General features: G+C 39.6%; 4 protein-coding genes across 12 annotated transcripts; 2 read left to right on the top strand and 2 right to left on the bottom strand.

Moving 5' to 3' along the window:
* Positions 1 to 3,092: 3,092 nt before the first annotated feature.
* On the bottom strand, positions 3,093 to 27,000 carry LOC120481472 (uncharacterized). Of its 6 annotated transcripts, none has more exons than XM_089126832.1 (14): positions 26,911 to 27,000; positions 23,465 to 23,565; positions 21,564 to 23,254; positions 21,419 to 21,449; positions 21,207 to 21,293; positions 17,962 to 19,540; positions 16,469 to 16,642; positions 14,037 to 14,207; positions 9,474 to 9,644; positions 9,199 to 9,369; positions 8,081 to 8,251; positions 4,995 to 5,168; positions 4,686 to 4,859; positions 3,093 to 4,045 (listed from the first exon to the last, which is right to left on the bottom strand). In XM_089126832.1, the coding sequence occupies exons 2-14, from the start codon at positions 23,562 to 23,564 to the stop codon at positions 3,973 to 3,975; spliced, it is 4,767 nt and encodes a 1,588-aa protein (XP_088982958.1). In that variant the 5' UTR covers position 23,565; positions 26,911 to 27,000; the 3' UTR covers positions 3,093 to 3,972. The 6 variants fall into 6 exon arrangements, with proteins under 6 accessions (XP_088982958.1, XP_088982961.1, XP_088982960.1 ...); XM_089126835.1 differs by having other exon boundaries at positions 3,093 to 4,027; XM_089126834.1 differs by having other exon boundaries at positions 21,428 to 21,449.
* A 6,541-nt stretch (positions 27,001 to 33,541) lies between these two features.
* usp15 (ubiquitin specific peptidase 15) lies at positions 33,542 to 67,816 on the bottom strand. Of its 4 annotated transcripts, none has more exons than XM_039675158.2 (22): positions 67,658 to 67,816; positions 67,322 to 67,449; positions 61,644 to 61,774; positions 55,019 to 55,145; positions 53,293 to 53,438; positions 53,153 to 53,214; positions 52,935 to 53,024; positions 47,895 to 48,027; positions 47,625 to 47,798; positions 45,934 to 46,092; positions 44,871 to 45,095; positions 44,395 to 44,478; positions 44,222 to 44,316; positions 43,960 to 44,142; positions 43,220 to 43,332; positions 38,650 to 38,910; positions 38,500 to 38,570; positions 38,309 to 38,424; positions 36,651 to 36,800; positions 36,455 to 36,558; positions 34,413 to 34,501; positions 33,542 to 34,317 (listed from the first exon to the last, which is right to left on the bottom strand). In XM_039675158.2, the coding sequence occupies exons 1-22, from the start codon at positions 67,744 to 67,746 to the stop codon at positions 34,162 to 34,164; spliced, it is 2,886 nt and encodes a 961-aa protein (XP_039531092.2). In that variant the 5' UTR covers positions 67,747 to 67,816; the 3' UTR covers positions 33,542 to 34,161. The 4 variants fall into 4 exon arrangements, 3 of the variants coding, with proteins under 3 accessions (XP_039531092.2, XP_039531093.2, XP_039531094.2); XM_039675159.2 differs by having other exon boundaries at positions 43,244 to 43,332; XM_039675160.2 differs by lacking the exon at positions 52,935 to 53,024.
* Positions 67,817 to 96,938: 29,122 nt separating this feature from the next.
* LOC120481486 (uncharacterized) lies at positions 96,939 to 105,619 on the top strand. Its single transcript, XM_039675172.2, has 2 exons — positions 96,939 to 97,112; positions 99,909 to 105,619. The coding sequence occupies exons 1-2, from the start codon at positions 96,941 to 96,943 to the stop codon at positions 101,588 to 101,590; spliced, it is 1,854 nt and encodes a 617-aa protein (XP_039531106.2). The 5' UTR covers positions 96,939 to 96,940; the 3' UTR covers positions 101,591 to 105,619.
* Positions 105,620 to 113,209: 7,590 nt separating this feature from the next.
* Positions 113,210 to 114,462, top strand: LOC148969348 (uncharacterized). The gene is made up of 4 exons (XM_089126966.1): positions 113,210 to 113,237; positions 113,645 to 113,717; positions 113,815 to 113,900; positions 113,990 to 114,462. Exons 1-4 carry the CDS (start codon positions 113,210 to 113,212, stop codon positions 114,460 to 114,462), a joined length of 660 nt encoding a protein of 219 aa, XP_088983092.1.
* Positions 114,463 to 124,614: the final 10,152 nt, after the last annotated feature.

Below are 124,614 nucleotides of genomic sequence, written 5' to 3'. Positions count from 1 at the left end.
GCAAACCAAAGTTTAAAACGCTGTAGGCTTAGGCTATACGTCGAAGACCTCAAGCACAAATTTAAGAATGCACATACAGGTCAGTAATGGCCATTTTAAATGTATTAATTATCCTGCTTTATTGCTCTCTCTTACATCAAATTTCTATTTCTGATTTAATTACAATGACCAGTCATGATCTGTCCACCAGTTTTGCACTTTTGACAAAAAGACTGAGATATTTGAGTGTTGTGTGTAATAAAACAAGACTCTTTTTGAAATCATAATTGTATATTGCATTGTTTTAAACACTAAATATTTTACTTAAAACATTCCTCAGACACTTATTCAGTTATTTATATTTATAATATACGTTGTTCAAAAAAAGCAAAAGTAGTTTCAATGTAGCTAGCTACTTTTTGATAGTAACTTGTAGTGTAGCTAACTACTTGACTGGAGTTTAACTACTTTAACTTATGAGTAGCTTGTACAGTAGCTTGTCAAACTTGTCAGAGTAGCTTCCCCAACACTGCAGATTATTATCTAGATGTGATGTGTTTGACAGAAAAACAAACGATTACATTACTTTAAATGAGTCCACCCCGGTAGATTACAGTTATAAACATGAACCTCGTCTGAAAGGCAAAGGGGGAGGTGTTGCTGTAATTTATAGTAATATCCTCAAAACCACTAAGAAATCTAGTTTTAAATATACTTCTTTTGAAGTATTGGTGCTTAGTGTAAAAATATATAGTGTAAATGATAAATCACATTTGAGAATTCTGCTGGCTACTGTATACAGGCCACCAGGGCACCATAAAGATTTTATCAAAGAATTTGCAGACTTTCTATCAGAATTAGTCCTGGCTGTGTTAGGACCAACTCATTGTTGCAATCATACTCTAGATCTAATATTATCACATGGAATAGATGTTGATGCCATTGAAATTCTGCAGCAGAGCGATGACATCTCAGATCACTATCTAGTCTCACGTAAACTTCACTTAGCCAAACCAGCAAAGCCAACTCATGTTAGACCTATAACTTCTGCCACTAAAGATTGCTTTATCAATAATCTTCCTAATCAGTTTAAAGGGGGGGTTGACTGCGATTTCACTTTTTTGATTTTAAATAGTCTGTAATGTTGCTGTTGGTACATGAACAGTATCTGCAAAGTTGCAGCGCTGAAAGTTCAGTGTAAGCAGAGATATCGTCTTTTAAAAATCAGTATAGTGCCTACAAAAACGACTCGATTACAGCTGGGTTATGGTACGTCACTAACCCACACATTTGCATCAACCCCTCCCTCCGGAATATGCAGGAAAGAGCATGCGCATATTTCAGCAGCTCCAGCTCGTCGAGTGAGTTGTTCATCCAGCTGTCAGGTCTTCTGTGTTCGAGCTTTCCACGGATGCTATACTTCGTCAACAATGGATGCAATTTATGTTTGATTATGTTCCTGAAAATGACGATCGTAATCTAGCTCTCTGTGCTGCGCATTTACGGAAGACAGCTTCCAGAATCTCCACGAGTTCAACACCGGATTCAACAAGAAACTGTTACTAAAACATGAAGCAGTTCCAGCTTTAAAACCAGAGGCAGCAGTTGTTGGGCCACAACCTGTAAGTAGGCTAAGACTTCATCATTTTAAATGTATTTGTATATATAATTCCAGACGTAGCCTTGTGTTTTATTTTTTTCAAATGCCAGTGCTGGCTTTATAGCCACTACTAGTTAGCCTATGCTATTTTGTGTCTACGACAAACGCGTACAAACATTATGGACCTGAATTAAGTACTAGTACTAATGTTTTAAACGTATTTTTCATGTATATATGCTTTATGACGTTATTTTCGATTTGATCAAGAACGTAACATGCCAACGCTGTTTGAGTACGACATTAGTAGCCAGTCAGTTGCTATTGTTGCCAATCAGATGCTATTGTGTAAAATAAACGTGTATAAAGTTAAAAAATGTAGCAAATTATCATTCAGAAACGTTTATTAAGAGCCGTGTGTGGTGAGGTTCTGTTTGACTCGCTTCATCGCCGCTTTCTCGGTCTGATTCTGCCTCAAACTGATACTGCAGTTCGACACATATTTACATCTGGACCGGAGCTCATGACACATTTTGCCCGTAAAGGTAATGGGCGTTAACCTTCCGGACAACGTGAGTGACAGTTTAGCCAATCACAACACACCGGCCCAAACTAACCAATCTGAGCCCACTATGTGTTTCTGAGGAAGTGGTTTCATAGAATCAGGAAGTGAACCGCTCGATCCAGGACAGAGGAGAGCGCGGCTGACAATAAAGGTGAAATTTATGAAAAATAAGACTTTAAAAAAAAGCTTAGAGCTTAGATATTGTGACAGAAACTATTAACTCTCTCTTTTCCAGCACTTTAGACGCAGTTGCTCCGTTGCGCTTAAAGAAGATTAAAGAAAATAGTCCAACGCCATGGTATAACGAGCACACTCGGGCCCTTAAGAAAGCAGCCAGAAAAATGGAGCGTAGCTGGAAGAAAACTAAACTAGAGGTACTCCGGATCTCATGGAAGGAGAGCTCGATTGCATACAGAGAGGCCTTAAAAGCTGCTAGATCTGCTTATTTTTCAAACCTATTAGAAGAAAATAAACATAATCATAGGTATTTATTTGAAACAGTGGCTAAACTAACGAAAAAGAAAGCTTCAAGCCCAGAAGTGTTCAAGCAACACAGCAGTAATGACTTTATGAATTTCTTCACTTATAAGATTGATAATATCAGGGACAAAATTATAACTATGCAACTGTCTACTACAGTATCGCATCAGGGGGTGCATTGTTGTCTCCCTGAGGAAAGATTTGTTTCATTTGTTGCTATAGGAGAGGAAGAATTTTGCAAACTCGTTAATTCATCTAAATCAACAACTTGTATGCTAGACCCTATACTGACTAAACTACTGAAAGAAATGCTTCCAGAGGTCATAGATCCTCTTCTTAATATCAATAATTCGTCTTTGTTGCTAGGATACGTACCAAAACCTTTAAGCTAGCTATGATAAAACCACTTGTTAAAAAAAACGCAAATGATCCTACAGAATTAGTCAAAATATCAGAACTGAGCTGCAGAAAAACATTTACGTGATGAATTTAATGGTTTGGGACAGAACAGATAACAGTCACATCATGCATAATGTGATAATCTCTAGAACTACGAACAGGCAATTCTGGCAAACACCATCCAAGTGTAGAAACAGATCAGAGTTATATTTCTAAAGTCTAAATCAAAGTCACATAAACAGTCTCAACAGTTATCACAAAAGATAAGGCACATTTCTGTACATTTTTGAAGCAAGAGTACAAAACTAAAACTAATTTTACAGTGCTATATCTATTTAACATACAGGTGTGGATTATATTGCAAATATGCAATTGTGAATTTGAGCATTTATATTCAGAATAGTTGAACTGTGATTAAACTCAGTTTTGCTCGAGTGAGCACTCCTCACATTTCCTTCAGAAGATATACAAGTCTAGTCTGATGTACTGAAATTAATTAATCATTTTGATATTTTCGTAGGTTTAGGTGTTATGTCTTAACATATTCATGGTATGCTGTATACTGTATAATTCAGGAGTTTTTAGAATTGTGGATAAGAGCTGTAAATATGAAACATCTAATTCGTTGAGCACAGAATAGTAAAATTAGGCTGAGAGAGGGATAAGAGAACTTAACAAGCCCTGCTGGTAAAATGAGCTAGATAAATCCCAATTGTTTTATATTTATATTTGAAATGCTATGTAAACGAGTATCATACACAGAGACTGAGAGATGTATAGTACGTTATTTCTGCAGAGATCTGGGTGTCGTCACTGTTTTTCATGAAAAATAAATCTGTTCTTGACATCCCTTAAGTTTCTTGAAAACAACCACACAGCAGCAGAATAATGGCACTGAGGATCCTCCAGTATATGTGAAAGCTGCTTCACTCCTGAGTCTCTGATATTATTCTCACTCAGCTCCAGCTCTCTCAGATGAGACGGGTTTGAGCTCAACCAATGAGTGTCTGAGAAACAGATGAACCCTTTCAGTCAGAACACAGTGAGAATCAGACACAGACATAAAGATGTACAGTTATTACATTTACGAGTCTTTATCAACTATTAGAGTATCCAAGCAAGTCTGTCTATGTGGTTTATTTCTTCCCATTTCCTATTAAACATATACATATTACACATGTTCAGTCCTGTTTATATTTATTATGCTTTATTACAACATTTACTCTGCACGTTTGAATGTGGACACTTGTGTAAAACAGTCAACAAGCGCATTTATTTTGTATGTGTGTTCAGTGGGATCACTCATGATCTTAAGAGTTTAGCACTCTTCATGCAGCATTTCTCAAGACATTTATATAATTTAATAGTAAAATATAATGTAAATTACACCCTAATGTAATACCTTTAGCTCATTTCAGTTATATTTTTATGTTTTACAGTAACAAAAGTACAAACACATGCAAAAATCACATGATTTTTACGATCTTGCTTTTTTTTTAACCAAATAAGCTTTGGTAGTGCACAATTTAAGTATGAGCTTTGGTAGTGCACAATTTAAGTATGATTTGACTATTGTAGGGTTAATTATTGGTCATCTACACCTTATAGAACATGTCAACAAGTGTCAGCATGCATGGATTTACAATGCCAGAATTAGAAACGTACCCCAGTTTCTCCAGTTTATACAGAGGATCTTCTAGTTGATCTGAAAGCTGCTTTATTCCTGATGCTGTAATGACATTCCCACTCAGGTCCAGCTCTCTCAGATGAGACGGGTTTGATCTCAGAGCTGAACTCAGATCAGCACAACCTCGGTTACTGACATAACAAGATCTCATCCTGTGAGTGTGGCGAAAACACATTAAATACTGATGTCTAGAAAAAATGTATGGGAAAAAACTACTAAAACTAAAGATGATGGTACTTTCAGTCTTTACTGAAACACATATATGAAATAAAGCCAATGACACTCACCTCAGTTTCTCCAGTTTACACTGAGGATGCTTCAGTAGATCTGAAAGCTGCTTCACTCCTGAATCTGTGATGTTGTTCTCACTCAGGTCCAGCTCTCTCAGATGAGACGGGTTTGATCTTAGAGCTGAACTCAGATCAGCACAACCTCCGTCACTGATACCACAAGATCTCAACCTGTGAAACAAGGTCCAACACACAGGGAAATCCAGGAGACAAGCAGAAGATCAAAGCCAACACACAGGGATCAAAGTGAAAAAAATTCTTCTGACTGAAATTTTTTTCAGGCCAAGTCATATTCCTATAACTTTATTTAAATAGTCGAGACCAATAGCGTTTTAAGGGGAAATGTTTAAAACCGATCTAATATTGCCAGTTTGCGTAATTTAAAAGCTATTTTAACCCTCTGAGACCGACGGCATCGTCGACGACGCCACACGTCACCTCCGATAAATGTTTACATAACTCGATGACAGATTTGTTGATTTTCTTACCGTTTTTTCCAGCAGAAAGCTAACGAGCTAGCCATCACGGGGGTGTCTTTCTAGCCTTTACAGAAGGTTTTCTATCCAGCCTGGAACTTGTGCTTCCTTTCAGAGGTTTTCAGCAATAAATCCAAATGCTTTATGTCTAACTCTGATACTCTTGAACTCCATAATTCATAAATATTCCGTCATTTTTGCCGCTAGCTCGATGCTAGAGGCCATTCTGGATATCACGTGATGTTTTCACGTGATGGTTTTTGACCAATTACAGGCTGATCCGTCGTAAACATTGGTGTGCGTCATTACGCATGAACCAAGCGCTGATATAGTGGAGAGAGATAGAGACGCACGGAGACGCGCGATTCACAGAGAAACACAGAGAAATGGACGTAAATAAAGCGCTGGTCTATTTTGGTGCATTGCAGGATGAAGGATTTTCAGGAGAACAGAGCTTTTTGACAGATGAGGAACTAGATTACCAGGATAGACCGAGCTGAAGTGCCATTTATTTATTTACTGTAAAAAAGTATTATAGCCTAGTAGAATAAAAGTAGTATAAAAGTATAAAAAGAAGATAATAAATAAAAGAACAAATAAAATAGAAATGCAAAACCTGTGATGTGGCCCTCTGTGTGATTGCTGATAGGAACTGTTTTGAGGCTTGGCACCAGTGAATTTCATGAGGCCCCAAACGCCTGGACTTCTTTTGGAAAAATGTCAATAGTTTTTGTTCTGTACAAGTTATAATGTTTATTCCTGTGCTCCAGGACTCCAAAGACATAAAAAAAACTATTTTCCAAAGGAAATTTGCTTAGCTTTTATTTATTTGTGTGTGATTAACAAATATTTGAGTGATTCAATTTCCGATTTATTTTTTCATTTGTCTTTATGGTCCCATAACTTATTTTACATTCAGGTGAAATCAATGCAACACAAATATGCTGAAAGTTCAATTTGTCCTGAAAAAAAAAATAGCTGTGTCAATTGCCTGTGCACCAAAGGGTTGATGTTTTACAAGCTTTTTTAGTAAATAACACCAGACGGAAAATTAATTGTAAAAATACCCTTAGGTCTCAGAGGGTTAATCTATGAAAAACAATTACTTATCTTGACAAATAATCAACCATATACATAACTTTTCAGTGCATGTTTTTATTTATCTTATAAGACCAAACAATGCTAAACTATATTAACATATAATTTGTGCCATGGCAAATTGTTTTGGCTGAGGGCAAAGTGAAGTTTTATAACTTTATTATGTAGGCTATTTAACTTTAACTTTGTAGCCTATTAGAGAGCTGACTTATGTTTAACTGAATTGTTTGCTTTATTTCTCATTGTATAGCTTATTATAGCCTACCTATTAGGCTACTTATACTTTTGAACGGGATATTAGCATTAAAACTGACATTTAACAAAAAAGAGACATGGTTGTGTAATTTTATATATTCTAAAATATATAAAATATTATATTACTATGCATTCTCTTCACTGTATGTGTACGCATAATAGAATAAAACGATACAACCCTGTCTGTTTGTTAAATGTCAGTTTTAATGATAAATAATGTTTCATATTTTTCAAATGAAAACAAAAAGAAGCAGGTTTGTGTTTTAGCTACATTTCGTGTTGTTATAAATATATGATAATCAATGTGCGTTGCCTGAACCACATTTGTGTGGCCATTTATACATTTATGATAATAATTATGTTCATTTATAAATGAAAAGAGGCAGAGTGGTGTTGATGAAAAACGGCAGAGTTGATAACCGGAGTAGCCGCGTGCTGAGTGACGCGATCAAGAACGCGCTGTTAGCAGCGTCCTCGGGAGTTTGTTCTCCCGAGTCGAACTTGGCAAGTCCGAACTACCAAGGACGCAAGTCCGAAGTTTGCGTACCTGGTATCGAGAAACGATCAATATTGACCCGCGTTCTGTTTTCTATCATGGGACCGCAGCAAACGATCTGTAGCCTCGCCTGACAAGATTGAGTGAACAGGGAGCAGTTTTTCCGTGAGCGGGAATTGAAAAACCGGAGTGGACCATGAGCGAAGTGACTACAGAATGCTTAGAGTGGAGAGAGGAACATGCTTTCACTCCACTCCAGGCTTTATCACATCCCCCCTCAGCAGGGTGAATACGCATCATCTCTCCTTAATTTAAGACCTATTCCAACTAAAATTAAGACATTGATCACACTGTTTGCGAAATGAAAGCCTATTTACGGCCTTAAAATTATGAAAAGTTAATTTAAGACATAAGGACAGACGGGAACCCTGCAATTGACGGATATCCGTCATAGACTCGCTGCAATTAACGGAAATCCGTGGTAGCGACGGAGAACTTTAATCCCTGGATCCAGGATAACGCTCAGTATTGCAGTGACATTAAACAAGACTTTGCAATTAATGACTGAGTGAACAGGGTTTAAATAGGCAACCATAAATGAGGTGGCAGTGATCAGAACATGAGTCCAGGCAGGGGGTTATGGGAAGTGTAGTTCATGATGGGAAAGCACTACAGGAGACAGTGCCCTCTGGTGGTTATCATGGGCACTTCCAATCTTTACTAAAACCAATATATCAGATAAAGCCAATACCACTCACCCCAGTTTCTCCAGTTTACCCTGACGATCTGCCAGTAGAGCTGAAATCTGCTTCACTCCTGAATCTGTGATGCTGTTCTCACTCAGGTCCAGCGCTCTCAGAGACAGGGTTGACCTCAGAGCTTTAGTCAGGTAAGCCCAAGCTCCATCCCAGACACAACAAGATCTCAACCTGTGTGTGTGAAGAAAACGCATTAAATACTTAACGTCTAGAAAAGTACAGGGAAAACGTTAAAACTTTACAATAAGGTTTTATTAGTTAACATGAACTAATACTGAACTGCAGTTATACAGGATTTATTAATCTTTGTTAATGTTAATTTCAACATTTACTAATACATTATTAAAATCAAAAGTTGTATTTGTTAACATTAGCTAATGCACTGTGAACTAACATGAACAGCTGTATTTTTATTAACTAACGTTCACAAAGATGAACAAATTGTTACGGTGTGAAGATGGATGACGAACAGTGATTTATTGATGACCGAGAGCTCTCTAGAGACAGGGGGATAGTCCACATGGCATGAACGAAAACGAGCTCGGACCAAGAGCTGGGGTGAGGCGAGGGCATAATGATGACGACGAGCAGGTGTGTGTGACTGAAGATGACGTGCAGGTGGAAACGGTTGGTCACATTTAGTCCCAATCCTGGTCCTGGAGCCCAAACACTGCACACCGTCTGCTCCTCTAATCTGACACACTCATGTGAGGCCTTGGAGTCTTTACTGATGAGCTGATCAGGTCTGTTTGATTCATGTGCTGAGGAACTCTGGGATTGGGATTGGGAAACACTCTCAGAACTGCTCGCTTCTGCTGACTAACAGGTTAACTCACACACTTTAATGATTTATATTGTGCTTTTCTCAAACCCAGAGAGCTAAACAGTATTTATAGCTCACAAGTCAAGTTCGGCTGTGTGTCTATGAGGAAAGATTAACTCGAAATGTATATCTAAATGAATACAGTACAGTTCTCTCGCTATTACTCATATGCCAGTGATTAACCCTTTGTGTGCTGATATTGGCATGTGTGTCACGGGTTACTGACCCCGAGCTCTAAATAAAAATAAATTTTGATTCAATCTAGACCCGACAGGCTCTTAATTACTCAACTCACCCCAGTTTCTCCAGTTTACACTGAGGATGTTTCAGTAGATCTGAAATCTGCATCACTCCTGAGTGTTGAAAGGTGTTCTCACTCAGGTCCAGCTCTCTCAGAGATGGGTTTGATCTCAGAGCTGAACTCAGAACAGCACAACCTCCGTCACTGATATGATAAGATCTCAACCTGTGTGTGTGAAGAAAGGGGGGAAATAAAAATAACCTACTTGTTGAGCATAACTAACAGGTTCACTTGGTCTTCATTCAAACAAATATATCAAATAAACTCACCCCAGTTTCTCCAGTTTACACTGAGGATCCACCAGTAGATCTGAAACAATCTTCACTCCCAACTCATTGATGTTGTTCCCACTCAGGTCCAGCTCTCTCAGAGACGGGTTTAATCTCAGAGCTGAACTCAGAACAGCACAACCTCTGTCACTGATACCACAAGACCTCAACCTGTGTTCAATGAATAAAGTGATAAGACGATGACAAACTCACTCAAAGTGTGTGTGTGATTAGACTGCCAAATGTACACAATATAGTTTCTATGTTCAAATTGGTGACACCGGTATTAGTGCTAGCTCGAGCTGTGAATTACTATTTTTTATTACATTTTTTTTTTAAATTAAACTGTAAAAAATAATGCAAATACAATGTTTAATTTAAATACTTACAGGACTTATTCAACCAAAAATAAAGGAAACATGAGCAGTGAGGTGTCTCTACTTCTCTACCAAATCAGCAGTTAAATCATAAACAGCTGTTAAATAAGACAAACAATGAATAAATAAACTATAACTTGTGTTTATTATTGATTTGTGTCTGACTTTGTTTTTACCTGCAAACTATAAACCGCCTGGTGGCAGCCAATCGCAGAGAGGTGCGGGTAGAGACGTCTGTCATGTACGTTTAAAAACACCTGACCATTGTTCTGCATTTACTGCATAAATGATATCGTTCACATAATCATATTTTATTTAGCTTTCATATGCTATAATTGTGACTAAACTGGCTGAGTTAACAAAAATGTGTCAAGCATTCTGCGTTAGTTTTCATGTTATATCATCTTGAAGTAAACATTTACATGTTCTTCAGTATCAGTCTGTGTTTGTTTCCTTTTCGTTTTAAAAGAGCACTGAGCCTTTAATTCTCCTTTGTAAAAGCTTTGAGGCTAAACTAGTCCTCACATTAGATGAGCTCACAAAAAACTACTAAATGTTGTATAACTGCCTGAATTAATCATGAATTACAGTAGAAATTAATAAAGCATTTATTCACACACTGAGTAACTATTACTACGTCTAAATAAGATGTACATTTAAATCGTTTTTTAATGATTTACTTACACTTTCTAAATGATCTTATGAACCACCAACAACTCCTATGTAACTGGATTGTAAATTATGTAATAGTTAATTTAGAAATGATAAATTGATCATTAAAAAAGTATGAAAATACAATTAAACACATTATAGATATGCTTATGTATTTATAAACTGCATAATGTCTAGTTAATTTCTAATTTACAAAGCATTCATATTTACTAATGTTAAACGAATGATTTTTATAAAATGGTTAGTTCGAATCCTTGATTCTGATTGGTCAAGAGCTGTGCTTTATTCACGGTCTATTGATCGCTGCGGGTGTCGTGTTTATTTGAGCTTCATGCATTTTACACATTGGGGCGTTGTTGCTGTTCACGCTCAGGGACTATTTTTTCTAGCGGAAGGAAGGCTTTTAGTGATTTTACTTCATGAAAGTTGCACTAATACATATTTTTTTTACTTTAATATTTGTATTGTGTGGCAACCGTTTTATAAAAGCAATAAGGTACTCGAGGTTGTGCTGTATCGTGAATAAGTTAACTACTCCGCTCGCGTCGAGCCGAACAACGCCCTTCAGCCGTCACTGATCCCCGATCAGCACAGCCTCTCGAACCTTATGGCTTACTTAGCATGCCGTTATTATAAAGTGTTACCCAAAATTATTTTGATAACTGTTTGCCATGAGGCTCTCTAGATCAGGGTTCCCAAACTTTTCCATTCCAGGACCCACCTAGATAAGAATAATCTATCTCAAGACCCACCAAAATCATTTTAAAGCATCAATGTGGGGTGGGAGGCGTTAGATCTCTTTAGACACAGTGTTTTCCTTGTCATAGTATGAAAGACATACAAGTTTAATTGCAATACAAACTTATGGTACTACATTATCAAAAAAATGTAGAATTAAAATAGCAGCCTAATGGCTGTTAAAATAAAGTTAAGAATACAGAGTTCAACTAATTTACCCAGACACGGCAGAACAAATGAAAAGAAAGAAATTAAAGATTAAATAACCTTAATCTTAACCAAAGGTTTGATAGAACAACAAATAATTAATTTTCTAAATTATTTTATTTGACGGTAGGCCCATGACCTAAAATTTCAATACTAATATTTATGCTGCAAGTGTTGTTAAACTCATCATGTTGTTCAGCGCAGAAAACACTTTCATCCTCGTGTGTGTAGATGTGAAATATGATTGCCTCATACACAAAGATTAAAAGATTGCCTACAAGCTTCTCCTCCTGTCCATACGGTAATCTCTCTACTGTGCGACAGAGAGTCCCATGGTTATGACACAATCGTTAGCATACTTTTACAAAAAAAACTGCTTCTACGGGCCATAACGTAAGATACAAAGTAATGGAGCCTTTTATACATTGTCGTGCTTCTTTAGAAATAAATAATGGACAAATGGAGTCTTTAAACGCCTAAGATGTAAAGTTATTCGCTGTCAGTGATGCCAAAATGAATGGGAGTCAATGGAATGCTCTGCTACAACGGTGGCGCCCAAGCGAAGCTTCAGTTTCCGGCTGGTGGATTACCCCCTTGGGGAAAACAGGCCCACCAAGTTTCATTCTGATCGGCCGCTATTAAGCTGGTGCTCAAACTTTACTGGCCAATGGCAGTTTTACACGAAGATACACGAATATCCTTGTAAATCATTTTGGCAACTTGGACAAAGACACTGCAAGCCAATTTTTTTTAAGACAATCGGACTAAGGGTTGCATAATTATAGCGTTTTGGTTTTTTTTCGTATTACAGCGCCACCAAGTGGTGAATCAACGCTTTTTCTTTTTGCATGACCGCAGAATGAGCTGTTACATGAGTATAACAAGTTTGACGAATATATCTTTTTTTAAAATTGATATTTTTTTATTGCAAATGAACCAAACTGTGAATATATCTCATTGTGTTCAAGAGTTCCAGCCATTTTAGTGAAAGTAGCCCAGCTTAATTCAAAAGTTTTAACGTCCCGTCGCGAGCGTGAATCACAGATTCTTTTAACAACTTTTTTCCATGAAGGTCTCTAGATGGTGCATGTCGAGTTGAGTGAATCAGACAAATGGCCTATGAGGAGTTACAAAAAGTATATTTTTCAGAAAATCCAAGATGGCGTATCGGAAATTAAATCAGATAAATTAAATTTTCACATCTCCTGACCACTAGGTGGCACTGTGCTAAAAATGGTCAGGTAGCCTAAGTTTATGGTTGTCATAACACACACCAAGTTTGGTCACAATACACTTAAGAGTTTCTGAGATAAACCTTCACGTTTATTTTGGCGTGCTCCTCATCAAATTCTTTTGCGAGTTATCTGAAAACGGTTTGACAAATTAACTTTAATTTCATTATATCTGCGTGCCAAATTTCATAACTTTGCTGCAAGCGGTTCTATGGGCGGCCATAGACTCCCAGAGCAGAAGAAGAAGAATTGGAAGAATAATAAGAGTGCCAACGCATACAATATCTACGCATCTTCAGATCATGGCACAAAATTAAAACATTTTATTTTGTTGTTTCAACATTTTATTATTGAACCCTTAAAAATACATTGAACAGTGATAGAGTGTTATTATTAGGGTTGTCAGTTTAACGCGTTATTAACGGCGTTAATGCAAACCCATTTTAACGGCGTTACATTTTTTAGCGCGAGATTAATTTTTTTTTTTTGGCCTAGCAAACTTTGTAGTTTTTTTTCACATGCTTTTGCAGCAGGACGCGGCGCTGCGCTATGAGACCCATTAATTTCAATGGCTTGAAAATTAGGCGAGGACGTTTTGTTGCTTGGTCGACCAAAGCGCAAGCAGATCTAGCTAGACCGGAAACAAAACAACAGGCACGAGCACGACTCCGCACACACTTGTTAGGCTTGCGAGCCGGCCAAGTAGTAGGTTAAAGGGTTAGTTCACCCCTGTAAACTCTATCAGTAATGACTCTCCCTCATGTTGTTCAAACCCGTAAGACCTTCGTTCTTCTTCGGAACACAAATGGAGATATTTTTGATTAAATCTGAGAGCTGGATCACTCCTCCATTGGCTAAGGGATCGAGACTGGCCGGTCCAAAGTTATGAAAGACATCGTTAAATTAGTCAGAGTGACTACAGTGGCTCAACCTTAACTTTATCAAGCAACAAGAATACTTTCTGTGCGCAAAAAACAAACAAAAATAATGACTTTTTTTCAACTATTCATTTCCTTCTCCGTTGGCCGTGATATTTCACGAAGGCTCACTATTGGCCGACGCTGGTAATGTGTGTGATGCGTGTGACGTACAACAGAAGCTTTGCGTAGTTTCACTACGTGAAATATCACGGCCGTACAGGGAAGGAAACTAATAGTTGAATAAAGTCGTTATTTTTGTTTGTTTTTTGTTTTGGACAAAAAGAAATCAAGAGACATTTAGAATAGATAAAATTGTGCGATTAATCGCAAGTTAACTATGACATTAATGCGATTAAATATTTTAATCGTTTGACAGCACTGGTTATTATATTATACAATATGCACAATACCACTCACCCCAGTTTCTCCAGTTTACACTGAGGATGTTCCAGTAGATCTGAAAGCTGCATCACTCCTGATTCTGTAAGGGTGTTCTCACTCAGGTCCAGCTCTCTAAGAGATGGGTTTGATCTCAGAGCTGAACTCAGATCAGCACAACCTCCATCACTGATACCACAAGATCTCAACCTGTGAGTGCGAGAAATAAAAAATATATTAAAGTCAGAATACAATGAGAATCAGTTAATTATTAAAAACAATTATTGAAAGGTATTATAGAGACATAAGTTCCCTAAATATGAAATGGTCAATTTCAGACCTATGGATTATGAAGATATTAAAACAGCTGTTTCAAACATTAGTCATAATTTATTGTTACTGGTATCATTTTTTTAAATGTTATACGTGTGTGTGTGTGTGTGTGTGTGTGTGTGTGTGTGTATATATATATATATATATATATATATATACACACACACACACATATCACTTCATGGACTGCAGCAGATTTGTGGAAAGTTTCATGACATTTCCCCCTTTAACCCTCTGATGGTCTTTCTTTAGGAGTCACGTCCTGGGCCTTCCCGGTCAGAAGTTACCGGAGGCCTAAAAATGAAACTTCTTCCATCCCAGTAAAACCAATACAATTTATTTTTGTTCTATAATATTTATTCTTTTTAATTTAGAATTTGGAGACAATTTGATTGAATTTATTAATATTTATGCTCTATTTTTTCAATGGAAATATATATATATATATATATATATATATATATATATATATATTCTTTTTTTCAAAAAATTATTAATGCAGTATTTTCGTTTAATATGGAGTCTAGGCCTTCAGAAAAAAAATATTTTTTTTGAAGAAAATTAGCACCATCTGGTTACAGTATAGAGAAAAAGCATAGAGTCATGGTGTAACCACTAGATGAAATGTACAGATGGCATGTGAATTCCCCAGCTGTTTATGAACACTTTTTTTTTTTTTTGGTGGATTTGAATATATAATTGAAACCTCAAAAAAATTGAAATATCGAAAACTTTTTTTTTTTTTTAATTGTTAAAAAAAAAATTGTGAATTTTTGTGTTTGTCAATTTCCCATTCATTTCCTATGGGAGTCATTTTTGACCAAAGACCAAAATCGTGACTATTTTTTTTACGACCACTTAGCATGCTCGAATCATGACCTCAATTTTTTTTGTATTCACATACCAAATGCCAAAAAAGTCACCAAGTATCATAACCTTCCGATGAAGCTGTGATTTTTAGAAATTCAAAACAGAAAATTATTCGGTCAGAAGTGACCGAGGACCATCAGAGGGTTAAACCAGTATATCATTCCATACTAGTATCATCCCTTATACGACAATTCACCATGACGTCACAACAATAATAGACGTTCTTCCGGGTGGCAAAAGCCGAAGCGTCCCTATGGCAACACTAGTAAATTGCATGGAGGGAGACACACCGCCGGCAGAAGCCTAATCTACATTTCAACAGTTGATTCAAGAACAGACGTGGTGGAAATTCAGACATAGTTAACATGATCATTAAAGCTTAGATTCTTTGATCTAGAGACGTGCACTCCCAACGCACTAGACCGCGGCGCGGGACTAGATCTGATGGCCGAGTGCGGGCGGTAATGCACTCTGTGTGTGCGGATTGCAGGAGAATAAAACGATTCGCGGGACTCCCGCAAACTAGAAATATCTATGAATAAAACAAATAAAAACTAATACATTTGTATTCATCTGTTGCAGAAAAGCAACAAGAACAACTAAAACAAAATAGAAATGACTTACATGGCAGAGTTTCTTTTTAGAACGTGACTGCAGCGATGGGCGATGTAGCCAATCACAGACATATGTGTTGATTTATTGAACGCATTGGCCAATCAGAAGCATTTACGATGAAGAAGCATTTACTCACCGCTCAAAAGAAAGTAACATAGAAAGTAATAGAAATAACTAAGTTAGTTGAGAACGTCAGTTATATAACGACCCACGTATTAAAACGGTTGGGTTTAAATCGGGCTCAGGCTCATAATTAGAAGACGACATGCACTTTTGACGACGTCCACTCGCTTTAACCTCCTCACCCACAGGTTCTGCTGGATAGATTTACTTTTTTCTGAAGGAAATCGATAAAAAAAACCTTAACCTACACCTTTTGCTGTATATCTGGTGGCGCAACCCCAAACACAACATATTTTCGCTGGATCTCCTCAGTTAGTCAATGGAAGCCGCTCGCGTTCTGCCACCCGGAAGTATCGCGGTGCCTATTGTTTACAAACATTCTGAAATGCCCTATACCAAGTATAACAGTACACCAAGCTTGGAGACCCACTCACAACTGTCCTACCACTTTTTACTCTTTTTCACAGCAAAATATATACAGCAAAAGTGTTCCTTGTGAAAAACTCATGACCAATAACAATACCACTCACTCCAGTTTCTCCAGTTTACACTGAGGATGTTTCAGTAGATCTGAAAGCTGATTCATTTCTGAATCTGTGATGTTGTTCTCACTCAGGTCCAGCTCTCTCAGAAGAGACGGGTTTGATCTCAGAGCTGATCTCAGAACAGCACAACCTCCATCACTGATACCACAAGACCTCGATCTGTGAGTGTGAAGAAAACACATGAAACACACATGCCTACAAAAGTATAAGACAAATCACTTGTAAACAAGAACTCAGATGAGCACAAGCTTTGAGACACTGATATATCCTGCATTCAAGCATAATGTAAAATGTATTCCCCGTCCACCCTCCAATAGGCATAGGTGTCCTTATCCTTATACAGGGCTGGAGATAGAGCTGTTTTGAGAGGGACGGTTGCATGTATTCGGTGTTTTGTGAATGGCTGGAATACATGCAACCAGTGCTTTTCTATTATCTCAATCAACTCATCCTTACACAACCTTCGACTGACAAGAGTTACGACAGCTCAACCACTAGGAGCTGACTTTTCAGATGGAAATCTGAAATTGAGTCTGAGTTTGAGGAACCCTGATTTAGACAGTTAAAGGATACTTATTATTTCTTATACCATGGTCTGGGTGAATACTCGATTCTGATTGGCTGCAGGGTGTCCGTTAAAAAGTGATAGAGGACACCTAGTAAAGTAGTTCTGGTGAAACTGCCTGTTTACCATTCGAAATGAATAAATAAATGCGCCGCCTACAACGGCTGTGAGTAACCATAGCAACAGGCAGTCACATGCTCTATCATCTAACGTTAGATATTATAGCCTAATACAACAATGAGCGACTTCGTGCTATTTCTTTTAACATTTATGGAGAATATGGCAACTTTGACGACTGGTATGCTGCTGAAGAAAGAAAAAATGTAAATAAAACGGAGGAAATTACACCGCTGCTGCTCTGCTCCATTGAACTCTATTGGTAACGACGTAACTTGCGACCATAGTTGGATAACGATGCTTTCGGGAAACGCACCCCTGAATGAGACCCTGCGGGAGTTTTACGCAGCTGTCCAGACAACCAAGGCAGGAGAAGGCTGAACGTTACAGCGTTTCAAGCCTAAGGAGCCTGAGGCAAATGACCCTCTCTTTGATCTGATTAATTTATTGCCCTCTATAACGTTAAGCGCAAATCGCTGGAGCTCAGAGCTAATTGTTTTTTTATTGTTGTTTGATTAATTGTTTTATGTGTAATAAAAAAAAAAAAACTATTCCTTCCTTTGTGTTTCATGAAAAAAAAAATGCATTTGTGAACCTGAAGGTATACGAGCTAAGCGGACTATAGGCCAAATATCTCCGGTTGCTAAATAAACAGTCAGGCAAGGCAAGTTATTATTTGTAAAAACTAGATTTAGCCTAATTAAAATATAAACTAATGTTTTAAAAAAAAATTATTTGGCAAGTGACCATGGTATAAGCGGGTTAACCCTTACATAGCGCATATGCATGTACTTACTCATGTTCTGCAGGTGTTTTGAGCACTGGTCGAGGCTTCAGTTCTTCTGATGGATGTGATATAATGTCTTCTGGGTTCAGCAGCACAGTCATCAGAGCTGAGATGTCATCAGGAGAGAGTCCGAGTCCAGATTTCAGCTGTGTCTTCATCTCCTGGATTAGACAACGCTCATCCAGCTCTTTCAAACAGTCCAACAGGAGACTGCCGTCCACCGCCGTTTCTGAAGAGGACTTCATCATCATAGTTTTGATGAGTTGAATTATTTCTATACTGGATGAAGAGTTGCTGCTTCTCTGTGTCAGGAGCTCTTTCAAAGCAATCTGAGTGGACTCCAGTCTGAAACCCAGTAAGAAGCAGAAGAAAAGGTCCATCTGTTTCTGTAAAGCGACGTTCATCACGTTCTGGAGTGAACCGTAGTCTGTGAAGCTCTTCTCTCCAAGCTCAAGTTCCAGACTGGAGAGATCTCTGAGCCGGAGTGGGTTTCCTCCATTAATGACATCAGTCGCATACACAGCTGCCAGAAACTCCTGTGTTCGGTGATTCACGAAACAGAAGGACTTTCTTTTTTCATCGATCACTTTAATGATTGATAAGCTTGCTTTCAGACGTTCAGCACCGAGTTCATAATCCTCAGCACTGAAGAGAGAGTTGGCCTTCACCAGCAGGTCAAAGGCTGTTTTCCCCAGAGTGATGATGGTCTCTCTCCTCTCTGGATCCAGTTCAGTCTGAGCTAACAGGAGTCTGCTGTACATCTGAGTGAGAGTCTCTGAACCCGTCTCGTCTGTTCTGAACACTTCCTCTGGCATCGCTGCGATGATTCTGCAGTAATCTGGTGAATAACACATGCTGTTGATGCGTGGGGATTTCTGGATGTGACTGATGACTTTATTGGCCATACTCTGGTCACTAATGCTCTTTCTGAAATACTCCTCCTTCTGTCCATCATTAAAGCCCTGGATCTCTGTCACACGATCAATAAACCGCGCAGGAATCTGATTGGCTGCTGCCGGTCTGCTGGTGATCCAGATCCGAGCGTTTGGAAGCAGATTTCCCTGGATGAGGTTTGTCAGTAGATCAGAGACTGAGGCTTTCGTGATTGGATCTTTAATCTTCTTTGTGGTTTGGAAATCTAGAGGAAGTTTAAACTCGTTCAGTCCATCAAAGATCAGCATGACCCTAGACTCAGGATTCAGATGTGCGGTGTTTTCACAGCATCGCTGCAGAAGCTCCATGAAGCTGACCTCCTTCCCCGTCTCTCTGATGATGTTCAGCTTCTGGAAAGGGATTGGAAATATATATTCGAGGTCATGGTTTAATTTCTCTTCAGCCCAGTCCAGGACGAACTTCTGCACAGCCACGGTTTTGCCAATGCCAGCTTCACCCTTCATCAAAACGGTCCTGATTTTCTGGCTTTGGAAAATGCTTATGATTTCTTTATTGTTATTGATGTGAGAATCTGGCTCCTCTGTGATGTGCCGCTCGATGAAGACATCATTTAGTAGTTGTCTTCGACCGGGTGATATCTCTTCATTCAGATCCCGAAACTCCTCCATCAGTCTCAGTTTGAACGTCTCTGACACTACAGACACACAAACACATTTCAGCTACTTTCACTTCACATGCTTTCATTTATCACATTAACATCAATGACATTATCTAGTCTATATTAAGAACTTTTTTCCAGCCCAAGTGAACTAGACGTCACTTCTGTGCTACTAGAGTTTGGATAAAAGGCTGAACATATGTAAAATGCATGATCCATGTTTAAAACTGTATTACTTTCTTCTGTGAAAAATGAAGATATTTTGAGGAAGAACACTGAAAAGTGGTTTGATATTGTTTGGTTCCCAGTGCTCTTCAAAATGTCGTCTTTTGTGTTCTACAGAAGAAAGTAAGTCATAGAGGTTTGGCATGGTCAATGATGACAGAATGGTAATTATGGGGTGTGCTTTATTTTTAAGCTCTACTGACAGTATTTGTGGCATAATGTGAAGCAACAAGACTTAAGCTGCGTTCACACTACAAGCGACACGATACCATTCATTATCAATGGTGAGCGGGCAACTTCTGGCGACCGGTGGGGCGTGTCCAGCGACGCGACAAAGTTGAGAAATGTTTCACTTTACGCAAATGAAGAGCGATTTTCGCGAGCGACAACCAATAGGAGTTATGCATTTTATGTACTGATTCCATTTATATTTAGACTTTTCCTTACAAAATATATTTGTTTGTAGTGGCAAGAAAACGCATTTGTTTTAACATAGAGTAACTTCCGTGAATGTCACTCACAAACGTTACTAGGCAACCAGTAGTGGGAACGCCCTCTAGCGCAGCCACTGGCGACCTGCAGCGACAAAGTCGCGTGTAGTGTGTGAACGGGGGGTAAGGCTAGGGGTGGGAATCTTTGGTCACCTCACGATCCAATCAGATCCCGATTCTGGGAGTCACGATCCGATTCCAGAACGATTCTTTATATACCCCCCCCCCCCTTATTAATTCATTAGTTTATATAATTAAGTAGGCCTACTTTTTAAAATAATTACACATTTTCTACAAAATAATTAAAACAGTTGTATGTTAAGAATTTTACACAGCACAGCCGCGTGCGCGAGCAGTCTACACAAACGAAGCGCGCGTGAGGACGTGAAATTGAAAGCAGTCTTCTGTTAGTGAGGTTCATATTTTAAATATACAAGTCCACTGCATTCCAAACCACATAAATGATGACTTCGTAGAGCATTCGTAAGGAAAATAATATACCGACGGGCGAGACGGCACACTTTAAGTGTAACATCAAACAAAGTGCGCGTCTCTCACAGCGCGTGCAATGAAGCCTGTGTGAATGTCCTCGTGATTCACTACAATCTTTCCGAACTTTATGAAAGATTATTTTCCGGAGGGTTCGAGTGGTGTGTGTAGGCCTATGTGAGGAATTGGAAGCAAGCAGGATACGGGTGTTTCTAAAGCAAACCCAGCGTTATCGCACATCTGGTTAAAAACTGAACTCAGAATCGTTGGAGAGAGAAACGTGATGCATCGATGGATCGATTTTTTCTCCCACCCCTACTTAAAACATCATAGGCTATGTGTCAACAAAGAGCCATAGACCTAGTCTGTGCAAAGTGATATCCAATCTACCAACTTATATAATGCAATCTACCAAAGTAGGAGTGAACTAAGCAAGTTTATTCCTCTAGCATGGTAGTCTCACCCCAAAGATGAATTTATGAAAGAGAGGCACATACACTGAGGAGATTGATGAGCTCCTGGAGAACTACAACTCTCAGAGGCAGTGATAGGGATCGAGCGACCTTCTCCTTTAGGGTCAGTCTCTGCAACACACACACACACACACACACACACACACACACACACACACACATACACCTGTTATTGTTGTTCACAGACCAACACAATTCAACAAAGTGTTAAAACCAAAGATGTACAGGAATGATACCTGACTCACCAGTAATCACACTGCCCTTTTTCTAGAGGAAACATTTGACAAATAAGAAGTTACCGATGACTCATTCTCATAAAGTCTGTATTTTTCATAAAAATGGTTAAATTTTTCTTCTTCAGCTGATAAATTATCATCATACCTTCGTGACAACTGCAGTGACGTCACTGTATACGGTGTAGTCGAGTTTCCCCAGCGCTGCACATCTGATGTCATATACAGTGTTTTCTATCAGACCAGTCAGAGTAACTGTGTTTTCATGCTTCGGCACAGGTTTAGACGAGCAGTATGGATCCAGCCTCCGTTTATACCATATTCTGAGCTCTACTGTTTCAGGACATGATGGAGGAACCTTCAGGACCACACTACTATCTTTGACCTCTTCAGTGATTGGACAGGCTGGTTTGGATGGAGGAATGAAGCAAACAGCTTCATCACTATCACTTTCATACAGCAGAATGCAGGATCCTGGATTATTCTTCATTTCCTTTGAGGACACCATGAACCTGGCTAGTTTACGCTCTTTTGAAGCGATCAAGTTCTTAAATATCATCAAGTTGCTCCTCAGTGTCTTTTGGATCTCAGGAGTGAGCCAAGACTTCTGCTCTGGACCAGGACTGTTCTCATTTTTTCCTTTTGTTAAAGGACTCAGATAAGCCTTTTGTTGAAGAAGCAGAACATCTGACCAGTCCAGTGATGTGAACGTGTAGCAGACCACATTTCCAACTAAAAGATTCAACGAAATCAGATCTATGTTGTCTTCTACCTGTGCACCGGCAGTCTTCAGCTGTCTGAGCATTAGATTAACGACATCAGACTCTCTTTCTCTCTCTTTCAGCCATTCTGCAAGGTCACTTTCACTAAATGGAGATCCATCATGTTCTTGTAGAAGATCATTCAGGTCAGTTTCCTTCTTCACATCTCCACGGATGTTCGGCAGCAGAGAGCCGAGTTTCTTCATGAGTCTCAGTTTATAGATCAAGCAGTTTTGCTTCATTTGCAGGATTTTATCACGAAATGCAGTAAAGGTCAAGGCAGGCAAATCTTCCAGAAGGTCACTGCATTTCATCTCAGTTGTATTCAAACTCTCAATCACTGATTCAGTCGCCATGATTAGATCCATGCTGATGTCCTTCTGAAGTTTGGAAGCTTTTGAGAGAAGTTTGTCGAGAGGAAAAAGCCAAACTCTCAGAGGAACCGCCAGCTCTTTCTTTCCTCCCAGCAGGTTTGGAAGATCAGCGAAAACCTTCAACGCATCTTCAAAAGAGGTCGGGTTAGACGGTAACTGGAAGTCACCATAAAACGTGCATTTGAAGTTTCGGACTGCTTTCTTCTGAGCGTCATTCATCTTCAGATTGCTGTTTAGGTCTACTAAGATTAATTTGAGCTTCTCAAAGGCCACTTTAGCTTCTCCTTCTACTGTCTTCATTTCCTCATCTGAAGAAACTTCTCTATCAAACACAAAGCAGGCGTCTGCTCCATACAGCACTGCTGTCACCACGTGTGTCGCCGCGTCATTATCAAACACCTCGTGATGAACTATATTTTCAGGTGCCACATGGTTCATGCTCAGCTCTTCAATCCTGCTGGATGAATGATAATGGAGCGTCAGTCTCTGCTGTTTGAAGGACTTCTTGGTGTCCTTGAGATATTCGGCTGCTCCTGTGACATTGACGAGTCCACCTAAAACACTCAGTTTCAGAGAGTCGTCAATGTCCAGTAAGGCTGATTTGTCCTGAATGGAGTCTGAAGCCGTGACTTTGAAATTCGTGTTAATTTGGGGACGGACTCGTAGACTCTGCTGTAGCTTTTCTTGATCCCACAGTGTAATTCCTGCAAAAGTGTTGAATACACTCGAGTCAATATTTATGTATATAAAAACAATATTGATTAAATGATCCCACTGTTAGGCTATGTGCATCTGTTGTGTAAAAAAAACCTTTCTGAAGTGTGCTTATATGACTGTATATGACTTATCAGGGTCACCTTCACTTCACATCAGAGGACCTCTTTTACATTTATAAGCAGTAAATGTTCTTGTACCTGGTATCAGAGCATCTCTCCTGCAGTCATACAGCATCCCCAGCTGGAAGGGTCTCCCTAGAGCCGCCGTCTCAATCACATTCACTCCCACTGTAGCCATACTAAACACACACACACACCAGTACTGATCCTGAACACCCGTCACTGAATAAACCAGGCTGTTGCAACATTAGGCATAGAATTAAAAAATTATTTCTACATTTCAGTTGCTGAATATGAATATAGGTGGAAAATAAGATGCAGAATTTCATTTCTAGTTTGAACTTAAGGATACAGAATCACAACAAGCAGGAACTGTTTGATCAGCTGCTTCTATACACTGTAAAAATGACTGTGATTTTAATGGTAAAAGACTGTAAAAATACTACAGTCACTTTTTTTATTATACATGCAGATGTAGGGTAACAACAGGGCTAAAGGCGCCTCTGATTCACTAGATGCACAAAACTTTACTTAACATTCACTTCTCAAGATCACACGGATATTAGGCAGATCTGTGACGCGATCGAGAGCAGCAGCGCAAAGCTTATCCTGTAATATTTGATGTTTTTTAAAAGTTGTAGATTTAAGTAGCAAATTAGAATCTATAAAATTAATGTTTATATTTTGAGACAAAGGTCTTATGGTTTTCAGTTTTATTCGAGGTAAAGCAACAGTTTTTCAATAACAGAAGAATTTGTAAGAGTATGGTATTGTAAAAAAAAGCACAATAATAAACACGGTTATAAATATCTGACAGACTTTTCCAGTTGAGGACATGAGATGGTTAGATTCAGACTGGAAATATTATATATTAAGTCAGGTTTATTTACGAGGCGAGCAGGACGAGGCCGGTGCCGTGAGCGAGCGTGATCGCTGGATTTATGATGTGTTCTGTTATACAGTATGTCACAGCAGGAGGAGATCCTGTCTTTAATTAAAATCTGTATTTGTTTATTTTATTATTAAAGTCTTCAAAAGTTTTGCCAGTTCCCGCCTCCTCTTTCCCATAACATTTAATTAACCTCAATGCAAAATCTTATTTAAAAAAATTTATATTAATCATATCATACAATTAAAAGATATAATGTATTGTTACTAGTGTAAATCTGTATTAAAATTACAATGGGATCTCCTTCAATGGTTTCAGAATCTTTACTTTTTAAATGACAGTATATAGTGTGTTTCTGCAACTATGGGCACTTTTAACCTAAAAATGACTTATTTTTATTTTTTAATTATGACATTTTATCGAACACAAACAAGTCTAGTTTCTATGGAAACAGAAATGATATTTTCTGCTCTAGTATTTATTGTGAGCTTAATAATTGATTATTTTGAACTACATTTAAAAAACAAATGTATTTTACTGTTGAATTCATTAAGATGCTAAGAGTAAGAACTAATGTGGTAGGCCTTGCTAGCTGGCAATTAGCTAAAATATTACCAAAAATGTCATTTCCGTTTTAACATGTCTTTACCGCAGCAAATTTAGGTGTTGGGGTAAAGACCTTGTGTTGCGGTAGAGACAAATTCAAGGTTTACCATATTTTAAAATACAAATATTCAGTATTTTATTAGTACAGAAGTATATATTAGTATATTAATATATATATGCCATTTTTTGTCGTGGCAGTTCAACATTGTGTCCTTACCGACACAAGATGTCAATGCTCTATTTTCATTTTTTTCCTTCACATTTTCATTTGCAAAAAAATATTTTACCCTTAAAGGATTAGTTCACTTTTCAAAAAACTTTTGCTGATAATTTACTCACCCCCATGTCATCCAAGATGTCCACGTCTTTCTTTCCTCAGTCGAAAAGAAATTAAGCTTTTTAGTACAAACTGCAAACTTGTTCAAAGGGCTTTAAACAATTCCAGATGATAAAAATAGCGTCTTATCAAGCGAAACAATCGCTCATTTTTTTTAAAAAATAACAAAGTTTAAGTTTTATAAGATCAAACGCTCGCCTTGCTCTGGGGTGCGTTTCCCGAAAGCATCGTTAGTCAACTATGGTCGCAAGTTCCGCCATTACCAATAGAGTTCAATGGAAATTGCGACCAACTTGCGACCATAGTTGACTAACGATGCTTTCGGGAAACGCAACCCTGTTTGGTGGCTCGCGTTCGTGACTCTCCTGTTCAAACTCGTTCAACAAAATGAACAAATCTTTTTCCGAATCAATTCGATGACTCGGAAAAAGATTTGTTCATTTTGATGAACGAGTTCAAACAGGAGTGCGTTACAGAACAGAGAAAGGCGAGCATTTGAGCTTATAAAACTTAAACTTTGTTATTTATTTATAAAACGAACGATCGTTTAGCTTGATAAGACCCTTATTCATCGTCTGGAATCGTTTAAAGCCCTTTGAACAAGTTTGCCGTTTGTACTTAAAGTTTCTTTTGGAACTTGAACCGTTTGGTCCCCATTGAAGTCCATTATATGGAGAAAATCCTGGAATGTTTTCATCAAAAACCTTAATTTCTTTTCGACTGAAGAAAGAAAGACATGGACATCTTGGATGACATGGGGGTGAGTAAATTATCAGCAAAAGTTTTTTCAAAAGTGAACTACTCCTTTAAGCGATTAACACATTGAAATTGCAACATTTGTCGTAAGAAGGTAAATATGTTATCTTTTGTGAGTATGGAAACAATTGAAATCTAAGGTTAATGTAATTTTTTTCCATGGCATAAAAAAAAACATGAAATTCCCTATTTTATATATTATTTTTTTATATCAGTATTTACAAAACTACATCAAATTTGAAAAAGCTATTTAAATATATCACATTTTTTTAAATAGATATTACTGAGGAAAAATGTATAGAACGCTATTGTAGGGACAATTTTTAAGGAGATGACTCGAAAAACATAAAAAATAAACATGTTCCAGATTAAAATCTTGACGACTACATTCTATTTTGTGTCAATTTTTATATGTATTACAGAGGTTGTGATGGTTAAAATCAAATTCATAGAAGTTGAGTTTTTTAAATCGGGATAGTCAAGTAAGTTACCCGTAGTTGCAGCAACATAAGAAAATATAATGTGATTGTTTTGAACAAAAAATGAACTTGCACATCATTAAAACACATACATTTATACGAAAATGCCACATCTCTTGCTCCATCATGTCTAACGTTACATTTGGGAATAGTAAAAAGCACATTTGTCTTAGGGTGTGTCTTTAGTCCCGTTTGTTGCACTTTACATCATTCCCAGTGAGTAATTCTCTCAGAAACTAGATCTTTAATAAAGTCTGTTCGCTCACCCGTCGAGCTCTTCAGATCTCCTCCCTCATCTGCTGGTGAAGAACTAACTTACATACTTTACCTCGTGTTTGACGTCTATTTCTTTTTTTAAAGATCGTTTTATGATTTATCAGGGAAATAAGTTCACTTAAATCAAAAGATGAACAAATCGTGAGTAAAGCCACATCTCTAAACACTTATTATAACGTACCTGAACTGTTTCCGTGGCTGTTCTCTGCTCGGAATGTTTTGCTTTATAAAGTGTGTCTTTAACACGTGACCGCAGAAACAGCAGTGAAGTCTGAACCTTACTGCTTCCCGTAGTGATGCTCGAGTCGCGCGGTAATTTCTTTTTATTTATTTTTTTATTTTTTATTTATTAATTTTATCGCAGTAATGTCTGTAAATGTAAAGTCTAGAATAATTAAAGTCGAAGACCAGATCTTTAGTTCGCTTCTTTCTCAGACACTATTCTGATCTGCTGCATAAAACAGGACTCGATGTTCGTCTGGTTATTAGGCCAGATATGAGATCTGCACACACACAGATAATACAGTTAAAATCAATAAGTGCTGCTGTTACTATATGAGAGCCATTCAAGCTGGTGTCATATAAAATCATCTGCCCTTTGACCTCAGGATTTTTATGTGTCATGCCATTGCCAATACAGTACATAGATACAGTATAATGCATTTAATATGTAGGATGATAAATTTCTTGATATTTCTTTCTGTTGTGTTTGATAAATAATAAAGAACATATTCTTTTTACAAATGAATAATTTCAGTTTTGAATAAAAAATATATCACCATACTAAATATGAAATTCAATATTTAGTGAATTGTGTGAAGTGACCGCATTAGGATTGTGTTAGCTTTGCATGTTAATGTGTGTAAGCTCAATGTCAGTGAAAGTTTGATGATCTGGTGCTAGAACCCACTGAACACCACTATTACACACATCATTATAGTGTTTTAGACCTAGAAGAGGACTAAACAGATACAGTGTAATGTCATTTAAATGTTTGTTTGTTTGGTTTTTTTAACTCCAGCATAACATTACAGGACAACAAACATATTGAAGCAGAAACTGATTTACAGGCCAGATTGTATTCTCGTGAATGACCAGTAGATGAAGCAGTTGCTCAGCAAAACACACTCACACACAATCCTTTTTTACTGAATGGTTCTGGCTTTGTGAAGATGAAACTTGCCCAGAAGACACAGCAGAAATACAGTATAATTAAAATTAACATCATTAGAACAAAAATCTGATAAAAAATTATAGAATCAGAAATTTGTACCAATTTCTTGCAACAGTAAAAAACTAACAAGGTAACATCTGACCAGAAAGATTTAGAAAATGGGCATTGATAAAATAAATGAAGAATAGATTCTTCTTCAATATTGCAAAAGGATAAAGAAGATAAATTCTCAGAAAACTTGCTCAAGAATAGATTACAAGGGTAATATCTATGAACAATTTTGAATTGGAGTTCTTTTATTTTAGATACTCCATTTAACGAGCTTTAGGAAGAGTTCTTGAAGTTGAAGAAAGAGCATTCCTAATAAAGAAGTTGTTGTATTTTTTATCTAATATATTAACACCATTGAAAGCAAGTGTAGGAATAAAGTTGTTCAACGGTTGTAACTTAAATGCGCTTTAAACAAGGTTCTTACACTTACAGGAATGCTTTTAGTCACCTTATTAAGATCTCTTACAGAAATCATAACACTTTTTAGGGACATAAAATCATAAAAGGAAAGAAGGTCTCCTTGAGCACTAAACAAATCAGAAACAAAAAGAATATTTTGATCCACCCATTCTTTAAAAAAAAAAGAGATTTGTTACCACACAGTACATTTTCATTATTCCAAATAATACACGTGTGCGGGGAGAAATTATGTTTGAAAGCAATCTTCCAGGATTCAAGAGCTTGTTTATGAAAATTTGAGAGTTTAATAGGTAATTTGCTACACTTAAAATTACAAGATAATAAGAATTTAAGGTCACCACATTTTTTTAAAGATTAAATTAGGGATCCAAAACCAGGGTAAATCATTGTTAGAAATACAATACTTAATCCAGTTAATTTTGAATGTCTGGTTAATAGTTTGAAAATCTAAAGCGTTAAGACCACCCTCCTTATAACTTCTTATCAAAGATTTTCTTTGAATGCATTGTTTTATTTTTCCAAATGAAACGGAATAGCAGAGAATCAATAGATTTAATCGTGTTTTTATCAACATATAGGGAAAGAGCAGGGTAAACTAGGCGAGATATGCCCTCAGCCTTAGACAGCAGGACTCTCCCATAAGTCTCTCTGCAGCCAGCAACATTTTATCTAAGTTGGTTGAAAATTGTTGTGAAGACGTTCTGAACCTGATTTGCAAATATCGACCCGAGGTATTTTACCTGCTGTTTAACTTTAATACCATCAACAGAAACTTTATCTGAATCATGCACATACAAAATTCCACTTTTCGTAGGATTTACCACCAATGCAGAAGCTTTGGAGAAAAGATTAAAAATGTTTAGGGCACCAGAGACTTGTGAATCATTTTTAAGAAAGAGACAAGTGACTAATTATTAAAGTGTTCTCTCCAATATTTATACCCTCAATATTTGAGTGTTTTATATACAAACTTAGAAGCTCAGCAGCCAATAGAAATAGAAAATGAGATATGGGGCATCCCTGGCGAATGCCTCGACCCACTGAAAATCGGGGAGAAGTGCCAGAAGCTAAGGAGACACAACTGTTAATACCATTATAAAGAGTACGAATCATATTAATAAAAAAACTACCAAAACCAAACTTAGAGAGGGCTTCAAAAATAAAAGAGTGCTCAACTGTATCGAAAGCTTTATAGAAGTCGATAAACAAAATTAAAGCCTCTTTGTTTATAAAATCAGAATAATCAAGAATATCTATAATTAATCTAAAATTATTAGAGATATGTCTACCTTTTAGAAAACCAGATTGAGAGTCAGAAATTATGTTCAAACAAGGCTTAAGCTTTCATAGAAGCCAATAACTTATAATCAGAGTTCAAAAGGGTGATCGGGCGCCAATTATCTAAAAATTTGTTATCCTTATTAGGTTTGGGTATAAGAGAGATGAGACCTTGTTTCATAGATTCTGCCAATTCACCTTTCATTGAACACTCAATAAGGGCATCGTAAAGAAGATGTTTAATAGAGTCCCAAAAGACTTTTGTAAGCCATCTGGCGCCGGGGATTTATTGTTAGGCATTCTTTTGACTATATTATAAAGATCATCTATATTAAAAGGATCCTCACATTTTTTCCTGTTCTGGTCGTTAATTTTAGGAATAACAGATTGAATCTTTTGAAAAAACAACGATGAAGCGTTGGGGTCAAAAGAGGAGGTATACGAATTTTGATAAAATTTAGAAACATGGGAAGAAACCACAGAGGAATCATTAGATAACGTGTTATTAATATACAGAGAAGAGATTTTTTTAATACTGCCGCGTTTCTTCTCTAGGTTGAAGAAGTAGGCAGAATTTTTGTCTCCAAACTCAAGCCATTTTGACCTCGATCTAATAAAAGCACCCTTTGCTTTTTCTAGAAAGAGATCATCCAGACAGGCTTGTGAAGTATGAAGAGATTCCTTATCCTTCTCACTCAGGTTAGGGTTCTGTAAAATTTCATTTATTTTTTTAATTAAGTTTGCAATTTCCTTATTTTTAACAGATATTCTATTTTTCCCAAATTTAACCGAAAATCTCCTACATTCATATTTAAATAGCTCCCGTTTCGAAATAGCCGAGGTATTAGCCTGAGCTTTAACACTCTCTGCGATTTTCTCAATCTCTTGACAATATGATTCAGAGAGTAAAAAGGAGCAATTTAACTTCCAGTACCCAGGGTTCATTTTTCTTCTTTGCTTGATTTATCATCCGATAACGTTATGTCAATCACTGCATGATCAGTTAAAGGTGAGGGTGAAATTTCTGCTGATACCAAAAAAGCCACAGGTCTATAGGTGATTTTTGAGAAAAATCTGACTTAAACCAAGTATACATGTGTGTATCGGGGTGTAAATATCTATGTGCATCGATCAGGTTCAGACATTGACAGAGATTTGCAATCAGGGGGTTGACGCTATTAGATGCATGTCTAAGCGGGAATCTATCAGCAACTAAATCTGGTGCCTCGTTGAAATCGCCACCAAATAAAATAAAAGCAGAGGGATATTTAAGTTTTAAATTATTTATATGAATGACTAAAGTTTTGTTGTTTGCAGAACTATTGAACCCATATATGTTAATCATTATAAAAAAAATTGCTGTCCAAGTGAACAACTGAGATAACCCACCTTCCAATCCCTGAAGAAAGCCTTGAAATCCACTATTAAGCAATATAGCGACCCCACCTGATGAACTTGAGTTATGACAGAAAGAAATAGAACGCCAGAATTTTTCATCGTTTACACAAGAATGCGTCTCTTGCAAAAAATAAATGTCCCTTTTTATGGATTTACAAAACAAGAATAAAGCTTTCGCTTGTTTAAGTCACGTAGCCCCCGAACATTCAAAGAAAAACATGAGAAATGTGAAATAAACATAAAATCAGAACTCAAACTCTTTTGAGTAGCCTAATACGACTGTCAGAACAAGTACAGTAGTAACTAAATATGCTTCTTAGAAGATATGCGGAGCTTATACTCACACACAATCCTACACACGCAGATCACATTTTTTCCCGTTCTATTTCCCATGATTCACAGCGGGTTCAACCGACTAAACGGTTTCCCAGAAAGCAAACTGACATTGAATCAACGTGGAAACGACGTCTCTCATGACATTGAAACAACATTGATTTTGCTCATCGAATTAACGTTGAACCAACGTCAGACGCGGCATTCTTCAAAGCTAAATGAAAATCGAAAATTGGTTTGCTTTCATAACGTTGAAACAACGCGTTGATTTCAAGTTGATTTTCCGTTAGTTTTGAAAGAATGACGCGTCTGACGTTGGTTCAAAACAATGTCAGATCAACGTTGTTTCGATGTCATATTTCCACGTTGATTCAATGTCAGTTTGGTATCTGGGTTTCTACTTCCTGTTGAAGTATTTGTTTACATAGAATGCTAGCACTCTGGTCTAGAATGATAAATTATGTAGATCAGTGGTCCAGACTTTAGAAAAGCATCAGTCTACACATGCGTTTTATATTCACGGACACGACCGTTCTGAAAGCGACTTTAACACTTTCACCGAGATCTTAAAGAGAAACCACAAACAAACCTTTCTTTAAAGTGAATTATTCGTTTTTCATTAATCTTAATTGTAATCACTGCTTCATCAACCAATTGCCTGATTTTAATAAATAAGAAGTATATAGTAAACAATAGATGATCATGACGGAAGCGACAGGACTGGACTTTGGTGTCATGAATGAAACTCGGCGTGTTGCTAACCTCACAGGCCTGAGAAATATGCATCTTTGAAAGCAGATGTAGACAGGAGTCAAAGGGCTAACCATCAGATCAGATCACATTTGATGAATGTTTTTTTTTTTTCGATTTAGTTTAGCGATGTAGGGATGACACAATCTAAAACACATCCCAGACAGCAAACTGACATTGAATCAACGTGGTAACGACGTCTCTCATGACATTGAAACAACGTTGATTTTGCTTATCGAATTAACGTTGAACCAAAATTGGTTTGCTTTCATAACGTTGAAACAACGCAAAGAATGACGCGTCTGACGTTGGTTCAACGTTAATTCGATGAGCAAAACAATGTCAGATCAACGTTGTTTCGATGTCATATTTCCACGTGATTCAATGTCAGTTTGCTGTGTCTGGGATGGCAAAAAAGCACCAGACTCCGGAACTGGAAGTTGCCCAGACAGCAAACTGACATTGAATCAACGTGATAGATTAATAGATATATAACCTACTTTATTCATACCAAAGGGAAATTTTAGATGTCCAGTAGCTTATTCACACACACACACATATACACATATCTCATAAATATCTCATCATAGATAATCTAGTCGGTTATGTAGTTGGTTTCTTTAACATACACTCTAAAAAAATGGTGCTAAATAGCACTAAAAGTGGTTCATTGGCTTGTAATCATAGGGGAAGCACTTATCTTTGTCATATGGTGCTATGTAGAACCATAAGAGGTGCCATAGAGCATGTTAACCTACCCAGAGAACCACTGAAGAACTGCTGAAGAACCAAACTGGGCTTAGTGGTGCTATATTGCAGCATGACCACTGCAAAGAACCCCTGAAGAACCTTTTTTTTAGCTGAACTTCTCAGTTATGTCTGAGTCAAGACATGAGTCAGTGGGCCAGGACTGCAGGCATAGGGGACGTCATGGGACAAAACCAAAGTCCAGATGCATTGTGCATGTCCCTGGTCTTGCATATGGACCACTCGTGCAATTATGGGCAAAAGCAGATTCTGATGCAAGATTAGCCAGAATAAGAGAAATAAGAGACGTGAGATTAGCTGAACCACTGGAATCTGCTCACAGAATGACTGTAACCTGTGAACATGGATAACATTAAATACATCTATTTTTATCAGCTTAAACTTTGATTAGTCACTCAAACCTTTATCTAAACCAATTTCACCATTGCGCATATTCAACATGTTCAGAAGTTTTTTAACAATTCGTACTCGTGTTTGTACTTCTACAGATGTGTGTGTGTGTGTACAGATGATGATCTACCAGCACTGCTAACGTCTCCGTCCACTACATTATTCCCAGCTCTATAAATGAACATGCTAACAGGAAGTGCTTATGATCACGCTTGAGCATGAGCTCAGACTCAAGAAATCACGACTCAACAAGACTCCACCCAGATTTATTGAAGTCAGTATATAAAGACACATGCACATGTCAAATGTAAACCAGAGGGCACTCGAGAGTCCCCGTATCATGCAAGGACATGTTCAGTTTACAAAACCCACAGATGATTCAGCATCCTGTGAACGGATCCAAGCCACATTCAGCGCATACTCCGCCTCCGTCCGTATAAATAAATAGATTTATTAAAAGCGCACTCACGGAGTGAACTCTTATGTACAGTATTTATAAAGCCCGTCCGTCCGTCAGCCAGTTCCCGCTGAGAGAGATGAGAGCCTGTGTTTGCCGTCGCGATCGAGACCGAAGGCGACGGCCGGGATCCTCCGGAGAGAGAGAGCGGGCGGGCGAGTGCACACGCGTGTCAGGAGCTCAAACCAGTGACACACGTGTGCAAAGAAAAGGCAACAGTCGGAGAGTGCGGTTAAGGCTGAGGTGAAAGAAAATCAGGAACAGCAAACTTCCCTCTCGGAGAAGCCTGGGATCCCTCGTTCACCAGCGTTATCTACAGGATAAAACAAGCGTACGTGTAAACCGCTCAGCCGTGGACTCATGCGAACACTACAGGCAGGGTCCAGCTCTTCTGCAGCTGGGGTGGGCCGGGCTCAGCGGGTGTTCTCCGGCTGCTGGTTGCTGTTCGGATCCTCCTCCTCCTCCTCGGTCTCGGTGGTCTGGTCGGGAGTCTGCCGGTCCAGGGAGAAGTAGCCCGTGCCCCGCACCGTGTCCTGCCGCTGGTAGAAGAGCACGTACGCTGCTTTGGACTGCAGAGAGAGAGAGAGAGAGAGCGTCACTCATCTGACTGGGCGAGTGATGCTGAAGGAACGCAGGAGAGTCAGTGACGCGTGGAGCTGCTCACCACGATCTGGTCCTCGCTGATGGCCGACACGCTGCTGTCGTCGAAGTTGTACCACTTCTGGTCGTCCTTGTTCTCGGCGTACGCAGTGTCTGACAGGCAAACCAGGTACACTCAACCGTTCAGTTTCTGCTGCCAATGCTCACATCATCTGTGTTCAGACACTCTACTAACACTCTACTATTAGTCTACTAACACTCTACTATCAGTCTACTAACACTCTACTATCAGTCTACTAACACTCTACTATCAGTCTACTATCACTCTACCATCAGTCTACTAACACTCTACTATCAGTATACTAACACTCTACTATCAGTATACTAACACTCTACTATCAGTCTACTAACACTCTACTATCAGTCTACTATCACTCTACTATCAGTCTACTAACACTCTACTATCAGTCTACTATCACTCTACCATCAGTCTACTAACACTCTACTATCAGTATACTAACACTCTACTATCAGTATACTAACACTCTACTATCAGTCTACTAACACTCTACTATCAGTCTACTATCACTCTACTATCAGTCTACTAACACTCTACTATCAGTCTACTATCACTCTACTATCAGTCTACTATCAGTATACTAACACTCTACTATCAGTCTACTATCAGTCTACTAACACTCTACTATTAGTCTACTATCACTCTACCATCAGTCTACTAACACTCTACTATCAGTCTACTAACACTCTACTATCAGTCTACTAACACTCTACTAACACTCTACTATCAGTCTACTAACACTCTACTATCACTCTACTATCAGTCTACTAACACTCTACTATCAGTCTACTAACACTCTACTATTAGTCTACTATCAGTCTACTAACACTCTACTATTAGTCTACTATCACTCTACCATCAGTCTACTAACACTCTACTATCAGTCTACTATCAGTCTACTAACACTCTACTAACACTCTACTATTAGTCTACTAACACTCTACCATCAGTCTACTAACACTCTACTATCAGTCTACTATCAGTCTACTATCAGTCTACTAACACTCTACTATTAGTCTACTATCACTCTACCATCAGTCTACTAACACTCTACTATCAGTCCAACCCGGTCTCATCCCAAGACGTCATATAACTGACGTTTTGGGACGTCTTTTGACCATACGTCAATATTCGCCTTTTTAGGGCCCCCTTAAACGTCGGTAGATGAGGTTATGGGATCCTAACTCTACCCCAGACCTAAACCTAACCCGTCACCTAACTGACGTTAAAGGTAAAGCGTCAGTTGTATGACGGCCCGGGATCGCCATCTACCGACGTTTAAGGGGGCCCTAAAAAGGCGGATATTGACGTATGGTCAAAATACGTCCCAAAACGTCAGTTATATGACTTTTTAGGATGAGACTGTGTTAATCAGTCTACTATCAGTCTACTAACACTCTACTAACACTCTACTATTAGTCTACTAACACTCTACCATCAGTCTATTAACACTCTACTATCAGTCTACTATCAGTCTACTAACACTCTACTATTAGTCTACTATCACTCTACTATCAGTCTACTAACACTCTACTAACACTCTACTATTACTCTACTAATAGTCTACTAACAGTCTACTATCACTCTACTATTAGTCTACTATCAGTCTACTAACACTCTACTATTAGTTTACTATCACTCTACTATCAGTCTACTAACACTCTACTATCAGTCTACTAACAGTCTACTAACACTCTACTATCAGTTTACTATCCCTCTACTATCAGTCTACTATCACTCTACTATTAGTTTACTATCACTCTCCTAACACTCTACTAACAGTCTACTAACACTCTACTATCAGTCTACTATCAGTTTACTATCCCTCTACTATCAGTCTACTAACACTCTACTATCAGTTTACTATCCCTCTACTATCAGTCTACTATCACTCTACTATTAGTTTACTATCACTCTCCTAACACTCTACTATCAGTCTACTAACACTCTACTAAGACTCTACTTGTACTCTACTAACCCTAACCTATGCCCCACCAGTAACAGCGACTGGTACTCCAGATACTCACAGTGTCCTCCCCCCATGCCTCCGTAGTGGTTAGAGACGGCGATGAGGTTGTAGCGGCAGGGCCCGGCGTTGGGGTTGATGAGGAACTGGGACATGTCCAGATCACTGAGGGTCAACAGAGCGAGACCGTTCACACACACGACTGTGACACACACACACATACGCGCCTCTGTCACACTGAGCTGTCGCTGACGTACCGCAGAGGGAAGTCCACCAGCGAGTCCAGCTTGTCCCTCATGTAGCGGCTGTAGGAGAAGCGCTTGAGATGGACCACCAGCACCGGCGGGACACTCCACAGGTCCAGCTTCTTCGTGGCCTGCTGGTGCTGCTTACAGGTGGGGCAGTACCTGACACACACACACACACACACACACACACGGGACAGTCGGTCACAGCTAGAGTCTGAGCACCAGAGGCTCCTCAAACATCTCAATCCCACTGGATCTCGCATTGAGTCTCAGATATCGGCCCGTATCATGTTCTGTCAGTATTTGAAGACTCACCATTAAACTGTACACACAGAAAGCATCTCAAGTGTGTGAACTAATGCTGCATACCCTAGCTGGAACGACACATGTATTCGTTTTGAACGGTTCAGGATCATTGTAACCAGTGGGCGGCTGCCATTTCCACTACCATATATGTTTTGTTTAATCGTTCTGCTTTTGAATTATTAGGTTGATTTAAGGTGTGCCCCTAAATTTTCAGCTTGTGTGCCTCAAATGTTCAAAAGTCTGAAGCCCTGTACTTGACAATACACTACACCAGTGGGGATACTTTAAACATGTGAACTCATTGATTACATAATGTGTGTCGCATCACAGCTAGAGCAAGAGGACCATTTGTGGATAAAAGTATATAAATGTTTATTTTGTTATAAAATGGCCACTGGTTTGCCTAGATCAGACTCTTATTCCTCGACTGGGATCTTGTCGAGACTATAATACTCGACCCGTTGGACCACTGAAGTCACTATATGGTGTTTTCCTCAAAAACCTTCATTTCTTTTCCACTGAAGAAAGAAAGACGTCTTGGATGACGTGTAGGGGGGTAGTAAACTATCAGGAAACTTTGATTCTGAAGTGAACTAGTCCTTTAATGATCTGCATCTGTTTTAAAATTACCTCAATGCGTCCACCATGGCTCTAAATCGACATTAATAAATAAATACGCTGGCTACATCAGCTGTGAGTAACCATAGCAACAGGCAGCCAAAGTATCCGCTCACAATTAACTCTTAAAAACAAACATCTAGTTAGCCGTTATATTACGCCTACCTGTGTGTTTTAATTATAGGTTGAAAACCGAAAGTGTAACGCCCATTCCTAGATGAGCCTAACTTACATGGCTTTCTGGCTCGTGAGTGAAGGGTTCTCCGAGCAGAGCGGACTATAAATATCTCCGGTTGCTAAATAAACCGTCATTTGTAACCAGGGAAACTAAGTTATTGTTTGTAAAAACTTTAGATTTTGATTGTGAAACTAATCAAAATAAACACTAATGTTTTAAAAATGTGTTATTTGGCCAGTGACCGTGGTCTAAGTGGGTTAATGCCCTCGAGGTGACTTCACTGCGCGTCGGAAGGTTCACTCCTTGCCGTCGTCCACTAATACCTAAACAATGGACACCATTAACCCTTACTTAATTAACATTTCAAAAGTTTTTATTTTTGAGAAAGATTAAACTATTGACAAAATTATGAATATGGTAGAGCGGAGTCGAAGTGTTGTAGCGCTGACCACACAGCTGTAATGCCTCACTTGCAAAATAGTAAAACCAACATGAAAAGAATCGTGATTTTCCTAAAAGAACCATGGCCCTAAGGCCCTTCCCTAGAACTAACGTTCGGCCTCACCACGGGTCTGCGGCTCCCAGCTTCTCTTTGGTGGTGAAGAGCTCAATGCAATCCTTCAGCTTGAAGAAGCTCTTCTTCTGGGGCTTGTACTCCATACTCTCGTGCTTATCGAAGTCCTGTGGAGGAAACAGTCAAGGCATCTCAAATCTCACCACACGAACGACTCCCGACGGGAAGCGGGAGAGATTTACCTCAGCCACCGACTCGTTGAAGTATTTCCTCTTCGTTTCCGGCTCCCAGTCCAAGGAGAGATAGCATCTATCTGCAGGAAAACAAGGAAACGAGTCAGATGACACTTTAAACACCAGTGATCTCTGGAAACACACGTTAGCAGATCTCACCGCTGAGTCTCGTGTGGTCCTCATCGAAGTGGATCTGCCGTGGCTCGCCTGCCCTGATGAAGTTGGAGTCAGTCTTCCCCATGTTGTTGAACTGGAATGTGAAGAGGCGCTTCTTCTGGCCGTTGACTGTCGTGGCGTTGGTGGAGTTCTCCAGCTCGTGGTCTCCGCCGCCTAGCGAGTCCTCCGACGGGCTGCTGTTGTCGTTCTCCGAGGGAAGATCCTGGCTGGACTCGTCGTCCGGCTCGTCCGTTTCCATCTCACCTGTGAGACAGACGAGCCATGCTTCAGTGCCTCAGACCTCTTAACCCTCATCCTTCCCTCACACTTCAGTGCCTCAGACCTCTTAACCCTCATCCTTCCCTCACTCTTCAGTACCTCAGACCTCTTAACCCTCATCCTTCCCTCGAGCTTCAGTACCTCAGACCTCTTAACCCTCATCCTTCCCTCACGCTTCAGTGCCTCAGACCTCTTAACCCTCATCCTTCCCTCACGCTTCAGTGCCTCAGACCTCTTAACCCTCATCCTTCCCTCGAGCTTCAGTGCCTCAGACCTCTTAACCCTCATCCTTCCCTCGCTCTTCAGTACCTCAGACCTCTTAACCCTCATCCTTACCTTGCTCTTCAGTACCTCAGACCTCTTAACCCTCATCCTTCCCTCGCTCTTCAGTACCTCAGACCTCTTAACCCTCATCCTTCCCTCGCTCTTCAGTGCCTCAGACCTCTTAACCCTCATCCTTACCTCACGCTTCAGTGCCTCAGACCTCTTAACCCTCATCCTTCCCTCACTCTTCAGTGCCTCAGACCTCTTAACCCTCATCCTTCCCTCGCTCTTCAGTGCCTCAGACCTCTTAACCCTCATCCTTCCCTCACTCTTCAGTGCCTCAGACCTCTTAACCCTCATCCTTCCCTCGCTCTTCAGTGCCTCAGACCTCTTAACCCTCATCCTTCCCTCGAGCTTCAGTACCTCAGACCTCTTAACCCTCATCCTTCCCTCGAGCTTCAGTGCCTCAGACCTCTTAACCCTCATCCTTCCCTCACGCTTCAGTGCCTCAGACCTCTTAACCCTCATCCTTCCCTCGCTCTTCAGTGCCTCAGACCTCTTAACCCTCATCCTTCCCTCGCTCTTCAGTGCCTCAGACCTCTTAACCCTCATCCTTCCCTCACGCTTCAGTGCCTCAGACCTCTTAACCCTCATCCTTCCCTCGCTCTTCAGTGCCTCAGACCTCTTAACCCTCATCCTTCCCTCGCTCTTCAGTGCCTCAGACCTCTTAACCCTCATCCTTCCCTCGCTCTTCAGTACCTCAGACCTCTTAACCCTCATCCTTCCCTCGAGCTTCAGTACCTCAGACCTCTTAACCCTCATCCTTCCCTCGAGCTTCAGTGCCTCAGACCTCTTAACCCTCATCCTTCCCTCACGCTTCAGTGCCTCAGACCTCTTAACCCTCATCCTTCCCTCGCTCTTCAGTGCCTCAGACCTCTTAACCCTCATCCTTCCCTCGCTCTTCAGTGCCTCAGACCTCTTAACCCTCATCCTTCCCTCACTCTTCAGTACCTCAGACCTCTTAACCCTCATCCTTCCCTCACTCTTCAGTGCCTCAGACCTCTTAACCCTCATCCTTCCCTCGCTCTTCAGTGCCTCAGACCTCTTAACCCTCATCCTTCCCTCGCTCTTCAGTACCTCAGACCTCTTAACCCTCATCCTTCCCTCGCTCTTCAGTGCCTCAGACCTCTTAACCCTCATCCTTCCCTCGAGCTTCAGTGCCTCAGACCTCTTAACCCTCATCCTTCCCTCACGCTTCAGTGCCTCAGACCTCTTAACCCTCATCCTTCCCTCGCTCTTCAGTGCCTCAGACCTCTTAACCCTCATCCTTCCCTCGCTCTTCAGTGCCTCAGACCTCTTAACCCTCATCCTTCCCTCACGCTTCAGTACCTCAGACCTCTTAACCCTCATCCTTCCCTCGAGCTTCAGTGCCTCAGACCTCTTAACCCTCATCCTTCCCTCACGCTTCAGTGCCTCAGACCTCTTAACCCTCATCCTTCCCTCGCTCTTCAGTGCCTCAGACCTCTTAACCCTCATCCTTCCCTCGCTCTTCAGTGCCTCAGACCTCTTAACCCTCATCCTTCCCTCACGCTTCAGTGCCTCAGACCTCTTAACCCTCATCCTTCCCTCACGCTTCAGTGCCTCAGACCTCTTAACCCTCATCCTTCCCTCACTCTTCAGTGCCTCGGACCTCTTAACCCTCATCCTTCCCTCACACTTCAGTGCCTCAGACCTCTTAACCCTCATCCTTCCCTCACTCTTCAGTACCTCGGACCTCTTAACCCTCATCCTTCCCTCACTCTTCAGTGCCTCGGACCTCTTAACCCTCATCCTTCCCTCACTCTTCAGTGCCTCGGACCTCTTAACCCTCATCCTTCCCTCACTCTTCAGTGCCTCGGACCTCTTAACCCTCATCCTTCCCTCACACTTCAGTGCCTCAGACCTCTTAACCCTCATCCTTCCCTCACTTTTCAGTACCTCAGACCTCTTAACCCTCATCCTTCCCTCGAGCTTCAGTGCCTCAGACCTCTTAACCCTCATCCTTCCCTCGCTCTTCAGTGCCTCAGACCTCTTAACCCTCATCCTTCCCTCGAGCTTCAGTACCTCAGACCTCTTAACCCTCATCCTTCCCTCGCTCTTCAGTACCTCAGACCTCTTAACCCTCATCCTTCCCTCACTTTTCAGTACCTCAGACCTCTTAACCCTCATCCTTCCCTCACTTTTCAGTACCTCAGACCTCTTAACCCTCATCCTTCCCTCGAGCTTCAGTACCTCAGACCTCTTAACCCTCATCCTTCCCTCGCTCTTCAGTGCCTCAGACCTCTTAACCCTCATCCTTCCCTCACTCTTCAGTGCCTCAGACCTCTTAACCCTCATCCTTCCCTCACGCTTCAGTGCCTCAGACCTCTTAACCCTCATCCTTCCCTCGCTCTTCAGTGCCTCAGACCTCTTAACCCTCATCCTTCCCTCGCTCTTCAGTGCCTCAGACCTCTTAACCCTCATCCTTCCCTCACGCTTCAGTGCCTCAGACCTCTTAACCCTCATCCTTCCCTCGCTCTTCAGTGCCTCAGACCTCTTAAACCTCATCCTTCCCTCGCTCTTCAGTGCCTCAGACCTCTTAACCCTCATCCTTACCTCACGCTTCAGTGCCTCAGACCTCTTAACCCTCATCCTTCCCTCACTCTTCAGTGCCTCAGACCTCTTAACCCTCATCCTTACCTCGCTCTTCAGTGCCTCAGACCTCTTAAACCTCATCCTTCCCTCGCTCTTCAGTGCCTCAGACCTCTTAACCCTCATCCTTCCCTCGCTCTTCAGTGCCTCAGACCTCTTAACCCTCATCCTTACCTCACGCTTCAGTGCCTCAGACCTCTTAACCCTCATCCTTACCTCGCTCTTCAGTGCCTCAGACCTCTTAAACCTCATCCTTCCCTCGCTCTTCAGTGCCTCAGACCTCTTAACCCTCATCCTTCCCTCGCTCTTCAGTGCCTCAGACCTCTTAACCCTCATCCTTCCCTCACGCTTCAGTGCCTCAGACCTCTTAACCCTCATCCTTCCCTCGAGCTTCAGTGCCTCAGACCTCTTAACCCTCATCCTTCCCTCACTCTTCAGTGCCTCAGACCTCTTAACCCTCATCCTTCCCTCACTCTTCAGTGCCTCAGACCTCTTAACCCTCATCCTTACCTCGCTCTTCAGTGCCTCAGACCTCTTAAACCTCATCCTTCCCTCGCTCTTCAGTGCCTCAGACCTCTTAACCCTCATCCTTACCTCGCTTTTCAGTGCCTCAGACCTCTTAAACCTCATCCTTCCCTCGCTCTTCAGTGCCTCAGACCTCTTAACCCTCATCCTTCCCTCGCTCTTCAGTGCCTCAGACCTCTTAACCCTCATCCTTCCCTCACGCTTCAGTGCCTCAGACCTCTTAACCCTCATCCTTCCCTCGAGCTTCAGTGCCTCAGACCTCTTAACCCTCATCCTTCCCTCGCTCTTCAGTGCCTCAGACCTCTTAAACCTCATCCTTCCCTCGCTCTTCAGTGCCTCAGACCTCTTAACCCTCATCCTTCCCTCGCTCTTCAGTGCCTCAGACCTCTTAACCCTCATCCTTCCCTCGCTCTTCAGTACCTCAGACCTCTTAACCCTCATCCTTCCCTCACGCTTCAGTGCCTCAGACCTCTTAACCCTCATCCTTCCCTCGCTCTTCAGTGCCTCAGACCTCTTAACCCTCATCCTTCCCTCACGCTTAAGTGCCTCAGACCTTTTAACTCTCATCCTTTCCTTGCTTTCTGGGACAAATCCTTCCCTCAAGACATACATTTATACCGATTTTTTGTGTCCAGAAAGCTTATTTTATTTCATTTTGATAATATTTTTTCTATCTACATTTTTGTTAAACAATTGGTTAAACAATTCCAGGTCAAAATGTCCCGAGGGAAGGATGAGGTGAACATGTCAGCATGCGGCAGCACAGGATGCATTGTTGTTAGTGAATGCCAACACTGACATGTGTAAGAAGAGATGCGGTCAAACACATGCTTACAAGGCCACCCCTCCTCCAGTATACCATTGGTGGCATTGCCATTGATGGAGTGATGTTTGGGCGAGAGCTTCTCCTCACTCTCCTCGTCCTCAGCGGCCGGCCGAACGTAACGACTGAAACGACACCAGACGAACTCTCAACTAGTAGTAACAAATAAACATTCCCATCAACTAAACATTAGATGAGAGGCTCTGTTTTCTACACATCTGTGTGTGTTTTGGGCTGGATTTCCCCATAACATTGACCCTTACCGCGCTACGAAGACTCTAAAGGTATAATAACAACTAAAGGTCCACCATTTCTAGGGGTGCAGCTTAAGAACGGCATAGCATAGGGAAGATGTGGGGAAACACCTATTAACGATAAGTTACAACTTAAGAACGGCGTAGCATAGGGACTGTATGGGGAAACGTGTATTAATGATAAGGTACAGCTTAAGAACAGCGGAGTGCAGGGAAGGTTTGGGGAAAAACGTAATAACAATCAGGAACAGCTTAAGGTACAGCTTAAGAACAGTGTAGCATAGGGAAGGTTTGGGGAAACAAGTACTGATGATATGGTACAAATTAAGAACAGCGTAGCGTAGGGCACATGCGTAGAATCACATAGTAACGATAAGGTACTGCTTAAGAATGGCGTAGCTTAGGGAAACTTTGGGGAAATGCGTATTAACGGTGAGGAACAGCTTAAGAACGGCGTAAGTGTGGGGAAACCCAGCCCAGCGTGAAGCCACTACACACCAGAGGCGCAGCAGGAGCAGGTTGTACAGCTTGTCCTCGCTGATGGTGTGCGGGACGCTGAGCAGGAACGGCTGGCCAAAGAGCGGCGTGCTGGTGTGGTTGAAGCCCGACTGCTTGTACTTCTCCCGCAGATGAACAGGAATCACCACGTGATCGGTGTCCTGGCTGCCGGCCAGCTCGAACCTGCTCCACACGGACAGAGACGCAGCGATCAGAAACACGCACTGACCTCTCACCCGCCTCAGTTACCACAGGAGCTCACACATAGATGTCGTCCCGCTCCATGATGCTGCTCAGGTTCTCGTTGCTGGCGAAGATCCGGTGAAACCTGTGGTTGTATATGTCCGTGACGATCATCTGGACGGGCAGAGGAAACACAGTGAATGCTGGGAAGTTGATCAGGCGAGAGGTTAGCCTCTCCATGCCCACGGTTACCTTCTGAGCCGGGACGCCCGACAGAGCCGAGAGCGACGCGCACAGGTCCGAGATGTGGCCCACCTTAGGCACCGTCAACTTGTACTGAAACCAAAACAACAGCCACACCTGTAACACGGTTCACTCTTAATTAAAATAAAAGTCGTTCTTTTGGCAAAATTGTATTACTTTATTAGCGCCTTCAAACTTAAATTATCACTGTTTCATTACATCATTGTTGGAAAACACTCTTATGAGAATCATTTCTGTTAAACTTGTGTAGCTAAAGTTGTTAAGTATATCTCATGTAGGGTTCTTCCTTTGTGTTTAATGTAATGACCACTAGAAGGTGCTCTAGGCATGATTTCCGTGATTGCTTTTCTCTGAAGGGATATACGTTGATGAAAACTAAAGTAAAAGAGACGTTTTACCACAGTTAATGATTCATATCTCCTCACGTTTCAGCGCAACACACGATCGGTGCGGACGGACGGTACCTGCGTGGGTTTGGCCAGGGCGTCGAGCCACACCAGATACACCTCCAGCGTGCGCTCCTTCTTCATGGGCAAGGGCAGCGTCAGGTAGCAGAAGGGGTCGAAGGTCACCGAGACCTTGGCGCACACGGGACACACCAGCGTGGACTTGAACAGGCCGTGGAAGATGTCCACGATGATGGAGTCGTTCCTCTTGATGTGGTTCTCCCAGGCCTCCTCTGCAACCACCTGCAGGAGATCGAGTCACACACACACCGTCAGCCGTCTCACACACACACACGCGTATCGCTCATATGAGGTACGTGAGGCGGGGAGGTTTCAACATCAAACCTTCAGGTTCAAACTGAGACCTAGCTGAGTGGAGGAAAAACTGTTTCTCTTTGTGATTTCACTACTTTTCAGACAAATTAATTTTACACACCAATTAAAAATGTTTTTAGACCACAGGATGATTACGATTAGCATTTGACCGTTATAAACTCCACAAACTAAATGAAAACGACTGTAAGAATCGACTGCAAAACAATGATCAAGGATCAAGTTAAAACTGTGAATTTTTTTTAATCATTATGACACTATTTGTGTCCGAGAAAAGGTCTCTTTAAAGTTAGACTGTCACACTTCAGGACTTTGTGTATTTTTATTTGTACAGCGCTTTTCTCAATACTCATCATTTCAAAGCAGATTTACAGAAAATGCATGACAGTTTAGAGTGATCTGTTATCAGAGGAGACTGTCTAATTTATTTAAGAAATGTACATATACAAATCACGGGGTGTGTGTCGGTGTCCTTCAGCTGGATGTAGTGGTGTGTGTGTGTGTGTGTGTGTGTAATGGACCTGGTCGGGGCGTGTGTCGGTGTCCTTCAGCTGGATGTAGTGGTGTGTGTGTGTGTGTGTGTGTGTGTGTGTGATGGACCTGGTCGGGGCGTGTGTCGGTGTCCTTCAGCTGGATGTAGTGGTGTGTGTGTGTGTGTGTGTGTGTAATGGACCTGGTCGGGGCGTGTGTCGGTGTCCTTCAGCTGGATGTAGTGGTGTGTGTGTGTGTGTGTGTGTGTGTGATGGACCTGGTCGGGGCGTGTGTCGGTGTCCTTCAGCTGGATGTAGGGCTTCTTGCGGATGCGGTTCAGGTCCTCGTGAAGCCCGTCGAGGAGGAAGGCCAGCAGCTCGTGCGAGTCCTGCTGCTGATACCCCGAGAACTGAGGCGCGAACCGGCCCACCAGAGTCTAAACACACACACACACACACACACACACACACACACACACTGTTCAACAACAGCCGAACCGGTGACCAGAGTCTAAACACACACACACTTCAGCCTAACCACATGTGCTTCAGCCTTCAACAGAGCAACAGTGGCCGTCAGGAAGAGTGGTGGAAACATGAGAACGGCTGAAATACACAATTCGCCGATGATTTCTCGGCTACTAAAAGCACAGGTCTCAGTCTCTGCACAGTCACGTCAGCGCGCGTCAGGATCGGGGAAAGAACACAATCACCGCTGCAAACTAAAACTGAACGATTTCTAAAAAGACAACAGTGTCATTGTTCAGTTCAGTGTTGATTGAGTTCAATATCTGTGTAGCAGGAAGAACTCAAACACAGCGGAGATGGTTCACACACACACACACACACACACACACACACACACACACACAGCTCGTGTTTCAGTCGGACTGATCTCGTGCCGATTGATCAATCTGAGCGTTTACATGTGATCGGGTCGATGTGTGTGTTTATACGTCACAAACTTCATATTGTTTGACATTTTCTCACTGCATGAACATACAGATTTCCAGATGTCTGCGCATAACTATTCTCATACACTGGTTCTTCATTCGCTTTAAACAGCAGACTTAATTTTATCCATTTCTGTTTTACGCTATTTGTACGCCATTACGCTATTTCTACGTCATTACGCTATTTCTACATCATTACATTATTTCTACATCATTACATTATTTCTACATCATTACATTATTTCTTCATTACGGTCTTTTTACACCATTACACTATTTCTATGTCATTCCGTTATTTGTACGTCATTGCGTTATTTCTACATCATTACGCTATTTCTACATCATTACATTATTTCTACGTCATTGCGTTATTTTTATGCCTTTATGCTATTTTATACATCATTACGTTATTTCTACATCATTGTTATTTCTAAATCATTATGCTATTTCTATGCCAGTACGCTATTTCTACGCCAGTATGCTATTTCTACGTCATTACGTTATTTCTACATCATTACGCTATTTCTATGCTAGTTCGCTATTTCTATATCACTACATTATTTCTACGCCAGTACGTTATATCTACATCATTACGCTATTTCTACGCCATTGCGCTTTTCTACGTCATTACATTATTTCTACTTCATTACGCTATTTCTACGCCAGTACGCTATTTCTACGTCATAAAGCTATTTCTACGTCATTACGCTTTTATATGTCATTACGCTATTTCTACGTTATTACGCTTTTCTACGTTATTACGCTTTTCTACGTACACCTGCACCTGCGCAGTCCTTTGTTTCGGTTTTCAATCCAATCAAGTGTTTCTCGATCGGATTAGAAAAGGAATAAACCCTTCCACTCCTATCGAAGTTTCACGGGGATATCGGTTCGATTACGTGAAGGTTTTTCAGTGCGATTGAGCCGTCAATGCCGTTACTAGCGGATTCTCTGGTTGCATGTAAACGCAGCCACTGAGTCAGATGGATGATGCTCTGTCTGGTCCTGGCCGTTACCTTGAAGGGTCTTGGCGTGACGCAGCTCTGTTTCCCCGACCACAGCTGCTTGATGAGCTCGGCGTAGGCCTTGGCGATCTCGCCCTTCATTCCCAGAGGATTGTCCTCGTTCAGCTCCTCCTGGTGCTTGTCCTTCAGGAAGTACTCGGTCAGAGGAGGGACGTTACTCAGACACTACGACACACACACACAGACACACAGACTGAGCTCATCTCTCCCTGCGTTGGATCAGGGATTATGGGGAGGGAAGCTTGTGTTCCTGGAGGTCACCTGTGTGGCCGAGTTCATGAAGCAAGTGTTTCCCAGGTTGGAGAGGCCGCTGAGGCCGGGTTTCTCCGCGCGCCGGCCCTGATCCGAGGGCTCGTAGCTAGTGCTGCTGTACAGGCCGTAGCTGCTCTTCATGCTGCGGGCGCACACACACACACACACACACACGCGCGAGTGAGAAGCCCGACAGGGTTACGGCAGCAGTGAAAGCAGATGATCAGGGTCATGCAGGGAGAGCAGCGTAAAGCACATGCTCTCCGGATATCACTGTTCATTCACCGACCCCGACAGATCTAACAACTGACATCAACTCCACACCATGGGTCTAGCCTTAGAAACACGCGCACCAGCTGAAGTTTGTGCACTACTCGTGTGTGCTTCACGGACCGTTTATGAGTTTGGACCAATGACAGACAGCGCCAGTCGCGAGCCCATCTCCATCACGAGACACCGTCACAACACAGCGCTGGAGATCCAGGGAAGAAATACATTGAATTCGCCACAAGTAATAACATCACTGTGAGATCCAGTGGAAACATTCGGATTCAGAAACATTCAGAGTTCTGTTATAAACTATAGATATCGGATCAAACAGCGCTGGCGTGCAAACCAGGAGAAGCACTGTGCCATGAATGAGCCAGCTACAGGCTTTCAGTCCACACACCAGCAGCGTTACCCATGGAGTTACTGCAGCAACACTCACTGTAAACATGGGATTGGGACAGAAATAGTCTTAAATAGTCTTTAAAACAAATACAACTAAAAGTTTCAAGATTTACACATGTAACTTGTTCTTATGTTCAATAAAACACTAGTTTGGAGAGGGTTTTTGAACTTCTGATAGAAAGACTAACATGGTCCCAAATGCCATAACTCGGGTGTGTTCGAGCAGCTTTCCCCCGACGCAGGCGATGCCCGCATATTTTTCACGGAAATCAAAAAAAATGAATATGCGGACTTTGGCTGATTATGCATTGAATTCAGCGATCGCATTATGGCGTTTTTCTGGAGGGACTGTATAAAGCTTGGATGATTGGGACAAAAATCTAGATCGGAGCATCGCGACCAGAAGGAGGGTTGTAAAAGCTTATGATTACAGGATTTAAAGCAGCGGTTTTCAATAGGTGAGGCACGGCTCCCCTGGGGGGCGCCAAAGAGCGACAGGGGAGGCGCGAAGCAGTTTATAATACGCGACTTTAAAACAGCACGGGTTGCGTTTTTTGGGGCTTATTAAAAATAAAAAGGTTGTTTGTTAGGAAAATCTGACAAGCAACTTTGTTTTCTTTACATCTATGGTGACGGTTGGCCGTTTTCTCAATCTCCAATAAATTGATTGACACTGTCTGACGGTGTACTTTTGCGTCCATTTCTTTTCCCTTTTTTAACTCGTAATTAAATTACGAAAAACATGCTTTCTTTATTCGTTTTTAGACTGGTGAAACGATATTCACAAACTTTTTTTATTTTCTTTATATACAAGGCTTAGATATTTAACTTCACATAGGCCTATAAAGAAAGCCTAAAACAAAAACATTTCATAAACAGTAAAATGTTAAGTGATATAAAAAAAAAACTTTATTAAAACATTAATAAATTATTTTATGATACACATGCCTATTACCGTCTTAAGTGAACTCATTTATAAATGCCAATAATAATTGTCATTATTATTATTATTATTAGTCTACATTTAGGCTAGATTCGAAGACGCTTTTATCCAAAAAAATGTGAGAAAATGGGACGAATGTCAGATCGCGTCTCTGTCAGCAACAGCTGTCCGAATTCGCTCACTCGTTTTTATTTACTCCTTTTCATTCACTCCTTCAAGTGAACAGTATTAGTGGACTAACGTAGGGGTTTAGGGGGCGATTTCGGATCGTTCTCAAGCAGTGATAAATAGTGGACACCTCAACGCGTCGACAGACAGGATCGTGCAGGTAATATTTAATATGAAACAAAGTCTCAACTTTCAAATTTGGTCAGTCAAAGAAAATTAAAGGCCTACCGTTTTGTGGCTCTTTAATGTGTCGTGACAGATTGCCTGATAAAGCCAAGTTCCACCGACGTTAATCTACTAACTCTCCTGACTGCCTTGTCGGACAAAAATGGTGGATTTTGATTGGTCAGATCACATGTCTGTCAATCAAACTCCAAGCGAAGGATGATTTGACGCTAATTTAAAAGTGAAAGTTTCATTTTCAAACTAGCGCATATTAAGGCACAATAACAAAACAGTTCTTTCCCGCACTAGTACTACCGCACCATTATGAATGCCCATTGATGCCCGTGAAAACGCACGCATTTTACGTTTACCTTTAAATTAGCGATTTAAAAGCCTCCGCCGGTGACACCGGTATTACCGGTATTGTCACACATCGATTAACCGGTGGGAAAATATCCTCTGCGCATCAAAAGCGCGGCCTCTCATTGTTCCCACTAATATGGACGATTAAATTGAAGCTCACTTACAACTTGTTGTCTTGAATGCATAAATTGGTTGGGCCATAGAGGGTTTTTTTTTTTTGCTTTGCCACTCTTGTAGACGTGATGATGTGAATGGCGCATTTTGTTTGTTTAAACCTTTGTTTAAAAAGGTTTTATATCGTTAAAAAAAAATATGTGAATCTGTTCGATCTGATAACATGCCTTCAATGCAGTTGACTGTTAAATGTTCCGTGAACGAACAGCGCTGTCGTTCATTGATCAGGTAGAGCTGTCCGTTGTGCTGATTTTGTTCGAGACGCTTTTTCAGCCGTCAGGTGTCGTCGTCGGTAGCTTTGGCACCGATTACACGTTAAAGGGATAGTTCACTTCAAAATGAAAATTCTGTCATCATATAGGCTTGTTTCAAACCTGTATGAATTTCTTTCTTCTGCTGAACACAAAGGAATATATTTTGAAGAATGATTATTATTAAGAATGTCAGTAACCAAACAGTTAACTGGAACCATTGACTTCCATAGTATTTTTTAGTAAGTCAATCTGTTTGGTTACTGACATTCTTCAAAATATATTCCTTTGTGTTGAGCAGAAGAAAGACATTCATGTTTGAAACAACTTGAGGGTGAGTATATGATGACAGAATTTTCGTTTTGATGTGCATCCCTTTAAGCTTGTTTTGTTGAATTGTGGTTAGGCATATGCTACTCTAGGGAAGGCTTACATTCACCCAATTTGAAAACCCCTGATTTAAAGCATTTCCTAGCCATTTAAAATAATACTCGACAAAGATTCAGACCACTGGCACACTGCCCAGGCCAGGACGTCCCAACACTGCACTGGAGTCTCGCCATCACAACATCAACTATGAAATCTACAATACAGTAGGGCTGGGCAAAAAAAATCGATTTTTCGATTCATCGTTTTTTAAAATGTGTTCGATTCAAAATCGATTCTCAACGGCGGGAATCGATTTTTTCCATATAAAGGGCTCGCGGACGCGGTGCTGCATCTTCTCGTCTCTCTGCACTAGGCAAGCGCTGCAGTCGATACACACACGCGTTTAGGAGTCGGGACACGACGGAATATTCACTTAACAATCGGGCCAGCATTGCATCGTAACCTATGATCGTAACTAACGTTTATCATTTTCACGTCTTTTTGAGTTTTACAAGCAATGTTAAACTATCCCGTGCTCGCGCACTCTCAGAGATGTCTTTCACTGCGTGCACAGTAACGTTACAGCCTAAATCTGCCTCACAAACAGCTCGCCAGAAACAAAAGTTTTATCCCTGGATTATATCACTTTAACAGTTAAAACACGCGACATTATGTCAAAACTCTGGTCTTGGTGAGTAACCTCCTAAAGACAGTCGGTAATGTCTTAAATTAGCATTAAACGCGTGTGACAAAGTTAATGAAACAGTAATGGATTCACGCACTAGTTCTTAAAGTGAACGCAGCCATTTGTGTCAGTCATTAATTCTGTTGTCATAACAACAGAATATAGTATTAATTGTAAGCAATCAGAATTAATAGCCTTTGTATGGACTAAAAAGACTATCCAGTGTTATTTTACATTGGATTACTTTATTCAGTTTCTGTAGTATTTCTGACATACCCAAAAAACTACCCCAAAATGTCTCTTAATTTGTGTCTTTATTCTATTTATTTATTTGTGCTACTTTTTTCAATTTAATTCAAAGATTGAAATCAAGCTTCCATACATAAACTCTTAAAACAAAAATAAACAAAACATTACATTACCATTTAGGTAAGATCAATGTAAAAAAAATGTCTAAATATTTACATATTTATTTATCTATATCTATCTTAAACATAAAATTACATGATACTGTTTGATCAAGCTGTGCAACTGTTCTGACTTTTTTTGCATATTGCATCAAAATCCTGTTTATTCTCTGTATGCATTTAGTGTACCTAAAATAAAAAGAGTTTTATATACAGGTTAATGGCTCTTAATTTCCTTGTATTACTTAACCACTAGTAAACTTATGTCCACTGTTCTTTTTTATAAATATAGGATTTGTATTACATCTTCATTATAGTCGAATCGAGAATCAAATCAGGAATCGAAATCGAAAATTGAATCGAGAATCGAAATCGAATCGAACTGAGAGCTTGTGAATCGAAATCGAATCGAAATTGAAATGTGAATCGACACCCAGCCCTACAATACAGTGAATACTCCAAAGAGTGTGAGGAGAACGTGAGGCCATCTGTGAGAAACTGGAGCAGGGCTGTAAGTGGACGTTTACACATGATAACGACCCAAAAGATTCAAGACAATCAATGCAGAAGAGGGAAATGGAGAAAACTGGAAGGGTTTCCATTAGCCAAACTCATTCATAAGACCTTGCCTTAGCCCCGCCCACAAATAACCTCCTCCCCAAGCCCCACCCACCAAGAACAAACGCCGAGCCCTGCCCACATAAGCCCCGCCCACAAACAACCCCCTTCCCAAGAACCACCACTGAGCCCTGCCCACAAATAACCCCCTCCCCAAGCCCCGCCCACGAAGAACCACCACCTAGCCCTGCCCACATAAGCCCCTCCTCTCAGCCCCGCCCCCTGCAGGCTTACTTGCGGCCGCTGAAGCTGCTGTTATGATTGTTTGCGAGAGATGAAGGGCAGATCTTTGGTAAAGCAGAGAGAGAGGAAGCACCAGATGACCTTCAAAAGACAAGAAGAGCATGAGTTACGGGAAATGATGCCAACCGTCGGGAAGGGGTCAAGGACACCGAGAAAGCAAACAAGCCAGTGTCAAAGCATCTGATGATCCATTCGTCACACTGACTCACTTGAGCGCCGAAGAGCCGCGAGGCCACGTGCCGTCTTCGTTCTTCTGTTCGATTACGAGAACCTGCAGACAGACAGAGCAAAAGCCTCATTCCCATCACTGCGAAACAATGACGTCCGTCCTGAGACAGCGCCTGCTCACCTGTCCCTGATAGAGTCCGGCGTCCTGAATGGTGCTGTCCGGCTTGTTCAGCGGCTCAAACGTGTTGCTCATGTACTTGTTCCACAGCCGGGTCTCCTTCTCGTCGGGAATGCTGAACAGCTTCCGCATCTCTTGCTCGATGGTGTCTGTCAGGACAGATGTGTTCAGATCTCAACCTAACCACAGCCACCATTCAAAGAGTTCAGCCAATAATCATCGTTCTGTCATCAGTTACCCGCCCGCATCCTGAAACACTGGAAGGTTCACCTTCAGAAACACACATGGAGATTCCTGTCCATGACCATCGTTCATAAAGAGATCATACACTGGGTTTCCTGTTTATCATCTCTGTAGGCGTGCAGTGATACCAGTATGGGTTTCAAACACTGACCACAGAGAGTATAATGGGGAAGAATTCAATCTGTTCATCACACAAGGCGACCGAGTGTGGACTAAACTGGTCAAATCACATGGATCAGTTTTACGATCTCTTTATGAGCTTTTGAGCATCAAGGAGTCGGTTGCGTAGCTGTCAGTGGAGGCACAGAAAGATTCATTAAAATATCTTAATTTGAGTTCTGAAGATAAAGGTCTTACAGGTTTAAAACTAGGTGGAGAAGGTGAATCATTAATGACAGAATGATCATAATCGGCTGGATCTCAGACTGGAGTTATTCAGTACTAGTGTTGTCACGGTACCAAAATTTCAGTATTCGGTACCAATACCAGTAAAAATTCACGGTTCTCGGTACCAAAGCTTAGTTTAAATTTACATATATTTAAGTGTTTATCACGGTTACAAGTATGGAAACTGTACATTTGCATTATAAACACTTTAGAAAAAGATTAGATAAAATGACCTAAAATAAACAATAGTATACACTAACACATTTTTAAAGTTGTTTGTAAAGTTCTAATCCGTTAACATTTATTTAATGCACAATGAATGAATTGAAGTGTTTCTATTAAATAACATTTACAAACATTAATTAATGTTGTAAAAATATATTGTTCACTCAATGCGTTGATGTGAAGTAGCTAATGTTGATGAATGGTATCTTATTGTAGCATTACCAAACTATAGGCTACAGGAGAAAAAACATGTTTTATTTGATTTGACTGTCCTTTTATTTAATCTAAAACTGCATTCATATTTAATTTTGAAAAGGCTTTTTAAACCTGCTGAGTTATAAAGGCAAGAATACGCCTAACTGGCACTGATACCAGTAGTACTCTAGTGTCGGGTGGATACTACTGTGCTCATGTACTCGTAAAACTACCCCGGAAGCACTTTAGAGGCCGTTCACATATCGCGCGTGTTTTTTATTATATTTTTGCGCGTGCTTATTCTTTCCAAAGCGCTTGCTCTCACGCGGCGTCTGTCGTTGCTATGCAACGAGTTTTTATTATGAGCGCGCTTGCCTCGCGCCTATATTTGAAATTGCGAATTTGCATGTAATCGGCCTCTTATGGCAACGTGACATTAGCCTAATCCAAAATATTTCCATATGTGGCTCTTTCCTCCTTTCGTGTCAACAAGTGGATTCAGAGAGAGAGCATTTCAGCGTTATGAAGAGGACGCAACTGTGCACCTTTCAGACAGCGCGTCTAGAACTGGATTAACCTGGTATTCGGTACCTAGAAAAGCTGGTACCGTAACATTTTTTTTTTTTTAGTACCGACTTGGTACCGAAGTACCGAGTTTTTTGACAACACTATTCAGTACCGATAGTGTCTGCTTTGCTGAACCTCCTGGTGACGATGTTGTCCATGTTGCCGTCTTCACACAGCTTCAGCTCGGTGAGGTAGACTTCCACCTTACAGTGTTTGACGAACATGCCCTGCTCCACCACCTGAGGAACACACACACACACACACACACCATCAACAGAAACAAGAGCCCTCGTCACATCAAAGATTCGACTGCACTGCTAATATGATCAGATAGATCTGAACAATGATTTTGTGGTCTTCTATATCTCCCTGATCATCACGGTGAAGCTGCTCTGAAACCATCTGTACTGTATATATCCCTGGAGAAATCTCGAGCGCTGAAAGCAGACTCTGCTTCTCACACCGCGTTCTTCCTCACAAATTATGTTTCTGTCTAGTTTTGCAGCACAAATATCTAAACACTCTTAAGTTTACCGGAGAATCAAAATGACTGATAAATGTATGAAAATGAAGTGAGAGAACATATGAAGAGTTCAGATGCAAAAGCCTCTAAGTGCCATTTGAAACTTTCTTCTTTAATGATGATTTTTATCAAACTTGTATATTTAAGTTCAGTGACTTCACTTAAATAGCAATGATAATTACCTATTAATTGTTATTTAACTGAAATTACTGAACATAAATATACAAGTTTGATAAAAATCATCATTAAAGAAGAAAGTTTCAAATGGCATTTAGAGGCTTTTGCATCTGAACTCTTCATATATACCAATGAGTTCAGAAAAATCAACTCGATTCAAAGAGAAAATCTCCCCTATTGGCAGATATATGATCTTGTTTTGAGCACAAACCAGTAAACAAATCTCCAGTACACAAATCTCCAGTACACAAATCTCCAGTACACAAATCTCCAGTACACATATCTCCAGTACACATATCTCGATGTAAGAAAGTTTAGCTATGTGTGCTGGTACACCAGGACAGAAAGCCTGAGGAAGAAGAGCGGAGGTTTTCCTCGAGGCGACGGGCGAGAGCTTATTTTAGCAGCAGCTGAAGCCCAACAGCTGAAGGATTCCTGAGTATTTATTCTGCCGGGCCTGAAGCGCAGCAGGAAAACCCCACGCTCTCGATCGGGACGCCCGCTCCTTCCTTCACCCGATTCCTCCCTCTCTGCCCTCGCCCGGCCGTCTCCGCACCCGCGCCAACCTCTTCCCCAAAGCCCAGGAGAGAGAAGGCGTCCGAACCTGCTGCATGCTGGGGTCCATGCTTCTGTGCGGCGGCGGTGGTCATGCGCTGCTCCGGTCAGCACAGAAATAACCCAGAGCCACCCGACACCCTCAACACCAGCCCAGTCACTGACACACACTTCACCAGCGCCTCATTACACACTCCTCATCTACACACACACACACACACTGAGGGCCGTAGTTTAGATCTGAGCACATGGTCTTAAGCGTTAGATGGTTGGCCCTCCCGGCGCATGATCTAAAAGGGTTGTCCCTATTCAGGGCTCCAGACTAACTTTTCTACTGGTTGCACTGGTGCTACCAACTTTCACCAGCATATGATTTAGTCGCACTTTTTTTTTTTTTTTGCTACATGCCATGGGATTAATCAATGCATGCTGATGAACAGTGGTTTCAATGGACCAAAGCTAGCAAAGAGTTTCTGGGTTGCAGCATAAATACCTGTAATATATTAATTATCATTGCCAAATTTCAGGATTTTCATGGATTTTGGACAGTAATTTTAATCCGTAATCTTAAGCATTTTACAGTTGAATTATGTACAATCTATTTACGTTTGAATCATATTCTTTCTTTCTTATCATCTTTCTATCAGCATTATCTTTAAACCATCATTAAACAGTCAAATGTATGCATTTCATTTTAAAAGATTAGAGTATTATAATAAGCTAATACAGATTTTTCATTATCAAAGTTTATAATTGTAACAAAAATCTGAAATCTCACACTCCTTACCTTCTGCATTTTATAATAATTTGCTTTTCCTCAGTCATCATCTAACTGCTGAAAAGAGGTAGGAAGGGGCACGCTGTTTCGAGACAGCTTCATTTTTATATGCCTTAATTCATGAATTCGTAATTGGTGATTGACCATCAGTGTGCACTGCGCGTGAGCTACTTCTCTCCATTAATGTCTATGGCGAGTCACTCAGGCATTGGGCACGGTTTGGAAAATGGATTCATGATGTAGCCTACTCGTTTATTTTGAACATAATGTAGCTGTTGGTTGGCGGCCTGAGGAGAGGGGGCGGGTTGAGGAAGTTCGTCTGTTGTTTTCGTCGCTCTATTCTGAAGCTGTGTTTTCTGAATGTCTGCACGTTGTGCTCTGGCGAATAAACAAGTTAAGGCGAGACACGGCAGGCAAAAACATCGTTTTTTTTTCCACTGGTCAATTTTGAGATTTTGGGATATTTGACTTCAATAACCTGTATTCTTTCAGACTTGTGTTGAAAAAAAAGTCCGAAATACATATTTAGGTCTTTATTTTACTACACTGTCAGTTTGCGCCTGTAGATTTCTCATAAATTCAACAAAAGTTGCGTTCTAAATGATCGCGCTGCTCCACGATCGCTGCATACACCCTCTCATCACATACAAAGCACATCTCTCTCCTTTCCAATATGGTCATTTCCTTTTAATCAACATCCAATCGTGGAAGCAAAAGTGGGGATTTGTTTACCTCGGGGATTAACGTGATTCGTCAATCGTCACATGGTATGCTTTGACGCTTGCTGATTTGGTTTAGCTTTCCGCGGGACTTTCTGAATGAATGAATGAAAATGACTTCACGTCATTTATCGAAAAGATTACAGCAGTTGTCACTTGCTAGGGGGAAAAGGAAAATTAGTGATGTATTACCCTGTGAAATGCCCTCGGGAAGCGCATCTGAACGCAAGCTGTCGATGGGAAGCCAATCTATAAATAAAGATGAAGCGCACGCAACACAACAGTGGCTGCTTATTTGGCAATGTTGTTTTATTCAGTTGTCATTTTTCATGTAAATTGTTATAAACAATAACTTGGCCAGTTATTTTGCTTGTTAGCAATGTTTTCATGTAGAAATGTGTGGAATTTTAGAATATAAATTTTTAAAGCCCGTTTTCTCAAAATGACTTTTTTCTCATACTCAAAGTCTGAAATCTCCACTTCAGTAGCACCTATATACACCAAACTTTCCAGTCTTGTACCTAGTTATATTATGAAGACATTTACAGAGGGATTTGTAAATATATTATTCCTAGCCTGATTTATGTAACATTTTATCCCAAAAAACATGCCGAAAATCATTTTTTAAAGACTATTGATGGTATATTCTGATTTACAGGATAACAAAAGCAGATATCCATAAATCCTTCTGTAATTTTTTCCCCATCTATTATATGAACACAATGAAAAAAAAATTGAACCTGTCTTTATCCAATAGTCAGATTTCGTTGTTTTAAAGATATGCAAATTAGTGCATATTTAATCAGATAATGCCTCATTTGCATATTTAAACATTAAATTACAGAAAACTTGTAATACATTTTTTTCTCATCTTAATGTAGGTAATCAACTGGGAAAGTTTCAAGGTGATATCTGCTAGTTTAAAATTTTACCCTATTCACCTGTAGTGTCTCGCCTTAACTGAACTCTGGCCTCGTGTGAGATGCTACAATAAGTTACGGACTGCAGCAGCGGATACAACGGCGTTATATTGCGTGAGCGTCCACTCGCACATATGCGACCACATACAATTTTAACTCACACACTCTCAAAAAATTTGGTCGGAGTCTGGAACCCTGCTATTATCTTAAAGGTACAATTTGCAAGATTGTTTCGCCACCAGGGGGCGCTAATCTCTTACAATATCATTGATGACGTATGTTGATGACGTATATTCCGCATTAAGCTGAATTATGGATCTTGTCGTCAAGCTGATGGATCTTTTATGGATAAGTGAATACATTGATGTTTTTAACATGACGATTGCGAGGGCGCGATTGCTAGACGTATACCAGCGCCACACGCAACACAAGTCCTGTGGATATAAAGTAATAAGACAATTTAATTCTACCGAACTACACGCTGAATTACTCACACAGGTCAGTTTATTAGAGGAATTAAACTTGAGGTAACGCAGCGCTGTAACAGTTTCACTATCACACTAAACTGCATTGTGTGTGTTGAATGTTCGTTAGGTTGTTTGTTGGCTGAATGAGACTAAGCTAGATCAACATTAGAGAATAACATACAGATCGTATTCTAACTTTTCATCATGTTGAACTATATAACATTGATTAGTTTTATAGTTTTATATTCTTTTTGTCTCAAAGTCTGCTTGCCATGGTCCATAATTAGGGAATCGAGTATCGATTGGAACCGAGACTAGCTTTTTGTTTTTCCCGGAATCGTTCAAAAGTTAAAATTTCGATTCCTATTTTCGATATTCACAGTCCGCCGAGCGGAAGAAGAAACCGCTGAACAACACCAACGAAGAAGCGTCTACCGGAAGTGTTGGCATAACCACGCGAGTCGAACATGAGTAGCTTACGTCGGCGGTCCAAAGTGTGGCTTCACTTTTCTAAAAATAACGAAATCTCGGCAAAATGCTAAATTTGTGACAAAAGGAGTATTTTTACAGAAGGAGTATTTCCTTCAGAAAGGCCATTGGTTATCAAGGTTAGCTAAACTTTTTTGACCCTGCCTCTAAAAAGAATCGGAATCGAGAATCGTTAGGAACCGGAATCGAAACAAGGAATCGGAATCGGAATCAGAATCGTTCAAATTCAAACGATACCCAACCCTATCCATAATGCTTGACCCAAACCCTGCTAGGGACGCTCACGCTGTTGAGCTCGCATAACGGGCGTAACCGACCCAGTTGTCCACGTCTGTCGCCATGGTTACTATTGCAGTACGAGGTCAACCCTGGCGGAAACCGGGGGTAACGCGGATATGACGTCATTGACTGGTGACTCCTCCCCCCTGCTCAAATGCATTTGCTATTTAAACAACATGGCGTAGGACGTGTTAAAGAAACCTGCGTTGGGCTCAAACTAGCAAAACACTCTTGTGTCACGCCTGCCGCTGCGTTGCACCGAGTGCATCTGCCATTGCATCCACTTGAACTTTTAATGAAATCCCAGTCTGTATCCGTAGGGTTTATATGGAGTTGTCCACCCTCTACAGATATAGCAGCTCCAGCTCTTCTGGTGAGTGTTTATAGGAATTCTGATCGTGAGGTCCGGCACTGATGATGGACGAGAAGCTCTCAGTCTCCGCTGTTACTTCAGGTCTATGGGGTCGAGCTCAGGACTCCAGTTCCTCCTCATCCATGTGTTCATGGACCAGCTTTGGCACTGGAGCGCAGTCATGCTGGAACAGGAACATCACCAAACTCTTCCCAAAGTTGGGAGCATGAAATTGTTCAAAATGTACTGGTTTACTGTAGTTTCTTCCACCAAACAACCCCACACCATAACATGCTATGATTCTACCATATATTCATCAGCGTCTACAGCAAGAGAGCTTGAAGAGACTCTAAATGAAGAGTTAGTGCGTATTAGGAGATGGGTTAATGTAAATAAATTGGTACTTAATATAGAAAAAACAAAATGTAGTGTATTATGTTCACAGAGGGTAGGCAGAGTACAGCCAATATTACAATTAAAACTAGATGATATAGAAATAGAACAGGTTACAGAAGTTAAGTTACTTGGTGTATTGATTGATAGCCGTATATCCTGGACAAATCAGATTGATGAAATGTTGAAAAAAATGGGGAGAGCGATGGCTGCAATTAGGTATTGTAAAATATATTTACCAAGACATTTGATTAAACAATCAATGGAAACTTTGGTTCTCTCTCAGTTATATGGTCCAATACATCAGAATATAATCTGAATCGATTACAGGTGGCACAAAACAAAGCTGCCCGTATAGTGCTTAATTGTTCATATAGAACCAGAGTTTGTGATATGTTGAATATGTTAAACTGGTTACCAGTGAAAAGTAGGTTACATTATTCTCTTCTTGGTTTTGCAAGAAATGTTATAACAACAAGGACTCCTGTTATTTTATTTAATAATTTTAAGTTTTCCCAGGATGGACATGATTATGTTACGTCAGTCATCAGCAGGAAAATGTATCTTGCCTGGTTATAAAACAGGAGCTGGTCAGAGAACAGTACACTATAGGGCCATGCTAGCATGCAAATCATTACCTAGTTTTTTGGTGAATGAAGCTAGTAAGAGGGTCTTTAAAATTAAACTGAAATTGTATGTAAGTTTGTATATGATTTCCTATTTTTTATTTATTTTTTCTGTTTTGTTAAAGAATGTTTTATGTAAGTGAAAGATTGTGACCTAAGTATAAGTGGGCTCTTAGTTCATGATGTTGATTTAAATTTAACCAACTTAAATTAAGGAATATTTTTCAGTTCATCTTCTACTCAATGTTTTTGTTTATGGATGTTTGTTGTATGGTTTATGGTCAGTTTGTTGTATGAATGTATGTTTAATTTGTAAAAAAAATGATATGTAATAGTGATTTTTGACCACAGGAAGAACAGCACTCATATGAATATGAGATAGCTGATTGTTGGATCAATAAACAATTCAATTCAATAACCCCCCTTGTGTGTGTGTGTGTGTCTTTGATGTGTGTGTACCTTGCGTGCGATGGGCTCCTGTCCCTCCATCAGGTCGTACCAGCTCACCAGGCGGCTCCATCCGTCGGCCGGCAGCAAGATGTAGTCCAGCTCATCGATCAGGTGCTCCCTGATGCCCAGCGCGTCCCCATCTGCAGACGGGACAGAGCAGAAGCACTTTAGAGACCCCTGTGACCTCTGACCCCTAATGCCCAGCGCGTCCCCATCTGCAGACGGGACAGAGCAGAAGCACTTTAGAGACCCCTGTGACCTCTGACCCCTGATGCCCAGCGCGTCCCCATCTGCAGACGGGACAGAGCAGAAGCACTTTAGAGACCCCTGTGACCTCTGACCCCTGATGCCCAGCGCGTCCCCATCTGCAGACGGGACAGAGCAGAAGCACTTTAGAGACCCCTGTGACCTCTGACCCCTGATGCCCAGCGCGTCCCCATCTGCAGACGGGACAGAGCAGAAGCACTTTAGAGACCCCTGTGACCTCTGACCCCTGATGCCCAGCGCGTCCCCATCTGCAGACGGGACAGAGCAGAAGCACTTTAGAGACCCCTGTGACCTCTGACCCCTGATGCCCAGCGCGTCCCCATCTGCAGACGGGACAGAGCAGAAGCACTTTAGAGACCCCTGTGACCTCTGACCCCTGATGCCCAGCGCGTCCCCATCTGCGGACGGGACAGAGCAGAAGCACTTTAGAGACCCCTGTGACCTCTGACCCCTGATGCCCAGCGCGTCCCCATCTGCAGACGGGACAGAGCAGAAGCACTTTAGAGACCCCTGTGACCTCTGACCCCTGATGCCCAGTGCGTCCCCATCTGCAGACGGGACAGAGCAGAAGCACTTTAGAGACCCCTGTGACCTCTGACCCCTAATGCCAGCGCTTGTTTCTAGTGACAGCAAGAACAAGATCTGCTGTCTGTCATCCGTTGTTGTTTATATGTCGCTTTCTTCGCGCGGAAATGACGTCGCTCGCTTCTTTCCAGCACACCACGCCTATCAAGTAAGGGTACTGTTGGCGGTGGAAACGCAAGCCTGATCATGGTGTACCCGACCCGACCCAGGGCCGTGGGAACATATTTTATCATGGGGGTGCTGGGGGCGGGGCTTAATGGGCGTGGCTTGACAGAGTTGGCGCCAGAGCAGATCTACTGGAGGGGCATTGGGTCATCAGCGGGGGGGGGGGGGGGGGGGGGGGGGGCACTGCCGTTTGAGAAATATTTTGACGCAAAAAAAAAAACAAAAAAAAACAGAAACACCTTTTATTATTATTATAATTATTAATAATTATTATTTGCGAATTTCCCCACGATTTTTTGCCAGGGTTGATATTGTCCCCAGCAGCACTTTTAAACATCTCGCGGCACGGATGTACCAATACAAATAAATAAAACATATCCGGTTAACTAGTCTAGCAGAGCATTCATTTGTTAAATAAGAGGAGAAATAGCACGCTGAAATGTGTTGTTTTTTTAAATCAAGTGATCAAAGTAGGCTACTCGTTGACTCAGTGCTGTGTGGCTCACGCTGACACAAGGAACATCTTCACACGGACACGAGCTTGAAACCACAAAGTAAAATGCATTCAAACATTTTGTCATGTCCCTGCTTGACAACAGCTGATAAACATAATCGGTTTTAATGAGGGGGGGAAAATAACTATGCGAGTGTGGATTAGAACTCAGAAACTCTTGCACGTTAGTCTAATGTTCAACCACTAGACCATTACTACCATTCCAGCACATACAGGCGAATTTGGGGGAATGCAAGGTCTCGAGGTGCATTTTTGTTGAACTTATTTTAACTTGAGTGCCGCGTTTTGAGAATGAGGTTTCATTCGCGAGACGCAAGCGAGCGCAACAGTTGCGTGTGCGTTCACAGTGAAAATCATTGGAACAGTAGCAGCTGCAGAGGGTAATGGAAAAACTCGGTCTTTGTGAACAGCCCTTAATGCCAAAGAATGCTTTAATCAAGACATCTGTATTTAGTTTTTTCACATGCATAAAATGAGTGTCAAATCAATTTAGAGATGCTGGACCTCAATCAGTCACTCACTCCATGCGAGATCGACTTTTGCCTTATGATAGGCAGCCTATATTAATATTCGACAACATATAGAAATGAAATAATCGTTAGAGTCGTTTTATAAAGGTAGAAGGTGTTCTTAAAAAAACATGCAGAAAAACAAAAAGTTTTTTAAAGTCACGTCATATTAAATTTCAATGTAGTGAAACAGCTGTCGCACCCCTACTTCCCACGGCCATGACCCGACCCGTACTGTACCGCACCCCTCAGTGGAAACGAGCCAAAAGAGACCCCTGTGACCTCTGACCCTCTATACTTTACTGGAGTAATTATATTTCAGCCGACTTTTTACTTCTACTCACATAGGCTATTCACACAATTATCTGTAGGCTACTTTCTACTCCTTACATTTAAATAAATAGCCTTTCGGCTTGTTTTCATTTCGGCTTGACATCGTAAAAAAAAAATTAACCTATCCAGATAACTCGCGCCATCCAGATAGAGTGCATTTGATTGTGTTTGGATGAGAAGTATAAACATATAAACCAGTCCGGTTTGTACACGGTGCATCACACCTGCAAGAAGTGCCACGCATTGATCGTCACAGTCACTCGTTTCGGTCTTTTGTATTTATCTCGTGTTATAATATATTTAATATGCCACAGTGCCCATGTCTCTAGCTGCGCCGCTCTCTGCACTATGGAGCCGGCAGGAATCAAGCGCGTCTCCCCTGGAGATCTGCAGTCGAGCCTGACACTCATCAGCCAATCAGAAAAAGAGGACAATAGCCAATCAGAAAATAGGATTATTGTATCCGGGTAAGATTTAATGCAACCAAATAATAATAATAATATTAATAATTATATCCTGAAATTGCTCACGTGATTCTCTCGCTCCTGCTGCCTTTCTTCAAACTTGAGAGCCCTGCTGTATAATTCAGCATAGCACAACATACCAGGAAGATATCAGTCAGGATTATGAGTTATTTTTATTTTTTGATGAATCATTCAGTTTGACAGCACTAATGTTTATAGTGTATAGACAAGACCCATACCAGTGTTTTTGTTAGTCTAGGCCTGGGTCCCCTCGGTACACTAGTTTTCTTGTCAGTGCCGTCACAGATTCCTGCAGTCAAGCTTATGTACATTCATATTCCAGTGAAGGTTATTGATAACATGCTTACAATACATATAGGTACCAAACCGGTACCAAAACACCACACCACCACGAATAGACTGTGATTCTGTGGGAAACACTGGTTACCACTGTAACCTGACACTTTTTAAATCATCTTATTTTGACATTATGAATAAAACTGCTGACCTCAAATTAGGGATGATTAATTGTGGCTAATCCCTTTTAGGGTTGCCGCGGTGAGGAAAATTTCCCACCGGTTAATCGACGTGTGACAACACCGGTAATCCCGGTGTCACCGTGGAGGGCAGGGCGGGGGGGTTAAATAGCTTTTAAATGCGTGCGCGTTATACTTTCACTTTCGAAATAAGCGTCAATTGCTTGAATGGACAAAAAAAACAACTCGCTGATAATAAAACTTTTATTTATAGACTTTTATTAGCATAACGAACGAATAAAAATAACCCCATGCATAGGCTGAAAAAAGTGAAAATCGGCAAAATGTGGGCCCAAACAAATAAGAACTATAAAACGTTTATTAACGAATAAGAAAATAAAATAGGCCTAAATAAATTACACAAAGTTTAAATGAGATAAAACCAATTAAAAAGAGACGAATATAAAATAAAAACTTCAAAACGGACCTTAGCCTACATAAATGACATACTTTCACTTTCGAAATAAGCGTCAATTGCAATTCAACGTCAATTGCTGGAATGGACAAAGAAAAAAAAAAAACCAACTCACTGACAATAAACTTTTATTTAGACAGCACTTTTATTAGAATAATAGTAAACGAATAAAATATAGACAGAACTTTTATTAGCATAACGAACGAATAAAAATAACCCCATGCATAGGCTGAAAAAAGTGAAAATCGGCAAACTGTGGGCCCAAAAAAAAATAAAACGTTTATTAAAGAATAAGAAAACAAAATAGGCCTAAATAAATTAAACAAAGTTTAAATAAGATAAAACCAAATAAAAAGAGACGAATATAAAATAAAAACTTTAAAAAGGACCTTAGCCTACATAAATGACAGCACTCTAAAAAAAAGTAAAACACTATAAATTGGCATTTATTAACATTAATATATATTGGCCAAAATATTGCCAAACAGGCCAAATCTTCCGCCATTATCTTGCTTTTCTGTACTTTGACTCGTTCTCGTCTCCACACATGCTAAATGGAATCCTGATGCTTGCTGATCTGTGACGTGACGGCACGCGTTGCGCAGTTCATTTTTAATTATAATGCTCTCTTCAGAACTAAATAATTGAAAATTATTATTTTTAATTAATTCAAATAAATATTTTAGCAAAAACGAATACTTTAAAAAAAAAAAGTCAAGACATCGCGGTGTCACGGTGGGAAAGTGATGTCACCGGTGATGGGGCTTAAAACCGGTAACACCGTCAACACCGTCTATCGCGGCAAGCCTAATCCCTTTAATCGCTAATGATCGATTCAGCATGGTCCTCGTTATCGTGCGCCGTTTCAGAAGAGTTTTGATCGACAATATCACAACTATATTTCATGCGAAAGTGTTGCAGAAACGTTTGGTCATAGGAATCTTAAATGAAGTCAGAATAGATGTCGCACGATGAATGCATCGAATGTGTTTAAGAAATAAAAACTCCAACTTAATGTTGAACAGTTGACGCAATAACATGATTGATTGTTTTAAAACAAAAATGTTGAAGAGTTCACACAATAAATGTAATATTTTAATGCATAAAATGTGTTCAATTATTTGTTAGCTTTAAAGTATGTGTATAAAAGTAAAAAACTGTTGAATGTGTTTTGGAAAATTATATTAAAGTAAAGTTTTATTTGAAAAAGAAACCAGCCATTCATTTAACATTAGACCAAGTAAACGAGGCCTTTTTCATGCACAATAGTAAGCCTTAGCTTACCTCAACAATTGTTTTTACCACTTATAGACGTGGCTGTGATTACACGAGGTAAAAACGATATAAATACTGTTGGTTTTCTCACACAAACCGCTCGTTTCGTGTCTTAGACCATCAATGTGTACTTACATTTACGAGTCATTAAATCATGTTTAATTTGGACTTCTCTGTGCTGCTCTTTGAGGTGGTGACCATAGACCTCCATTATATATCAAAAATGTATTTCAAAGTGAACTATCCCTTTAAGGAAAATGTATAAGCACATTTGGGAAGAAAACAACACACTTACATTAACGAAAACTCTTTTCCGACACTGACGCACACATCCACAGGTTCACTGCGCCGCCGCAATATTTTATTATTAAATTAACCTGTAATAAACCTGTAATAAACCTGTTAATAACTACTACTATATTACATGTCATAATTCATATTATTAAGGAGCTGTTAAGTGTTATTATGCTCAGAAGATAAAGCGCCGTCATTGTTCACAGCGAAATGAAGATCATACTTTATGATGCTAGTTTTATTACCGAAGCTGTTGTATTGAACTGAACCGTGAGTTTTGTGAACTGTTAGACCCCTGACCCTTTGACCTCTGACCCCTGTGACCCGCACCTTTGAGCAGCCCGCGGTTGTCCACCGGTCCCGGATACACGCTCTGCTCGCCCATCTGGTACTTGTCCCAGCTGTCGAAGCCCACATACTTCTTCCACTGCTTGAACCAGTGACTGTCCACCAGGTACCTGTGGGAGACAGCGGAAGTGACGTCATCAGCGCGCCTGCACACACGCACACACAGAGCGCTGACTCGATCATCTCGTGTGTATCTGCTGGTTCGCGTGATCTGTGTTGACAGCTCGTGTTGTTGTCGCTGCTGTATGAGTGCGAGTGTGTGACGCGTTGACGCTGTCTGGCGCGACTCATCAGCGCGTGTTGTGCGGCGCGTCTCACCAGGTGTCTGCTCTGCGCAGCGGCGTCTTCAGGAGCGTCGCGATCTCTGCTCTCTGCGTCTCCACATCCGCCGCGCCGCCTTCCGCCATCTTCGCTCGCGCACTGCACGCTGGGAGCCGCCGTCAGCGCGTCTGTGTGACGTCATGACGCACGCCTCTCATCGCTTCCAAAAGAGCGTTAGGATCTTCTGTGTGTGTGTGCGACTGTGCGTGTGTGTGTTTAACCAAATAAACACAGCCTTGGTGAGCAGAAGAGACTTTTCTGAAGAACATTAAAAATCTTACCGATCCAAAACTTGTGATTGTAGTGTATTCATATATATATGAATATATATATATATTATATATATAATATATATATATTTATATACATGTACAATACATATATATCAGTGATTCTTGATAATTTGGATAAAACAGGTTTTAATTTTAAAAATAAAAAGTTAGTTAAATTACAAAATCTGAAGGTATATCATTATAAACCAAGGTCTTGGCTGTTCAGAAATGTACCGGTGCAACCTCCTCATTTTGTATTTTTTTTATAAAATAGGCGTTTCTCCAGTTATCACTTTGTTTTTGTCAACACCGTCAGACAAAATAAATAGCAAATTATTTTTTATTTATTTGGTCTATTATGTATTTAGAGTTTTTAAATCATTATCTGGCATTCTTAGTACATATATATGCTGTTAAATGTTGAATATTTACTTTTGTTCATTTTTTATAATGTTTCGCATGTAGTCCTTTAAAAGATCTAACATCATACAACGTTTACTTTAAGCCTAAATAGAAAAAGTAATGTTGTTTTATTTAACAAACATATTTTTGTATTAAAAGAGACTATTAATTTAATAACTCAACAGCACCGAAGAAACATATTCTAAGCATAGTCCTTTAAAACAAATAAAACTCCCTCTGACGGTGGTGACTTTAGAACTGACGGTGGTGACAGTGGCCTCATTAAAACATAAAATTCCAAAATGTATACCACTCAATTCAATGGGTTCTTCCTTAAAAACTTTATTTAACTATTTGGTCCAAAAAAATAACAATCCTGGGCACTGTGATAAACATTTTTCAAGGAATATAAGGTACAAATAAGCAATATCTAAATGTACCCCATCCCCTTATCATCAAATATATATAAAAAAAAAAATTACAAAATAAAGATAAAAAATCATAGTACAAAATAAAGTCATTACCAGTAGGAATAATGTACACTGCTACACTGACATCATCCTAAACTGTCATCTAGTGCCCCCTCTTCATAAAATTATATTCTACTGAAATCTGGACAGTTAACTGTATATTGGATGTAAAGAACAGATAACAACAATTGTGAGCACTCTGGCAAACATTCAATAAGAAACATATAGGTTCAATTAGCAATAGGCTATCATTAATAGAAGTACCCCTTAATAATCAGCAATTAAAAAATATTTACCAGTAGCAATAAATAAGAAATATTTCATAACTGACCTCATATTTAATGTAGTGTCATGTAGTGCCCCCAACTCATATAGATCATATTCTTATGTGAACTAGACTACTGCATAAACTGAACTAATAAATGAATAATGTCTGGTCTCTTTTCCATAAACTGAAATGTTTCAAAATACAGAAGCCATTGTGTGCACCACAGAATACATCAGGCACAAAAATAATAATTCAAATGTGAACTCCTGTGAGTATTCCCCAACTTATTAACATCACTCCACCACTCATTTAGCATTATCAGGAAGTATATGGTGTATATGTTTCTCCTCTATGAAGTCCATAACTTCAGCAGACAGGTTGTATATCTCCCTCGTCCTGCTTGCACGACCTGGTGATGATGGTTCCACAAGTTTGACCAGAATATGTTCAAATGGTATAAAGCACTTATCCTTTCCAACTCTTTTTGGATAGAATTGTGTGTTGGGCCCATGAGGGTGGAAAAACTCCACTTCCACATCTTGATGATTAGCGTCCACAGTGACAGCCTTTGCTAACCACCAGTTCTGGTCATAAATGACAGCAAGCCAATCTCCGCAATGAACTACATCAGCAGATAGATCTGTCACAGTTCCATCAGGACCACTCTTGGTCAGTGGTTCTGGCTCCATTGGCTCTTGCTCTCTTTCCTCCCGTTCCATTACCTCCATCAACATTGCCAAAGGACCTTTCCTCTTATGCATTGGTGTAGGACCATCATCCTCAACCTGTACCCTGGGTTTGTTGGCAGTCAACTGGAATATTGTTGGGCTGAAACAATCGCACAACAGTGGCTCACTGCAGAAACAGGACAGTGATCTGCAATGGATCTCAGAGTCGTTTCTGTGTGTCGGTGTGACCTGATGGAGTTTCCTTGTTGCAGGTACAGGTTTTGGTGGTTGAGAAAGGAGTGCATCGTATGGCTGCATGTCAGCTTCAGCAATGATATAGAGCTTAGTGCTGCAGAGGCTTCTGCCAACCATCTCATGGAAGATATTCCCATTCACAATGTCATTCCCCCGCAGAATAAGGCTGTCTGCAGTCCTTTTCACAGTTCCTCCAATGCCGTCTGGGGCACCTTTCCCATGTGAGGTGGGGAAGAAATTCCAGGTTGTTCTCTTGAAACCTAGAGTTGGAGGGACACTGCAGAGGAGAGAAAAGTTATTCTTGTTCTTGTATTGCTTGCTGGGGCCATCTGACCAAAAGTGAATAGTATCAACCTTTGGAAAATTTAAACGAATATCTTTCAGGACTGGTTCCATGTGAGTCCAAATGGCAGATGCATCTTGTCGCTTGGATTCTGATACGGTGCAAAAGCCTGTCTTCTGTTCTTTTGTATAATAGATGCCAGTGTGCAGGTTGAGCTGTGGGAGGTTCTGACCAAAATGGCATGACTGTACCTCAGACCTATACTTGCATTTCCACGCTTCAGAAAAGTCCACATGCACAATTACTGTGCTATCATTGCACTTCTCGATCATGCTCCTGTACTCTCTGGTCTGGTTCTGAACTGAGCACACGTGTGTTGTTGTTTCTGTCTTCAGTTTGTCTTCATATCGTTGAATAAGCTCTCCCAGTGTGCCACTGTGCATCACACGTCTTGTGTTGAAGTGGAGCCCATCTGCAGTTTGATCCTGAACTCGTTCCCATTGCTGCCATTCAACATTGGTCTGGTCTTGCTGTGGTGTGGGAAGTGTATGTTTGTGGAGACACCGGGCGCAGGAGCGAAGAAGACATGCCTCACTTGTTTGTGAACAGCAGACAAGTTCAAAACTATCCTCCAGTTTGCTAGACTTGACGACACCATTTTCTTGTAGGACTTCAAGCATCAGCTTAGCATTTTCATGGGGCTGACATTGGCATGTCTTACGATCCGACGGCCTTGGTGCTGTGACATAGAATGGACGTAAGGCACAGAAAGATGCATAACTGAGCTTCACTCTTGGTTCCTTCTTGGTGAACTCCTTGTGGAGGTTCAATGCTGTATCAGTCAGAATCATTCTCTGATGCTTTATTTTCTTGCGTGTGATTGTGTCCTGTTTGTCAGTTGTCATTCGTGCTGCATTATGGTAGAAATCCTGGACCTTCTGAGTAATTGTTTGAATGTATGCAGGTTTTTTCTCAGTAAGCCTCCTCTTCCGCAGTGTGTTATATGTTACGCCAAATTGCCTTGTCTGGTGAATTAGCCGATATTTTTTCAGAACCTTGCCTGAAAGAGTCAAGTTCTTGTTTTTGTGGGCAGACTTGTTTTGTTTCAATTCATGAATGAGTGCGTTGTGGAACAGCAGAGTTTTCTTGATGGAGGGGTTTTTGAGTTGGCTTCCCCGCAGCAGATGCTCTGTTTTTTTTCTTGGTGATTCCTGTGTTTTTTATTCCTACCTTGTTCTCGTATCCAACGCTTTTTAATTTTGTTTCTATCCTTTGTTACCTCTTGAAGTTTATTTCTTATAGCTTTCATCTCTCTAGAGTATCTTGCTCTTGTTTTCTTTCTTTCCCTCTCTCCTGCTATAGCCTGCCTACTCCGAGCTGGCTCGTGTGTGGCCTGATCCACTAGACTTTCTGAGGGAGTTTCAGGGTGATCAGAGCCCTTTCTCTTACGATCTCTTGATTCTTGTTGTCTACGTTTCCAAGCCTTTCTCTGACTTCTCTTTTCCCTTTCATTCAAGTCTTTTATATTTTTTACCTTCCCTTCCTCTACCCTCTTCTTCCATCTTTGCCTTTCCATTCTGAGGTATTCTTCCTTTACCTCTGCCTCACTGTGTATTTTCTCTCTCCGCTTCTTTTGATATTCCATATTTCTTCTCCTTCTCTCCTCCACAGATAGCTGCTGCCTAGCCATAACTTCCTAAAATACATTACAGATTATATTGGTATTTATTGTGATCAACAATTACAGATGAAACGAAAAAAATTAGAATATCAGGTAAGAGTTTTAATGTTGATGATAATGGCTTACGGCTTATGAAAACCCCAAATTCTAAATCTCAGAAAATTAGAATATTACATTAAATCAATAAATAAATATATAAAATAAATAAAAAAGATTTTAAATACAGAAATGTCAGCCCTCTGAAAAGTATAATCATGCATGTATATAGTGGGTCAAAATCACCATAAAGTGCCTTTGAGACTTCACAATTTCCACAAAACAAATCTGAGATTTTCCATTTAACTTTACATGTTTTGTATTAAGGAGACCGTAGGCTGTTAGAAATGCATATTGGTCAAGCTCCAGCACTTTAAAAAAATTAACTAATGGGCACATGGTGTATAGCAGTTAGCAAAGTGATTCACTGTTGAAGATGACTGTGCACTGTTTAAAATATATATATTTTAAATTTCTGAAATGTTTTTATATGAATTAATATATCACATTGACAGGGTGGACATGTTAAGCTTGACAACACAAAACTACAAACACAATATGACAAAAATTAGGAAATATAAGTCTAGATACTTACTGAGGAGAAGTTTTAACCTCCACTGAAGAAAGACCAAATGGGGGAGGGGATGTCACTGAGAACATCAGTTGATTTCTTAAAGGGGCGTTTACCCAATAATGACAGGGTGGACAGCAATTTCAGGGACACATGCAAAATGCTTAATATTATTATGAAAATAAAATATAAATAATCAAAATTACTTGTTTTATTAAATAATTTGCTGAGGACAATAAGAAAGTTCAAAAAGTATTTTAATTTTATGTCATTTAACCACTTTTTACAATCAATGAAGTAAGCTGAGTAGCGTGTGGGACATACCAAAATCACATGCCCTACATGCAATCAAAGAAAATGGTATAAAATCAGAAAAGCACATTTCAAGAAACTTATCATTGTACTTGTATGTGTGTAAGTGTTGGGCCATTTATAATAAAACCTCAGAATTTCATTATTTTGCATTATGTTCATGATGACTGAGCAATTCTGATGAGGACACCAAAGGCACTTTATAGTGATATTGACCCTAGCAGTATAAACTAAATATATTACTTTCATCTTTTAATTTGAATTACTGAAATACATGAATTTTTGCATGATATACAAATTTTTCGAGTTTCAACTAATTCTAGCCTCCGTTGAGGACCATTTGGAGGTTTTTGTCACCACCGTCAGACTGTACGTCACCACCGTCAGACAGAAAACCTGACGGTGGTGACGTCTGACGGTGGTGACAAAAACCTATTCTTTCACATGATATGCATGAGTTGTTCACATTAGCCATCTTGTTTTCCCTCTGTTGCTAGCTACTTCAGGCCTCCTCTTAAAAAGTATACACTTATGTCATAATCGAATCTAATATTTTTTATACAAAAGAGACGGTGTTGACATGTTATGGTTGTGACATTAGCAGTGTCCAAAAATATGAACAAGTTGAAGAGAAAATAGCAAACTTACGGGAGCTTGAGTGATCTTGATGCATGCAGTAGAGCTGAAGATTTGAAAATGGGGTCCTCAGGAATGTAGTTAACCTTGTAGTTACCTGATTTTATTGCTTTTTGTAAATATCTGACGGTGGTGACGAATATGTGGGACACATTTTGAGGAACCACAAAATAATAGTAAATATTGTTCAAAACTCACTGTTTGTAGTTTTTAATACATATTGCAATGTACTCCTTCATGTTGTAAATATATTATTCAATTCAATTATTATTTTCAGTTTTTTTAATCAAGTTGAAATGATTATCTCCTATCCGAGGACAACTGATTTTGTAGGCAATGGGCCAGTATTTAATCATTAAATTAATAAAAAATAAAAATAAACCTATAAAATGACCTTACATATGTGCAAAGGACCCCCAGATTATAACCCTGATTATTTGTCTGCATGAAAATGTTATTAATTTCCAACAGAATTAGCACTTTTTTTAGTGGGACATGTTTTTGCCAAAGTTTCAAGAATCAGTGATATATATATATATATATATATATATATATATATGTATGTATATTTCTGAGAGCCCACAGGTAAACACTGTATAACTAAATGTAAGGCTATCTTACAGAGATAGATCAGTCAGAAAATTATAATTCTGTCTTTATTTCCTCTTTCTGAAATTGTGTTTGTCCCTTTAAACTAGACACACTTTTCAGAGATACAGCATCACATGTTTGGCTTTGGCCACAGTCAATACCTCTCCCTTCCTTTGACATCACATTACTGTTTTATTATTTATTATGAATATTTGATTAATACACAGCTGTAACGATGAGGAGGCAAGGAGGAATCCAAATGCAGAAAACAGTTTTAATAATAATAATAAACAAACAAAAAGGGAAATCCACGGAAGACAAAGAAACTTCGAAACAGGAACTCAGAACACAACTCAGAAACAAGAACTCAAAACAACGCTACAGTGAAACATCGACCGACACCCAACAACTGAAACACAGGGGTTTAAATACACAGACAAACAAGCTAAATGAGGGAACAAGGGGGTGTGGTAAATCAGAAACACCTGGGAAACTTATAAACAAGAAAAACTACAAAGGACTACAAAACATGGCACAGAAACAGGAAATAACTAAAGTCCACACAAGACAAGGAAAACACAAGACAGGAATCGTGACAACAGCAGATATGTTTGTTTGGTCTCTATAAACTTTAGTTGAAGAGTTGAATGAAGCAGGTAATAATCACGGACAGGTTAGTTAAAGAGCCGGACCTGTCCTTGAACTGAACCAATGAGTATGAAGACCAGTCCGTTCAATCCCATCATGCATCTGGCCTCTGAATAACTGCAGGCCTGAATAAAGGCAAACCTCTCTCACACAGATGAAGATCAGAGCAGAACTGAACTCTCTTTACACCAGGAGAAGCTTCATCTTTAAATCACATGAGTTTACTGTTCAAACACTCCATATCAGATCCTGATGGACCTTCAACCCGCTCTGAACCTGAGCTGTGTATTCAAAAACATTAAACGCTATATACGATTATATGCATTTGATCAAATCAACCATTCCAAATTATTTATAAAACTGCAAGAAAGAGGGGTTCCCCCTTACCTGATAAGAATTTTACTTTTTTGGCATATACATCAAACCTAGTTTGAAACTAGAAAAAAAAAACTAGTAAAACTAGTGCGGATTTCATATCTACTGAAGCACCATATTTTCTCCCAACTATTTCCATAACTACGTTCATTTTAGACATAAACGGTTTAAGTGTTAATCTCCAAGCCGGTCGGGTTGACATTTTTGTGCAGGCTACATTTGATCGTTTAGACGCGCATATGAAGCCCAAAGTATAATTTGCTTGTCTGTTTCGGAGCGCGCACCGCCCTCTTGCGCAAATTTTGTGCGTTTAATAGCTCTTTTTATTATTTAAAGCGTCCCGCAATTTAGCAACAGCAGAGACTGCATTTTACAACAATCACAGATCGTGCTGATTCTGTCTTAAAGTTTGAGTTTTAGGGAGAAATGACAGCGCACCGCCGCGATGGGAAGGAAGTTGGCTAGACAGAATGCGGCTATTGTTTTTAATGGTTTTTTACCTCAATATATTCTTTAATCTTTGGAAATCAGACTAATATCACAGATCTAAAGTGTAACCAGGCTACGTTTCCTCTGTCCTCACTCATTAAGCAGGGCTGTCGTGTTGTGCCGCGTGAGAGATCTCTCTTTCTCTTCTCTGGACTGTAAATTGCAAACATGCATCACAGACAAATAGTTTAATTAATACGGCTTTGCAAACATTGCATTTTGTCTTGCTCTGCTGCGGTGTTTCCAGTGAAGTATTTCCACAGCGAACATGTTGGTAGCTCAATGCTATCCTGCTAGCTGGCTGCAAACTGCGGAATGGATTTCCTGAGCGGGGGTCTGTGTGTCTCATTGAGCCCTATTTTTACAGTATATGATTAAGCCGTGCCTCAATTCGGTTGTTAAGTCTGACGTCACGCGTGACGTTTAGCCTCTTCCGGGTCCAAGCGCTCCGCTCGTCCATATCTTAACGTTACAACCCATAACGTTAGAGTAAGCCCTTTTCTTAAAGGACTGGCTTCGCTTCAGCGCCAGTGGGTGTTAGGGATAAAGGAAAGAATTGTAACTTACCTTATCAACTGCAGCCATTTTCTCTTTTCTTTCTCGTCACAGGGAAAGCGGTAGAATGACAGTTGAATGTCACTTGTTTTTTTTTTTAACTCCGATCTATTTAAACAACATGGGACACAGCACTGCGGCATGTTAAAACTCGGGCAAAAGCGGTAAGCAGATAGAGAGGACCCAGCATTTGGACCCGGAAACAGTATTATCAGAGTGTGATTACGTCACGACTTAACAACCGAATTCAGGATATCCGTTACACAGTTTGCAGCCAGCTAGCAGACTAGCAGCCCCGGGGAATCCCTTTTGGAGTCATTTCAGCAGCCAACGTTAAAGCGCAGACATGGCTCATAAATATCGGATTTCTCTGCAGGTTGGATCGGAAAAATCCGATACGTGAATTACGCTGGTATCGGTCCCGATACTGGATCGGATCGGCCCCATCCCTAGATCTGAGTGATCATTCTGTTATTGCTACTTTGAGAGGCGGTAAAATATCCAAATGTGAATTGCAAATTATTAGAAAGAGGAATTTGAAAATTTGACTGAACAAGCCTATCATCATGATTTATCTTTGATTAACTGGGGACAGCTAGGCCTGTTGCCTGGTGTAAAACTTGCCTGGACACTTTTGAAGGAAAATTTTGAGAAAATAAAACATGCTCCTTGGACAAAGCACAGAGTGAAGGGACTGGAAAACCCTTGGTTTTCTCCTGAGTTGTCGGACAATATCCATCAGCGAAATGTGGCATGGGCCAAAGCTAGAAATGGTGATTCTAACACAGACGGGTCCATTATCAGGCACCCAAGGGGGCTTTCACACTGGCAGTTTAGTCCAGAATGGGGCACGGTTCGCGTGAAAAATCGCTAATGTGAACGCTGTGATGGGACTCGGGCGCGCACTTGTTCAGGAAGTAACCCAGATAGCAGACTGACATTGAATCAACGTGGAAATATGACATCGAAACAACGTTGATCTGACATTGTTTTGCTCATCGAATTAACGTTGAACCAACGTCAGACGCGTCATTCTTTCAAAACTAACGGAAAATCAACTTGAAATCAACGCGTTGTTTCAACGTTATGAAAGCAAACCAATTTTCGATTTTCATTTAGCTTTGAAGAATGCTGCGTCTGACGTTGGTTCAACGTTAATTCGATGAGCAAAATCAACGTTGTTTCAATGTCATGAGAGACGTCGTTTCCACGTTGATTCAATGTCAGTTTGCTGTCTGGGTATGAAAATTGGTTTGCTTTCATAACGTTGAAACAACGTTGATTTCAAGTTGATTTTCCGTTAGTTTTGAAAGAATGACGCGTCTGACGGTTCAACGTTAATTCGATGAGCAAAACAATGTCAGATCAACGTTGTTTCGATGTCATATTTCCACGTTGATTCAATGTCAGTTTGCTGTCTGGGAAAGTATCCTGCGCATGCGTTTTAGCTTATTGTGATGTATTCAGTTAAAATAAAACACTTGTTAGGGATGATAGTGTTGATGATTTACCTCAGACACGAGCAAGAGTGTGTCCGCAGTGTATTCAAGCATTGTGCGAATCAGAGCAACACATTTGGAAATCCACTGTCTCGTTAAGAGTCCGTTTGCAAGAGCAGAAGTCCCCCTTATGTGACACACACACAGTAAACCTGTATTGTTCCCTCAACTGCGCATAATAGCAGCAAATTAATAAAAAACACAACATTGACCCACGTTCTGCTTTCTATCGAGCACCGTGCACGTTTGCGATGACGTAAGAGCCATGCAAACGCACCAGGGTTCGATATAATCAAGTTGGGTGTGAAACCAGATCAAAGCTGCAGGGGGCGCCGGGAACAAACGCGCTCGGACTCGGACCGCAGCAAACCAGCCCAGTGTAAAAGCCCTCTGATATATAATGACGAAATAGGCGGCGAGCTACATAGGCCTACCGTGCACCCCCCCACCTCCCAACAAAACCATACTTTTTTGAAAGGTCTGGATGTGTAGAATATGAATCTGAATGTTAACACTGAAAATTTTGGGTTGCACTACCTGTTTTAGGCCTGTGAATAGGGAAACCCTAAAAACGTTTTTAAGCGATTTTAACATTTCAAGATTGGCCTAGTCAATCAGAACAGCTTTTAAGGGACCCAATACACACTCAAACTTAGCATATGATGACTTAGGTCAAATATATACCATGCTGCTTATTGGTAGGTGTCTAAAATTAACATTGTTAAGGCTTTATGTTGACATAATGAGCCTATGCCACTTTAACAATAAATTACATTAGCTTCACTTTAACAATAAATTACATTATCGTCACTTTAACAATAAATTACATTAGCGTCACTTTTAACAATAATTTACATTATCGTCACTTTAACAATAAATTACATTATCGTCACTTTAACAATAATTTACATTAGCTTCACTTTAACAATAAATTACATTATCGTCACTTTAACAATAAATTATATTAGCGTCACTTTTAACAATAATTTACATTAGCTTCACTTTAACAATAAATTACATTATCGTCACTTTAACAATAAATTACATTAGCGTCACTTTTAACAATAAATTACATTATCGTCACTTTAACAATAAATTACATTAGCTTCACTTTAACACAAATATACATATCCCAAGTTCTTTGACAATTACTGTGGAAAAATAATATGCCCCTGAACCCAAGATCACTTTTGGGACCTCTTTATTTATAAAACCCTGTGTACTGCTTTTGCACTGAATAGAAAATTATATTTCTGCAAAATACAATGAATTTCAAAGCTGTACAGTAGAGTGCACTATTGCAGACTTATATACTGAGGTTTTAATTATATTATTTTACTTTAATATAGTCAGTGGGGAACTAAAGTGGGCATGTGGGTAAAATGAGTCCCACTCCAGCCCTGAAACCTCTCACTCAAAGTGCAAACCTACACACCAAATCTCCAAAACCATAAGCTATTTCTCAGCCTTTGACTAAAACACAAAACATCTAGCAGGAATTGACTTGCTTTTCTTTTCCAAAAACACCAATAAAAATGCTACAATTATTCCTAACCAATCACTACTTTACTGTAGTATAAGCCTATAATAGGTCAAAGGTCAGATTACCTGTTTTGAACAATAGATGCCAACAATGGACAGAGACCCCCACAGACTCAATTGTGTCCTTTACTGTATTATAAAGAATATACTTTTGGTTTACATATGGTTTTGATGTATACTGTATACAACAGTAATGTTTGGCCTAATGAATATTTTCTGTTTCTACATTGGTGAATACTGTCAGTGTACTAGTTACCGATCTCAGAAGACTACTTTCACTATAGAACATTGTATTGATATAAGCGTATGGAAGACCAAAGAGCTTTCAGATTTAGAAAAAAAAAACAATGTTTACATGGTGTATCAAAAAATGCACTATTATGAAATAAGTGTTTGCCATTTGATGGAAATGCTTCATTCTGACATGTGTTTATGGCATTTTGAATGCAGTTACATTTTTGAAGGAGATGTGAGGCATTTTGTGTGTGAAGTTTTGGGAATTGAGTGTAGAGTTTTGAAAAAAGGTGAAATAGTTTTGAAAATGTGTGTAAGTTTCTAAAGACTGCTGCACAGTGGCGGCAACTAGTGTCTTGAGCTCAAACAACACTAAGAGAGAGCTTACGAATGCTCCAGACCAACCTTACGAAAGTGTGACTTACAGAAGATTCACTTAGCGTACGAACGTTTCGGGAACCGTGCCATAAGGTTAAGAGAGAGGTTAAGGAATAGGTTAAGAACTACTTAGAGATAAGGACTTTTTGGGGAACCGGGCCCTGATCTTTAATGCCTTTTTGACCGTTGTCAAAACAGCAATGTATGTATGTTTTTTTACATGTTATTTTTTAGAATTACACCACTGACAACAAAACACAAGGCATCATGGAGAAAAGCCAGTGGGACCTGAAACATGTGCGCTTTCAAAGACGCCCCTTCACACGGCTGGATGATTTTGTCCATATTTATCAAAAATCGCATTCAGCCCTTCTGAAGGACTTTTCAGACTCTACACGCAAGAAAAAAGTTAGAGAAATAATTAAACTCCAAAATATTTAATTTATGGCTAACTTCAACTATTAATAATGTTACCAAACATATTTTCATATGTAGACACATAGGGTAGATGTTGAGAAAGCGGTCCAAGAAAGGCATTTATGTATCGCCACTACTGAAGCTCTTCCCCTTGAAGAAAGCAAAAAAGGTAGGATGATGTTAATATATTCCATAACTACAGGCATGTACTGGCCATCGGGACTACCGGGACATTCCCGGTGGGCCGCGGTCTGGTTGGGCCGGCGGCCCGGCGCGTTATGTATTTTGTTTTTAAATCATTATTAATTGTAAATATAGCCTATTCTATCGTAAGTATATTGTTATATTATTGTCCAATTCCGGGCATGTGTCTCTCTCATGAAGCCGCATGAAGCTGACGCGAGCTGCGAGACTAACAGGTCTGATGGCCAATCGGAATCAAGTTCAAATCTAGACTTGAAAAGCGGCCGCTTTACAACAACTGCAGTGATGCGATGTGATGATGTGCAACGAAATTCATGTCAAAAGAGTAACATCTCTAAACGTAAAGGGGGACCGAGAAGTCGAGAGAGAAAAAACGACAAGACAACGACAATAACTTGAGGCAGATGCCACCAAATGTGTTAAAATAAATGAATTATTTGCTGGACTTTAGTGAAGATGTCAGCAGGGCGCGCCTGACTGCTGAGGTGAGACATTTAGAATGATAGGCTACACGTAGCCTTCTGCATTGTTTTGTTTCATGTTACGATATTCCAGCTGTAATAGGCCTCCACTCACTGATCGATATAAATGACATTTAAAATTCTCAGCTCTCTGGTTCTGTCCATTTTATTACGAAATTCAGACAATACCGTTTTGCCGCTAGAAAATAACGTGACAGGTCGCTTTAGCGCCTCAGATCAAGTAAACCGATCATCTGTTACTTTTTATTTAAAGATAAGATACAATAGCCTACAACTTATCAAACGGTATATGCCTCATAAATAATATCAATCAGTGCTTTTCAACAACGGAAAGAGATTAATAAAACAGCAGTAGAACAATTATGTCACAGAACGTTACAGTTACCTCAGGAAAGCCATTTAATGACAATAGCACATAGTTGACTTGAAAAATAGCTATAGAAAGGAGTATTTTGCATACTTGCATACCTTTCAAATAGCTATAGATAGGAGTATTTTGCATATAAATATGCACATATTTTTTTTCAATTTGTATCCCTGAAAGTGCCTGGCAGAAGCCTTATGTGTCATAGGCTAAATGTGAACAAAAGACAAAGATAAATAACTCACTGCTCTTGACTAATAGCTTTAACAATGATTTATATATATATATATATATATATATATATATATATATATATACTATATACACTATATAAATGATATAGTATAAATGAAATATAGGTATACTATATAAACTATATTTCATGAGGTGAAACATCACTGCCAGGACCTACAAGGTCCTGGCAGTGATGTTGCACCTCATGAAATATAGTTTATATAGTATATAGCCTAAGAATATTCTATTAGAATAATAAGCGGCACATAAATTAAGACCAGTTATTTACAATAAAGCCTTATAAAATCATTTCCATTTTATTTGTTTATTATTTTAATATTTTTTTCTTGGTTCTGATAGTAAATAAAATCTAATCAGTAATTTTACATGCAGATTAATGCACGTATAGATGTGTGTGTGTTTGTGTGTGTGTGTGTGTGTGTGTGTGTGTGTGTGTGTGTGTGTGTGTGCATAGTGGGCCGGTCTGGATGAAGTATCCAGGGCTGATTTTTTGTCCCAGTCCAGCCCTGCATAACTATATAACTATATATGCGCAAAAATCACTAAGCAACAGTAAAGAGGACGGCATAGGGAATAATTTAATCATCAGACAAAATACAAAAAGAAAGTGATTTTAAAAAGAAAGAGAAGGGTTGATTTTAGCACTTAATGATATACAGAAACGATTTCAATGCCACATAACCTAAAACATAACATTAACTGTCTTAATCTGTCACGTAGTAACGACTAAGGCAAATCAGCTGTTCTCCCGTAGTAGACGGTTACAGTAGAACGTCAAGAAGTAGCAGTTAATGTCGTGCATGCGCAATAGAACGCCAGAATGCCGTTGCCATTGCCGTTCCACCAGAGGCTGTTGCTTCAAGTCCCTAGTGTTCTCTGCAAGGCGACTTCGCTGCCTCGTCTTGATCCGATTCTGCAGTGAGAACCCCCTCTCTACAGGAACACTTGAGACAGGGAGGCTATCTTGGCAAGCTCGGTCCACTCTAGATAGATTTCGTTGAAATCGCGCCGTCTGAACTTGGCATAACTTACATTCGCAGCAGAGCATGTGAGCAGAGTGGAGCGTCTCCACGTCTTTTCCCCGCCTGACTAAAGTTGCTTGCATTGTATTCAGCATCCCCAAGCGAGTCTGCGAGCGCAGAGAGGGTTTTCTCCGCTGCTGGCCTGCTTTCAAGAAACCACCGCATGTGTCTGAAGCCTCAGACATTGTCCAAACTCGTGTTCTTGAAGGTGAACTCAAAAGAACTGTAGGCTAGATAAGGAAAGCAATTCTTTCTTCTTCTTCTTCTTTTTTTTAAGTTTGAGACAATTTAAATTGTCATCCACTCTCTGCGCAAAAGTTCAGTTAGATATATAGGCGTCTGGTGGCCTAATAGTTCATTTACCAAAATGTATTTAATATAACACGTTGATGTTGATGTAGATGATTTTTATTTATATAATTAGGCCCATTGATTCGTTTAATTTTACTTTTTTTTTTTTTGAACAGATGATATAGGCCTAAGCCAATTTAAATTTTAATAGTGCGCGCTGTGCAAAACTCAGTTAGGCTTATCAAAATCTGGCCAAAAAATTAATTAGCCTATTTTTAAACATTTATGGTGTAGGCCTATACATTTTTTTTTTTTTTTTTTTACATTTTTGTTCATATTTTTATTTTAGTTATATTATTAGGCCCATTTATTCGTTTAATTTTACAGCAGTTTGTGTGTACACTGGTTATTAGCCCATTTACATTTTTATTGTGTGCGTTGGGCAAAAGTTCAGTTATCAAAATTCTAGCCTATAGTTAATTTACTTTTAAAACTTTTATGTATATTTTTGTTTATAAAATTTGTATTAATATTATTAGGCCCATTTATTCGTTTAATTTTACAGGACTTTTTGTGTATGCTACATTCCTGTTCTTGCTAGTCCTAATTTGTAATTTGAAATGAAACATTTCTGTTTGGAAAATTTTGTTGTTGGTCTTTAGTTTTTTGTAAGGTAAGGCTGAGCGTTAGGTAAGGTAACGCGGAGCGTTATTAACCAATTGATCCATATATAAGGCGCACTGTCGTTTTTTGAGAAAATTGAAGGCTTTTAAGTGCGCCTTATAGTGCGGAAAATACGAATACATGCCGTCTTTAAATAAATGCACAAAAATATACATTTTTATTTAGCCTATATTTTAAATTTTAATAATGTCGTGTAAGTTTAAATGTTAGAAAAATAAATAAATAAAGAAATCTCGCCATACTAAAAGGGCACCGACGTTTCTGTAGAATGACCGTATAATAAATCAACTGATCCTACTTACCACTATGTGTCTGCGGATATCTTGGGATTCAGAAGGGCATCGAGGCAGTGAAGATCCATGCAATCCTCGGGGAACCGATCTTGCAAGGCATCTATCAGATGTTGAACCTAGCGTTCCCTGGCTTTTTTGAAAGCTTGAATAGCGGTCGCTTGAATTGGTCACTTTGACATCCTTGTATGTGCCGTCTTTAATAACATTCAAACGGTACAGCCTGTTGCTTTATAACATAGCCAAAGGTCGGTGTATTTTTGCTTTATATATTTTAGGCTTATTCTCTAATTCAGATTGTGTTAGGGGGGCTGGATTATTAGGCAATTTTAATCGGACAATTTGACCGGAGAGATTTAATTTTGTCGGACATTTCATTTTTTTCCCGGCCAATGTCCGGTAATTACCGGACAACGGAAACCCTGGCTGGAATGGGAAGAACCCCACTGAAAAACTGCCTCCATGTAGACTTTATAGAACACAGCAAGCCCCCAAAGCCAGTGCCATTACTTCTATTCTGCAGCCCCAACATTGGCTCAGCAGTGATGAGATTGATTTTGCGTCTCACCTTCTTGCAAGGGAGTACATTGACATTGATGGATTTCAGTCATCTCTTTTGTTTAGAGTTTTACAAAGAGGAGGGATTGTGGGTACGTCTCCGACAAGGCCATTTGTTCAAATATTACACACAGGGGGAAATCACTGGGTGACAGCAAGCAACCTTTTTGCTGGGAAAAATGAGGTTCGCATTTATGACAGCCTCTCAACAAATTTAGACACCAATACTGAACAGGCCTTATCATGGATGTTAAGGCCAAAGGAAGACCAATTTACGGTCATGTTTCCTACTGTTCAGCAAACCAATAGCAGTAACTGTGGTTTGCTTGCAATTGGATTTGCATATGCACTATGCATCAACGTGAGACCTGAAAACTGTCAGTTCCGTGAGGGTCGGATGAGGCCAGATTTCATCAAGTGTTTCAGAACAGGGACGCTAGAATTCAAAATACAGCCAAAATTGTGTAACCCTAAGTTCAGACAAACCACTGTCAGTGTCCATTGTGTGTGCAGGACGGCACACAATAAAGAAATCATGGTGTTCATTATGCCATAGCTGGTATCATCCCAGCTGTTTAAACATACCCTCAAATGCCATTTTTGCCATGTCAAAACTAATGAAGCATCACAACCAGAAAATATACATTGACAAGCAGCAATATAATGTTTCTTTTATTCTGTGACCTTTGTTTATAGTTGTGTATTTCCTCTACTCGGACTGGATTTCATCCAAGTGTGTATTGTTTTATAATTAGACTATTTTGTTTAATGCCTTCTGTTTGCTCTCTTCATTGTCAATTTTGGTTCCTTGTGTACTGTAATATATAATTTTTACTAAATACTTTACATTATTTGTACTTTTTTTATTCAAAAAAAGTATATTTAAATCCAACAGTGAATGTACAAAGTACAGAAAGAACACCATGTTTTATCACTGTACACGTTTTGTAGTACCCCAAAATCCAAAAGTAAAATGTTTTTAAATGACTTGCACAACTGGCAGTTGTTTCCTTATACTTAGAAAAAAAGATGTATTACTTAAAAGCATGTAAGGTAAAATAATGGCCTAAATCTCCAAAACGCTGCAGTAAAATGGTTAGCTATTTGGTGTGCACACTTTATGGGATGTCCCGTACAACTGACAATTGCTTTTTTCTACTTATTAGAAATGAGGTTTTTATTGGTGTTTAATTGTTTAATAAAGGCCAATATCTCCAAAACGCTGCAGTAAAATGGTTAGATAATTGGTGTGCACACTGTATGGGACGTCCCGTAGATGACCTGACCATTGTTTTTTTCTACTTATTAGAAATGATGTTTTTATAGGTGTTTATAGTTAAATAGTGGCCTATATCTCCAAAACGCTGTGGTAATATGGTTACATAATTGGTGAGCATACTCTATGGGACGTCCCGTACATGACCTGACCATTGTTTTTTACAACTTATTAGAAATGAGGTTTTTATTGGTGATTAAAGTCGAATAGTGGCCTATATCTCCAAAACGCTGCAGTAAAATGGTTTGATACGAGGTGCGTATACTGTATGGGACGTCCCGTACATGAACTGACCATTGTTTTTTACTACTTATTAGAAATTAGGAATTTATCAGCCTCTGAAGTCAAATAATGTAACATTACTCCAAAATTCTACAGTAAAATGGTTTGATACAAGGTGCGTATACTGTATGGGACGTCCCGTATAAGAACTGACCATTGTTTTTTTCTACTCATTAGAAAAGAGGTATTAATGACCCTCTGAAGGCAAGGCAAGGCATCTGTTTACATCTGTTTAGCTGTGCATTTACTGAATGAGCACTGTGCCACTGTTCGTCCGACTGTTACTGCACTTCATTTTATTCTAAATGGTTTTAATTTACTGTATTTTATTTTTATCATAATTTTTATTTTTCATTATTTCTTATTTTTTATTCTAAACTGTTTTAATTATTCTGATTTCTTTTGATTATTTTAATTTCTACTATGTAAAGCACTATGAAATGTGCTATATAAATAAACGTGCCTTGCCTTGCCTTGCCTAATTGTGACGTACGTGTGTGCGCGTGTGTTTGAGAGAGAAAGAGAGAGTCACACTTTTGACTTTTGTACTACTAAAAACTTAATTTTAACAATGGGCTATACTTTGCCAGGCACGAATTTGACGCGCTATTCGCGCCTGGTTGAACGCACAGTTACACTGCGATTCATTCACCCATGGCTTCACGCTCGAGTAATATACTCACAGCAAACATGCTGTCTCCGGATCACATCACAAACTATGCGGTGGATAGAGCCAAATGTCTGACAAAACTCATTGGCCGGAATGCAGATAGGTCGTACACTACATGAATCATACAGATTAGTGAAATTCCCACTCAAAGTGACCCAAAAGCACTGTAACTCACAAACGCTTCTCTCACCTGTCTCAATTGTCCACACCTGACTCTACAGGAAGTTTCAAGTCTCTAGAGCAAAGGGTTCAAAAGTTATAACCATTTTAATGTTGAATTTTTGAGCTGGTGTTGGCGCTTTAGAGTTGGTCCTAGAGACTCAAAAATTGGTCCAATTTTCAGGGCTCCAGACTGCGACCAAATTTTGAGAGTGTGCGACTGAATTTTACATCCAGTCGCACATGTGCGACCAGTAAATTTGCCACACGTTAAACGCATGGTAAAGCGTGGAAGGGGCGCGTCAATGAATCCGTGACAAGAATCGCGCGCATAAACGTCTGTGGGAAAGAGACGGAGACAAATATCACAACCTGCTACGTGCGTCTGAGCAATAAGCGATCTATCGACTCGTTACCTAGCAGCGAATACAAACAAAATGAAAGTGGAACTAAAATACGATACTCGTGATTAGGACCGTCGAGCAGCAGCACCAGCGACCCGAACCATTGACAGTAAAAAAAAGCCCCGAACTTGCCAGTCGCGGGCCGATCTCGCTCACGTGACACTGTTAGGAGATCCAGTGAATGAATCCGTTGAATTCGCTTCAGAATTAATAACATCAACACCACGAGATCCAGTGACAAACATTCCGATTCGGCGCAGAGTTCTGTTATAAACCATATATAGTAAGTTATAAGTAAGTTATATAAGTTATCATATCAACAGCGCTGACGTGGAAACCAGGATAAACACTTATAGAAGGCTTTCAGTCCACTAAATCAGCAGCTCACCATGGATTTAGGCTAATGTTGTAACTTAACTCTAACCATAAATATGATAATGTGGAAGAAATAGTCAAACACTTACAAGTAGCCTACACATCTTTTTCTAGCACTTCAAAATCAAAACTATAATATCATATATAAATATATATTTTTTTGTATTTTTTATGTGATGATCAACACATTTTTTGTTCATCCTTCAAAGATTGTCCTAAAATAAACATTTTTAAGATTTTTTAAGACTCTTATTTAAACATATTTAAAAAATAATAACACCATTGTAAACAGTAGGAATGTTTATTGGCTATTTTCACTCCATGTTTTCAAATTAATAGTTTTGTTTTATTTAATATTAGGCCTAAGACATTATAAATGATAACTAAAGTTAATTTCATCTACACCCTAGTGATTTATTGTCAGCCCCAGTGCTACTAGATTTTTTTTTTTTTTTTTTTTTTTTTTTTTTGTAGAACTCGGTGTGAGTTCTCAGTTGAGGTGGTGCTGCTTTCAAATTTGAGTCTGGAGCCCTTTGTACTTGAAATAAAACAGCATATCATAATGTTAAGTCTATTTATTATTGTAGAATTTGTCAGTATTACAGTTGTTTTGGGGGAAATTTGAATAATTGCTTTGCGAGCTGATTTAAGGTGTGCCCCTAAATTTTCTGAATGTGCTCCTAAAATTTTCAGTCAGGGGCAACAGTGCTCCTAGTAAAAAAAGTTAGTCTGGAGCCCTGAATTTTTATTCATTAGCATCACTACAAGTGTGCCAAATTTCATCATTTTCCTACTAACGGTTCATAGGGCTGCCATTTGCGTGATAATAATAATAAGAAGGAAACTAACAGATACAATAGGTGCCTCAGCACCTTCAGTGCTTGGCCCCTAAATATATATGAACACCAAGTTTGTTGTTCATTTTTATAGATGTAAGGGGCTGCACAAAATAATAACAGATTATAACAATAGCAGGCAGCCTATATATTGTTAAAAAGGAACACTTCAGTAACTCTACACTAGTCAAAAATACAGCATGTTACTACAGACGTTTCCATTCGTTATGAAATGAGATTGGAGAATACCTATGCCTATAATGTTTGGCATATTTTGCTTTTCAAACAAACAGCGCGAGTGACTCAAACTCAGCGCGTGCGGAGGACATACTGAACCGATCCGAATCCACTCCAAACTATGAAACATTATTGTTACATTATACAGATTTACGTTTCAGCAGATATCCTCAAACATATGTCTAAACATTATAATATTCACCACTGAAGAATAACTAAGCCTTCTTTACATCATGCTGTGTTTAGTATCAAAGATAAAATCATCTAATTTCTCCAACGCATTCTCACCCTTTAGCGTCATATAGAACGCTATATGACAAAACGGCGCTATACTACGCATATGGCACCCGTTATCGTTAATATAACACACGCTGTGAGGGCTAAGTTTAGGTGTGGGGTAGGGTCTGCGTGTCATATTCACGCTAAAGTATTTATGACATCTTGGGTTTGCGCGTTATATTAACGATAAAGGGTGCCATGTGCGTAGTATAACGCCGTTTTGTCATAAAGCGTTTTATGTGACGCTAAAGGATGAGAACGGGCTGAATTTCTCACAGTGGTGGTTCAATCTCATTTCATAACATTTTAGTCTGGCACCAGTTTAACTAGTAGCTACAATTTAAAGTAGGCTATATACAACCATAAGTTGCGTATTGTTATGCGTTTTACCTTAAAAACTTCCAAACTCGACGAGAGGCAGAGACGCTGATTCTTTAGCCGTTTCTCAATACCAAGTACGCAAAGTTCGGACTTTGCAAGTCCAGTTCTTCTGCAAATGGAACAGAGCGTACTTGGCCGTGTCACTCAGGACGCTCTGGCTACTCCAGTTATCTCTTTATATATTTTAGGCAACAATAAAACGAAATATGCTACAACGGCTATGATGAAAACATAAAGACGGCAATCAAACGGAGTTGAGCACTAAAGTCAGAGGAAGTTGGGGTGGTGGGGGAAATGACGTATGCCATAAAGTGGTCGAATTTTGTAGTTCTTTTTGTGCTCATAGTGCCAGTAAAAGCGATACAGACATCTTCAGGCTACGGCGGACGTGTCATTCAACCTATTGTAAGTCGATGTACCATCTCAGTGGGTTTTGGAAAAATATTATAAAGGTTGAAAAGTTCCACGGTGTGCCTTTAAATCTCTGTGTGTGTGTGTGTGTGTGTGTGTGTGTGTGTATTTGGGATTTATTTTGTTTATTCCCTCTCCTACAAAGCTCTTCAAGGCTGATGATAGTGTGTAGTTAACTTAAGTGTGTTGTGGTGTTAAAATATTTTTCTTTATTTGAATTGTTTGTGAAGAGTTGTCGTTTGAGACTATTTCTTCTTTTTTTACTGCCTGATTTGCAACTTTGAGAGATGAAGACATTTGTAAGAAAGTGTCGACTCCGTGGCATAATTGGAGATTTTTGGCTATAGTGGCTAAGAATAGTGCGCTGACATTTTTATGTCACAATCAATAGTTTTAAACCCATCATCAGTGTAATCCTTTACAATCACGGCCATTTTATTTTAATGCACTTTAGCAAGACCAAGAAAGCTGACATTTAATTTTATGTATTGCTCGATTGTTTTCTGTGGAGAAACTGAGATGGAATAATATTGATAATGAGAAGGACTAGGATTAAGTAAATAAATTAAACAGTAGATCTTTCTCTGCACCACAAGCGTAATTTTTAACTACAAAATCTTAGAGAGTTTGAAAAAGTTCCTTCTGATCCTTTGTAGTATGAATACTTCACTTTATTCATCTAATATTCATCACACACATGCTTAGTATTTAGTTTAATTATTTTTAAATATAAGCCAGAAACTGGTTGTATTGATAGCTTTTGGAATCTGTGATTCATCCTTTGAATCAATCCGTTAACCTCGTCATTTTAAAACATTTTCTATGGGGGACTTTTATTTTGGTGTGGGGCATGACGTCATAAGTCTGCGCCGCGCTCCTGCAACTGTGATTCTGCTAAAGAGAGGTTTGTGTTTTTAATCATTTAATCAATAAAACCCGTTCTGGCGATTATACAGAAAACTTTTCCATTTTTCATTTTGAATGTAATATTAATGGACATAGTTGTTGTAAAGTAAAGTAAAGCGCGTCCACACGCGAGTAACAGAAAAGTTGCGTCTCATTTCTCTCTCTATATTGTGAATCAGTTCATCATAAACACGCTGTTTACTCTATACCGGGTAATTATAGAGAAACGGAGCTTTTTGAAACCAGTTCAGATTCAATTGAATCAAATGATTCAGAGTTTGTAAGCGCTCGAATCACTGAATCACGCTGACGACTCCTGTAGTTCACCGGTGTAAATGCAGCAACACGGTTTCCCCGAGGAGCACATCTGCTCATAAATTAAAAAATGTAGGAGCACAAAAAGAAATTTTGGAGTGCAGTGAAAAAAATGTTAAAGTAACAGAGTTTAACAAATTATTTATTATATACACTACGTGTGTGTGTATGTGTGCGCGCTCCTCTTTGTGTTCAACTATGGCGTGATATCATCTATTTGATGAAGAAGTATAATATAAATCACACTCTACAATCACTTTAAACCTTTTTACCTGCACTCAGAAGGAGGATAGGTGCACACCTGTGGACATCTGCATCTCTCCACAACATGGAGGAGAAACTAGTTTAAATCAGTATTAGTATCTGTAGATTAAGTAGACTCAAATCTTATTGTATTTCGTCGACTAAAACTAAAACAATTCAGATGACTAAAATATAATGGGTTTAGTTCAATTGTAATGCATTCATTTAGAATTCCTTTAAAATGTCCAAACCCATAATTAGCCTATACTCCTGGAGGAAACATCTATAAAACGGTTAATATGATTGATTTAAAAGTTTGAACATGCAATACAGATTTAACTTAAAAAAAAATATCTTAAAATTAACTAAAACCACTTTTCCTATAGTAGTCTTCTTTTCAATGAATGACACATGCATTATTTATAACTACTTGCATACATCATTCTTTATTCTTTCAAGCAGCAGACATATTTATTTGTATGAATTAAATATAATGAATCCTTATTAAAGCTATTAACGAGCAGTGAATGATATTCTCTTTTTCTTTTGTTGCTTGATGACACAGACCGCATTCGGTTTAATGCCCACGGTCACTTTAAGACGTCGGATCACGTCCAATGAAATGCGGAGACGATAGCACTACATCCGATACACTCATAACTGTTTGACATAACCAACATAGTTTACAAGAATACCGTCCAAACTGGACATTTCAACATAATGTTGTGTATTTGTCCATTCAGACACGAGAGAGAGCTCAGTTCAGTCCTTGCGCGCGCTGTGTGTGTGTGCACGGTTCGGGTCGGGTGTGTGCGCACAGAAAACCGAAGACAGCTCTTTCTTTGCGTCGTCACTCTTATTCAGATCTCTGTCTGCTCTACTCATATTCTCCGTCTGCATTTTTAAAGTTTCGTGAGATGCAGCGCATGCCGACCCGTGTGGTAGATCAGCACGTTACAGTACTGATGTGCGCATCAAACGCAGGACGCACGTTCTGACTCCATCGCTTCCCAAATCGGCACTATCTAACATTTGTGTCTGGTTTTTATTCGTTGACGAAAATGTCATTAATTTATCGTCATAGTTTTTGTCATTCAAAACTATTTTTTATTTAGTTATCGTCTCGTTTTAGATTATGGTAGGTTGTAGTTAATCGCACATTGTGCTCGTAAATCATTTTTCCCGTTCGCACGTATAGTTTTTAGGGGCGTATGCGAGAAAATTAGCCTGTATGGCTAAATCTGGCACATTTACATGTTGGACCTCGTACTCATGTTAATTAATGTGCATTGTCCCTATAAATAAAGAAACTCAAACTCAATGTTTTTACAAACTACTTTCAAACTTCTGATTAATTAACATTTTGGAGGCGTCAAATCAGACCCAGTCATAAAGCCCATTGATTTCTATTTTTAACTTAAAATACTAAACAAATATCTTGTTTCTTAGGACAAAGTCATCAAAATCATGCTAAAATAATTAAAAGCATGTTAAAATCATCAATTCAACTTTTTTTACAAAGATTCCAGTGAACAAGAGAACTTTTACATTCTGGAGTCGTCACTAACAAAACAAATCAGACCATAAACTTAACAAGCTGTTGGAGCCAATCTTTTAAAAAAAAAAATGAAATTATTTCATAGGATAAAAAATGGCAAACTTATGTGTTGAACATGAGCCAGTCCATGTTTGTAAAAAGCAGCCATATGTAAGATTGTGGCCAAAACTGGTACTGCAATCACTTTCAGATTACTGTAGATTAGGGGTGTATCCCCTCCCCCTGACTCGAGGTTGCTAGATAGGCTGCAGGATCCAACATTTGTTTATCCGACACTGCAGCACTAGAGCAGAGTTGGCAACCTGGATGCTGCAACACTACTGACTCCGTGATTGGTAGATAGGTGGAGGGCGGAGCATCAGACCAAAACACAACATGACAACATCAGTCAGGGCTGCAACTTCACTTTTTAAATGACAATATCCTGGCTGGACTACTGTTTTCAGTGATAGAAGTATTTGAAATGAACATGATTTCTTAAAGTCTTGTGACATATCAGGGCCATTTTATGAGTATTTGAAATACTTTTCTTGCATACAGCTCCTTTAACTTCGCAACTCGACCATGGGGCGTCACTCCGCAAGTAGTAAATGGTATCTTCTTTGCCAGGCCACTGGAAGGCTTTCTTGTTTCAATGTTGAACCATACAGTCCGCCTGTATTTCCTCTGCCTGAATATTCAACACTTGGCCCACATATCGCTTCTCATCATATTTTACTTTCCCACTTCAAACGCTTGGTCTTGGTAACTTTCAACATCTTCATCCAAGAATGACAGGGTAGGGATAGGGGTAACCTCATGAGCTGGACTGTCACCAGCCATTGTGACTTTTGTAACCATGAAGAAACCACACACTTTTGGGTATCTGCAACTTACTGCCCTATGAAACACCTGTGGAGAAAATCTGGTGTCTACCTAGTATGTCATAAAATTATGTTTAATCCTTTTGAAGTTTGTAGAGGTATTAGACACTTTTTTTGATGAATCCCCTAAAACTGGCCCTCCAGGTTGCCAATTTTTTATACAAATATTTGTAAAGTTTGGAGTCTCTTTGAGGTTCAACGATCAGAAAACTCACCTTCTCTTTTCTGGTTACTGGAGGAGCCTTTCATCTATGGCTCTCGGTTGGATTTAACGGACAGTTCCTTATTTCCTGGACTTGGCCTGATAGAGTGCTGATTGGACACAGCGTTATTACTCTTGAGTCAGCTACTGAAGATTGTAGGGCCGGAGTTTAAGGATGAAGCAGCTCTAGCTCAACACTTGAGAATCAGGTCCTTTTGTCTGGTTAACCTGTTGCTCATAAAATGGAAAGCTGCCCTTAAAACGACTGAAATAGACTCGTTAACAGAATATTGTGAAGTTTCCCGTTTCGAAACCCGAAGACTCTTTTCCTTGTTTGTTTTTGTCGACAAACGTTGAAGGGATTACTTCCCCTTTCTTCAAAAATGCTGTATCTCTGTGTAAAGACTTTTTTGAGTACTGGCAAATCTTTGTAGAGGTCTTGTGTTTTGGTGTTTAACAAAAGGTTTTTGATGCAAGAGTTGGTTCTCCCTGGCGGGATGTTTTTAAACTGGATGAAAGCAAAAAACCTGGCTATATTTTTAGAAATCACATTTGACCAGGAGAACAGGTGATTTGCAATGGAAAATTCTTAATGATGCTGTTGCGGGTAACGCTTCTCTTTCAATTTTAAACACTGGGGTTGCTTCTACATGCCTGTTTTGCTCTAGTAGAGAAACCATTTTTCATGCTTCCATGAACTGTTGTAGATTACAACCTTTATTCTTAGTTGTAAGTGATGTTTTTATGTGCAAATATGTGAGGGAAAAAAAAGAGATGTCAACTTCTGAATTTTGTTCTAAGCCAAGCAAAACTGGCCATTTAAGTAGGAAAAAGAAAATATAGCAAAACATAAATCAGAATATAGGCTAGTTTACTAACCTGGTGAAATCAAGAGTTATGGTTGATTTTCTTTTTTATAAGTCTTGTTAAAATTAAAAAAAATCTCTCTCTCTCTCTCTGTCTTCTGTACTGTGAATAGCAAAAACGCACCACAGACAAATGGTTTAATGGTACTATAGAAATAGCTGGCGATTTCTTAATTTCTCCAGTACTGAAAGCAGAACCGATAACGTCTGAGCTTATCGGGGCCCGTTTAAGGCCGGGTTTCGGTACCCATCCCTAGTGATGACAACTTCTACCAATCAAGTTACAATGTTTTCTTCACAGTGTGATCCATTAAATATAATCTGCAAATAATACCTTTTTTTCTTTCTGTTAATTATTCTCCTCTTAATCACACAGAAAAACTCCTGGTGAAGCGACTGAGATCCATGTGACGCACTATTATAAAGATGGCATTTATTAAAGAGGAGAGTGAAGACATGAAGATGGAAGAGACATTCAGAGTCAAACACGAAGATACTGAGACACAAAAGCTGTGTCCCAATGTGAAGGCTGCATCCTCCGAAGTCCGTATTTGAAGGACGGTTGGCCGTATTTGAAGACCGATTGCGTCACAGCCGCGCGACGAAGTACGTCCCAATTCAAAGGCTGCATCCGCGTAGTCCGCATTTAAAGGCCGATTGCGTCATCTCGGTGGGATGAAGGCTGTCCCAATTCAGTTATGCATCCTCCGAAGGCCGTATTCGAAGGCCGGTTGCGTCATTGCAGCGCGACGAAGGCTTACCTAATTCAAAAGCGACGCCAAATGCACCCTTCATTTCCCCGTGAAAGGAACGATACATAAATGGACACTTCGCGGACTATCCTACCCGATCCTACCCCATAAATCATTGCGCGGGTGACGACAGCATTTTTATTTAAAAAAAAGGGTGGCCGAGAGTTCAGTGGTGGACGGCAAATTCACATTTAAATGTAAAAGTATTATGTTTTTATTTACTCAAATAGCCAGAGAAACCAGTGTTAAGAGCCAAAAGTTTTTTGTTTGTTTTTTTCGTTTTTTTTTTCTTCTTATTATTCATCTTAACTCATTCGTCAGCATTGCATGGTTTTGTCAAGTGGAAATGCGAAAACGGCTTTTATAGCCTTGTATTGCATTTCTTGTACATTGTATTTCTTTATTATTCATTATTTCATTATTTTATGCAACTTTAAATGTGTACACAAAAGAGAATTCATGGCTCTGGATATTTGTTTATTTTTGTAAGGGTCTGTGAGTGTTTGCAAGGTTGATACATTTAAACTATAATATACTTTTGTTTTGTGTCGTTTAATGTAAAATGTGTAGTGTTGTGGTCCTGTGAGGGAAAAGGGTAGGCTACTTCACATTTGTACATGAATACTATCGCAGTATGAAGTTCCTTACATTCTCCCACTGGTTATTTTAAAAATTAAAGTAACAAATTGTTGGTCCATTGTCACAATATTAACAAATTGTTGCTAACTTCAACTTCGTCCCATATCAAAGTGCGCACCTGAAGCGCTCGGACCGGTCTAGCCTGCGGAGGATTGTTCTTGTCGCCTAGCAACTGTGACTGACAGCTGACGACGACGAGCGGGAGTACGTTTGCACTGGACTTTTTATATTTGGTTTAAAATATTCAAATAGGATTGACAGCCTGTATAAATATATTCACGATGGTCCATTTAGACAATAAAAAGAAAACCCTACAAAATCGTATGGTACGATTAACATTTGAATAGGCTATTGGCTATATAGGCTATGTGCCTATGTTTTATCATTATTATTTTTTAGGCTATTTCATTACAATATTTACGTAGGTTAACACCCAATATTTGAACAGTTTACAGTGTAATCTGGCTATTCAGGACGCAGCCTCTAGCATTAAACCAGCTCTGGCCAACTCTTGAGCCGAAAATACATGACTCGAAATATTTTTTTAGTGGTTATGTGAATTGAAATTATGTGATTTTATATATATTGCCCCTCATTTAAAGACAGGACAATATAAAACATAAAATTTCCAGTAAAATATAAAACAACAAAATGACAATAGCCTTTCTCCATAGCTGTTTACTCAGTTTCATTAAATGAATGATCAGGGTGGCAGCTGTACTCTCGCTCCGTTGCTTGGCGCCAGGAGCAGTAATAGGGAACACCTGGTTGCGCAATTAGGAAATCCCACGAAGGCTACATGAAGCGTCCTTCGAAGGCCAAATAGACTGCATCCTTCGAAGTCTACAGCCTTCGAAGTACGCAGCCTTCACATTGGGACACAGCAAAAGAAAGATGGCGTTTATTAAAGAGGAGAGTGAAGACGTGAAGATGGAAGAGACATTCAGAGTCAAACATGAAGATACCGAGGAACAAAGAAAGATGGCATTTATTAAAGAGGAGAGTGAAGACCTGAGGATTAAAGAAACATTCAGTGTCAAACATGAAGATACAGAGGAACAAACAGGTCAGTTTCATTCTCAAAGTCTTTCTTTAGTCATTCTGTGTCACGCGTCTCTTTATTGGATTTATTATATGCAACTCATGTTACAAATTAAATTAGCCAATACAGCTATTTTATATAACATTATTAAACCCAACATCTACTTCTGAATTAAAAACACTGAAAACCATTGTGGTATGTGGTGGTGGTAAGTTGGATTAGATGGCGGAGGAAGCTGGACAGACTCGGAAGACCCAAGCGTACTTTAAGGGTACACTGGGAACATTGAGTCTCCTGTCAGAGAGATCTTCAACTCCCACCACCGGCGGAGCCACGACCGGATGCCGAGGGAGGCTGGAGATATTGAGTCTGAGATGACCATGTTCTCCACCTCCATTGTTGAAGTGGCCGCTCTGAGGTGTGGCCGTAAGGCCTCCAGTGCCTGTTGAGGCGGCAATCCCTGAACCCGGTGGTGGATGCCGGAAGTAAAGGATACCGTCAAGCTGGAGGAGTCCTATCGGGCCTGGTTGGCTTGTGGAACTCCTGAGGCAGCTGATGGGTACCGGCAGGCCAAGAGGACTGCGGCACGGGTGGTTATGGAGGCAAAAACTCAGGCCTGGGATGAGTTTGGTGAGGCCATGGAGAAGGACTATCGGCTGGCCTCGAAGAGATTCTGGCAAACTGTCCGGCGCCTCAGGAGAGAGAAGCAGTGCCCTACCAACGCTGCTTACAGTGGAAGTGGGCAGCTGTTGACTTACTTTAGGATCTTCTCAGTCCCTTCCTCACGTCTTCCATCGAGGAAACAGAGTCTGAGGGTTCAGAGGTGGACTCGTCCATCACCCTAGCTAAAGTCAACAAGGTAGTCAAGAAACTCCTCTGTGGCAAGGCACCGTGGTGGATGAGATCTGCCCTGAGTACCTCTAGTCTCTGGATGTTGTGGGGCTGTCTTGGCTGACACGCCTCTGCAGCATCGCTTGGCAGTTGGGAACAGTGCCTCTGGGATGGCAGACTGGGGTGGTGGTCCCTCTTTTTAAGAAGTGGGACCGTGAGGTGTGTTCCAATGCCTCTGTGTCCCCCTGGAAGAGCTGGGGGAAGTGTCTAGGAAGAGGGAAGTCTGGGCATCTCTGCTTAGACTGCTGCCCCCGCAACCCGGCCCCGGATAAGCGGAAGAAGATCGATGGAAAAAAATAAAAAAATAATTTCTATAACTTAATTATACATAAAACATACAAATAAATAATCACACAGACAGCGGCAGGTTTATTAGGATGCCGTCTCTTTAAGACCTGATGCACTGATCAAATACATTAGAACAGACCGATTTCTTTCTTAAATGTTTACATTCACTTAAAAACATTCCCGATTGCGCTGGGATGTGGATTTTTAGACATTTTTGACCATTCAAGCGCAATAATCCATGAAAGAGAACTGAATTTGTTATCATTAACTTCTTGATCTTAAAAACTCTTAATAACATTAATCACGTCCTGTGCTTTATTTGCTCACTACATCATACTATGCTGGTTAAGCAGTTAGTCCTTGTGTCTAGGCACAGGTACTCCATCTGATCTGGATACGGCCCGGATCTGGCTCACTACATCCTGCGTTGTGGTCGTGTCTAGGCCCAGGTCCTCCATCTGATCTGAACATATTCCTTTAATTCAGATAATTCTTTTTTAAGCTGTGAGGGGATTATTGCTTCCAAACAACTTTAAATTTGGTAATTTTAAGCCTCCCTGATTATAGTCTAAATCTAATTCTGTCAGGACCACAATTGTCAGATGATGAAAGTTAGCCTACAGTTTGGGTGGGCGTTATGGTTCTGTTTGGGGCAAAAACTCTCTGCCCAACCATGCAGCTTAACATAAAAGCATGGAGAGCAGCTTTAGGGTAAACGGAACAGAACAAGCAAATGTTTTGCAGATATCTTTAAAGTTCAATAACTTAACGTACAACAATTCAAGAAAAATGTGTCTGACTTTGGCTTCTAATGCTGTTTTAGAGATAATATATTTGACAAAATAATGCCATTGAGTTGCTGAATTTCCCACGAGCATACTGATAGGGATATGTCTGCCCTTGTCCAACTTGGCATCATTTAGGCATGTTCAGCATCATCTTTTGCTGCATCACCCCCAGCAAATTTGGTGGTTTTTGGAAGATCTTTCTTAGGTTTAGAGCTATGGTCCATCACCCAACGATGAAAGCAAGCATCAGGTAGTCAAAAACGTTGAGTGTAAGCTCATTCAGTATGTGTTTAAAGTACTAAATAAGAAGAAAGGTTTAGGAGCTAGGAACTCCACGTTTGCTCATCTCTTCAGCATTGTGATCTCCCAGAGCTTACTTTGACCTAAGAGAACAGATCAGAGATGTCACCTCAACCCAGAGGTGCCAAAATTGTATCTGTTTGATATCAACAACTTTGTATTTGTTGCAAATTACAAAGTCCTGTTCTTTCCATTTTATTTCAGCATCAACTGAGAAATTTGTCCAAATAGCAGACTTTCCTTGTTTTGTACAGTAAAATGCCTTCTCTCAACATTTGTTGACTCAATTATTCTTGTTAATTAAAATCTGTGCAGTGCACTATTGTGGGTTTTTATAAGGGCTAACTGCCTGCTTGAAAGTATTTGGGACAAATCCTAAAGAAAGGATTTTATTAGCAATATTGACAAGAGGTTCTGAGATTCTGAGTACACATTTTTTAGTTGTATAGTAGGTATAGGATCTAGCATACATGTTGTTGGATTTGATGTTTTCATGTCAGTTTTTAGTGCCATTTAATTGGTATTAACTTTTTTCTGTTTCTTTTCACTCTAGACTTGATGGAGCTGAAACAGGAGAGTCAAAAACTGAATGAAAGGGAAGAGAAAGATCAGTGTGAGAAATTGCATGAATTTATGACTGTGGAAAAATCTTTTAGTTACTTACAGACTTCTGCAACAGAAACTAGAAACCTCGAGATGAGAGTTCACACTGGAAAGAGCCCTTTTACCTGCCAACAATGTGGAAAAACTTTCATTCGAAAAGACAGCCTTAAATTCCACTTGAGAATGCACGCTGGAGAGAAACCGTTCATATGCCCTCAGTGTGGAAAGAGTTTTACACAGAAAAAAATCCTTAATGGCCACATGAAAGTTCACACTGGAGAGAAGCCTCACACCTGCCAACAGTGTGGAAGGAGCTTCACGATGAAAGGAAATCTTACAGCTCACATCAAAAGTCACACTGGAGAGAGGCCATTTGTTTGTGATCAGTGTGGAAAGAGTTATACACAGAAAAAAATCCTTAAAGCCCACATGAGAGTTCACACTGGAGAGAAGCCTCACTCTTGCCAACAGTGTGGAATGAGCTTCATGGTGAAAGGAAATCTTACGATTCACATGAAAAGTCACACTGGAGAGAAGCCGTTTGTTTGTGATCAGTGTGGAAAGAGTTTTACACAGAGAAAAATCCTTAAAATCCACATGAGAGTTCACACTGGAGAGAAGCCTTACACCTGCCAACAGTGTGGGAAGAGTTTTACGATGAAAGGAAATCTTACGATTCACATGAAAAATCACACTGGAGAGAAGCCGTATGTTTGTGATCAGTGTGGAAAGAGTTTTAAAATTAAAGATGATATTATTCACCATATGAGGATTCACACAGCGGAGAAAGGTTTTATATGTCATCAGTGCAATAGCAGTTTCTCAGACGGGAATCTCCTCAAGAATCATGTAAAAATTCACACCTTAGAGGAGCCTTACATGTGTCATCAGTGTGGAAAGAGTTTCACAAACAAAGCAAACCTTGAGGATCACATGAGAATTCACACTGGAGAAAAGCCTTTCACCTGTCCTCAGTGTGGAAAGAGCTTCAAGGTGAAAAGAAGTCTTACGATTCACATGAAAAGTCACACTGGAGAGAAGCCATTTGTTTGTGATCAGTGTGGAAAGAGTTTTACACAGAAAAAAATCCTTAAAACCCACATGAGAGTTCACACTGGAGAGAAGCCGCACTCTTGCCAACAGTGTGGAAGGAGCTTCACGATGAAAGGAAATCTTACGGCTCACATGAAAAGTCACACTGTAGAGAAGCCGTATGTTTGTGATCAGTGTGGAAAGAGTTTTAGATTTAAAGATAGTATTATTCACCATATGAGGAGTCACACAGCGGAGAAAGGTTTTATATGTCATCAGTGCAATAGGAGTTTCTCAGACGGGAATCTCCTTAAGAATCATGTAAAAATTCACACCGTAGAGGAGCCTTACATGTGTCATCATTGTGGAAAGAGTTTCAGAAACAGAGCAAACCTCGAGGATCACCTGAGAATTCACACTGGAGAAAAGCCTTTCACCTGTCCTCAGTGTGGAAAGAGCTTCGCAGTGAAAGGAAACCTTAAGAGCCACATTAGAGCTCACACTGGAGAGAAGCCGTACAAGTGTCTGCAGTGTGAGAAGAGCTTTAAATATCACTCAGACCTGAAACGGCATTTGAAAACTCATTCTGAAAAGAAATAGACATTTACCTTAGTGTGATGAAGTTTAGAAAAAGGAGAAATTCATCTGCGCATTCACTCTGGAGAAAGACAATTCAGTTGTGATCAATATAATAAAAGATTTACACTCACCTAAAGGATTATTAGGAACACCACACTAACACTGTGTTTGACCCCCTTTGGCCTTCAGAACTGCCTTAATTCTACGTGGCATTGATTCAACAAGGTGCTGAAAGCATTCTTTAGAAATGTTGGCCCATATTGATAGGATAGCATCTTGCAGTTGATGGAGATTTGTGGGATGCACATCCAGGGCACGAAGCTCCCGTTCCACCACATCCCAAAGATGCTCTATTGGGTTGAGATCTGGTGACTGTGGCGGCCATTTTAGTACAGTCAACTCATTGACATGTTCAAGAAACCAATTTGAAATGATTCCAGCTTTGTGACATGGTGCATTATCCTGCTGGAAGTAGCCATCAGAGGATGGGGACATGGTGGCCATAAAGGGATGGACATGGTCAGAAACAATGCTCAGGTAGGCCGTGGCATTTAAACGATGCCCAGTTGGCACTAAGGGGTCTAAAGTGTGCCAAGAAAACATCCCCCACACCATTACACCACCACCAGCCTGCACAGTGGGAACAAGGCATGATGGATCCATGTTCTCATTCTGTTTATGCCAAATTCGGACTCTACCATCTGAATGTCTCAACAGAAATCGAGACTTAGACCAGGCAACATTTTTCCAGTCTTCAACTGTCCAATTTTGGTGAGCTCTTGCAAATTGTAGCCTCGATGAGTGGTACCCGGTGGGGTCTTCTGCTGTCGTAGCCCATCCGCCCCAAGGTTGTGTGTGTTGTGTCTTCTTCACAAATGCTTTGCTGCATACCTCGGTTGTAACGAGTGGTTATTTCAGTCAAAGTTGCTCTTCTATCAGCTTGAATCAGTCGGCCCATTCTCCTCTGACCTCTCGCATCAACAAGGCATTTTCGCCCACAGGACTGCCATCGCATACTGGATGTTTTTCCCTTTTCACACCTGTGGTGGAACATTTTAAACTGAATATTAAGCTAACCATGTTTTAACATTTGACCTCATTTAACCAGCTGAATATCTGAGACAATGTACTGACAGACATTCTGTACTTCAGATGAATGTATGTGTGTCAAACACCTGACTGTGTATAAATAACAAATATGGGAAATGGAACTAGATAGATGACTAAGTTAGAAACATTAAAACAAAGTCTCCTCTACCCAGTAACAGAACAGTCTACCTATGAAGAACCAATGAAATTAATGTCATTATGGCATACCTCCATATTGTATAAAAACTGTTGTATCAGTGTTTTCGGGGGGATTCTCAATGGAATTTGTCTGAGATCCACCAGCCTTGTTTTTACTTGGGAAGTTCTCTGAGTATTGCTCGAGAACTCTCCTGTCCGTAATTAAAAGCATTGAAAGAAGATTTGCTGGAGTCTGTCATTTAAGCTGCGCAGCAAGAACAAGTAAGTTATAATTATTAGTACCTGGCAGGACGTCGACAGAAGTTGCGCTAGGGTTATAGGATTAGTACCCGGCAGGTCGTCGACTGTAGACGCGCTGATAATAAGACTTGGCCAACTAGAGTGAGTATTATTGTAGAGTAGTCCGGTTCAGGGAAAAAATCCATTACACACCATTCTTTGTAAACCCTAGAAATGGTTGTGCGTGAAAATCCCAGTAACTGAGCAGTTTGTGAAATAATCAGACCGGCCCGTCTGGCACCAACAACCATGCCACGCTCAAAATTGCTTAAATCACCTTTCTTTCCCATTCTGACATTCAGTTTGGAGTTCAGGAGATTGTCTTGACCAGGACCACACCCCTAAATACATTGAAGCAACTGCCATATGATTGGTTGATAATTGCATTAATGAGAAATTGAACAGGTGTTCCTAATAATCCTTTAGGTGAGTGTAACTTACAAATACAAATGAAAAGTCATGTACATGTGAGACCCTGTTTTTGTTCTTTATTTAAAGCCACATTGTGGAACTTTTTGAGAGACTGAGAATGAAGAGATTATGAAAGGACATTTTAGGTACTAAAAAAGATACTCTCTTAAAGGTATAGCGGAGGATTTTCTTTTTCCGGGTGGGTAGTCTATACTATTGGTCCACCTAAGTGTCAATCATTCTGGTGATATGTTTACGTAAGGCCGTCGTAGGCTACGTGCTCATCCCTATGTAGTTTTCACTTTCATGTGTATTATGTCGGAGTTACGGTTTCAGCCATTCCTTTGAAAATGGCTGAGGGTCGAAAGAGAAAAAATGTTTACTAAGTCTATGATAAGAAGAGAAAGGCCGCAGAATATAGAAACAAGACCAGAGTGATTTTGGGTGAATATCACACGCTGGCGTGCGCTAAAAGCACAGGTTGGGCTTCTCACTGATGCCGCAGTCGCGAAGATTCTACTAGACAGGTAAAGTTTGTCACGCTATTTGGAGAAATCCATTTAAAATCACTAGTAAAAGTTAATGCAAGCTACAATGCTAGCCCTGGCACAAGTCATGCACCGCATAGACACGGTAAACATCTCAATTTGTCTAAAGTAGCCTTTTGTCCAAAATGGTAAATGGTGTCACGCTGAAATATTCTAAAATCTTGTGTGTTTATTATTACACAAATGCAACAAGCTACTTCTCCATATGCAACTATGTATAAAAATAACGTATTAACAATGAGAGATATTAGGTTAAGGACCAACGTAATAGCACTGCTTATATGTTGCTATGTAACGTAATTGCGATTTGCAAAATAGTTTCCTCAGAACGTATTTCGTGTGATACAGGGTTGTACATATCATGTCTTGAGTCCTCGGTCACTCAATCGATCAGTATAATAAGTAAATAAAACACGGAAGGGCATTTGACATGTTGTCTTTTTTATGAATGTTTTTTAGTTAGTTTAGAATTTGCAACATAATTGTGCAAGGCGTATAGACGTTCCCTAGCTCTCGGGAGCAAGAGTGTTGTGTTTGTGCATGTGCATTTTTTTTAAAAAATTGGAGAGGGCGGGTCTTCTCTAAAATTCGGAAAGATCCTCCGCTATACCTTTAATTTCTACAGATTCCAGCATCACTAGAAAACTTTCAACTGCGATCATACAAACCTCTGAATTTTAAAGCAGTAATAAACGCTACATAAACTAACAACAAGGCACAGTTTGCACTGTAAAACCATGTTGTTGGAATTTTCCTCTTTAAAAACAAAATAGCAGCAGAATTTCAAAGAAATTAAAGCATTTTTACCTGTGGGCAGCATCGTTTCTAGCAGCAGTGATTCAATTGGTGTCTGAGGAGATTGTTGGCGAGAGCTGTTATTTTACGCAGCAGGTGGCACACGTGACTCGTGTCGCGAGCATAGACAGTAAGGTCACGAGTCATTAATATAGTTATTATGCCAAAATACAGATTTACTTAGTTTTAAATGACACCATTGTAATCCTGAAAGTATCCCCCTCTTTTTCAAAAAGTAACTATAATCTGATTACTATGTTTTTGATGTAACTGTAACAAATTACAGTTAGTAGATTTTTTAATCCTGATTACATAACGCTGTTACATGTATTCCGCTACTCCCCAACCCTGCGTATGTGTTAACTTTGCAAACATGGACTGTATAAAAGAAGGGGACGAAGAAGAGATCTTCGCTCTTCCTTGCAATCACCAACCTAAAACGCCAGCAGTTGTCAGGCGCAAGAAGCTTCAAGCCTAGCTAGTATCCATCTGTTAGTTAATAATCATTTAAGATCTGCAACAAGTATTCATTTTCATTTGATTATTGTAATACATTTTGTAACATTTATTATAATCATCTGACTGGACCTTGGATCATTGAGTAGAAGAGTCCCACTCTTCTAATTGGGCCGGGAGGACCCTTCCTGAAGAGAACGACATCAGAGGGTGAGAATCCTTTTGAGATAAGAATAACCCATATGAGATTTGATTGATCAAAATAGCCTAGCCAAAGAGGCAGCATATAACAAGAGTATATGTATAAGGATATATTTATCAGGGATGTGATTTTTCCGACCTGAAAATGTGACCTACGTGAATCATGCATATCTGTAAAAAAAAAAAAAAAAAAGGGGGGGGGGGGGGGGTGTCGGGTGTCGGCAGCCGGAGTGAAAAGGAGAGAATATGAGGCCATAACCCATAACTGGCAGACGTGCGTACAGAAAGTTCCTTCCAAAGTATGAACAAGGACGTATTTGCGTTCAGCCAGAGAATGTCTAATTGGTTCAGCTTGTTCACCTGCAATTTCGTATCTCACTCGCTCTCGCGCTGGTATCGTTGTCAGTTGACAAGAACATCACAGTTAGGTCACCAGGGCTGGGCGATATATCGATATATTTCAAATTTGCGCTATGATCCATGCTCCAAGCAAGCTGCTGACTGCAGCTATCGTGCATTATGTCAGTTGCAGTCCTCCTGACACCTCCGTCTCAACAGCATTAGTGTACAACGCGACAAATACTCGCAGAGGAACGGCTACATCAGTTCAGCGAGTTCACAAAAGTTAATTTGCATCTGCTTTAAAGCCTTGCCGGTTAAACATGTCATTCACTGCTAATGCGCTGTTCTGAGCGCGAACACCTGACGTGCACATGCGCTAAAAGCTTGTAACAGAGCCTGGTTGCTGGACTAAGTTATCTTTCGAGTAGTATTATTTCGCTAATACTCTCAAATATAGGCTACACAAGGTTTACATAAGAACATTTGGTTATGTCCAGGGGTTAAAGTGGTCCGGAACTGCGTTCCGTCACCTCAGATAAATTAATAAATAAATAGATTAATTAATCTCAACGAATCTTGCTTCTCCCGATATGGACCAACTTCCCTTCCTCCCCGCTGAACGCGAGCGATAAACACAAAGAATAAACTATATAAAGTATAAACTGTATAAAGTATAACAGCATAAAGTATAAACTATATAAAGTAGCTATAAACGCCTCGTCCGTTTGGAGAGGTGCGCGCGGAGCCCCGCGCTCGTGCGGACGCGTCTAGTTATACACAAGGCTTTACAAATGCTTGAAATGCACTTGCGGTGGTTTAGCGCGGTAAAGTTAGTTTTAGGTCCGAAATATTTCGCCTGACATTTGTTTTCCCTGTAGCCGCTGTTCTAGGGTCTTACAAAGAGATCAATAGCAGGATTAGTTTTAACAAACCATTGTATATCGACATTATTATTCGTTCATTAATATTCAAAAATCACCTGCGTGCATTTAATGCTGCATAGAATCCTGAGAATGCTTTCACGGGTTTGCACAGCGCATGATGAGGGAACGTCTGCCAATTCCACCAAATAATTTGTATTATTTAAAATTACTTTTTTAAATTCCAAAGCTTGTATTAGGTGGCAATACAGACCTGGTAGCCTTGAGTAAATTAACTTGTTTAAGATAATGATTCATGAAACATATAATTTTCAATTATTTACTTCACTGACAGATGAAAATGAAAGACTATCAGTCAAAGTTCAGGGGGTTTAGGAGTTTAGGAGGGGAAGAAATAGGGCAGGATAAGGAGACTGAGAAAAATAAAGATGTAGATGGGAAGAGAGCAGGTAGGCTATTAACAAAATAATCGAATGCACTGACATGGTTTTAAAGCTATTTATTATCCTTTTTTTGGCCTTCAAAAGTCTTAAATGGCACATAATTTGGTCAGAGAAATCAAAATTTTCTCGGGTGAGGCCAACTGAAAGCAAACCGAGAAAATTGAGAGAAATCTGCTTGTCAAATGCTCCGTGTATATTAGACGTGTCGCGTACAGGTCTTAAAGTGACAGTAGCCCTAATAATAAAAATGCAGCCGCTTGTTCTTAAAGGGATAGTTGACCCCAAAATAAAAATTCTGTCATTATTTATTCACTGTAATGTTGTTCCAAACCTGTATTAATTTATTTCTTGTGCTGAACAAAAAAGAAGATGTGGGTAACCAGACAGTTGCTGGTCCCCATTGACTTCCATAGGGAAAATTTTACTATGGAAATCACTGGGGTACATCAACTGTTTTGTTACCCACATTCTTCCAAATAACTTAAACAGAAGAAAGAAACTTATTCAGGTTTGAAACAACTTGAGAGTAAATGATGACAATTACAATTTTTGGGAGAACTATTAATGTTAATTAAACAACAAAACACAGAGGAAATCACTCACTGCTCTTGAGAACTTTAATAGTAGCTTTAATAAGAATCAATGTGTCATTTATACAGTGAAGACTATATTTGACTTTGATTGAACAATTGCTCTCACTTTGCGGAAAAGATATTGGGATATATATCGATCGGGGGGGGGGGGGGGGTTGGCTTGGTATATTTTCCTGCTTTTTTGTCCTTAGCCAATCACATGCCTGATTTATGACTAATTGTTATGATGTAAATAAGGTTGAAGAGTACCACAAAAGGTAGACTTACAATATAAAGGGGAAATCTATTATTTCAGTAATGGAATACGAATTTATCTAGACTGATCACCTAACTCTTGAGACACGACTAAAGGATAGACTGTTTAGATACCGCGAGATTATATTAATATCAAGGACGGGATATTGTATAATTAGGAATGGTATTAATCGTGAGATTCCATCACATGGGGGCTCGTCCGGGATTATCTTTGGATAATAAAGACCCGGAGCAAAAAGTGAATTTGATCAATCACAGCTGGATGACCCAAAAAGCTTCGCTATAAATAGGGGATGCCGTATTTTTTTAAGAAAAGCTAAATAAACCGCGTGGCAGAACCTTGAGTATCTGATCAAAACTAACGATAAACCCTAAAGTAAAGGGATTGAGTAATTTCCTTAAGAAAAGGGAATAATTGTTTTCCCTAGTCCCAGTCTGTACCAAGGAAGGTAACACGGAATGGTATACGTATAATGGTACACCTCGGCAGCTGACGTGAGGGCCATAGTTGAAGGAATAGATGCCGAAAGGGCGAACAGAGAAAAAATTAAAATTCACTTAGATCAGTTAGAACTACTGACCTTCATTTATTTTCAGGAACACACATTAAGATGGGTTTGATGAAATCAGAGAGGTATCTGAACCACACAGACCACAACGTCATTACAACTTCCAGGGCCCAGAAAGGTAGTGAAAACCTCATTAAAGTAGTCCATGTAACTCCAGTGGATCAACCTCAATGTTATGAAGTGATGAGAATACTTTTTGTTCTAACGTAGAACCTGGAAGCGATGCACTGTTTACTACAGCGTCAGAGATTGACACAGAAGAGAAGAGATTTCGTGGCTTCATAACATTAAGGTTGATCCACTGTAGTCACATGGTCTATTTTAACATTGTCTTAAAGGGATAGTTCACTTTGAAATTAGTTTTTGATATGTTTTAGCTTACCTCAAGGGCATCCGAGATGTAGGTGTCTTTGTTTGTGTGAGAAAACGAACAGTATTTATAAACAATGATTTTGTATTTATAAACAATGAATTCTCATAAACAATGGCTTTGTTTCATCAATTTTAACACACTGATCTCTTGATTTAAATAAGAGCTGAACCATTCAATTGAATGTTTACTAAAATTAAAAGCACCTAATTTAGATAAAAGAATAGTAAGGTTAACTGTATCAAATGCCTTCTTCAGGTCAATGAATACTGCTCCCATCACATGTTCCCTGTATTTCTGTTTATTTCTAAGGGAGTCCCGTTCTGCTCATCGTGACAGGAGTTATTTCTCTCTTCAATTATTCTCTCCAGTTCTGTGTTCACTAACGACAGCTTGCTTTTGTTGATATTACTTCATTAAAAACTGTTATTCCTGTCATCTCTGCTTTTGGATCCTTCATTTATTAGCGTGACTTATATGCATTTATACCATGGTCTGGGTGAATACTCGATTCTGATTGGCTGCAGGGTGTCCGTTAAAAAGTGATAGAGGACACCTAGTAAAGTAGTTCTGGTGAAACTGCCTGTTTACCATTCGAAATGAATAAATAAATGCGCTGCCTACAACGGCTGTGAGTAACCATAGCAACAGGCAGTCACATGCTCTATCATCTAACGTTAGATATTATAGCCTAATACAACAATGAGCGACTTCGTGCTATTTCTTTTAACATTTATGGAGAATATGGCAACTTTGACGACTGGTATGCTACTGAAGAAAGAAAAAATGTAAATAAAACGGAGGAAATTACACCGCTGCTGCTCTGCTCCATTGAACTCTATGTAACGACGTAACTTGCGACCATAGTTGGATAACGATGCTTTCGGGAAACGCACCCCTGAATGAGACCCTGCGGGAGTTTTACGCAGCTGTCCAGACAACCAAGGCAGGAGAAGGCTGAACGTTACAGCGTTTCAAGCCTAAGGAGCCTGAGGCAAATGACCCTCTCTTTGATCTGATTAATTTATTGCCCTCTATAACGTTAAGCGCAAATCGCTGGAGCTCAGAGCCAATTGTTTTTTTATTGTTGTTTGATTAATTGTTTTAGGTGTAATAAAAAAAACTATGCCTACCTTTGTGTTTCATGAAAAAAAAAAATGCATTTGTGAACCTGAAGGGATACGAGCTAAGCGGACTAGGGTTGCTAGATAAACAGTCAGTCAAGTTATTATTTGTAAAAACTAGATTTAGCCTAATTAAAATATAAACTTATGTTTTAAAAATGTTTTATTTGGCAAGTGACCATGGTATAAGCGGGTTAATGCCCTCCGAGGTGTCCATTGTCAGGTTTTAATGGACTTCGGCGGAGGCAACCGTCCTCCGCTGCGCGTCGGCCGGTTTACGCCTCGCCGTCGTCCATTAAAACCTGACAATGGACACCTCGGAGGGCATTAACCCTTACATATATTAATCTATATTTGTCATAGATTAATTCACTTCACTTTTGCCACTTACCTTGTTATACTGAATAAAGGTGTTGGCTTTTTGCACAGAAAGTTGGATTCTTGGGTCTTTTTTACAAACCATGGCTTATATATGTTCCTCTATAATGACACATTTAAAATGTTGGACTCCCGAACCCCTAGACTAACGCGGGGGGTCGTTACAATAGTTTAAACTTAATTATCTGGTCTCTGGTTTTTGAGTCGGTTAAGTCATTGTTTAGTTAATTTCCTTACTGTTAATACCATATTATGGTCTGATAAACCTGTCAGTAGATTATAATGTTTTATTATACGCTCTTCCCTATTATTAAAAATAAGATCTATCAAAGTCTTGCTAGTTTCTGTTCACTCTTGTTGGCTTTTTTATCAACTGATCATAATTATATTTGCACATCATTATTTTTAACTCTTGTCTTCCTCTTTTATCTGCCCAGTTTATATTATAAATCACCATAAAATATTGTTTCGATAGAATTATCAAACATTTCCAGTAGTTCCTTCATATCATCATAAAAAGAAAGATTGTGTGATGGAGGATAATATAAAACAACAATATTAAATTGCATTCGTGGAGAAAGTATCACTCTTATGGCAAACTTTAAATCAACTCTTATACATTTAAACGTCTCTCTAATATAGATCAACACTCCTCCACCCTTACCAGATGATCTGTCTTTTCTAAAACAGACATAGCCAGGGACATCTACCATGTTTGTTGGGATATTACCTTGAAGCCATGTTTCACTCATACAAATGTAATCTAAATTTGATTCATTCAAAAGAATATGAACTTGATCCAGCTTTGGCATCAGACTCCGGATGTTTAAGTGTCCACCTAGAGTTCCTCTTAACTTCGATTTAGCGTTCCAAACAATTTTAGCATGATTTACAGTTTGGAAGAACAGGTGTTCTTTCTGTTTCAGCGTCGATCTACATTCATTGGAAACTGACCTCCGCTCCTGGTAAGTGTCGTCAAGCAGCTGATCTCTCGTGCGGACTCCTTTCTTCGTTCGTTGATTTTGCTGGGTCGATGTCGCATGTTTACCTTTTTCGAACCACCTCCGCCTAGCCCATCGGAGCCGTTAACCACTCCGACAAACATTTCACAATTCTCCCTAGAAGTTCGAACTCCTCCCGCTCACAGATCACGCCGGATCATCTCCTTATTTTTGTCTCATAAAAAAAATCCAATAAGCTGAAAAATAATCATTTGCAATTGTAAAACTTTAGCTAGAAGAGTGGAGCCTAACCAACCACTCATTCCCTTGGCCGCCATCTTGGATTCTCCAGATTCAGACATCTTCGGATTTCGTTTAATATGCGTCGGTGTTTCGATGCCCTTTGTGTCGACTACAGGTTTGGCCTCTCTCACCTTGTGTCGGTGGATCTCGTAGATGGACTGTTTGCGCAGCTCGTCCCATTTCTTCATCGGTTACAGAGCTGATGTAGACTTCTGCGTTGTGGAGGACGAAACCGTGTCCTGGCGGATCTCGTAACTGGACTGGTCCCATTTCTGCTGCAGGACCCAGTTAGCCTCAGGTTTCAGAGGCCGGTAGGTCTGGTTCTTCTTTCATTGATCTTTTGACATTTTAGAGTTCATTATAAAAATATAAATACCCTGCAAGTTTCAAAATTAAAACCTTCCTTGTTATTCCAAAAACGTTTGAAACCAAGGCTAGAAAACAACAGCGGAGTTCTAAACAGAGGAGGCTTGTCCATACACTGTATATACAACAATATAAGAATCATTTCAAATCATAAGAAACATGAAATACAAAAACAAAAATCAAAATCTTTTAACTACAAAATCTTAGTGAGTTCCTTCTGTTCCTTTGTAGTATGAATAGGCCTACTTCACTTTATTCATCAAATATTCATCATTATAACACAAATGCTTAGTATTTGGTTTAATTATTTTTAGATATAAGCCAACAAACTGGAGGTATTGATAGCTTTGGTAATCTGTGATTTATCCTTTGAATCAATCAATCAACATTTTCTATGAATGTCTAAATTGTGTGAACGGGACTTTTATTGCAGTTTAACTTTAATTAAAGAGCCAGCAGTATCTTGATATACTTGGTCACCATTTCAAATTGTTTAATGTTAATATTTATTTAGTTTTTCTGCAGTTTTCGTTATGGACGTGTAACCCCTATCCACCAACCATTTACACTAGGTCAGAGTTTGTGTCTGTTAGTTTTCTTATTATTACTCAGTAAGGCCATGTCAGCCCTATGAACCGTACATAGGAAAATTATGAAATTTGGCACACTTGTAGTGATGGTAATGAAAAGTAATTGTAGCAATTTTTGAGTCTCTAGGACCAACTCTATAGCACCACCACCAGTTCAAAAGTTCAACATTAAAATGGTTATAACTTTTGAAGCCTTTGATCTAGCGACATGAAACTTAGGCTGCGTTCCAAACCGCGTACTTCCCTACTATTTAGTATGGGAAAAAGAGTAGGCGAGCAAAAAAGTATGAATGAATCCAAAAGAGTAGGCGAGAATTACCTGGGTGACGTAGTAATTGTCGCGAGATTCAGACTTAAGTGCGTTCCAATATGCCTACTTTCCTACTATATAGTAGGCGAAAACAGTACGTGAAGGAAGCAGTGCTTCCGGCCCGAGTTTTGAGTGCTGTCCGATAGTTACTCTTCTATCCCAGGAGCCCACGCGAGAGGATACGTCATATAAAAGAAGAAGAAGGATAGCTCATACTCGAACATGATGCCAGACGACATGATGACGGACGAGTGTGTTTTCAAATGTGAGTATTAGATATTACCATTCAAATTATCGCATGTGTTGAACTACTGGACTGTTGAATTGTTGAAGGTGTAAAGACGCTATATAGTATGATACATTTATGATTTTGCTTTAAATCACATTTTATTGTATAGTTAACAGAGGAGCTCCAGTAAGGACACATAACGTTACGTCTCCAAACTGGATTTGCATACATTTTAAACCGTATGCATCTTAAATAGAATTACTAAATGTTTATTTAATATCGAATGTTTAATACATTTACATAAAGTATCTAAACATAAGTAATCTATTTCATTTGTCCATTAGTACTGTTGAAAAATGGTGGAACAATTATGCTCAACATATCATAGTAGAATTGAGCTTATAAATCACAGAGGTAACGTGAGTCTTGTTTGGATGTTACAGGGACGGATGAGCACACGCGGCTGCATGAAGCCCTCTTCACCGGAAAGCGGAATGCTGCCATCAAAGGCTTTGAGTGAGTATACAGAAATAATTAAAAATCAATTTAATTGTTTATTTGTATTATATTTCAACAGATATTACAGCACTTTTGATCCTTGATTTCTCTGCAGATCTTTTGTGGAGGAGCAGAGCTGGCAAGGCAAGGTGACGACGGCTTTTGTAAACAAGAAATGGGAAAACCTTAAACAAAAATACATCATTTTGTTACTTCTAATACAGAAATGAAATTATTCAATATTGAGATGTTAAAATGACTGCTTTTGTATCATGCTTGTGCATTTTTGCAGCATCTGAAATGTCCACAGACGGGGGTGAGCACTGAGGATGGAGAGACCACAGCAGCGTCCTGGAAGTGGTACACTGCCATGGATGAGGCAATTGGGGGCAGACCCTCCATCTCTCCTCCTTGCCTCATGTGGGCCGGATGCTGCTGTTCATCCTCTTCATGCTCAGTGAGGCCAGAGCCAGCAAGAGCCAAGAAAAGGGTGAAAGATCTGGAGGACCTGATCCAGGAGAGGGAGGAGAGAGAGAGGAAAGCGGCTGAGAGGGAGGAGAGGCTGTGGAGAGAAATGGAGGAGAAGGAGGAAAGAAGAGAACGGAAGAGACGAGAGAGAGACGAAAGGCAAGAAAGAGAAGTAAGAGAAAGAGAAGAGAGATGGCACCCGGAGGCAATCGAGAGAGAGGAAAGGAGAGATAAAGATACAAAAGAAAGAGATGAAAGATTCCTTTCCGTTCTTGAAATCCTTTCAAAAAAATAAATTCAATGACAAAAAAAATTCTTCTGATCATTTGCGTTAAAATGAATTAAATTATTTATATATATATATATATATATATATATATATACATACACATACATTCAGAGTACTGTGCAACAACAACAAATGGTGGCCTAAGACTTTTGTGCAATACTATGTATATGAAACAAACAATTTCTAGGCATTCACGGTAACCTACATTATAGACTTCCAGGAATTTATTGATACTTTAAGATTGTGATAAAATTCATAAATTACATATTTATGAAGTGATGAATAATTAGTGAATGTAACTTGTGTAACACTTTAAAACACTGGTTTTATTGTAGTGTATTATGTGACTTCTAAATGCACACAGAGCTCATGCAGGGATTTTCATGGCAGGTCATTGAGGGTTCAGTTCCAGCACACCTGTCTGTAATTTTCAAGTAGTCAGTTAATAATGGGTATAAATTGATTCAGGTGTGTATAATTAGGGTTGGACAATAGCCATCCATGACTTAAGCTGAACTTGAGACTGTTTACACAAACTACCTTAAATTTTGCATTAACTAGCGTTAGTGAACCCAAGCAAATAATTCAGTCATTATTTACTCCCCTTCATGTTGTATGATCCCTCTGTTTTTTTTAATTTGTTTGTTGTTTTTTTCCTGAACACAAAAGGTGATTTTGGTCACGTTTGTACTATTGGTTTAATACAAAACCAGTCAATGGACTTTCAGAAGCTTCAAAAGCATCATTAAATAATGCCATGAAGCTTCTGAAAGTTGGGCTCCATTGACTGATATTGAATGAAACCAGCAGAACGAACTTGAGAAAAATCCCATTTTGTATTTAAACAATACAAAACAGAGGGATCTAACAGCATGGAAGCACATAAATAATTGCTGTATTTATATGTTGAGGTGAATTAACCCTTTCACCCACCAAATAGAAATTGTAGTAAATGTATGTATGCATTTTGTATTATAATAATACCTTGACAAAATAAGCAGCTTTGAGCGTTTATGCCTGAGACCGTTTTAAAAAAAAAAAGCATTATAAAAATCCATCACATTTATTTTCATTTTTTTCGCTACTCCTCCTTCAAATTTTGTACAATTTTGTCCAAACATGTGCTCAAATGATCTCCGGACTGAGCCGCATAGACAGAAACAGAATTTTTTTTAAATAGTAGAAATAAAAAAGTTATGGTGTCGCAAACTTAACGAGGTCCACCCAAAATTGGCTAAGAGGCTGTATCTCGGCCAAAGTTTGATCAATTGAAACAATTGAAATTGGTACACTTATGCCTAGTTCACACTACAGGATTTAAAGCCCGATTTAAGCCCGATTTGCAAGTTAACGAGCTCGCCGACAGATCGGGCTCTAATCGAACGCCAATCTTTATGTGTGAAACATTAAACGACGCATCAAAAACGCTCGCTGATACATCGCCAACGCGCCGCCGGACAAATATCTAGCATGCCAAATATCTGGAGCTGTCGTGCGACTCGGTAGCGTGTGGTGTCACGTGTCGCGGCGAGCTACAACCAATGAGAGAGCAAGGCATACGCTGAGGCATACACCGAAAGAAAAATAGCAGCAGCACCAGCAATGACTTCAAGGAAATGGAACCAAGAAATGGAGCAAAATTTAATAGAACTGTGGCAGGAGCATAACTGCCTCTACGATGTTTCAGACGACATGTACCACAACCGAGCTGAGAAAGAGAAGAGGTGGACAGAAGTCGCTAATGCACCTTCAACAGCCAGGTGAGCTAACGTCAAACATACGTAATTCATTTGCACGATGAGAGATAGATTGGAGTAGAGTTGTAATAACACAGTATTGTATGTATTAATATTTCAATGAACATAACTATAACTTTATACATTTCAGCATAATTGTTGAACTTACGTTTATTTTCATCAAAATGTAGGCTACAGTGACAGTTTTAGTCAAGGTGTAGCTATTATATTCATTTGCATTAAGCTATAATTTGCAGGATTGTTTTTGTAATGGTGATGTGGTCTTTGCAATTCAGATTTTATATTAGGTGAGGACGAAAATGTCATACTCTTTTATTGCATCTCTATTGTGATCTGTAATGGTAACCTAAACATAGGTTCAATAAAATTAAAATGTTAAAATATAAGACATGCATCTAGACCTAATGGTACCTGATTCATATTGCTGGATTGTTGTGGTCACATTGTCCAAGGCACTTTGAAACAGGCAAAGAATTTCACGACTGCATTAACAACTGACAACTATTAAATGTATTTTTTTTTTCCCCCTTCTTCAGTTGAGGACGTTAAGACCAGGGCAATATCCCTGCGAACACAGTACTGCAGGTTGCTAAAACCCAAACCGAGTGGGAGTGGCAGCAAACCAATGACACCAAGACAAAGGTGGCTCCTCAGAGTCATGGATTTCATTAAAAGCTACATTGTTCACCTAAATGTGTTGCTCCTGCCAAGGAACGCTACCTGCTGGTGAGACAAAATAGTCTCGCAAAAGATTTCGCTGCATTTTTGCTGTTACTGTTGCAGTGTCAAAGACAGACGCTCTCTAGGCGGTATAGCGAGTCTCATTTTGGTGTCCTTCTTTTTAATGAGGTGTTCGACTTTCCCCAGCAAGAAATCAAACTCGTCTGCGGTCATTCGCAGCATCTCCCTAAACCCACTCTTATCATTCATCTATTTAAAAGACAAATAAAGAAATAAATCAGCTTATCACAACACACAACCTTGTATTTGTAAACACTTGCCAAATCAGGCAGCTGCTTCAATACATGTTTTACTCACCTCCAACTCTCTCTGTAGCACGGACAATCCCTGCTGCCTGCGTGCGCTTATCCAGCCTTTGACTCATATTCTTTTTTTCGCCTTTTTTTTCCTTGGTTCTGAACAGACCATTGCGCAAACAACTTGGACCGCCAATTTTGTCCCGCTGTCCATGTTCAAATCGACGTAATTAACACCTGTTTCGCGATAGTTCCCATCAACCTCTCGTGTGTGTTTTCGTGACAAAACGTGGTTTGGGGACCGGAGAGAGTCGTTGAGTGACAGAGTTGTTGTCAGCTCATGTAGTGTGTAACCTCCTGTTGCAGATCAGTCACGTAGTGTCGCGTAGTGTGAACAGCACAATGACTTCAAGACTCCAGAGCAAGTCATGTAGTCTGAACAGCACAGCGATCTGCCGACGTTTAAAGTTGTGTAGTGTGAACTAGGCATTACTCTGGAAGCATGTTTTGAGGTTCCATGACAATGTTGGGAATAGTGCCACCTACGGGTCATGAGATATGCAAAATTGCTATTTTGGCCAATAACTTTTGAACACTTTGTCAGAAAATCTTAAATGTAGTTATCTATGGATTCCTTGCATCATGTCAAATGCGTGGATACCGATTTTGTCAAGATTGGATGAACCATGTGTCCGCCATTTTGCATTTTGTTCTATTTTGCAATAACTTTTAAACAATTTGACATATCAACACAAAATTCGGTAGGGATGATCGACACCATGTCCTGAAAGTACCTGAGAATTTTGCACACAATGCCATCTAGTGTTCCATAGGTATAATATATTTTACAAAAATGCTTATAACTTTTGAAAACATTGTTCAAATTTTGATTTCTTTATATCATTATGTTCCGATGCAGATTCTGACGATATCTCATTTGTCATTTTCCAACAATGTGACTGTCCGCCATATTGGAGCAAATGAAAAACAGTTTTTTCGCTATACCTCCTTCAAATGTTGCTCAATTTTGCCCAAAATTTGATCAGATGGTATTTGGACCGAGCTGCACAGAAATGACTTAGCACAATAACTTGTAAGCTTGCTAACCATCAGCTTGAAGAGCCACTTAAGAAAGAATGGCATCTGATCTGTTACTGTGTGTAATTGATCCTGTGGTTGCAGTCCCTAAAATTGGAGTAAAAGATAATAACTCCTAAAAAAATAACTTAAGTGATACCTTTTTGAATAGTATCATTTACCATTTATTTAAATTACATTTTTTAGACATTCTTAACAAACTCAAATTAAGCTTTGAAAGTTGGAAACCACTTCCAATGTGATAAAGATAAGTTTCTATATCTCTTTCAGAATCTCCCTATTTATTTGCCGGCAACTTTTTTTTAAACAACTTGATTCAGCTACTCTGTCATTTATTTGGAACTGTAAAACACCTCGCATAGCAAAAGCCCACTTGCAAAAACCTACTGATTGTGGCGGTCTTGGCCTTCCTATTTTAAAGCATTACTATTGGGCAGCAAATGCCAGAGCTCTCACCTTTTGGCGAAGGGGCCTCCTGGACAACATGCCATCTGAGGATTGCCCATTGTGGGTTCGTGTGGAGGCTACGTCAGTGCCGGAGTCCTCTCTCCCAACTTTACTTTGAGTGTAAATCTATCCGCAAAATAGGAAGCTATAATTTTGTATTGAGGAATTCTTTTAGGATTTTGAAGCAGATAAATAACTTCTACAAATTACCGAAGGTCTCACTCAATACTCCAATATCATGCAATCCTTCATTTGAGTCCTCTCAGATTGATGGTGCTTTTGTAGGATGGAGGAGAAAAGGTCTATGCTATCAGGGCCGGCCCGCGGTATAGGCAAATGCTAAGGGCGCTACCACTCCAGGGGCGCCAAAACGAGTGAATTTGTTTTTTTTACTAATACTTTTTTAAAACCATTCATTCAAAATACTACAAAATAAAGCAAAACAGCTCCACAAAAACTTAACTAAGTCCTCCGACTCCGGTCCGGTGCATCAATCTCCCCCTGCCCAGCGAGTGCTTGAAGTGCGCCAGAACCAGAGTGCGCGATCAGTTTACTGTTGGTCATTTGTTGTTTAGCATCGCCCCTCGCAGCATCCAATATAGACAACATTGCTTTTGTTTGAGGGCGCTTACACTCAAGCACTCCCTTAGAAACGAGATTCGCAGCCATCTAGACACGGTGAAAGTTTCCTCATTGTGACGGATGGCCGAATTTTCATGACACATTTAAATTAACATTATAGTCTACTGCGATAGATACAGTGCCAAAAAGAAGAGGATACAAGGGGAGAAAGACAGAGGTAAAGTGATGTAATGAATGAACAGTTTAGCTAATTGCATAGTAGGGCTGTCACTTTTGTCAAAAAATCCTGATCGATCTTTGAGACATAAGTGTTCATTGAATCGATTGTAAAATCGATTTTCCATACTAAACACGTTTCCATTTTAGCCAAATATAGACAAATCCACGGACACCTAACAGGCATGAGGACGAACGTAGGCCTAAAGAGGGCGCTTAAGATGCGCACTTGAAAATTTCTGATGTTTTATTGACATGAAGCTTCGTGCACAATGACAAACAGGAGTGTAACATTCTCGAAAAAAACAATAAGCTGAGTGGACTGCCATAACCTCAATGAAAAACATTACTGCAGGATTCAACATGGCTCTGTTTACGATTAGAGTTAATATGTAAAAAAAAAAAAGTCTAATGTTTCATGTAAAATTCACATTAAAGACATTTAGCAGTTTCATTCATGAAACGTGACATAATTTAATGGAAGATTGCTGCCATCAACTCCCAAACAAACACTTTTGCTAGTGCTCAATAAATAACATTTGGAACATGACATCATATGTAAATTAAATAAATGTAAAAAAAGAAAAAAAAAAAAGAAAATTACAACAAAATAAACCTTCACTGAACATACTTAAGCTTGATTATGACACTATTTTCTTCTAGGTCTGCTGTACAGGAGAAGCAAACTTTGTCGCATTATTTTCCTGTTATCACTGTAAAGCTGCTTGAAATAATCTGTATTGTAGGCTTAAAAGCGCTATATAAAAATAAAGGGGACTTGACTTGAATGCTAGCTAGATGTAATGCTCTTGCTATATATATATGACTAAATAATCACTAACACAAATGATGGGGTGAAATGGGCTGTAATGCATGGGGCACCAGGTAAAATCTTGCCTAGGGCAGCAAATTGGTCAGGGCCGGCCCTGTATGCTATAAAGGAGACCTTTAAATAGATGGAAAATTTGCATCTTTTTCACAACTTAAAGGTAAGTTTGCACTCCCACAGACTTATTTCTTCTGCTACTTGCAAATTAGAAATTATGTAAAGGAAAATATTCCACAGTTTTTAGATAAAGCTTAAAAACATATCATTCACAATCTTTTATCTTCTAATCCTGAAACCAGACAATTAGTATCTTGTTTTGTTCGGGCTTTGCAACATCTATTTGCAACAATCACCTTAAAACCATCTGGTCAACTGAACTGAGTGATGAAGTGTCTGATGAGATATGGGAAGAAGCCCTATCGAGAATAAGAACTGTTCTGTAAATTCGAGATACAAATTAATTCAGTTTAAAGTTATACACCGAATTCACTACTCCAAAACGAGATTAAGCTAAATATTTCCCTCCATATCTTCTCAATGTAATAGGTGTGTGATGGCGGAGGGGACATAGGCACATTTATTTTGGTTTTGCCCTAATTTATATGATTTCTGGTCTAAGATTTTTAATTGTTTTCCAGCGCATACAGAATTAACATTCAACCCAACCATAATCTGGTTATTTTTGGCTATTCTGATGTATGTTCCCCTATGTTCCCCATAGTTTTCAGCATGCTATAGGCCTGATTGCAGCCAAAAAAGTAATACTGCTCAATTGGAAAAGTTCAAAAGCGCCTTGTTTCCGAAGATGGTTAAGTGAGATGCCTTTAATACCCAAATGGAACAGTTACATTTTGAGGCGTTCTGCTCACAAAAAAGATTTGAAGCCACATGGCGACCTCTCTTGGGACTTTTGGTAGTTTGACATTTAATCTTTTCCAGTGTTGAATTTGTTGTATTATAAAACAACTGTGAATATTGTCATTTATGTGTATCTATTAATATATGTGTATATTCAACAATTATTTTGTATATATTTGTGGACTGAGGCAATCTAGATGTTTTTTTGTTTTTCTTCTTTGTTGTCTTGACTGTTTAATGTTTTTTTGTGTCTGTTCATATAACTTCAAAACTGTTAATAGAAAAGTGGCTCTTCAGCTATCAGGTTAGGGTTCCAGGGTAAAAAAATTCTCTCCACCACAAAGGACACACACGTTTCTACAGACATCTGTACTGATGTATCGTAGAAAGAGACCCCATCAGAAAGCATTACGGCAGAAATAATTGGCGCAAAAGTTAAAATTATTCAGCTTTGCCCACTAAAACACTATCTCCCAGATATGCCCCTTTCATGCACCAGAGTGATGCGTCAGAGATGTGGCATGTATTGCAAATACACTGTTATTTCTGTGCACACATCTGCCAAATTAACAATTAGGACCACATGCAACAACATCAAAACAGTCGACATTGAAAACCAAGTAATTCAGTCAGCAGTGCAGATTCCCCACACCGCCACACCAGATGCGATCACTGATTCTCTGTTGAACCTGCCAACAATGACCCTTACACTTCACCATAACTATGTCACCCAGCTCACCCATCAACCAGCCTTTCCATCCACAAACCAAACAGCCATCCCAAAGATCACCCTCACCACCCAAACCTACTCAAAGTTCTGACCTAGAAGAACTCGAGTGCCTTCTGAACCGAAACCACCCCACTCTCACCTCCTCACCCTCTTGATGAAGATATTATCCCAGCCACTCCAGTTAAATTAAACCCCAGTTTCCTTTTAAAAACCATTTCATACCAGGAGCCAATTTCAATCGTATATTTTAAATGGAAGTATTTGTTTTACTTCTGCATTCATGAAACGTTTTGTGTGTGTGTATGCATTTAATTATTTTACAAACCATATATGGATTTGTTTTACTTTGATTAAACTGGTGTAAACAGCTACTTCTTGTAACAAATAAAGTTCTCTTTTCCAAGCATTACTATCGTTTTTTCTTTAAATGGTCTGCAGCCAAAACATTTTATTAAAGCTTTATTAAACATGTCTTTTTAGTAGCATATACATTAAAACCAACTTGGTTTTTAGTGCTCTCGTCACATCTACGTCGTTAAGCTCTGTTTGAGTCTGCTTCCCTGTTCCGTCCCTGACGCGCAGCAGAAGTTTCTTAGCACTTCCGTCACGGAAGTGCTAAAAAATCGCCAAAAACGGGATTCAATCGTCTCAATGGAGTTTCAATGAGATCGCTCTGTCCACTTCTTATATTGTCTATGGCAAAATCCCATATCGCCTGGCGGTGTGCACAGCACTTTTTATAACATCCGCATCTGAAGATGAACGACTTTGAGCCGAATCTGGCCGAACTGGTACGATCTGTACCAGCATGTTTATGATCCATTGATGGGCGACCATAACATCTCATTTTGTGAGCAGGAACACATTTGCATTAAGCACCTAGTTTGCACTTGTCTAAAGTAATTGGTTACATTTAGAAAATAAGCCTACAATAGCAGAAGTAAGCCCTGCTGGTGAAATTAAGGTAAACACTCTCCAATAAGACTTCAGTTGTTTAACTAGTTTACATGCAGTGAAAGTAGCCTACAATACAATATTTTATATTCAAAGAAAGATAAATCTGAAGAGGAAGCAGACCAGACAAAAGACCAGCCAGCAGGACAGGAGTCAGACCTTATTTGTGTGGTAATAAGCTTAAGGCTGCGTTCCAGAAGAAAAATGACACAAACTAATATCACAAACTTCGTTTCTTTTATTCTTCGGTTTATTTACCACTGTAATATTTTCAGTTTCAGGTTTGTTCAATTTATAGACCTCTTTATAACCACTTGGCCCTTAGGACTCCTGTCCAATTTGTGGAAAGCAGTTTCCTGCAGAGATTGTTGCCTACCATGCAAGTTCATGTGGTAAAAGTTATCGCAAGCATGATGTAAAACAACAAACCAAAGAAAAAAACTGTGAGAATAACGGAACAGTTACATTTTGAGGCGTTCTGCTCACAAAAAAAGATTTGAAGCCACATGGCGACCTCTCTTGGGACTTTTGGTAGTTTGACATTTATTTTCTTCTCCAGTGTTAAATTTGTTGTATTATAAAACAATTGTGATTGTGAAACAAATAGATTGTGTATCTATTAATATGTTTATATTGAACTATTATTTTTGTGGACTGAGGCAATCTAGATGTTTTTTTTGTTTTTCTTCTTTGTTGTCTTGACTGTTTAATGTTTTATGTTTTTTGTGTCTGTTTATATAACTTCAAAACTGTTAATAGAAAAGTGGCTCTTCAGCTATCAGGTTAGGGTTCCAGGGTAAAAAAATTCTCTCCACCACAAAGGACACACACGTTTCTACAGACATCTGTACTGATGTATCGTAGAAAGAGACCCCATCAGAAAGCATTACGGCAGAAATAATTGGCGCAAAAGTTAAAATGATTCACCTTTGCCCACTAAAACACTATCTCCCAGATATGCCCCTTTCATGCACCAGAGTGATGCGTCACAGATGTGGCATGTATTACAAATACACTGTTATTTCTGTGCACACATCTGCCAAATTAACAATTAGGACCACATGCAACGACATCAAAACAGTCGACATTGAAAACCAAGTAATTCAGTCAGCAGTGCAGATTCCCCACACCGCCACACCAGATGCGATCACTGATTCTCTGTTGAACCTGCCAACAATGACCCTTACACTTCACCATAACTATGTCACCCAGCTCACCCATCAACCAGCCTTTCCATCCACAAACCAAACAGCCATCCCAAAGATCACCCTCACCACCCAAACCTACTCAAAGTTCTGACCTAGAAGAACTCGAGTGCCTTCTGAACGGACACCACCCCACTCTCACCTCCTCACCCTCTTGATGAAGATATTATCCCAGCCACTCCAGTTAAATTAAACCCCAGTTTCCTTTTAAAAAACATTTCATACCAGGAGCCAATTTCAATCGTATATTTTAAATGGAAGTATTTGTTTTACTTCTGCATTCATGAAACGTTTTGTGTGTGTGTGTATGCATTTAATTATTTTACAAACCATATATGGATTTGTTTTACTTTGATTAAACTGGTGTAAACAGCTACTTCTTGTAACAAATAAAGTTCTCTTTTCCAAGCATTACTATCGTTTTTTCTTTAAATGGTCTGCAGCCCAAACATTTTATTAAAGCTTTATTAAACATGTCTTTTTAGTAGCATATACATTAAAACCA

Source organism: Pimephales promelas, chromosome 24 (assembly GCF_988280905.1).
Source record: "Pimephales promelas chromosome 24, fPimPro1.hap1.1, whole genome shotgun sequence".
NCBI classification, from domain to species: Eukaryota; Metazoa; Chordata; class Actinopteri; order Cypriniformes; family Leuciscidae; genus Pimephales; species Pimephales promelas.
This window is presented reverse-complemented; position numbering and strand designations above follow the sequence as displayed.

Excerpts from the sequence above, each read along its gene's own strand:
- LOC120481472 (XM_089126832.1), bottom strand. The coding sequence starts at position 23,564 with ATGGCTACAGTGGGAGTGAATGTGATTGAGACGGCGGCTCTAGGGAGA. Across the intron at positions 21,450-21,563 it reads TCACTGCAGTTGTCACGAAG|AAAAAGGGCAGTGTGATTAC; the intron begins GTATGATGATAA and ends TGTTTCCTCTAG. Across the intron at positions 14,208-16,468 it reads TGTAAACTGGAGAAACTGGA|GTTGAGATCTTGTGGTATCA; the intron begins GTGAGTGGTATT and ends TCGCACTCACAG.
- usp15 (XM_039675158.2), bottom strand. The coding sequence starts at position 67,746 with ATGGCGGAAGGCGGCGCGGCGGATGTGGAGACGCAGAGAGCAGAGATC. Across the intron at positions 67,450-67,657 it reads CTGCGCAGAGCAGACACCTG|GTACCTGGTGGACAGTCACT; the intron begins GTGAGACGCGCC and ends TGTCTCCCACAG. Across the intron at positions 46,093-47,624 it reads TCACGCCAAGACCCTTCAAG|ACTCTGGTGGGCCGGTTCGC; the intron begins GTAACGGCCAGG and ends GTGTGTGTTTAG.
- LOC120481486 (XM_039675172.2), top strand. The coding sequence starts at position 96,941 with ATGGCGTTTATTAAAGAGGAGAGTGAAGACGTGAAGATGGAAGAGACA. Across the intron at positions 97,113-99,908 it reads AGATACAGAGGAACAAACAG|ACTTGATGGAGCTGAAACAG; the intron begins GTCAGTTTCATT and ends TTTTCACTCTAG.
- LOC148969348 (XM_089126966.1), top strand. The coding sequence starts at position 113,210 with ATGATGACGGACGAGTGTGTTTTCAAAT. Across the intron at positions 113,238-113,644 it reads GGACGAGTGTGTTTTCAAAT|GGACGGATGAGCACACGCGG; the intron begins GTGAGTATTAGA and ends TGGATGTTACAG. Across the intron at positions 113,718-113,814 it reads GCTGCCATCAAAGGCTTTGA|ATCTTTTGTGGAGGAGCAGA; the intron begins GTGAGTATACAG and ends ATTTCTCTGCAG.